The 129,526-nt window shown below is 43.8% G+C and overlaps 2 protein-coding genes across 3 annotated transcripts; both read left to right on the top strand.

Annotated features, from left to right (window-relative positions):
- Positions 1-22,361: 22,361 nt before the first annotated feature.
- On the top strand, positions 22,362-69,630 carry SPO11 (SPO11 initiator of meiotic double stranded breaks). Its single transcript, XM_030212674.1, has 13 exons — positions 22,362-22,507; positions 25,768-25,881; positions 26,466-26,554; positions 28,456-28,522; positions 37,419-37,527; positions 40,233-40,316; positions 41,257-41,293; positions 41,979-42,088; positions 47,970-48,069; positions 56,104-56,141; positions 64,819-64,895; positions 65,236-65,347; positions 69,296-69,630. The coding sequence occupies exons 1-13, from the start codon at positions 22,362-22,364 to the stop codon at positions 69,413-69,415; spliced, it is 1,203 nt and encodes a 400-aa protein (XP_030068534.1). The 3' UTR covers positions 69,416-69,630.
- Positions 69,631-74,780: 5,150 nt separating this feature from the next.
- RAE1 (ribonucleic acid export 1) lies at positions 74,781-112,870 on the top strand. 2 transcript variants are annotated; one of them, XM_030212668.1, is made up of 13 exons: positions 74,781-74,928; positions 76,275-76,371; positions 81,306-81,410; positions 82,301-82,393; positions 87,007-87,093; positions 88,320-88,406; positions 88,780-88,851; positions 94,918-95,025; positions 106,479-106,585; positions 106,678-106,753; positions 111,362-111,556; positions 111,764-111,849; positions 112,737-112,870. In XM_030212668.1, coding segments are annotated over exons 2-13 (1,107 nt in total). In that variant the 5' UTR covers positions 74,781-74,928; positions 76,275-76,281; the 3' UTR covers positions 112,738-112,870. The 2 variants fall into 2 exon arrangements, with proteins under 2 accessions (XP_030068528.1, XP_030068526.1); XM_030212666.1 differs by lacking the exon at positions 112,737-112,870 and having other exon boundaries at positions 111,764-112,730.
- The last annotated feature ends 16,656 nt before the right edge of the window (positions 112,871-129,526 follow it).

Here is a 129,526-nt window from a genome sequence, read left to right as displayed (position 1 = left end):
CTAACGCATGCGTCAACCTTTTCATACCTGAGCACAGAATTCTGGAACACGCTACCTCGCAACTTAAAAAGATTTATGAACTAACTAACTTCCACAAACTACTGAAGACCCATCTCTTTAACAAGGTATACCACAAAGATCAACAAATGTGAACTCCTCCAAATACACCCAGAATTAAGATGATCCGTTCTTTGATTGGGAGCCAATGCAACTTTTCTCTGAGGGGTTTAAACTTTATTACAAACAATTGGGCCCTTTTACTAAGCTGCGGTAAGAACTAACACGTCCTAACCATACCTTAAAATAGCCTACTGCATAACTGCAGGGTGTGCTCAGGCATCCCACTGTATGTTTTACATGTGTGTGCACTACCCACAGTGCTAAAAAATAAAATCTATTCATTAGGGCTGGGGGCATGTTCGGGGGCAGAGAGTGGGTGCAACTATGCTAATTGGTTAGCACATAGGCATTGCTACGTGGTTAGTGCAGCGGGTTGCAGACTTGGGGAACTGGGTTTGATTCCTGCTGCTTCCTGATGGTTGGCAGTGGGTTCAGATCCTAGGGAAACAGGCTCATTTCTCTCTGCAGCTCCATGTGACCCTGGGCAAGTCACTTAACCCTCCATTGCCCCAGGTACAACAGTAGTACAATGCACTGCTTAGACTGTGAGCCCACTAGGACCTGTAAAATGAAACTGTAAACCATTTAGGTTTAAGCGGTATATATATATAATATATATATACCGGTACAAAATAAGTACCTGAATATATGTAAACCGCTTTGAATGTAGTTGCAAAAACCTCAGAAAGACGGTATATCAAGTCCCATTTCCCGTTCCCTAAATACTGAAATGAACCCCCAAATTCTATATATGGCCAAACAGGGCCGCCAAGAGGCTGGGCCAGGCCCAGCCCCCCCCCCTCCCAAGAATCCCCGTCGCCACCCCGCCTCCCCCCAATCGCCACTGCTGCTGTCGCCTCCCTCTGCTGCTCCCAGGCCGCCGGCGCCGCAGTCCCCAGTCTCCACCTACCTTCCCTTAGCTCCCTTCTGTCTGCCATTCGACCCCCTTCATTTAAAAATAAAATCTCGAAATTGGCAGCGCAGTGCCTTCTGTGTGAAAGTGGCAGATCGCCTCGGGCAGGCCTTTCCTCACTGTGTCCCGCCCTCACGGAAATAGGAAGTTACATCAGAGAAGGGTGGGACACAGTGAGGAAAGACACAGTGAGTGGCAGATACAAATCAAGGTCAGGTATACACATAAAGTAGCACATATGCGTTTATCTTGTTGGGCAGACTGGATGGACCGTACAGGTCTTTCTCTGACGTCATCTACTATGTTACTATGAAAGGCCAAACGAGGCGATCTGTGCTGCTGATTTTGAGATTTTTTTTTTTTTTTTTTTTTTTAAATGAAGGGGGTCAAATGGCAGACAGAAGGGAGCTGAGGGAAGGTAGGTGGAGACTGGGGACTGTGGCGCCAGCAGCCTGGGAGCAGGAGAGGGAGAGAGACCCCGGCGTCGGGCTCTCCTTGGAGTTATGGGCCCGGGAAATTTTGTCCCCCCTGCCCCCCCTCTTGGCAGCTCTGTGGCCAAACTGCACGCACAACTTAATTGATTAACAAGCTAATCAGCACTGATAATCGGTACTTAACAACCAATTAGCAGCACTAACTGGATTTAATTAGAATTTACGTGCACAACTTTCTAGGCATATTCTGTAATGCGGTGCACATAAATTCTAATGTGCACAGTCGAAAAGGGGGCATGGCTATAGGCATGGAATGGGTGGGTCATGGACATTTCAAAAAACTATGCGCATTATTATAGAATACACCCGATCTTCGCCTAACTTAGGTGCAGGTACTTGGTCTGGTTTTACGTGGCCTAAATTTGAGTGTATTCTATAAACTACGTAGCAGAGGCATAGCCAGACTTCGGCGGGAGAGGGGTCCAGAGCCCGAGGTGAGGGGGCACATTTTAGCCCCCCCCCCCCCCGGTGCTGCCGACCCCCCACCACCACCACCACCAACTTTGCCCCCCCTGCCGATGACCCTCTCGAACCCCCCTCCCGCCGCCAACCCGCCGTTGCCTACCTTTGCTGGCGGGGGACCCCAACCCCCGCCAGCCGAGGTCCTCTTCTTCCCACAAAAGGCTTCCTTCTGTTTCTGACATCTTGCATGTAGATTTGGCCCTGGACCCCCCTGCTGACGACCCTCTCGACCCCCTCCTGCTGCCAACCTGCCTTTGCCTACCTTTGTTGGCGGGGGACCCCAACCCCCGCCAGCCAAGGTCCTCTTCTTCCCGCAAAAGGCTTCTTTCTCTTTCTGACGTCCTGCACGTAGGGTTGGGTTGGGGTCCCCTGCCAGCAAAGGCAGGTGACGGCGACAGCAGGAGGGAGGGGGTCGAGAGGGTCGTCGGCAGGGGGGTCCAGGACCAAATCTATGGGGCCCCTGGCCCCACGTAGCTACACCACTGCTACGCAGTACCAATTAGTGCTGATAATTGCTTGCTAGTGATCAATTACCTGTGCTGATTAGCTTGCTTGTTAAACAATTAAGTTGCATGAGCAAATTGGCTGTGCACACTCATTTGCTCATGCAATATTGGTGTCTCAAAGTTATACTGGGGAGCTCATTTTCAAAGTGCTTTGAAAATATGCCTCCGCATTACTAGGAATATTTTGAAAACTGATGGAACAGAAAGAGGCCTGGATGTGCTAGAACAGGCCGAGAGTATAGGGTAGAGATCTCACAGCCTTTTTGGAAACTTCTCAACCCTCATGGTTTCATTTATTTCTGAAAAAGAGAAAAAAATTTCAGCAGAGGCATAGCCAGACACCCAATTTTGGGTGGGCCTGGGCCCAAGATGGGTGGGCAGAAGAACCCCGCCCCGTCCCACAGGTGATTTTGTCTCTCCTCTCACCTGCATACTATATGGTCTCTCAAACATCCCCCCTCTCCCGCATACCTTTTAAATAGCAGATTTTCACCAGCAGCAAGCAGCAACTAATACACACTGCTCATGTTGGCCTCACAGCCTTCCCACTGATGCAACTTCCTGTTTCTGCATAGGTGGGAATAGGTCAGAGGGAAGGCTGTGGGGCTGGTGCAAGTAATGTGTATTAGTCGCTGCTTGCACAGGCAAAGAGTGGAGGAGTGGCCTAGTGGTTAGAGCACCAGTCTTGCAATCCAGAGGTGGCCAGTTCAAATCCCACTGCTTCTCCTTGTGATCTTGGGCAAGTCACTTAACTCTCCATTGCCTCAGGTACAAACTTGGATTGTGAGCCCTCCTGGGACAGAGAAATATCCAGAGTACCTGAATGTAACTCATCTTGAGCTACTATTGAAAAAGGTGTGAGCAAAATCTGAATTAATAATGATACAAGGTGTGCAGGAGGGACAGTTGTTGGGAGTTTTCAGCTGGTGGGGCTTGGGAATCCCTGCCAGCCACATCATAGGTATGCTGCTATTGGGTGGGCTTGAGCCCACCCTTGGCTACACCACTGATTTAATGAAAGCTTATTTTCAATATATTGAAGTACCTTTTTGTAGTCAAACACTTCAGCTTTTCTCAGAGGTAGTACATTTTACTCAACAGAGGCATCAGGCTTTTTTGGCACTGAAATTTCAGGTGATTTCAATAGGAACTACTTTCTTTTTAAGATTTCCTTGCAGATGTTTGATTACCTATTCTGGAAATCATTATGTTTTCTTTGAACCCAGTCAATTGGACACATTTGTTACTAATAAAGGGAAAGTAGACTACTTTGGTATTTTTTTAAATTAGCATTGTTACTATTTTGGAAAAATTCCAATTTGTCTTAGAAGAAAATGGCCCACAGTATTTGAAGAACAGGATCTCCCTCTACACTCCTTCAGGGTCACTAAGGTCCTTCCAAGGAGTATCCCTAACCACACCCTCTCCAAAGGATATCACACAGTGTGATACATGCAAGCAAGCTTTTGTCTGAGTAGCCCTCACACTCTGGAAAGCACCCCAGGAAGGCTTCGCTTAATACAAGACTATCTCTACTTCAGGAGACAGGTGAAAGCCAGTGGCATACCAAGGGGGGGGGCGGTGGGGGCGGTCCGCCCTGGGTGCACACCGCTGGGGGGGGTGCCGCGCGCCTGTCGGCTCCGCTCTTTCTCTGCTCCCTCTGCCCCGGAACAGGTTACTTCCTGTTCCGGGGCAGAGGGAGCAGGGAACGAGCGAAGCCGACAGGCGCGCGGCACCCCCCCCCCCCCCCAGCAGGTAAAAATGCACCCAGGGGTGTCCTTTCGCCGTGGGGAGATGTCCTTTCGCCGGGGGGGTCGCGCTGCACCCAGGGGAGGGGTGCATCAGCGATCCGCCCCGGGTGTCAGCCACCCTAGGAACACCAATGGTGAAAGCTTGACTCTTCAACAAGGCCTTTAACGGAGGACGTAAATGACACTGGCTGCACATACTACAGCAGGACATGTTTACCCACTCTTACCCTAGCTAAGTTAATATCAAGTGCCTTTCTAACCTCATGTGCAACTTTCTTTAAATTAGTCCTCGTATTTTCTTACTCCTGTTACTCTGTCTTACCTATATGTTCCATCTTTGCTTACACCCTACGCAGTCTATTAAAAAAATGTTTTATTGAGTATTGTGTTGACGTGGAGGGGCATAATTGAACAAAAACGTCTATCTCCATGGGCGTTTATCTCCGAGAACGGGTCCGTGAAGGGGCGGACCGAACCGTATTTTCGAAAAAAATAGACGTCCATGTTTTATTCGACAATTTGTGAGCTGGGCGTTTTTGTTTTTCAGTGATAATGGAAAATGAAAGCGCCCAGCTCAAAAACGAATAAATCCAAGGCATTTGTTCGTGGGAGGGGCCAGGAGTCGTAGTGCACTGGTCCCCCTCACATGCCAGGACACCAACCGGGCACCCTAGGGGGCACTTTTACAAAAACAAAAACAAAAAAGGTAAAAGAGCTCCTAGGTGCATAGCACCCTTCCCTTGTGTGTTGAGCCCTCCAAATCCCCCTCAAAACCCACCGCCCACAAGTCTACACCATTACTATAGCCCTAAGGGGTGAAGGGGGGCACCTACATGTGGGTACAGTGGGTTTGGGGGGGCGGTTTGGAGGGCTCCCATTTACCAGCACAAGTGTAACAGGTGGGGGGGGGGGATGGGCCTGGGTCCACCTGCCTGAAGTCCACTGCACCCCCTAATAACTGCTCCAGTGACCTGCTGCCAGGGAGGTGGGCATGACATTTGAGGGTGAAAATAAAAAGTTGTGAAACGGCATATTTTGTGGTGGGAGGGGGTTTGTGACCACTGGGGGAGTCAGGGGAGGTCATCCCCGATTCCCTGCAGTGGTCATCTGGTCATTTAGGGCACTTTTTGGGGCCTTATTCGTGGAAAAACAGGGTCCAGGAAAAGTGCCCTAAATCCTCGCTAAAAACGCATATTTTTCTTCCATTATCGGCGAAAGGCGCCCATCTCTGATCGCCCGATAACCACGCCCCAGTTCCGCCTTCAACACGCCCCCATCAACTTTGTCCGCATCCGCGACGGAGTGCAGTTGAAAACGACCAAATTCGGCTTTCGATTATACCGCTTTATTCGTTTTTGTGAGATAAACGTCTATCTCCCGATTTGGGTCGCAATATAGGCGTTTTTCTTTTTCAATTATAAGCTGGATTGTAATGTAGCATACTATAGTCATACTTTGTATTGTTGTTTGAATATTTTTACTACTGTAACTATAGTTTGTGTTTGACTCATTCCTGCTGTATACCGCCTTGAATGAATTCCTTCAAAAAAGCGGTAAATACATCATAATAAATAAAATAAATAAGAAGTAGGGAAGATTTAACTAATAAAGCACAGACTGCATGTTCATATAAAAGGTTTTCCCTTTTTTTCTATTATTGTATAATTTTCTTTTTCAGATATCTTTTCTCCCCAGTAATGTAGGCTGTGATTATGTTTGTTTTACCTTAGTTATTTGGCTATTTTCATGATAGGGGAAGAGCTTTTGAAGTTATTGTGCTTTTCTTATTGGGTTGTTTTTTTGTTTTTTTTGTAACTATGAAAATTTAAAATACATTAAAAAAATAAATTCAGAAAGCAATCAAGTTTGGTTCATAATGTGTTGTAATTTCAGAAAACCTGTACATGAACTCCTATCTGTACCTATTTTTAGGCTTTAGTGCATCAGCCTTATCATTTTATTCGCAACTAAAAGAAATTGCCAAGAGCTTGTGGGCCCCAGAGTTACCTAAGACTCCCTCCCCTTGCTTTCATGACAAGTTAGCTGAAATTTATTACACCAAAGTCATCCAACCACAACACTCTCCAGTTTCCAAAGATGACCCTCTTATGACCCTTTCAATTACTAATTGGCCATCATGCTTTGAAATGCCAGAGAAAGTGCAGGTCCTTAGAAGGATAATTCATATTTTTTCTATCCAAAGCCTGATAGGTGCAATGGAGGTCAACTTCTTTCCCTTCAAGAGACACCAAGATTAACCACTTTCATTTTGTTTCCTTCTGGGTATATACCAGGAGGAGAAAAACTGCTTTGAACTAGTTAAAACTAATAGTTTGCAACTAATTTTCTTTATCTTATCTGTTTATATATATATATATATAATTTCTTTTCTATTTTAATAATGTAATATATTGTAAAACCACAAAATCACAAATTAGGAGTGCAAAATGTCTAAACCTCAAACAATCAAAATAAATTTTTCTCAAGACATTAATGGAAAAGAACTATCATTAACTTAGGGCTTCTTTTACAAAGCCGCACTAGCAATTCCCGTGTGGCAAATGAGAGAAAGCCCACAGGGATTGAATGGGCTTCCTCTCATTTGCCGTACCGAGAATCAGTAGCGCGGCTTTGTAAAAGAGGCCCTTAGAATCTTTAAACAAATGAAACTTCAACTGCCTGGGAAGATCTACATAAATGATCCTCCATCAATGGCTTCTGTCACAGTTATCTAATAGAGTCCTCAAAAAATAAAAAAAAGAACAACAGAAAACAATTCCCTGCCTATTTTGCACTTTAAACATCAAGGTTAAAATTAATTTGATCCTTTGTTCAATCAGCAGCCAGTGTAATTCTATCAACACTGGAGAAATATGATCATATTTAGATTTTCCTGTCAACATTCTTGGTACCGCGTTTCCAGCTACTTGCACTGCTCGTAATTGAGTCTTTTTTTAAACCGAGCATTAACCCATTACAGTAAGCAAAACATGGTGTAATGAACGCTGAATTACTTTTCTCAAATTACTATAATTGAGTAAGGTCTTAAACCTTCTCAATATATATGCAATTTCTTTAATCATCTTTTGCACATGCCATTTTAAAGTCAAAGCAGAATCCGTTATCACCCCCAAATGCTTAAGTGCTCGCTCCTAAGGTTACACATGAAACTGTGGACTTACACTAAGGGGCTCTTTTATTGATGTACATAGGAGCCTAAGCGCATCCAACGTGCATCAAATTGGAACTACCGCCCGGCTACCGCATGCCCCAGGCGGTATTTCCATTTTTGACTTGTGGCACTTACCCAGCAGTAATTGGCAGTGTACACGAGCTGACGATTACCATCCAGTTAACGTGTGAGACCTTACTGCTAAGCCAATTGGTGGTGGTAAGGTCTCAGGCCGAAAATGGACGCGCGCTGGTTTTATTTTTGCCACTCGTCCATTCCCCCCCCCCCCCCCCCCACGAAAAAAGGCCTTTTTTGCAAGTGCGCTGAAAAATGGACCTGTGCGTGTCCAAAACACACACCTACACTGTGCAGGCCATTTTTCAGCATGCCTTATTAAAAGGGCCCCTAATATACTACAATAGCAGTTTGGTGTGCAACTTCTAGGGGGTGTGGCTGTGGGAGAGCATAGGTGGGTCAGTGGTCTGTCTAGGAGTTAAGACAAGCAGATCAGCAATGGGTCCAAAACATTCTTTATTGAAGAATCATGATCACATAAAATGCCCAACACAGGCTATGTTTTGCCCACAAGGGCTGCATCAGGGGCTATGAAAATAACTAAATAAATACAAGATTAAATATGTGGATAAAAACAATATATAAACAAGTAGAGAACACAAATAAAAATATATCAATATACAAAAGTATAAATACATGAAATATGAAAACCATGACATGTAGGTGGGCACATGCATTAATCTAACATTTAATGTAAAATAAATGTACAAAGATAATAAAAAAATATAAAAAAACAATAAATATGGAATTCATGATATGCCCGGGCCCGGCTTTGTCGCTCGGCAGCCTCATCTTAAGGGTTAATGCTGTCAGTCATTTGCAGTTCTTATCTTCTTGATAACAGCTCCCTGTGGGCTTAATGCCAGATCAGGAACAGCTCTAGTCAAGCCCATAAATTGTGTTGAATAAAAATGATAAAAGAAGCTAGCGATCACAGCTGAATCATTATGACAGACATTTAATGGAGTTACTGGGTGAAGAAGGATAACTTGGAAAATCATTCTAAATAGGCACAGAGATATTTTTGGCAACTTCACTTTGAAGCTGACATTCCTTAGGAGAAAAATAGTTTTGGCAATCGATGAACTAAATACCATACTTGTCCACTTAGTAGGATTTATTACATACAAAAAAAAATTAAGGCTTTTTATTTTTGGATATCATTATAAGGACTATATTCAAAACTATACAGATGAAGCAAGCCACATCCTACACTAACAAGTTATGGAATCTCTTACTGGAAGATATACAAAATCAAAAAAGCAGACCATACTTGTAGACTGTAAATTCACAAGAAAATGTATTCTAAAACAAATAAAGGACCAAATTCTAGAAATAGTGCTGAAAAAAACCACACCGAAAAAACCCGCACTAAGCGTTATTTTATAAACGGCGCTGAAAGTTAGGCACTGTTTATAGAATACACTTACCCGTGGATTCTATATATGACGCCTAGAGCTATGCGCATAAATCAGCACGCCTAGCTGATTTGCATGCGTAGCTTAATTGAATAATGAGTCAATCAGCGCCGATAATTGGATGCAATTATCAGCACAGTCAATAATTAGAATTTACATGCACTACTCGTTAAGCGTATTCTATAATATAGTCCATGTAAATTGTACCACGCGGATCCCAAAAGGGGCGTGGCTATGAGAAGAGCATAGGCAAGTTTTGGGTATTCCTAAAATTTACACGCAGTGTTATAGAAAAACCTGCTCCATGCCTAAAGTTAGGCATGGGCATTTACACCAGGTTTTCATTGGCGTAATTTGCTGCGCCTAATTTCTAATTGTATGGACAGGCTTAGGCATATTCTGTAAACCACGCCTAACTTTAGGCATGGCTTATAGAATATGCTTACGTGTGTTTTCAATCTACGTCAGTTTTTTTAGGTGCCATAATTAAAATTAGGTTCTTAGCTCCAGGATCAGCGCCAAATTTAAATGCAAGCGTTTACACCAAGTAAACCCTGGTGTAAATCCTCATGCCTAAATTATGCATGGATCCCCCTTATTCTATAACAGCACACATAATTGTAGGAATACCCCTGATCTGCCTATGTCCAACTCATGACCACAGCCCCTGTTTGGAGGCATGCGTAAAAGTTACACGTGAATCCTAACAACTAAAACTGCATGCATAAATTTCAATTAATGCCAATTAGTGCACATAATTGATTATTAGTATCCAATTATCGGGGCTAATTGGCTCATTATTCAATCATATTACATTGTAACATAGTAAATGACGGCAGATAAAGACCTGTATAGTCCATCCAGTCTGCCCAACAAGATAAACTCATTTTACATGGTATGTGATACTTTATATGTATACCCGAGTTTGATTTGTCCTTGCCTTTCTCAGGGCACAGACCGTAGAAGTCTGCCCAGTACTGTTCTTGTACTAAGTTCTGAAGCTAACATCGAAGCCCCTTAAATTTACACTCCAGCCCATCCCTTATCTATTCAGTAACGATCAGGGCGTAGACCATAGAAGTCTGCCCAGCTCCCGTTTTGTTTCCAATTACCGGCATTGCCACCCAATCTCCGCTAAGATTCCACGGAACCATTCCTTCTAAACAGGATTCCTTTGTGTTTATCCCACGCATGTTTGAATTCCATTACCGTTTTCATCTCCACCACCTCCCACAGGAGGGCATTCCACATATCCACCACCCTCTCTGTGAAAAAATACTTCCTGAGTCTGCCCCCCTTCAACCTCAATTCATGTCTTCTAGTTCTACCGCCTTCCCGTCTCTGGAAAAGGTTCGTTTGCGGATTAATACCTTTCAAATATTTGAACGTCTGTATCATATCACCCCTGTTTCTCCTTTCCTCCAAGGTATACATGTTCAGTCAGCAAGTCTCTCCTCATACGATTTGCAATGCAAATCCCATAGCATTTTTGTAGCTTTTCTTTACATCATTAGCAAGATACGGCCTCCAAAACTGAACACAATACTCCAAGTGGGGCCTCACCAATGACTTGTAGAGGGGCATCAACACCTCCTTTCTTCTGTTGGTTATGCCCCCTCTCTACGCAGCCTAGCATCCTTGCATGTGCAAATTTGGTGTGCAATTTTAAGTAGGAGAAGAGTGGGAACAGAATCACGCTCTTCAAAGAACAGACCGAGGACATCCAATATTGAAAACAAGTTTATTGAGAGAAGACTCTACATAGTACCATGTTTCGGCATAGGGGGTGCCTTCTTCAGGAGTCTTGAAACGTGTCTGAATGAACTTGTGGATAAAGAGTATAGGAGTAATGTGCTGGTTGGAAGGGAGTTATGGTCTTTAGAAAGACCTTTGTGGAACATAATGCAGAATATGGCTTCTAAACGCCATATTCTATAAACCATGCCTAACTTGAAGCGTGGTTTTAAGAATAACAATTAAGGGCCCTTTTACAAAGCAGCGGTAAGCCCAATGTGAGCTTACCGCTTGCTAAAAGGGAAGTACCGCCAGGTTACCACAGCAGCCCAGTGGTAGTTCCCTCCCCAAGCACATGCCATTTCTGGCGCTGCAAAAATATTTCAATTTTTGTAGCGCCAGTGTGTACCTGCCAGGTTAGCGTGGGAGCCCTTACCGCCACCTCAATGGGTGGCAGTAAGTGCTCCCCCCCCCAAAAAAAAATGGCCATGCAGCAAGTGGTTCACTTGCCGCAGGCAGTTTCTTTAAGAAAAGGGAAACCTACCATTTACCCACTGTGGTAAAAGGGGGCCTCGGCACGCATCAAAAATATATACCAACACCAGGACGTGCATGCAGGACGTCAGTCAGGACTCACAGCACAGATCAGTGAAAGTGCCGGAGACTGGCACTGAAGAAGACTAAGGTTGGCAGGGGTTTGGGACCCCCGCCAGCAAAGGTACCACCTGGCTTTGGCGGCATCTGCGGCGGGAGGGGGGTCAAAAGTGGTGGGGGGGTCAAAAGTAGAGGGGGCAGGGATAAATCTGTGGGGGCTCATGCCCCCATGGCCCCACCTAGCTATGCCCCTGCTTAATGTATGTTATTCTTTTAGGAGCCATATATATAGAATTTAGCCCTAACTGCATGCTGTGTTAGGGAGCAGGAACTGGTCAGGATGTGGCTGGAGAATGGGTGTGGACTACATACCTCAATTAGCACACAGTGCTTTCCACATGCTGTCATTTGTGCATCCACCCTGAGTGCAGTAACTGTAGAGGACATGCAGGGCATGCCCTGAACTGTTACTGCATAACCTTTGCATTTACCATGCATTAATATTTATAGTTTATGAGGCCCTTTTACAAAGGTGCACCAAAAAGTGGCCTGCGGTAGTGTGGGCATATGTATTGGTTGTGCGCTGGACCATTTCTCCACCTCGCCTGGAAAAAAGGGGGGTTTAGGGCCAGGAAATTGACATGCGTCAAAATAAAAACCAGCACGTGTCTATTTATAGCCTAAGCTCTTAATGCCACCATTGACTTAGCAGGAAGGGCTCATGCATTACCAGCACGTACCAACTGCCGATTACCACCGGGAACTCCCCCACAGTAGATAATAGAAAATTATTTTCTACCGCGGGTTTTTGACACATGCCAAACTCGGAATTACCACCAGGCACACGTGCTAGCTGGGTGGTAATGATGATTTGACATGTTTCCTGCCCATACGTAGTCCCTTACATGCCTTTGTGAAAGGGCCCATAAGTGCAGTAAAAGTGCAAAAACACTGCACTTTAGTGAAAGGGCCTCTACATTTCTACCAGAAGCAATAAAGGGTTAAGTAACTTGCCCAAGATCTCAAGGTGCATCAGTGGAATCTGAACCCAGCTTCCTTGGCTCTTAGCCGGGTGGATTGACCAGTAGATTATTCCTTCCATCTTGAATTGTTATAATTCTGACCATATGAGTTTAGTTATTTGGCTTCAGAGAAATGCAATAATGATTCAGAAGAGTAAGAAAGACACATGGAAATGTTAGGCCAAAATAAAACCAAATCAAGTGAAGTGGTTTACTGCTGAGCTTTGAAAGACTATGGAGCTCTCCAGGTTGGAGGAAGATGTGGGGAGCATATAAGAAAGCTTTTTAAGTAGCAGTGAATTTGAAGTGAATTCCATGAGTCCTGAGGCACAGGAACCCCTCCTTACTTCAACTCAGTTCCAAAACCAAATGTTGCCTGCTATTTTAAAGCAAAACATAAATTTAGGATGCTGGCAAAATGCCGTTCCCACTGCATCTGTATGGAAATCACTTCAATACGTTCTTCCCCAAAATGTACAGAAAGAGGTTCCAGTAAGATAACATCAAATTTATTTAGGCTTGTTAAAATGTTGATGCATTTAATTCTGAATGTAAAAAAAAAAAATAGGCTGAACACCTGTATACTATAGAAATGCTAAAATGTTAATGTTTTGCACATTTTTGCAAACCTCTGGGTGAAAAGATTTCTCATAAAAGTTTTCTATCCAGCTCAATTGCACAATATCAACTTTTGTGTACAATTGACAGCTAATCTACAGAAAATACTTTCCATTCAACCTAATTATCAAGGTGACAGTCCTCTGTCTGATAGGCAATGACAATCCAGCTTATTTTCGAAAGAGAAAGACACCCATATTTTGACCCAAAAGCCGATTTTGGGCGTCTTCAACTGCAATCTGTCGCGGAAACGGCCAAAGTTGACAGGGGTGTGTCGGAGGCATGGTGAAGGCGGGACTGGGGCATGTTTATCGGCCGAGGAGAGATGAGCATCCTCGGCCGATAATCGAAAAAAGAAAGGTGTTTTTAGTGCAAATTTAGTGCACTTTTTTTGGACCCTTTTTTTCACGAACAAGTCCTCAAAAAGTGCCCTAAATAACCAGATGACTACCGGAGGAAATCGGGGATGACCACCCCTGACTCCCCCCAGTGGTCACTAACCCCCTCCCACCCAAAAAAACAACTTTAAAAACTTTTTTTTTCCAGCCTGTATGCCAGCCTCAAATGTCATACCCAGCTCCATCACAGCAGTATGCAGGTCCCTGGAGCAGTTGTTAGTGGGTGCAGTGGACTTCAGGCAGGTGGACCCAGGCCCACCCCCCCTACCTGTTACACTTGTGGTGGTAAATGGGAGCGCTCCAAACCGCCCCCAAAACCCACTGTACCCACATCTAGGTGCCCCCCTTCAGCCATAAGTGCTATGGTAATGGTGTAGAGTTGTGGGGAGTGGGTTTTGGGGGGGATTTGGGGGGCTCAGCACCCAAGGGAAGGGAGCTATGGACTTCAGAGGTAGTTTGCTTTATTTTTTTTAATTGTTACAAGTGCCCCCTAGGGTGCCCGGTTGGTGTCCTGGCATGTCAGGGGGACCAGTGCACTACGAATCCTGGCCCCTCCCACAACCCAATGCCTTGGATTTGGTTGCTTTTGAGCTGGGCGTCTTTGGTTTCCATTATCGCTGAAAAACGAAACCGCCCAGCTGAAATCCGCACAAATCTGATGCATTTGGCTGGCACAAACTGTATTATCGGAAAAAAGATGGACGCCCATTTTTTTCTAAAATACGATTTGTCCCGCCCTTTCACGTACCCGTTCTCGGAGATAGATGCCCAAGGAGATGGGCATTCGCGTTCGATTATGCCCCTCCACGTTTCCTTCTATAAGCAGACACATTCAGGAAAACCAGTACTTTCTTCCCTAGAGGTCTGCAAGTCATTCCCAGCCCTGGCCAACCCGTGACACAGAAGCTCCTGTGTGAGCCATTGGGCTTGCTTAGATCCTGAGGCTTCTCTCTGGAGTGGAGGAGTGGCCTAGTGGTTAGGGTGGTGGACTTTGGTCCTGAGGAACTGAGTTCAATTCCCAGCACAGACAGCTCCTTGTGACTCTGGGCAAGTCACTTAACCCTTCATTGCCCCATGTAGCTGCATTGAGCCTGTCATGAGTGGGATAGTGCGGGGTACAAATGTAACAAAAAAAGAATATAAAATTAGAAAAAAACTAAAAGATTGCAGATCAGCAACTTTCTACACTTAATAACAAAGCAGATTGAAAAATATCTGATCGTCACATCCACAGTTGATAGCATTTCTGAGCGTGAGTATGCTTCTTAAATATTTAATGATGATTCGACAAACCGAAAGAGTCAGTTAAAACCTGGACTCTTTATAAGGCTGCATGAAACCTACTAATACACAGATTCATAATAGCACAGAGTTGCTTTCTCAAAGTGAAAGCATCTATTCAAAGACAAAAAAAATCATACCATCCTTTTACTGAATGGTAAAACAAAAAAAAAAACAAGCTTTTGATTTTGCCTACATAGAAAGGCATCGAATTGTGTGATGTACATCAAAATGTTACTACAATATGAAAAAATAGTGATAGATATACATGCCATGAAGATACACAGGCAAAGAACAACAGTTTGTGAATGGTTATATAGTTTAAATCCTAGGAAATGTTTTATGCATAGTATAAATTTTCCATTACTGCCAAATCCATTATCTGCTAAAGAATTTGGAAGTTAATGTAGCTTGTCACAGAAATACTACTGAAATCCTTTTTTTTTCCTCATAAAACCTTTCAGACAGTGACCACCTGTGTCAATTGACAACTAGACTAGCATTGAATCAAAACAATAATAAAAATAAAAAGACAGATGATACCCCAGAGGTTAATGGGAGCCAAGGAAAATCAGTGCCTCTGTTTGGCTTCAGGAAGCAAGCGTGAAAGTTAAGGCATGAAATAGATTGAGCATGAATCTCAAAATGAATGGTACTCCAGGATTCTTTTGTCTCTGCTAACCTGCTGTGCTCTTCTGCAATTTGTGCTCTTAACACAGAGTTCAATGCAGAAAGCTACTGCAGGCAGAAGCATGTGGTTAACAAGTGTTCTGCACGCATGCCATTGGCCATGTGGTGCTAGATTCTATACATGGTGCCTGAAACTTCTGTGTGGAAAAGATACGCCTAGGCATATTCTGTAAAGTACCCCTAAATTTTATAGAATAGGCTTACATTTCCAAGTGGTATATAGAATAATGCAGAGCACCTTTCACGTGACCAAACGTAGTCATGGCCTGGTGTAAATCCCAATGCCTAAATTAGGTGCAGAACAGGTGTATTCTATAATAATGCGCATAGATTTTAGAAATGCCCATGCCCCAGTGGCGTAGCCAAGGGTGGGCTTGGGTGGGCCCACGCCCACCCAGTAGCAGCATACCTATGATGTGGCTGGCAGGGATCCCCAAGCCCCACCAGCCGAAAACTCCCAACAAGTGTCCCTCCTGCATACCTTGTAAGTAGCAGATCTTCGCCTGCAGTGAGCAGTGACATACATACTGCTCGCACCGGCCCCACAGCCTTCCCTGTGATGTATTTCTGCCTAGGTGGAAACAGGAAGTTGCATCAGAGGGAAGGCTGTGGGGCCAACACGAGCAGTGTGTATTAGTTGCTGCTCGCTGCTGGTGAAAATCTGCTATTTAAAAGGTATAAGGGAAAGGGGGGGGGGTGTTTGAGAGACCATATGGCATGCAGGCGAGAGAAGGAGAGACCAAATCACCTGTGGGACGGGGTGAGGTTCTTCTGCCCACCCATCTTGGGCCCAGGCCCACCCAAATTTGGGTGTCTGGCTATGCCCCTGCCATGCCCTGCTCCTTTTTCAACTCTGCAACATAGAATTTAGGTGTACCATGTTACAGAATATGCTTAGCAAGTTTATTTATTTATTTGGATTTTGCTCACACCTTTCAGTAGTAGCTCAAGGTGAGTTACATTCAGGTTCACTGGGTATGTCTCTGTCCCTGGAGAGCTCACAATCTAAGTTTGTACCTGAGGCAATGGACTTGCCCAAGATCACAAGGAGCAGCAGTGGGATTTAAACTGGTCACCTCTGGAAGTCAAGATTGGTGCTCTAACCACTAGGCCACTCCTCCTCCTCTTAATTAATGCCAGTTAGTGCTGATAATTGCTTGTTGACATCTAATTAACAGCGCTGATTAACTAGTTAACCAATTAAGTTACGTGCATTGTTATAGAACACACTTCAATTTCCTCATGGAAATTAAGGCGCCGTATATGGAATCTCAGGGATGATGCACAAAGGGTTCACTGTGGCAGTTGACTTCTGCGATAGACGTGGGTGCCCAACATCTTACGAATGGTAATCAAGCTTCAAGTTTCTTTATTACTTGATACACCGCTAAAGGGCGACCACCATCAAAGCGGTTTACAAAGATATATAGGTAATAAATAGAAATAAAGCAGAACAGAGCAAATAAAATGATACCTTTTTATTAGACTAACTTAATACACTGATTAGCTTTGAAAGGTAACCCTTCTTCTTCAGATCGGATTTCTGATCTGAAGAAGAAGGGTTACCTTTGATAGCTAATCAAACAAATATATTGTTAGTGCAATTTAATAAAGTATCATCTTATTTTCTTTTCTATGTTTTGTTTTATTTCTATTTATTACCTTTAAAAGTGAACTAACATGGCTACCACACCTCTTCACTCAAAGTTAAAATATAAATGGGAGAGTTACAGAAAGGAGCTACAATGTGCATAGGAAAGAAGAAGACAAGACAAGAGGAAAGGGAGGAGAAAGGGAGAGGGCAGCAGGGCTGCCGAGAGGGGGGGCATGGGGGACAAAGTTCCCTGGGCCTGGGCCTCCAAGGGGGGCCCGGCGCCGTAGTCCCCTCCACCCGCCCCCCTCTGTCCACCACCAGGCTGGGCCCCCCTGAATTCAAATCACAGCGCCTCACCTCGACCTCGCTCCGTGTGAAAGAAGCGCAGCAGCGGCAGTCTGCAGATTGCCTCCCTTCGGGCCTTCCCTCCCAGTGTCCCGCCCTCATCTGACGTAACTTGCGCGAGGGCGGGACACAGGGAGGGAAGGCCTGAAGGGAGGCAATCTGCAGACTGCCGCTGCTGCGCTTCTTTTACACGGAGCGAGGTCAAGGTGAGGCGCTGTGATTTGAATTCGAGGGGCCCAGCCTAGTGGTGGACGGATGGAGGGGAGCAGCGACGACCTCAGGGGGGGGTGGCAGGGGCGGGGCCCCAGGGGCAGCCTTGCCCTGGGCGCGGCCCAGTCTCTCGGTGGCCCTGGAGGGCAGGTAGTGAGGCCATTATATATTTCTCCATAATGCATAGAAGAAAATATGGGACCAACATTCCTCAATTCCCTTTTCTCTGCAATCAGGTTCAGTGCCTGAAAATTTACAAGACAGAACAGGAGATAAAAGTTCTGTGCACAAGTCCCAAAATGAAAGTGCCATCACACATCCATGCATGACCCGGAACATTGCTCTGTGCATCCTTATCAGCCTTGCAAAACTTTTATGTGCAGGAGATTTTTGCAAGCCTCATATTTATATGCTGAACAACAAGGAGGAAGAGTGGCCTAGTGGTTAGAGTGCCAATCTTGACATCCAGAGGTGACAGCTCAATTCTCACTGCTGCACCTTGTGATGTTGGACAATTTACTTAACCCCTCATTGCCTCAGGTACAAACTTAGGGCAGCATTATTAGCGGACACGCTAAGTGTAGACGCTAAAAATATTAACACACCTTAGTAAACAGAGCCCTTAGGTTCCTGTTTACTAAGACACACAATCATTTTTAGTACATGCTAACTGTGTACATGCCCATAATATTCCTATGTCCTGAGAGAGCGACGGACATGTTTCCAGCTTCGATTGAGGAGATGGAACCTTGATACAGCACTATGTGCGAAACATGAATTCATGTCGGATTATATGTCTCCGAGATGAATGTTCGTTACGAATCAACTATAGAAAATAAGAAGAAAAGAGTTCAATTCAAGCTAAGTACAATTTTGCAAGTTTGAATATTGAATTGAGTTAAGTCGATTGAAAGTTCAAAAAAATAGTTCAAAAAAACGTTTTTTCAAAAATATGGATCGAATAATGAATACATGCCCACCATAAGCATGGCTCACAATTAAAGTCAAAATGGTGGTGACATGAGAATCCGATAGATCCTAATCTCTATGTCCTTTAAAGATTGTATAAGTACTGTTTAAGATACAAGTGGAGTTGGGTAATAGGAAGAATTCATACAGTTCGCACATGCTAATTTTTAGCACACACTAAAAACGCTAGCGCACCTTAGCAAACAGGGCCCTTAGATTGTGAGCTCTCCAGGGACAGGGAAATTACCCAGTGTACCTGAATGTAACTCACCTTGAGCTAGTACTGAAAAACGGTGTGGGGAAAAAAAAAATCCAACTAAATAAATAAATAAATTCTTGTTCATGTGAAGATGTGTGCTGGCACTTTGGTTCTCTTCAGACATGTGCATAGTGAAGGCACCCTTACCACAGAGCCTGTGGTTCTCCCTGATTAGTGCACAAGTTCTACATGCTTGAAATGTCCATCTCATTAGCTTACAGCATCACTATGGTATATTTTAATTGGTAATCTCAGGGAGGGTAGAAATCGGGTTATCCAGCCATCATCACACAGTTTTCTGTATTGGTCTCGTAGTGATTCAGAAAACTCACAGCTCTGGGTACATCTTTACAGAGGTTTGCTCCAGTTCTGTGCCTGAGTGAACACACACTGGCTAATTCCCATCTTTTCTGTTCTTCAACATGGCAAATGAGGTCATGTTGTCAGAGGGTCCTTCTTTTCACTGTGCTAATAAAAGTGTTGGTGTTTTTAAAGTGAATTTCTGATGTACTTGTATTGTGCTTTGAATATTTCTCTCAGTCAGTGAATTAACAGTGAATTGGCATCCCAGAGGCCAAAGTAATCACTGGACAAAACAGTCCTCTGGTGGTCAGTGGGTGTTTTTGGTGACCCCTTTTTCTTTTGGACTTGTGTGCTCACAAGCATAGAATGACTCAAAAGGGACATGGCTCCACCTGCAGGTATGACATCCAAGTTGGTTGCTCTTCTTACTCACTCTTTGCAACCAGGGCAGGATTAAGGCATAGGTAAAGTAGGCAAGAGTCCAAATATTTTGGAGGGGAGCTCTCAGATATGCTAATTCAATGGTTCAAAAGGCATATTTTTGTACTGGTAAGTCAGCAACTAGCAGGACAATAGCAAGGAATTAGATTGTAAGCTCTGTCGGGCAGGGACTGTCTCTTCATGTTCAAGTGTACAGCGCTGCGTACGTCTAGTAGCGCTATAGAAATGATAAGTAGTAGTAGTAGTACATATGGCCAGTGAGGCAGCAAGGTGCGAGGGAGGTGTGCAATACATAGTATATATATTTAAATTTAAATATTTGTAATGGAGAGTTTCCTCCAACTACATTGCTACCAGAGTGTGTGTGTGTGGGGAGTGGGGGGGGGGGGGGGATCAATATTGTGTTTTCAATTGCTAGAAATATGCAGGTTCTCTGGAGTCCTGCAGAGCTTGCCTGTCCCTCACTATTGATAATGTGATAGTGAAACAACAACACCCACTGGCAGGACTGTAGGTGGAGGACTCCCGCTCAGCTTAGAGGAAAAGTGGTGTATGCTGCAATTGAACATAATGTCTGACATTGCATGCTTCAAATTGGCTGCATAGGAGAATGTTGCTATGAGCACAAGAATATCTAAGATTGCATGATTCTGATTGGCTGGGCAGCTTCTGGCGGGAGAATGTTGCTATGAGCAAAGGAATGTCTGAGATTGCATGATTCTGATTGGCTGGGCAGCTTCTGGCGGGAAAATGTTGCTATGAGCAAAAGAATGTCTGAGATTGCATGATTCTGATTGGCTGGGAAGTTTCTGGCGGGAGAATGTTGCTCTTTTTCTTCAGCACCACACAGTCCACAGACTTCTTTTGTCTGTTTGGAAACAGGAAGGTAATATGCAGCTGAACCCTCAGACAGTAGCGCAGCTAGGTGGGGCACCAGCCAAACGGAGTTCTGCCAGCTCTGGCGCCTATTTTTTTTTTTGTCCTGTTGCACTGAAAATGTCCATCAACCTGCCTCATCCTGGCTCCGCTTCTGCCCTCAGAGAGAGGGTTTTCAAGAAATTTAGTGTTGAGTTTGTATGTTTGAAGAGAATAGTGGGTGAGAGGAAAGTATTAAGAAAGAAATATTGGGGATATTATTTAGAAGAAAGTTTAAACTGCAGAGAGCTGTAAGTGCATATACTGGACTCATGCTGGAAATATAAAAACATTCATACTGTGAGAAAAATAAGTGAATGTGACGGAGGTTCTGTTTTGCCAAAAAAAAAAAAAAAAGTCAGACTTGTGTGAGTCAGAGAGTTGTGGGTAGGATTCTGTTTTTCCATCTGAGCTATTTGAATTGTTATCATTAATTATATTTCACAAATGTGAGGCAAACTGTACCACAGAAGGAAATAACACTGCTGGTATAGCAGGAATAGTTCAACATCTCAGCTGAGCTGTTTTAGCTGGGTTTAAGACATTTTAGTCTGATAATCTGAGCTCATTTAAATTTAAATTCATTCAGGTTTGATTTGGGGATTATGATAGAAAGGAGAAAGCCAGCTCATAACAAGCAATTTATGATGAAATCTGGCTAGAGCTGGTGAAGACCCAATGGTAGAAGTTCAACCACTATAGGCAGAATTATTCAACACCGAGCATGTCCGGGCACTGGCATTGAATATCTGGGGCTAAATGATACAGAACTGGCCACCGGGGCTTATGCAAGTCCCAGCCAATATTAAGCCGGGGTCCGTATAACTGCAAAGAGGTGCCTCAGCCCCTCCAATCTGCCCCTCTCTCCACCTAATCCCAATTCTCCTCCCTCCCTCCCACCTGAAGTAATTGCTAGTCTCGAGCCAATCCCCCACCCCAGTGAGCTTCAAGTTAGGCTGGGGGGGGCCTATGGGGTAAAAAGTGGGGGATCGGCCCAGGACTAGTAATTGCTTCAGGAGGGAAGGAGGGAGGGGGCTGCTGGAACCTTTCTGGTGGAGGTTAACCAGATACTGGTCAATATTCAGCCTGGTTCCCGGTTACCTGTACAGTTAAATTTAGGATCCCTTTTTGCTGTCCTAATTTTAGCTGGTTACTTGACCAGTTAGCAGCATGAATATGGTCATTATCCAGTTAAGTACTAGCTCCTCCCAGTCTCTGCAAACCGCTCCACCCACAAACTGCTCCTGCACTAACTGGACAGCTTATGATGATATTTGCTGCTAAATATCAGCACTTAGTCAGGTGATTTAACCAGGCAGGAGCCTCTCCTGCTTGGTTAAATTGCTTTGAATATTGGGCGGCCAGTGTTCATCCCAGAAAATAGTCCAAGGGCTGAAAGCAGAAGGCTCAGTTAAACTGAATAGCAGGGATGAGCAGTCCATAACTTCAATTCATGTTGTTTCCTGCATTATTCATTTTGTTTTGTTTTGGTTAATCTTCATTTTTGTTTCAGAAGCAATGTCGATAAGGGTGCACCCTCTTTGCAAATAGTTACTGTGCACTGTTATAGGCAAGTGAAAAAAAACCACAAAATGTCATGTTATTTTCTACTCATGTTTCATTTGATACTGATACATTCTTGGGTTCCACTACAACCTTACAATTCAGTGTGGGTCACATATAACAAGAGTTCAGACAAAACCTGAAGAATCAGTAAAACAATTCTAAAAAAGATACCTTATTAACTTCATATAATTGTAACTTCACATAATTGTATCCTTGAACTTCACCAGTCCATTATCATCTGCTTCAACATAGCTGACCATCAAAATCCTGACAGGGAAACCTTGTTTTGCATTGCTGCTTCAGGGGATAACTGTCCTGTTGTATGGCCACAGCAATTTGAATTTTCCAAGGTCAATTGACATGTTTGATCAGCCTGTTTTTTGACACAAGTCACTCCACTTTAGATCACATGGAGACTGGATGACTGGGCTGGAACCTAATGGCCATGTGGTAAAATATTCTTGTATTTGCTTCTACAAATGACATGCTGTCTTATTTTCTTTCTGTAGCAATGGCTTTCGCCAGAAACCGGGATTTTTTCAGTTTTGTAGACAATCACAGAGTTTCTCTGCTGGATAGTCTGTCAAAGGAGAAAGAGTCTAGGAAGGAGGAAGCAAGCGGAAATGCTACCAGTCAGTTGCAGGAGACAATAACAAGGTACATAGTTACATAAAGAGAGACATTATCCACTTTCCAGGTCAGCTAAGAAGGATCAATCTTAAAGATTTTTCAGTTAATCAATGTCTTAAGAATTGTAGTTGTCATCCTATATAATAAAATGCACCTCCAACGTTCTGAAACCGAGAAAGTGAAGCCTTCAAGCCTTGAAGCATTCCTGCAACGTTCCGGAACTACGTGTCGTCAATTGAGGAGATGGAGCCTTACAGAGCGCACGAATGCTTCAAGGCTTGAAGGCTTCACTTTCTTGGCTTCAGAACGTTGGAGGTGCGTTTTATTATATAGGATGTGCTTGGTGCTTTTCTGTAGCACATGGGGAGAATTTAATACATGCTGATTAAAGTGGAGGAGTGGCTGGAGGTGGGGAGGGGAGATAGGACAATCGCTGGGTGGCTGGATGGGGGACAGGGGAGAGAGGGATTTGCTGGGTGGCTGGAGAGGGGGCAAGGGAAAAAGGAGAATCGCTGGGTGGCTGGAGGGGGGCAGGGGACAGAGGAGACTTGCTGGGTGGCTGGAGGGGGAGCAGGGGAGAGAGGAGAATCATTGGGTGGCTGGAGGGGGAGCAGGGGAGAGAGGAGAATCGCTGGGTGGCTGGAAGGGGAGCAGGGGAGCGAGGAGAATCGCTGGATGGCTGGAGGGGGGACAGAGGAGACACACTCACACCCAGCAGTCTCACTCTCTCTCTCTGTCACACACACACACTCGCACATTCACTCTCTCACATACAATCTCACACATACTCTCTCAAACATACACACTCCGAGGAAAACCTTGCTAGCGCCAGTTTCATTTGTGTCAGAAACGGGCCTTTTTTACTAGTATTCCATAAAGCAGGGATGGGCAACCTCAGCCCTGAAGGGCCACACAGCCCAGTTGGATTTTCAGGATTTCCACAATCAGCATGCGTGAGATTTATCTGCATGCTCTGCTTCCACTGTATGCAAATAGATCTGATGCATATTTATTGTGGAAATCCTGAAAACCCAACTGAGTTATGGCCCTCCAGGACTGAGGTTGCCCATCCCTGCCATAAAGGTACTCGTGAGGAGGGTTGATTTTGGGGTGTTTTTAAGTGCTTTCAGATGAAAATCCAGTAGAGAAGCAAAAAGCCTGCCACAATGTTATCATCTTTATTTTCTTATCCTGGATAATTTTATCTTCTCCTTCTTGCTGAGTTCAGCTTTCTGGGTTGGGGGTTATAACTGGCCTAGTCTTTGTCCAAGTACACTCTCACGCAGGGGCGTAGCCAGACAACAGATTTTGGGTGGGCCTAGGCAAGAAGTAGGTGGGCACCAAGTGTTCTCCCCCCCTCCCCTACCACCAAAAAAAAAATATCTCAGCTGATGGGATAACACTTCTTTCCACCTTGGCAGTCTGTAGCAAGCATGTGCTAAAAACTGAGAATGTGCAGGTGCCAGTATCATGGACAGCAGCGTTTTCGTTACCATCAGGGGGAAGTCTTCAGCTGGCAGAGCTTGGAATCCCCACCAGCTACCGCTAAACACGTGCTACTGTTGGGTGGGCCTGAGCCCTAAGTGGGTGGGCCCCAGCCCACCCAGGCCCACCTGTGGCTACGCCACTGCTCTCATGAATTTGTGCTGTGCCTTGATTTGTGGCTTTCTCTCTCAGATATGACAAAGCAGATGACAGCACGAAATGAAAGACATGTTAATATTCTCGTGCTTATGCACAGAAATACCATGCTGTCATTGATAAAGTTACTTACGCATTTACAAAATATAAGAACACCGTTCAAAGGAATTTACCCAGGTAACGTTAGGGGCCCTTTTACTAAGCTGCACTAAAAGGTGGCTTGTGCAATGAGGCCATTTTTATCACAGCTGTAAAATGGCTAATTTTTCATTTCCTCGAATAACGGCTATGGGCTTATTTCTCAATTAGTGCATGGCCATCAGCATGTGAGCCCTTATTGACACTTATTTAGTAGATGGAAAGGGCTCATGTTCTAATCATGCACTAATCAGTAGGCACACAACAATGTTGCTGTGTTAACCAGTTAGCTCTGAGCATGCCTACTCTCTGCTCCCAAACATGTCCCCAGTGCTGAAAAAAATAAAAAGTGTTTTTTAGCGCATGGGAATCGTGAGCAAATGCCAACACTACTGCAGGACTCCTGAGCGTGCATTTTCCCCCCACAGTAATCATACGTTAGTGCTTACTGCCACTTAATAAAAGGGCCCCTAAAAAATTGCCCAAGTAAATTCCATGGACTGAAAATTGTCTTCCCTTCAGTGGATAAATATATGTATGTAGTTCCCAGCATATGTGCTTTTAATCTCAGATGAAGAGGCGTTTTTATCCATGGATGAACAGGTGGTCATGGAATGGAATGCATGTGGAGATTTTACAGTACTTTCCAAATCTCCATACAGATTTTGTACATACAGTAAAACAGGTACAAGGTCCATGGGTATTTTTTGTACCCACATTCTTTGCAAACCTAAATTTTGAAAGGATATTTGGCTTACTTGTAGCTCAGGACCTGCAAACTATCTGGTAGTTGAAACTTTGGCTCCGAAGTGAAAATTTCCACCTATAGGGCAAAGACTTAAAGGAGAAGAAGGAATAATCTTGTTCCCCTGTAACTTGTTGCAATTTGCACACTCACACAGCTATGAACTTACAATCCTTGGGGCCCTTTTACAAAGGCACACTGAAAAATGGCCTGCGGTAGTGTAGACACGTGTTTTGGGTGCGTGCAGAATCATTTTTCTTCGCACCTGTAAAAAAATGCCTTTTTTAAATTTTTGCCGAAAATGGACGTGCGGCAAAATGAAAATTGCCGGGCATCCATTTTGTGTCTAAGACCTTACCGCCAGCCATTGACCTACTACTACTACTACTATTTATCATTTCTATAGCGCTACAAGGCATACGCAGCGCTGTATACCATACACAAAGACAAGACTTAGCGGTAAAGTCTCACGTGGTAACCTAGCGGTAATGACCTACGCATGTCAAATGCCGCTTGGCGTGCGTCCAATACGCACATCCAAAAATAAAAATTATTTTTCAGATGCGTGTATTGGATGCGCTCCAAAAATGAAATTACCGCAAAAGCCACATGATAGCCGGGCGGTAACTCCATTTTGGCGTACTTTGGGTGAACGTAGACGCTTACGCGGTTTAGTAAAAGGACCCCCTTATGTCTGAATTCTTATTTGAAGACAGGAAAGTATGCTGTTAAGCATATTCCATTAGTCCTTTCCCTTTTTCAGTTCACAGGTTCTCAGAGCAATAGAGAATGTAATCCAAGATATAGTTTCAAGTTTATCCAGAAATGAACCACCATTTTTGACTTTGAACAACAGGTCCAGCTGGGGGAACATAGAGTAGGTATTACACTGAATGTTTTAAAACTGTTGTGATCTTTCTGTATGTGTTTTGGATTATTGCATAAAAATCGCATCGAGCTTGTATTGAGAAGGCTGCAATTAATACATTTCAATAAGTAAAATACTGTTCGTAAAGAAGTTTTTTTTTCCTTTGAACAATGTTATAAATCAAGAAAAAAAGAAAACTTGTAATAGTTCACCTAATAAACCAGCTGCAAGCCATCTCAGGAAATCCTATCTTAACATTTTTAAATAGTTTGACACACAGAAGTTAAGCAAATTAAACTTATTAGGAAAGGTTACTAATGGAATGCTTCCAGTAAATAGGAAACAGTGATTGTAGGACATTTTGAAGTCTATGACAGTAAAGTAAGCATCATGGAAGTTAACAAACATGACTTTCCTAGGATGACCCAAGAAATGCACATGGAGAGAACTGACAGTCAACTTAAGTGTCTATTATATGTATATATATTATTTAAAGGAACTGTAACTACCTCTTCTCGTACCCCATGTTTTGCCTGCTAATAACTGTGTATATCTCTTCTGCATGAACATGCAACTATAATTACCCATGGAAGATTTAACGATTCCGTAGGGCTACAGATGATTTCTCATTGCACTACAAAAAAAGTGAAGAGTGATTGTCCTAAATCAGCACAAAGGTTTGGTAAGTGAAAGCATCACTGATAAATCCCTATGTGAAACAAAACATTGCTCTTTCTATAATGTGCAGCATTTTCTAAGTTCAGACAGTGAGCAGCAATACTTGTCCCTGGGGTTGTAGATGATATGGTGGAATCAGTGCATCTTCTGAGGTAGGAGTACAATGAGCTTTTACTTTCAAAGTCAGCTGATGGTGGCAGAGCTGTTAGTGTAACCCAGATGATGAAAGTTTATGGCAACAGAGAGGGGCCATAGGGGCCAACTTTTCAAAATGATTGGGGGGTGCTGAAATTTTTTTTTTTTTTTTTTTACAGGTGATGCATTCCCCCTCCCCCTCTAAGTTCCAGGCCCCCTCCCTCCCAGTTCCAGGCCTCCCTCCCAGTTCCAGGCCCCCCTCCCTCCCTCCTAGTTCCAGGCCCTCCCTCCTCTCTCCTACCAGTTCCAGGCCCTCCCTCTCTCCCTCCCTCCCCTCCCCTCTCTCCCTCCCTTTGAGTTCCATGGTCCCCCTCCCTCTGAGTTCCACGGTCCCCCCTCCCTCCAAATTTTAAAAGTCATCTTACCTCATCGGGGTTACGGCGGCAGCAGCAGTGAAAAGTGTGCAGGCTTGACGCTTCAGCCCTTCCCTTCTCTCTCAGCTCTGGTCCCGCCCTTGCAGAAACAGGAACTGAGGGTGGGACCAGAGCTGAGAGAGAGAGAAGGGCTGAAGTGCCGAGCCTGCACGCTTTTCACTGCTGCTGCCGCTGTAAACCCGACGAGGTAAGATGACTTAAAATTTGGAGGGAGGAGGCCTGGAATTCGAAGGGAGGGAGGGAGGGACTTTTAAAATTCTGGGCTGGCGAAGGGAACTTCCGGTGGGTGAAATATTGGGGGTGCTCGAGCACCCACGGAGTCAGCGCCTATGCTTCCTTGTGTTTCAGCATAGGATGTTAAACTATTTAGCTATGAAACTACTTAACCTTTGTCAATTAAAAATGTTTTGTGTCACTTTTTTTTGTTAAATTGTGTATGTAGCTCTGAGATGGGAGTTGTAGGTGTGTTCTGAAGAGTATCACTGTGGAATTAATTTGATGGTTTTATGCAGGGTATATGAGACAAAAAAAGGGGCTGCATGCATTATTTTTACTATGTTGCAAGTTGCTGAAAAAATAATTACACATTTCAGCGAAAAATGTAAACTATTTGAATAAGCACAAATTTGAAATCCTTTCATCTGTTACCATGTATATTATGGACTTGAATTTATAACAGTGTGTCTGTGTGGAATGTAAAAAAAAATGTATGGTTTATGGGAATCGCTACCCAGGGCTTTTTTTGAGGGGGTACTTGGGGGTACTGAGTACCGGCACCTTTTCCACTGTCTGCTAAACATGACCCATGGTTCTCGTATTTTAATGAAAGAGCTCAGGTTCTACATGCAAATTCTACCTTGTCATAGATTCTATGACTGGTTGCAGGGGTCCTGGCTATTGTGGGGTGAGTCCCTCAATGATCACTCCACCCCTGAAAGTTGGCCTGGCATTTGAGTACCGGCACCTTTTTTGCTAGATAAAATGCACTGTCGCTACCACAGTTGACTTTTGAAAAACAAGAAAATAAAAGGTAAATTTGGGGAAAGGGGTTAGGGCAGGAAGGGCAGGAGGCGATGCCACCTCAGAAGAGTGGTGAGGCCACCTCAGTTGGCCTAATGGCTCTGGTTGGACTCAAAGAAAGAAAATTAGTGGTAATACTCTAATTAAGTATACCACCCAATAGTATATTTTGCTAATTAGAGCAAAAGTGTTATTATAAATTGATGAATACAGTATAGAGTTATTGTTTCCATTTTGATATTTGAAAACTATTTATATCTAAACTACAAACTGAAAGAAAACTATGAAGTACCATTATCTATTTGTTTCATTGTAGCTCTGATTCTTAAAATCCTTTCTGTGATCTACAAGCTGGTCCAGAGCAATACATATGCAACTAAAAGGTAATATTTCATTTTAAAAATTTTAAGTAAAATTGGTATTTGGGTTTGATTATGGATTATCAAGTACTTGACCAGTTTTTGTTTTTAATATATTGTGGTGAGTAAGACTGATTATGCCCCCTTACCACACAAATACCCTAGTAGAAAAGCAGAATGGGACTAGAATCTTGGTAGGAGGGAAACTGGTATCCCACTGAGGGAAGGGGATTCCAAAGCCCTGAGAGTTAGAATGCTGTAGGGAGGAAAGCTAGAGAAAAGAGGGAGTGACAAAGTCATCCCTCAGGCTTGCAAGTCAGTATATAATGACCCTGTAAGAAAGGAAGAGAGGAGCGAGAATGCTGGAGAAAGGAGCTCCCTCAGAGCTGGCCAGCTGGAGCAAATGGACTACCCAACCCAACTTTGGGGTTCTCATTGCCCCGGGTTGGGTAGTCCATTCCTGGGCCAGGAATGAGGTACAGGTTGTCCATTCCTAGGGATAGCAGGTTCCCTGAAAATAGAGTGTGGTAAAAACTAGTAATATGGTACAGAGTATGGAGAAAAAGAAAAAGGAGAGTGGATTGGTCTTCCAACTAAAGACAAGGGTACACCAGATGATACACTTATCAGTCTTTATCAAGCAAAACTCTGAGACCTGACTTGGGACCATGTTTCAGCATGAGGCCTGCGTCAGGGGTCAAGAAAATTAATGAACAAAAGATCAATAAAATACATAAATATGAACGTGTTAATTTAGAAAACAGCAATTGATATAATTACCAATTAAAAACAAAAAAATTGAATGCGTTACAGGTAAAATAAAACAACAAAGGGTGTAAACATACATCATACTAAGTTGTATACAAACCATTATGAACAGATTTGCAAAACATTATGCATAAACATAATAAATACAGTGAATAAAAGAGGCAATTTATGGCATCTACCCAATGCTCCAAAGAAGGAGGATGGATAAAAAAAATAAATAACATGTGAGCATAATAAATTATAAAACGTGTAAGCACAATAAATAAAAGGGACAAACATTGAGAAAGATAAAAATAAACTTTATATGTACGTGAAAAAAGATCCAAGGAAAGATATATAATTTTTTACTGACCTGCAGCAATGCAAACACCGAATATAGTTCTTCATGATAAAAAGAAGTAATAGTAGTCCGTGGGAAAAAAATGCATATTAGAGGGAATTCAAACAGTACAAATGCTATTGCATACAGATACAAATTATCTGTGTGAATATCAAGGCTAGAAAAGTAATGCAGAAACAATGTGTACAAATTCCAAAAAGAGTTTGAGTGGACAAATAGCATTTGTACCATTTGAATTCCCTCTTATATGCATTTTTTTGCCAAACAGCTATGGATCTTTTTTCACATGAAGAAGGAATTCACATATCCAAGTCAAGATACCGTGTTTCCCCGAAAATAAGACAGTGTCTTATATTAATTTTTGCTCCCAAAGGTGCGCTAGGTCTTATTTTCAGGGGATGTCTTATTCGGGAGTAGTAGGGGGACTGTGGCGGTCGGGAACAGTATTGAAGTGGGGGGCGGTATCCTGCAGGAGTAGGCTGTGGCTCGCCTATCTGCCCACAGTGACCACAGGACTCGAGCGGAGCAGAGCCGCCCTGGCCGGGTTGGGAATGGAGGAGGGGTATGCACTAGGGAAGGTAATGGAATGTGGGGCCGGGCTGCTTTGGCTGGGAGTCTCGGGAGGTTGTGAGAGGGCTTAGGGCGCAGGATCATCCCTACCGTATTACAAACGTTAAAAAAAAAATTCTACGGTAGCTCCGTTCCCCGTTGGTGGCGCTTTATGCGCTCCTCCTGTACATTCGCAACACTTTCCATCCTTCTAGTCTGACTTAGCCCTTGGGCGATGGAGCAGCGCCGAAAGGGCTCGGTTACTCATTTTCTTTTCTTTTATTATTTCTGCAAGGAGGATGTTTCTTTTCTTTCCGGGCTCACTTACCAGTAGTTGATCTTCACAAAAGCGTAAAGGAGGATGGTAGGAGTCCGCTGGACGATATATTTTCCACCTCAGTCTTGTTTCTTGCATTTCTTTAATGTTATTTCGTCTTTGGGTTGCAGCGAAAAAAATTAAGGTTTCTGTGTCCATGTCCCATCGGGGCCAAACAAAAACTTTGCTAGGTCTTACTTTCGGGGGAGACCTTATATTTAGCAATTCAGCAAAACCTCTACTAGGTCTTATTTTCAGGGGATGTCTTATTTTCGGGGAAACAGGGTATATAGCATTCCCACATTATTTTACAAGAGGCTTTGCCAAATATAGAGCCTCTCATAGAATAACACCAGGACTGCTCATTCCAGTCCCTACACAACCAGAGCTGCACATGGGAAAAACAAAGATGGGTTCATTCCCCTCCCCCCCCCCCACACGTATATATAAATGTGGGAGTAGCTGTGCAAATTCACTGATCCCTTGGTAAACTGCCCCCTGCAGTATCACCCTCCCCTTTCCCCCCTCACAGCAGCACCTCACAACAGCATCATATACACCCCCACAGCCCCCTGGCATCTCCCCCAGTAATATTGCTAGAGATCTTGGCCAACATCATTGCAACAGGAGTGAATGGGCATCATTCCCACTCCCACCCCACTAGCATGGCCGCCGAGAGACTGGGCCAGGCCCGAGGCAAGGCCGCCCCTGGGCCCCCCCCCCCCCCCGAGGTCGTCGTTGTCGTCGCCACCCCCTCCACCCGCCCCCCCCCTCCGTCCACCATTGCATTTGTACCCCACATTTTCCCACCTCTTTGCAGGCTCAATGTGGCTTACATTACATTGTGAATAGTGGAAATTTATAAGAAAATATACATTTAGTATTGCTTAAGGATCTTGGGTATCATGATAATAGTAATAGCTAATAGTAATAGATAATCTAAAGAAAATATACAGGACACAGGGAGGGAAGGCCCGAAGGGAGGCGATCTGCAGACTGCCGCTGCTGTGCTTCTTTCACACAGAGCGAGGTCGAGGTGAGGCACTATGATTTGAATTCAGGGGGGGCCAGCACGGTGGTGGATGGAGGGGAATGCAGTGCCGGGCCCCCCTTGGAGGCCCGGGGAAGTTTGTCCCCCCTGCCCCCCCTATCGGCAGCCCTGCCCACTAGTTCTCAGGGACCCTCCAGTAAACCCAGAGAGTGAGTTGGGGGTGCAGAGGGGAGAATTTTCAGCCTTTTTTCCCTGAGGGGTGGGTTTAGGGTCTTAGGAGGAAGGCACCATATGATGGATGGGAGATCAAAAGGTTGAGTTGTATTGTGGGGAGTCCCGGGGGGGGGGGGTCTCCTGTCAAGGAGGGGATGCTGTAGAGGAGTGCTTCAGGAGCCAAACATTGGTATTTATATCTACCCCTTACAGCAAACATGCCTTTGGGCAAGTATAAATAAGGGGTGTAGCTACTGGGGTGCCAAGATGGGCTCAGGCACACCCAGCAGCATTGTACCCTTGACAGCGCTGGCGTAGGGGGAGCAGGCTGGGATCCTGTGATCCTGCATCTCTTTCCCTTCCTTAGTAACTCTGGCTTCAACAGGTCCCTGGCAACAGAAGCGATTTCTACATGCTGCCTGCCGCTAACCCAGAAGCCTCCCCATCTGCTGCATCCTGCCCAAGCAAATAGGAAGTTGCAACAGAGGGAGGTGGGACACGGCAGGGGGTAATGATTATGGGGGTATAAACATGGTAATGAGGAGTAGATTAAAGATGAAAGGGAATGGAGGGCTGGGGAAGGAGAGGGATAGGAAATGGGAGAGCTAGTGAGTGAGAGAAGAAGGAAATTTGATAGGAAGCTGAATAGCAGTAAGGAGGAGAAGATTGAGAGAGGGTGAAATTTGAGTTGACAGAGTCAGAAAAGTAAAAAAAGAGAAGGAGCTAAAAGGGAACGATCATATGTCAGAGGCAGGTGTAGTGAGGAAAAAAGACAAATGGACAGCAGCCGCTTGAAGGAGAATTAGCAGACTGCAGAGAGGAAAGCAGAAAAAAAAGAAACTGGATGTCCAGACCACAAAGGTAGAAAAAGAAACATTTTATTTTGAATGTTTTAAATGGAATATGTTAGCTTTGGGAAATGTGCAGAACAAATGTCTTTGTATTGTGTTCAGTTGAAAAGGAAATGCATTTCTGTTTTTATTTCTGCAATGATGCAGTCCATGCTAAGTTTAACTTCTTGGGGTTCCTAGTTCAATTTTTGTCTAAATATTTTTATTTCTAGGGCCCTGTTTATTAAGCCGCGCTGTCGGCACGCTAACTTTTTACCACGCACTAAAACGTTAGCACGCCTACAGCATGGCTTAGTGAACAGGGCCCCTAATTTGTGATCCCTTGTTCTGTATTTGGTGAGAGTCTGTCGGTGTGATAGTAATAGCAGGTAGGGAAATCAGGGAGGAGAGAGGAGCGGGGAGGGGGGCCCTCCTTCATATTCTGACCTGGGCCCTAGCATGCCTAACACCGGTCCTGACCCTTGCTGTATAGCTGGAGGGAATCCCTAAGCATCCCCAGCTGAGGACCTCCTCCAAAGATAACAGAATTCCCTTCTACCAAGCTCTGCAGTCAGCAACAGCAACCTTGAGCCACCAACAACTAAGCATACATGCAGTGCCAGAATCAGTGGTTTAGAGATGATGCTGCTGCCTGCCATGCTTGATAAAAGGGAATTCTGGCCATCTTCAACAAAGGTATTCAGCTGACAGAGCTTGAGGATCCTCATTAACTAATGTATTCATATTTTGAGGTGGGGGTAGGGTGGGGCAGAGAAAATGTGCCCACTCACTTTGGGCTCAGGCCCACCCAAAACTGACTATTCGGCTACGCCCCTGGTGTAAATACTGGCATGATTCTTTATCAATACAGACATGGATTCCCTATGTAAAATGGGGAGTGCATGTACTGTATGTAAGGTAGGCTCATCCAAAACACTCTCTCTCTTCCCTGCCCATGCCCTCTTGACATCTAGATGTAGGAAGCATCCCCAAGTATGAATGGCCCCCTGTTCTGAAATGGCATTTTAGTGTCTGAGCCTCTCCAGATATTTAAATGCAGTCATTTATATGTGGTGATACTTTAAATTAAGGGTCTTAATGTGTGATAACTGCAAGGGACATGCTGGGTATGACCCCAACAGTTAGCTAATCCACAGCCTTTGTATTTACCGCACATTAATTTTTGCTGTTAAAGTGTGATCTGAAAAATATTCATGACCTTATCAACTTTCGGAAATCACTAAAGACCTTCCTTTTTAATAAGACGTACCACAATAATCAACAATAGGAACTCTAACATATCAATACTTACCTGACAATCTGTTTATTTTCTGATTTATTGAACTGATTATATCCATTATGTTATACCTGTTCTTTTGTAACTAATTATCTATCTACTCTTGAATGGCGCTTGACATGATGAAATATTGTAAGCCACATTGAGTCTGCAAATAGGTGGAAAAATGTGGGATACAAATACAACAAATAAATAAAGGGTTTTTTAAAAATATCTAAATATGTATACTTTGGAAGAAAGGCAGGTGAGGAAGCTATGATAGCAGTGGCGTAGCCACAGGTGGGCCTGGGTGGGCCAGGGCCCATCCACTTAGGGCTCAGGCCCACCCAACAGCAGCACACGTTTAGCGGTAGCTGGTGGAGATCCCAAGCTCTACCAGCTGAAGACATAGTAACATAGTAACATAGTAGATGACAGCAGAAAAAGACCTGCACAGTCCATCCAGTCTGCCCAACAAGATAACTCATATGTGCTACTTTTTGTGTATACCCTACTTTGATTTGTACCTGTCCTCTTCAGGGCACAGACCGTATAAGTCTGCCCAGCACTATCCCCTCCTCCCAACCACCAGCCCCGCCTCCCAACCACCAGCTCTGGCATAGACCGTATAAGTCTGCCCAGCACTATCCCTGCCTCCCAACCACCAGCCCCGCCTCCCACCACTGGCTCTGGCACAGACTGTATAAGTCTGCCCAGCACTATCCCTGCCTCCCACCACCGGCTCTGGCACAGACTGTATAAGTCTGCCCAGCACTATCCTCGCCTCCCACCACCGGCTCTGGCACAGACCGTATAAGTCTGCCCAGCACTATCCCTGCCTCCCACCACTGGCTCTGGCACAGACCGTATAAGTCTGCCCAGCACTATCCCCGCCTCCCAACCACTATCCTCGCCTCCCACCACCGGCTCTGGCACAGACCGTATAAGTCTGCCCAGCACTATCCCTGCCTCCCACCACTGGCTCTGGCACAGACCGTATAAGTCTGCCCAGCACTATCCCCGCCTCCCAACCACCAGCCCCGCCTCCCAACCACCAGCTCTGGCACAGACTGTATAAGTCTGCCCAGCACTATCCTCGCCTCCCAACCACCAGCCCCGCCTCCCACCACTGGCTCTGGCACAGACCGTATAAGTCTGCCCAGCACTATCCCTGCCTCCCACCACCGGCTCTGGCACAGACCGTATAAGTCTGCCCAGCACTATCCCCGCCTCCCAACCACCACCCCTCCCCCTGATGGTAATGAAAACGCTACTCTCCACGATACTGGCACCTGCGCATGTTCAGTTTTCAGCGCATGCCTGCTGCAGACTGCCAAGGTGGTAAGAAGCATTTTCCTGCCAGCTGAGATGTCTTTTGGTGGTGGTGGTGGGGGAGAACATTTGGTGCCCACCCACTTCTTGCCTAGGCCCACCCAAAATCTGTTGTCTGGCTACGCCCCTGTATGATAGAGACATTTAAATACCTCTGTGGCAAAAATGCACAGGCCATAGTTCTGGAATGAGGGGTCATAAGATACAGGTAAAAGGGGGGTAGACTCAGGAGTAATCTATGGAAATACTTCATAATGGAAAGGGTGGTGGACGCAAGAAACAGCCTTCCAGCAGATGTGGTGGAGACAGGGATTTACATTCTATCTTGAATATCTGATACAAGTATTGAGGATCTCTGAGGGACAAGAAGAGATTGTAGAGCTTAGTATTTGGCATGGATGGGGCATATGGTGTTTTCAGTATTTCTGTGTAAATATTATCCTTCCCTCTGACGACACCATTTTTGATAAAAAGTGAAGCAGCTGCCAAACTTTTTCTAATGAAAACTGAAATTCCTATAATCTGTTAACCATGAAACTGGGTCTTGAACAAGTTTATTTATTTAATTATTGACAAGATAGGCATCACAGATTTCCAGTACTTTGAGTGAAAAAAATCATAGATCTTTTTATATAGCTCCTGTTATCATAGTGGAGGTATAGCCTAATGGTTAATGCAGTGGGTTGAGAACTGGGTTCAATTCCCATTGTAGTTCCTTGTGACCCTGGGCAAGTCCCTTACCCCTCCATTGCCCCAGGTACAAAAACTTGATTGTGAATCCACTAGGGTCAAAGAAAATACCACTTTGGTTGTACCACAGAAAAGTGGTATCTCAAATGCATGACCTACAGTATACATACATATTTTTATTTATTTATTTATTTGTTACATTTGTATCCCACATTTTCCCACCTATTTGTAGGCTCAATGTAGCTTACCATAGTACCGGAGAAACGTTTTCAAACTCCAGTGTAAACAAATACAAAGTGATATTGTGGTAAGATAAAGTTCATGTGGCACAGCCACATTAGGGAATCGTACAATGGAAGAGTTGTGTTATGTCCATTAAGTACTTTAGTTTTGCTGTGTTGCAGAGATCAGGCATTTATGTTGGGTTGGTAGGGTATGCCTTTTTAAACAGGTTAGTGCATGACCGTATACAAAATCATTCACGCAGATGCCTCACTCTATATGTTAAACCTAGTGGACTTACCGCCCAGAAACGCCAAAAGATCGGCCCGCAAATTCCTCAATCTGAACTTCCCCAGCTGTAAAGGAATGAAATACAAACAGGCTTATGCTACTACCTTTGTGTACAAAAGCACACAGTTTTGGAATGCATTACCCATGGCCCTGAAAACCATGAACAATCTAACCAGCTTTCGCAAAGCTTTGAAGACACATCTCTTCAACAAAGCCTACAAAAGACATCCTTAATGAAACAAATCATTCCTTAAACCACCCAAGTACATCAAAAAACACCTCTCACACGACCTTACCTAACACCTTTCCATCTAAATCCTCTTACACCTTCAGCTTATTATCGACTGTATTTAAAATCATGTAACGACTATATCATTACAACACTCTGTAAGCCGCATTGAGCCTGCAAAAGGTGGGAAAATGTGGGGTACAAATGCAATAAGTAATAAATAATAATAATAATTTCCGGAAGTTTAGGTGGTCGTACGTAGTTTTCAAGGCTTTTAGTAATGCGTTCCACAGTTGTGTGCTTATGTAGGAGAAACTGGATGCGTAAGTTGATTTGTATTTGAGTCCTTTGCAGCTTGGGTAGTTATCCATCCTTCCCTCTCGTACCCTGTAGCTCAACCATTGCAGTGATAGTCTTTTGACCAGGAGCCATACCCCATAGCTCCCTTTGTAGCCCAGTATACATTCACAGTGGATGCAGCCAATAGTTTTCACCATAAAGCAACTTGTTAAATAAATCCCTTAAATTATAAGCTTTCTGGAACAGGGAAACATCTACTCTACCAGAACCAGAACTCAAAGGATTGTATCTTGCCTTGGGCTCAAGTTCTGAAAGAAAAGAAAGAGTAGCCCATGGGAGTAAGGGTTCAAATCATGCTGATGGTCCATGTGATCTTGGACAAGCCGCTTAACCCTCCATTGCCTCAGGTGGAACAGGTTTTCATTTCAACAGTCAGGGAGCTTTCCTTTGAAAAATTGCTTGCAGGAACACATAAATTTAAAACAACGTTCCACAGACATTTTGTCTTAAAGCATTCCCTCTGAAAAAACAAAAACAAATGAAACAAATGTGTTGTTGCATTTGTCTTGACAGAGACATTTATTACACTAATGTGCAACTGTTTGGTAGCCAGCATATTGTGGACAATATTATTGATGATATTTCCTGCTTGCTAAAGATACCTAGGAGAAGTCTACATATAGTAAGTGGAAGTTTTTGAAACAATTTCTGTATAGATAACTTTTTTTTTTTTATAAGAAACTTTGTTAAAGAAATTGCAATGTTTTATTCAGCGAACAATCATATTTGTTTACTATTGGTTTCTCAATTCGTTATTTATTCTTCTAAATTATTAAACTATGCCCAAGAATTCTATATCCTTGATGTTTTTTTACATTTCTCTTGTCTGACTCTTCCTATGGGCCTCTGAATCATTTGTCAGCAGGCAGTGGCACCTTTTCATTCTAGATTCACTCTTTGCATTCCAGATTCTCCTCTCTCAACATATTATTGTGCTCCAGAAATTTGAGGGACATGGCTTAGTCCTAAATCCATTGGCTCTGTCTAGGTGTCAGGTACACCAGGCTTTGCTACTGCAAATACCATTTGGGGCCAGAATGTGACACTACATTTTCTTGTCACAGATTATTCTGTCACAATGAGATGGATTTTAAGAAAGGACATATGAATCGGAATTGAGACATTTAAATCAGGATGTCTCAGGATCTGCCAACCTAGGGTCTGTTCTAAAAAACACAGGGAAATGGTCATTTAGACTCTGATTATATGCAGCAGGAGCATCTATTTTAGAAACATAAATGTCTAAAATATGAATGTGGCAACATGGGCATATAAGCATTTATGTTTCCTGAAGCTGTCGCACAGTCTGGTGTCTCTTACCAGTTTTGGTTTGGGGGGGAGGGGGGTACATCAACGACTGTGGAATTAAGAGAGCCACCTCCCCTAATCCCTCCAGTGGAGCGTTGCTCAATGGGAGCATTTTTCTTAAACCTAGACATCCTGGGTAGCAAGTGTAAATCCCAAGGTCGATCTTATTGGACATAGATGTGCATTCCCCTTCTGAAATGAGGAATACTTGTTTATTTTTTTAGGCCCACCCAGCACATGCCCCCTGACCATATGCTCATTTTAGAATTTTAAACATGTATTTCCCATTTTTGTAAAATTGGGATTTAGATGTTTAAAAAAATGTCTAAATTCCGGTTTATAAAAAAACAGTGGAAAGTAGACCATGCACCCAAGAAAACCAGGAGAAAAGGTCTAAAGTCTGTAGTGGGTTTTATTGATCAGAGATTCAACACAGTACTGTGTTTCGGCCACATGCCTGCTTTACGAGTCTTTTCTACTGACCTGAAAGACTTTCAATATCAAATGTACCTCAGATATTGATACTGTTGGTCGGTCTTGAAAAAGCACTCACTTGGTGTTCTGTGCTATATTCAACAAAAGTCTTTTTCAAGACCAACTGACAGGATCAATGTCCGAGGTACATTTGACTTTCAGATCAGCAAAAAAGACTCCTGAAGAAGGCCTGTGGCCGAAACACAGTACTGTGTCAAGTATCTGATCAATAAAACCCACTACAGACTTTAGACTTTTTATCCTGGTTTTCTTGGGTGCATGGTCTGCTTCCCACTGTCTTTTCTGTTGTGTACCTTTCGTGGGATTTCAGCGTTCTTCCACCTAGGCGGATTTTCACTGGACCTAAATTCCAATTTATACATGTCCAACACCCAAAAAATGTTTCTAAAAATAAGCACCAAAGTGAGTTTTAAATCATTGAACACTTCAAAATTCTTTTTTTTTATTTTACGAAGAAACATATTGATAAATAGTGGTTAAGAGGTGCATCAAGTTCAAAAATTAGAAACTCCCATAATGGCCCAATGTATTTCCGTGGGAGAAACAGTTCCAGCTTCTGCAGCATTGAGATTTTAATACAGTGAATCCTAACGGTTAGGAAAATGCTTCTTGCAAATTACCTCTTCCCTTTTCTTTACTTTGTCAGTCACACAGAGCAAACACAAACATACATGCATGCACACACACATAAAAACACATACATATGCAGTTATAAACACATACTATACACAGACAGACACACAAACAAAACAGAGACACATACACAACAAAGTTAAATATAAATATACATACACAGACACAACACATAGGAACAGACACACACACGCTACACTCAGGGAAATCCACACACATACACACAAAGAGAGATTAGGCATAAATCTTTTCCACGTGGTTTTTTTTTCCACCATACAGCCCAGTGCTGCCACATCCCTATCCCTGATGGGCTGCATCTTAGTGATGATTAGGCTTTTTATTTTTTAGCTTTCTTAATAGTTGTTATGTGTAACCTGTTGTTGCTGTGGGATGGTGGCACCCTGTTTTTACACTGTAAAGTCAATTGAGGACTTGGACAGAATTACATAAACTATTCTCTGCATGCTTTCCCATCTTGTTTAAAAAAATGAAATGTATACTGTCCCTGAAATAATACACAACTAGAAGTTAAACACTTTTCACACCACATCTCTCAATATAAAAGGCAACACCAACGTTCTATGAAGCCTCCAGCCGGAAGTGTGAAGGGGGCGAGATATCCGGTTTCCCTATGAGTGTCTGCCCCGCCCTCTCTGTAACACAGTCAGTGAAGGAAAACAGCAGAGCACGAAATCAAATCGCTGGCTCTGTAACAGTGAAGGACTCAGAGGGGGGAGGGGAGAGAGGCCAGAGGGCACGGACACACACACTCCCACATGCATACAGAAGAAAAGAAAACACTGCTAGCCCCCGTTTCATTTGCATCAGAAACGGGGCTTTTTTACTAGTATGTAATAAAATCATACTTGTTAAAAATCTTTTTTCCTCTAGTTGTCCACATCCAAGGGCTGCATTGCTGGTGATTTATGCTACATGGAAGATGGCACTAAAGTGAACTGTGCTGGTAATACCATGGTACGTGATACTTAGGTATAGCAGAATATCTGTAGTTTGAAACCAGAGCACTAGGCAGAACCTTCAGATTATCAGCTTGTCTGTATATTAAGGGATTCATTTTCAAAAGAAAAAAAATGTGCAAAAAAGAAAAGGCACAAGGGGCAGATGGCCGTGTTTCTCATACAAAAACATTTAAACCATATAATCAAACAAAAAAAAAAACGTATAAGTCCGATATTTGTCCAGAGAAAAGCATTTTGAGAGTGGGCATTTCGGGGGTGAAATTTAGCGGTGTTATGTGATGTACATTTTTTTGCAATAAAGGATAACATGGGCACTTACTACCATCTGTTAAGGAGGTGGTAAGGGCTCCCTCAACTGTCCTTTAAGCAGTTAGTGTGCGGTAATATAGGCGTTCTAACTGGTTAGCCCAGGAATACTGCATGGTTAGTATGCACACTCCAAAAACTAACACAGAACGCATTAGTGTGTCCCACGTTAGACAATTTTGCTGCATTAGGTGCGTGTTAGCGTCTAACACAGCTTCATTAAAAAATAAAACTTGAAATACTAATATCCCATCTTTAAGGTTGTATCTCTTTTAATTACCAAACGAATCATCTAATTCAGTGTTTACCAAGTCGGTCCTAGAGCACCCCCTTGCCAGTAAGGTTTTCAGGATATCCACAATGAATATGCATGAAAGAGATTTGCATATAATGCAGGCAGTGTATGCAAATCAATGTCATGCATATTCATTGTGGACATCCTGAAAACCTGACTGGCAAGGAGGTACTCCAGGACCGACTCGGGAAAAGCTGATCTAATTTGTTTCAGCGTTCTCAGATTGCATGGTGATTACTGCAAAGTAGAAGGAGATATTCATTGTAGGATTAGTTACTGTTGCCATTTTGTGTTGTTATAGTACAAGTAATATTTCTTGTTTCTGTTGTTCTAGTCAGTCCTTGTTCCATCAAATATTCACGGAATTACAAGTATCCTTTAAGTTGTGTGCAATGAAGTAAACAAAAAAAGACTAAAAGCAGAAACCTTTCCAATTTAAACCATATCCTCTCAATGTCTTTTTTTTATTTATTACTTTGAAATAGTGTGATGATCACTTTAAAATTGAGCTATGTGTACCAGTGTCTGGCTCAGAAACTGACACATTCATTCTTTGATTTAGGGCTCTTTTACTAAAAGGCATTAAACTCTAGCATGCGCCTAGCGTGGGAAAAACAGGCTATTGCAAAATGCGTTAAAGCTTTTTGCAGTATTATGTCTGTGCGTGCTAAGCACCGGTTAGCTATTTTCTATAAACATTTTTTTACATGGGGCATGTTATGAATGAAAAGTGGGCATTCCTACATTATTCAACATACATGTTCGCTTTAGCGCATGCCAACTGGATAATGCAGGGTTATCATGGGAGCACTTATCGCCTCCTATTTAGGAGTCAGTGTGCTCCCGTACTATTTTTTTTTTTTTTTTTGCAGGCATCATGCGCTAATGGGAATATAAGCACAAGAAAATGTAATGCCACTGTAAATCTGGGCTTAGCAAGTAGGAAAGTCCCATGTTAAAATGCACTAAGCCTAGATTTCACTGCATCTTAGTAAAAGGTCCCCTTAATTATTAACATTCAAGGCCATGGTGCTGCTTCCAGCCTTAACACTGAAGATTTGACCTCCGATGCCAAATTTATTCTAATTATTGAAAAGGATGCTACATTCCAGCGACTGTTAAACGATGATTTCTGTAAGAAGGTGCCTCCCTGCATAATGATTACGGTATGTATCTGAGCCTTTGAACTGTACAGAATTTAAGTAGGTGATAGGAAAGGAGTTTATTTATTTATTTATAGCATTTGTATCCCACATTTTCCCACCAATTTGCAGGCTCAATGTGGCTTACATTTGCCGTAATGGCAGTTGCCATTTCCGGTTAACAGAATTACAAATGGTCATGCGTTACATGGTAACATACATGGAGCATCACATATATGGAATATAGCACAGTGACTATGGGGTGTTATAGGAAATATCCATTGCTTCTGGCAACCCAGGAACTTATTGGAAAACAAGTTCGGCCTAGTATAGTCAACTTCCTTTTGTTTTAAAAAATATATACAGATGTAATGATGGCCTCTGTGTTGCTTAATGCTGAGTTAATGAATTGCCTTTCAGGAGAGTTCAAGGCTCGGAAGGTCACTAGTTTGTTTCCTCTTTAGAATCAAAGCCATCAGTTCATAACAACCAGGTATTAAGTGCAGTGTCTTTACTTTAGGAAATGGTTACCCCCTCTACTGGTAGCTTAAAGTTTCCATGATTTGCATCAGTAGTTTTATCATCAGGATTCTTTCGCTCATTTGTGCTGTGATTCAATTAACCTGTAATCAATAAATTTCTGTAATTCCTTTCTCTATATTTTCCACATGACAATGAACCGAACACCTGGGATTCTACGTACTCTAATTTCTAATTCTGCTGCTAGTGTCGACCTTCCATATTTACATCATCATCTATAACTATATACGATATGCCGCAAAGTCAGTAAAACATCTCAGCCGTTTACAATACAAACTATAAGATTAAACAAAGAGAAGGAGACACAGACTAGGGAAACACATGGAACTAGGCAGGGCTTTTTTTGAGGGGGTACTTGGTTGTACTGAATACCAGCACCTTTTCCATTGTCTGCTAAAATTGACCCAGGGTCCTCAAGTTTTAATGAAAGAACTCAGGCTCACCAATTCTGCTTTGTCATAACTTCTGTGACTGGTTGCAGGGGGCCTGGCTATTGTGGGGTGGGTACATAAGTATTACCATACTGGGAAAGACCAAAGGTCCATCGAGCCCAGCATCCTGTTTCCAACAGTGGCCAATCCAGGTCACAAATACCTGGCAAGATCCCAAAAATGTACAAAACATTTTATACTGCTTATCCCAGAAATAGTGGATTTTCCCCAGTCCATTTAATAACGGTCTATGGACTTTTCCTTTAGGAAGCCGTCCAAACCTTTTTAAAACTCTGCTAAGCTAACTGCCTTTACGACATTCTCTCGCAACGAATTCCAGAGTTTAATTATACATTGAGTGAAGAAAAATTTTCTCCTATTCGTTTTAAATTTATTACATTGTAGCTTCATCGCATGCCCCCTAGTCCTAGTGTTTTTGAAAATCGTGAACAAACGCTTCACATCTACCTGTTCAATTCCACTCATTATTTTATAGACCTCTATCGTATCTCCCCTCAGCTGCCTTTTCTCCAAGCTGAAGAGCCCTAGCCGCTTTAGCCTTTCCTCATAGGGAAGCCGTCCCATCCCCTTTATCATTTTTGTCGCCCTTCTCAGTGATCACCCCACCCCTGAAGTGTGGCCAGGCAATCGAGTACCGGCACCTTTTTTGCTAGAAAAAATGCACTGGAACTAGGTTACAATCATGTTTAAAATACCAGAAGGCATACCTAAAATCTAAGTAGAGAGAAAATTCTAAATGGGGAAAAGGACTACAGTATCACTAGAAAAGTGAAAATTTGGATAAGGACCTTGCCAAAGGAAATCCCTGCAAAAACAGGCAGGAGCTCCAGAAGCTACTCAAAAGGTTATTCAGTAGAGAATGCTTGGGTGAAATAGTATGTTGTCGTGGCAGATGTAAATTTATTGTAAGACATCTCAATATATAATGAGAAACATTCCACAGAGCAGGTGCCACGACCTGAAAACAAGAGTGATGAACGAAGTCCTGTCAAATCTGAAGATGAAAGGGAATTACCAATAAAGGGGAATAGAATATAAGAGAGAGTTAAAAAGAAATGGTGGAAAGCCAGAATGAAATGCCCAATGAGAAAGAATAAGGATTTTCAATGTAATACAAAATATGATAGGGTGTTAGGTAGAAGTGAGACCCTATCATATTTCCTTGCACCAAAAAGCAATGTAATGGAACTATTCTAAATAAATTGTGATATACGTAGCTGAGTTTGTGATAAACCATGAAATAATGAATTGCAATTTAAACATGACAAAACTAGAGAGTGGAGTAAGAGCATTCTTAATCTGTCAATCGGCAGCTGGCACTTAACTTTCATAAAGCAAAGAAGTTGTTTTCACTAAAACAGAGATGTGAAGAGTGAATGTGAGTGAGGGCACTGTTAAAGGTGACCCCCCCCCCCCCCCCCACACACACACCCCACCAATATTCTTAATTAATTTTTAAGAGGAATTTGGGTACCATGAATTGAAGGAGAACAAACTAATGATGGAAATTTATGCTAGGAAAAAAACATGTAACTGCATTTAGAAGGATTTAATTTCAGTTCATTGACAGCAAGCCAATCTACAACCTTATCAAGATTGGAAGAGGCATCAAGGATAAAGGAAGACTGAGACAACATGATTTTCCTGCGCGCTCAGGTCACCTCTTAGCGTGTCTGCGTAAATGCTGAAATTCTATGACCAGGTGCTAAGTTCCAAATTAGCGCCTGGCCATTTACCGTGTGAACCCTTACTGCTTCTAATTACTTGGTGGTAAGGGCTCACGCACTATCCCTGTGGTAATTGGGCAGTGTGAGGAAATATATGGCCATCCTGCCGATTACCGCCAAGAACGCCCCCACAGTAGAAAATAGAAAATTATTTTCTACCGCAGTAAACTGCATGCACCAACTTCGGAACTACCGCCAGGCTCCTGCGCTACCCTGGCGGTAGGGCTAGTTTGGCACATGCTACCCATGTGGTAACTCTGCCACACCTTTGTAAAAGGGCCCTTAAGGAAATCAACATGCGCTAAATGCTAAAATTTTATATCTATTGGCTTCTTAGCATTTAGCGCATGTTAATTCTCGCAACGTGTGATAGGGCCTTTGTGCGGGCATTAGAGCCTTAAAGCTGCATGATGAATTCTCCCTTCATTTTCTTTTTGAGAATTTTTCTGCTAAATTGGCCTCTATGAAAAATTTCTAGGGCTGAATGCCTAAATTTATACTCAAAGTTTCACTAAACTTCTAAATTTAGGAAGTGGGTGACACAGGGCGGATTTCAGGCAGGAAAAAAATTAGGAACTTATTAAAGTGGCAATAAGGGCTCCCGTGCTAACCCGGCAGTAACCGGGCAGCACTCGGTAATGCCTGGTTACTACCAGGTTATTGCTGTGCAAGCCATTTCTGGGGGGGTTTTATTTCCCCTGGAAATGATGCACGCTCGGAGTGGGAGTACCACTGGCAGCAACGTTGGGCCAGCAATAGTCACAAAAGAGCAAGTGGTAAGCCCATGTTGGTAATTACGTGCTTTAGTTTGGTTGTGTTGCAGAGATTAGTCTTAATATTGCCCTTTTAGCTTCCCATTGTCTCTTTCCAATGTTTCACGGTTTTGTTCCATTGTTATATTCCTTAACGATACTTTGATTGTCTCGCATAACTCTTCACAATGTAATCCATAACCAAGTTGTAACAAATTGTATTTCCATTATTCATAATATATTGTAAGCCACACTGAGCCCGCAAAAAGGTGGGAAAATGTGGGATACAAATGCAATAAATAAATAAAATAAATAAATTAGGCATGTAAATTGGATCGGTAGGGTATGCCTTTTTAAACAGGTTGGTTTTTAGTGATTTCTGGAAGTTTAGGTGGTCGTACGTCGTTTTCAAGGTTTTTGGTAATGCGTTCCACAGTTGTGTGCTTATGTAGGAAAAACTAGATGCATAAGTTGTTTTGTATTTAAGTCCTTTGCAGCTTGGGTAGTGCAGATTTAGATAAGATCGTGTTGATTCGGATGTATTTCTAATTGGTAAGTCGACCAAGTCTGTCATATAACTCGGGGCTTCTCCGTAGATGGTTTTGTGAACCAGGGTGCAGATTTTGAAGGCATGCATTCTTTGATTGGGAGCCAGTGTAGTTTTTCGCAGAGAGGTTTTGTGCTTTCAAATCGCATTTTACCAAATATAAGCCTAGCTGCCGTGTTTTGAGCGGTCTGAAGTTTCTTTAAGGTTTGTTCTTTACATCCTGCATAAATTCCATTGCAGTAATCTAAATGGTTTAGTACCATTACTACTACTACTACTACTACTATTTAGCATTTCTATAGCGCTACAAAGTTGATTGTATCAGGTTGTGAAATGTTTCCCTCGGGAAGAATTGCTTCACGCGTTTGAGTTTCCACATTGAGTGGAACATTTTCTTTGTTGTGGATGCCACTTGGCTCTCTAGTGTTAAGTTACGGTCCATTGTAACGCCGAGGATTTTCAAGCTGTCTGAGATAGGAAGGGTGTGATCTGGGGTGTTGATACTTGTGGGGATGTCCGTGCTGTGTTGGGATGAGAGGATGAGTTTTTTCTTTACTGAGTTTTAGTTGAAATGCATTTGCCCATGAATCCATGATGTTCAGGCCGAGCTTGATTTCGTTGGTGATTTCTGTCAATTTGGTTTTGTAAGGAATGTATATTGTGACATCGTCTGCATATATGAAAGGGTTAAGGCCATGGTTGGATAAGGACTTGTCAAGTGGGGTCATCATTAAGTTGAATAGGATCGGTGATAGCGGTGATCGTTGCGGTACTCCACAGTCTGCTTTCCACGGTGATGATATGTTTGAATTTGATTTTACTTGATATGTTCTTGTGGTTAGGAAGCCCTTGATCCAGTTAAATATGTTTCCACCAATCCCGAACGTATCTAGTAATCTTATTAATATATTCTGGTTTACCATGTCGAATGCACTAGACATGTCGAATTGGAGGAGAAGGATGTTTTTGCCTGTTGCTATTTCCTGCTTGAATTTGGCTAGAAGAGTGAATAATACTGTTTCCGTGCTGTGGAGGGGGCGAAAGTCCGACTGTGATTCATGTAATATTAAGAATTTGTTCATGTAATCTGTAAGTTGTTTGGTTACCATGCTTTCCATCAGTTTGACCACCAGCGAGATAGATGCTACTGAACGGTAGTTAGTGATTTTGTTTGGTTTTTTTTCTTGGTATCTTTTGGTATTGGGGTGAGTAGGATATTACCATTTTCCTTAGGGAAGAGGCCTTGCTGAAGCATGTAATTTAGGTGGGATGTGAGGTCTGCTATGAAGCAGTCAGGGGCGGATTTCATTAGTTAGTCTAGTAACGCTATAGAAATGTTTAATAGTAGTAGTAGTAGTTATCTGGGGCAGGTATCTAGTTTACAGTGAGTGTTGGAAAACCTACTAATTGCCTGGATAACTGTTTCGACGGTAAGGAGGGCAAAGTTTAACCAGGTCCGATCTGCCGGGTATTCCCCAATGGTTGGGTCCAATTCATTAAGGAAGTTTTCAATGTTGGTGTTGTTCTGAGGTAGCGTGTTGCGTAGGTTTACAATTTTTTAATTGAAGTACTTCACAAGTTTATCTGCAGATGGGATGTCTGTATTCATGGTAGTGACCAAGTTGGTGTCTAGGAGTTTGTTCACGAGTTGGTATAATTTCTTCATGTCTTTGTAATCTGTCCCTATTTTGGTTTTAATAGTATGATCTTATGGCCTATCTAATTGCGTATTTGTATTTTCTTTGTATTTGTTTCCATGTGTTGAGTGTATGTTCATCTTTTGTTTTATTCCATGCTCGTTCGAGTTTCCTGGTTTGTGTTTTTAACATTTTCAACTAATACATTCTCTTGCCATTTTCAGTTGTTTTCTTTTCTCATTTTGTCTAGGGAAAAGGTGTCCCTGATCTGAACACTCGACTGTTGGTACGAAAACTCTGGGATACGTTTCATATTCCTATTTTCACACTTGTGGATGCAGATCCATATGGTAAATTGTTATAATTACTTCATAAAATGTGTTATTTATGAAGGCAACGCACATTTTTAAAGTAGAAAAAGTATAACAATTATATAGGAAACTCATGCAGCAGGGTGTTGTACTGACACATAAGACATTCAGGGGCCCTTTTATGAAGGCGCCCCAAAACGTGGGCTACGTTAGTGTGGGTGCTTGTACAGGACGTGCGCTGGACCATTTCTCCAGCACGTCTGGAAAAAAAGGGGGGACTTTTGAGCCAGGAAATGGATGTGCAGCAAAATGAAAACCGATGTGTATATATTTACAGCCTGAGCCCTTAATGCCACCTATTGACTTAGTGGTAAGTGCTCACACATTACCTACGCGATAACCATCCTGCATGCGCCAACTGCCGATTATTGCCGGGAATGCCCCTGCGGTAGAAAATAGAAAATTATTTTCTACCGTGTGTTTTTGGCGTGCGCCAAACTCAGAATTACCACCAGGTACACGTGCTAGCTGGGCAGTAATGCCAATTTGACATGCACTGCACGCTCGTAGGCTCTTACGTGCCTTTGTAAAAGGGCCCCTCAGGGAGCCTTCTACTACGCTGCAATACAAATTGTAGTTCCCGCAGCATTACATGGGACTTTACAGTGCAGTAGCTGCAATTTTAAAGTACCAACGATTGGAGACATTCCCAGCATTAGCCCCTTTAGGTCCCACATTAAAACTGCACATAGTGTGCAGTACTGTCCATTGAATTAGAATGAAAGCACTTAACACCTCCTATTTTGGAGGTGGTAAGTTATCCTACATTAACTTTCATTGGTCAGTGCGCACTAAGTGCTGTGAACTGTCGAACACCTGTCATGCCCACTCTTTGCCCCCTACCTTGATATGCACTTACCATGTGGTTTACTGTGTGTTAACTGCAAATTTACCGTAAAGCCTCTTAAGTACTGTGCTAACAGTTAATGCTTGGTGAGCTATGTGTCAAGTGCCTAACATGGTTTAATAGAAGGGCCTCTCAGTCTTTCCGGTCTTCATGTTATGACATGTGGCACAGGTAGGTTAGACATGGAGATGGAGGTAGACCACTTGATGTTTGACTTTCTTCTCAACATTGGCTTTTATCTCATTTGAGCCAAGGTGTCCTAGCTAAGATTAAGAGTCAAGGAAATATTGGAGCCAAATGAAAATATACAGCGGTCCTTTTACCAAGCTGTGGGAGAAATGGCCCTGCAGTAGCCGCGGGGTCCGTTTTTCCCATGTGCTAGGGCCCTTTGTACCGCAGCGGGTAAAAAGCCCCTAAAAATGGCCATGCGGCAAGATTATTCTTACTGCGTGGCCATGCGGGGGTGGGGGCAGGAGCACTTACCACCACCCATTGACGTGGCGGTAACTGCTCCCATGGTAACCAAACAGCCATGGTGATACCCGATTACCACCAGGTTAGCGCCACACTATAAAATTTTTTAAAATATTTCTGGCACACCGGAAATGGCACACGCTCAAGGCGGAACTACTGCCAGTAGCCAGTAGTTCTGGGTTAGCATGCGGTAAGCCTGCATCGGGTTTATTGCTGCTTTGTAAAAGAGCCCCACAATGTTAGTGCAGCGCGCATTGGCGGGCGCCATTTTTTCCTCTCAGGCGCAACCCACTCCGCACGTGGCGGTTGATAGACAAGAGGCGCAGCACTCTTCTGTGGCACAGGCTCCAATGGAGGGAAGCGATGTACAGGGAGCAGGGGAGTCCCTTGCAGTTCCTTTCTCCCCAGATTTTGTTTTATTAATGCACAATGCCTGTCTTTTGAAGAAGTCAGGAGCTTCTCTTCAGGCAGCTCCATCTCTTCCTCAGCAAACTTCGGTTGCTGCAGCCTCTCAGTCTTTCCTGCCAAAATGGCCCCGGCTGACACAGATGGCCCGGTTTTGTCTCCGGGCTCTCCCTCAGAATCTAGATTTGGCAGATGAGTTCACCCTGCCCTCTGAGGAGGGGGATGATCCGACGGCTGCCTGCCTTTTTTTGCAGGGAAGAGCTTCCCTCCCTGATTGTTAGGGCTTTTGAGGTTTTGGCCATTTCCCCCCTGAATCGTCAGGGGGAAAAGGTCCGGTGCCCTCTATTATGTCTGGCACCAAATGCCCACCTCGTTCCTTTCATGTGCATGAGGCCATGAAGATCCTTATTTCGGCACAGTGGGTTATGCTGGACAGTGGGCTTAAGGTTGCTTAGAGCTATGTTGCATCTTTACACGCTACCTGCTCCTGACTTAGACTTGCTGAAGGTCCCTACGGATTCCTTAATCACAGCGGTCAGTAAGAAAACCACTCTCCCTATGGAGGGGGGCACGGCGCTCAAGTACCCTCAGGATCGTAAGTTGGAGACTTGCTTGAAGCTGTCCTTTGAAGTAGAGGCCATTTCCCTGTAGGCCTCAGTTTGTGACTCCTATACGGTGCGGGCATGCTTATCGTGGGTACAGAAAGCCTCCTCTCCGTACGATCTCGGGGCTTTTTTGCTGGCCTTGGAGTCTGGTTTAGCCTTCCTTGCGGATCTTCTTTATGATCTTTTGAGGGCTTCAGCGAAGGAGGTTTCCCTAGCGGTCACCGCGCGTCACTGGCTGTGGTTGCGGCATTGGGCTGCAGACGTGGCCTCTTAAGTTACGTTTAGATAGGCTTCCTTTTAGGGGAAAGCTTTTGTTTGGGACAGACTTAGAATAGACTGTGAAGGACCTCGGTGACTCTAAGGGCGAGCGCCTCCCGGAGGACAGGTCCAAGTTTGTACGACCGGCGGGACCTAGACCTAAGTTTAGGGATACACAGCATTACCGTCCAGGTCGCGGGGCCTCTTTTCAGAGAGCAAGGTCTTGTCAGAGGCCTCAGCCCTTTCGAGGTGACAGGCGGGCCTTCCTTTCCGGTAACAGAAACCAGCCCGCAGCCAGGTCCGCCCAATGATGGGGCCCTGGTCCATATCCAGCCGGTTATTGGAGACAGACTGTTCCTATTCCTGGGTCTTGGAGGTTATCAGAGACGGCTACAAGTTAGAATTGGCTCATCCGATAGTAGACTCTTCTGGAATCTCCTTGCAAATGTCCTGCCAAGGTGTGGGCCGTTCGACACACCCTCCTCAACTTACAATGACTGGGTGCCGTCCAGCCTGTACCCCCAGCAGAAAGAGGGTGCAGTTGATACTCCATTTACTTTGTGGTGCCAAAAAAGGGTGGTTCTTGGTGACCCGTCTTAGATCTCAAGTGCGTCAACAGGTCCTTACGGGTTCGGCTTTTCCGCATGGAAACCCTCCGATCGGTGATCGCAGAGGTACAGCCAGGGGAGTTTTTGACCTCTTTTGATCTCAAAGAGGCCTATTTACACATTCCAATCTGGCCTCCCCACAGGTGCTTTTTTTCGCTTTGCAGTGATCGGTCGTCATTTTCAATTCAAAGCGATGCCCTTCGGCCTAGCCACAGCGCCTAGGACCTTTTCCAAGGTCCTGGTAGTAATGGCGGCCTATCTCAGGAAGGAAGGGATTCAGGTCCATCCCTATCTAGACGACTGGCTTGTGCGGGCGTCTTCTTGCGAGGAGAGTCGGCGGGCAACCGACAAAGTGGTCGGGTTGCTTCAGTTGCTTGGTCAAGTGATCAACTTCCCGAAGTGCAGCCTAACGCCTTCCCAAATGCTGGAATACTTGGGGGTGTGCTTCGATATCCGAACAGGGTATCAAAGCGATGTCCTTCGGCCTAGCCACAGTGCCTAGGACCTTTTCCAAGGTCCTGGTAGTAATGGCGGCCTATCTCAGGAAGGAAGGGATTCAGGTTCATCCCTATCTAGACGACTGGCTTGTGCGGGCGTCTTCTTGCGAGGAGAGTCAGCGGGCAACCGACAAAGTGGTCGGGTTGCTTCAGTTGCTTGGTCGAGTGATCAACTTCCCGAAGTGCAGCCTAACGCCTTCCCAAATGCTGGAATACTTGGGGGTGTGCTTCGATACCCGAACAGGGTATCAAAGCGATGCCCTTCGGCCTAGCCACAGCGCCTAGGACCTTTTCCAAGGTCCTGGTAGTAATGGCAGCCTATCTCAGGAAGGAAGGGATTCAGGCCCATCCCTATCTAGACGACTGGCTTGTGCGGGCGTCTTTTTGCGAGGAGAGTCGGCGGGCAACCAACAAAGTGGTCGGGTTGCTTCAGTTGCTTGGTCGAGTGATCAACTTCCTGAAGTGCAGCCTAACGCCTTCCCAAATGCTGGAATACTTGGGGGTGTGCTTCGAAACCCGAACAGGAATAGTTTCTCTTCCTTCAGCTTGAGCACAGCGGTTACAGGCTCAGTTATGAGTGCTGTTTCAAACTCCAAACCCACAGGCTTGGGACTATGTACAAGTTCTAGGTTCCATGGCCTCCACCTTAAACATGGTAAAGTGGGCCAGAGCTCACATGCGCCTCCTCCAATGGCACTTTCTGAGCCATTGGTCTCTGCTCTCGGAGGATTACGAGGTTCGGGTGCCATGTTCGGCCCGTCTTCATAAAGTCATGCACTGGTGATTCATTCAAAAGAATCTGGTGTCAGGCATTCCTCTGGCAATCCCGGACTGGAAGATAGTGACCACGGATGTGTCACTGTCTGGCTGTGGGGCTCATTGCCTGCAACAGACGGCCCAGGGAGTTTGGACTTCGACGGAGGCGTCATGGTCCATCAACCGCTTGGAGTTACGAGTGATTTGTCTGGCCCTTTGGGAGTCTCTGTCTCTTCTCCGCAGTTGCCCAGTTCGAGTTCTTTCAGACAATGCAACTGCGGTCACCTACGTAAACCATCAGGGGAGCACCAGGAGTGCACCCCTAGCGCGTGAGGCATCTCTGATCTGACATTGGGCAGAGACTCATCTCTCGTTCTTGACAGCGGCTCATATAGCGGGGTCACAGAATGTGCAAGCGGACTTTCTCAGTCGCAAACAGTTGGAGCCGAGGGAGTGGACGTTCTCCCCTCTGGCCTTCGTTCAGATAACTGCCTGTTGGGGGATGCCAGAGATGGACTTAATGGCCACCGCATTCAATGCGAAGTTTCCCCATTTCTTCAGCAGGGGGCAAGAGCTGGGCTCAGAAGGCATCAATGCCCTTCTTCAACCTTGGCCCAGGGGCCTGCTCTATGCCGTCCCCTGTGGCTAATGGTGGGCAGGTTACTGACTCGCATTGCCAGTTGTCCCAGTCACGTGATCCTAGTGGCCCTGGATTGGCCCAGATGACCCTGGTACACAGATGTGATCAGGCTTCTGTTCGATCGTCCTTTTCTGCTACCGGCACAGGATGGTCTCCTGCTGCAGGGGCCAGTCACGATGGAGGATCCCTCCCCCTTTGGTCTTATGGCCTGGCCCTTGAAAGGGCGAGGTTGAGAAGAAAAGGGTATCTGGATGCAGTTAACGCTTCAATGCTGTAGGCTCAGAAAACATCCACCTCGATAGCTTATGCTAGGGTGTGGCGTACCTTCGATTCGTGGTGTGCGAGTTTGGGATTGTCAGTGGCTTCGGCTTCAGTATTGGTTATCTTCATGAGGCTGTACAAAAATCATTCTTGTTGAGTTCTCTTAAGGTGCAGGTGGCAGCTCTAGCATGTTTTAGAGGCCGGCTTCAGGGGTCGTCCATCGCCTCCCACCCGGATGTGGTTCATTTCTTGAGGGGCGTAAATCATTTGCGCCCTCCTCACATGCCAGTTCTGCCATCCTGGAACCTTAATCTAGTTCTCAAAGTGCTTCAGCTTCCTCCTTTCGAACCCTTATCGGGGATTACGATTAAGGATCTCACCTTGAAGGCGATTTTCCTAGTAGCCATTACTTCCGCTCTGAGAATTTCAGAGTTGCATGCCCTCTCTTGCAGAGACCCCTTCCTGTGTTTTACGGAGGCGGGGGTATCGATTAGGACAGTTCCTTCGTTTTTGCCCAAGGTGGTTTCTCATTTCCACTTGGGGCAGTCCCTGCATTTACCGGCCTTCCGCCAGGAAGATTACCCTGAGCATTTCTGACCATCTCTTCGTCCTTTTTGGAGGCAGTAAGAAGGGTCATATGGCGTCCAAGGACACCATAGTCCGTTGGTTACGGGAGGCCTTCTCTTCGGCATATGTGGCATTGGGCAAGCAAGCCCCTTTGCAAGTTCGTGCTCATTCTATGTGAGCTCAAACTTCCTCCTATGCAGACTCCCGTTTGTTTTCTCTGGAAGATATCTGCAGGGCAGCTACATGGGCTTCGGTCCATACATTCACTCGTCATTATCAGGTGGATGTGGCAGCTCGTCAAGATGTGGTGTTTGGCTTGTCAGTGATTTCTGTCGGGTTGGGGGTGTCCCGCCCTACTTGAGGACTGCTTGGGCACATCCCACAAGTCTCTGGATTGATCTGTGGGATGCCATGGAAGGAAAAATAAATTTTTACCTGATAATTCTCTTTCCATTAGTCCCAACAGATCAATCCAGAGGCCCCCCTGGGTTTACTTTCTGAGGGTTTGTTGCAGTTGGTTAGTTTTTTTTTTTTGGGGGGGGGGGTTCCATGTTCCTTTGTTTGATTAAAAAAATTAAATAAATAAATATAGAAGTGGTGGAAGTATGTTGGGCAATTGGTCTGACAATGTCAGGAGAGTTTTCTATTGTTTCCATTTCACTGCTTTGGTATCGTTCATACTGAGGTTCAGTTGGCTGCACAGGTCCACATATAGCAAACCTCGGAGGTTCTCTCTATCTCCACCTGCTGGTAGAGGGACACAACCCACAAGTCAATTTTAAAAGGCACGGGACAAGCATGTGGGATCGATTAGGAAAAGGAAGAGTTAGGGGTTACAGAGGATGGGCAGACTGGATAAGTCATATGGCCTTTATCTGCCGTCATGTTTCTATGTAGAATTCGCACTTAACACATAGCATCCCAGAGCCTAACTTTTGGCAACCTGTAGAGAATTACCTTGTATGTGCTGTACTGAGTGACTGGTTGCAGACTAACCTGAGGCAAGATTTATTATTGAAATACATTTTCTTTTAATTATCCTGTTCTGTTGTTATCATTGTGATTCCAATCTGGAAATAGATGAAAACTGTGTTTTTATGTTCCAGCCAAGTGCTCTCTGTTGGCTGTAAAATAGCACAGGCTTTCTTACACTTTGATGCCACATTTCAATTCATCTGACCTCTGATTTCCTAGTTAAAATCTCTAATGAAGGACTTTTGTATATGTGATACCCGGAGTGAGGGTTGAGGGTGGGCCTGTGAAATAACACAACCAGACAAAGGGATATAAATGAAGACAAATGTTTATTTAATTGAAACCTGAAGCCTGTTACGTCACAGGGCCAAGAACACAAGGTAAAGTGCCTCTGTAGTTCAAGAAGCAGTCTTAAGCAGGCCTCTGGCTGGCAGGCCCAGAACACAGTCTGTAGCTGGTGGGGCTGCCACACCCTAAACACAACCTGTAACTCCTTCTCAATTCTTCTTAGAGTTCTAGGGTCTGTCTCCAGCCAGACCTCAGAGAAAAGGCTCACAAGTCTCAAACAGGAAACAAAAGTAGCTTATCTCAGCCAGGCACAATCATTAAATGTAAGTTGTAGTGGTGTATGCTGGGGCTTTGATTCCTCCTTCCCTAGGCCTCAGTCTAGTCATGGACCTGAGTGGTAACCTCAGTCTAGCCCTGTCCTTTATACTTCCTGGTTAGTCATTGTTATCTGGGACTTCTAAGAAAGAAAGAAAGAAAGAAAGAAAGAAAGAAACTCCCAAGCTCTACTGCTGTCTGTTTTGCTTGCAGTTTGCATGTCTCTTTTTCTTACGTATGAAATAGCAGTAGATATCTTCATCAACCCTAGTAACCATAACAGAAGAAAATGCTGGATTGTATGGGATTTCCCATCCTTTAAATCACTAGATGGCAGTGCATATGACCCCACTTGCTCATGTGTAGCAAGTCTGAAACCTGTGAGTAACAGCATGTGTCGTCAAGGTTGGCTATTGTCTATTTGTTCATCTAGTATAAACATTAATCATTCATATATCATGAGCAACTATTAAAAAGTCATGCAGAATAAATACTAATGTACGTTTATGTAATTCAGGAATTGAAATAATGTGCATCTACAAGTATGGATCTATGGTAAGTACTTTTTTTCATAGGTTTCCATCTGTATATATATAGAGCGAGCTAGTTTCCTACCCAAAACAATAGACCAAGATGATAAATTCAGTTCCTCTTGCTATCTGAAGGCTGGAGATTGAACCCCTTACTAACAGTAGTGGGCTGAATGCATCACTTTGTAACCGTAGATATTTTTTGGATGATATTCTGTGGGAGACAACCAGTTAGGAGGGCTTCTAAGCAGTTATCTTAACATGTAACCACCCCCACCCCCCACATTTTCAGAGCACATAACTGCACAGTGCCACTGAAAATCTGGGGAGATTGGCATACTACTATACAGGGTGGAGATGGAGCTGCTAGAGAAAGCAAGTTTGAGGAACCGAGGGGGAGGGGGAAGAGAAAGCGAAAGCACCGGTTTTAGTCTGCTAGGCTCGGGTGGGGAGGGGGGGTGTTTGAGGAAAGAAGAGGCTCAAGGACAGTCGTTTTGGTACGATATGAGAAAGGGGAGAGAGAGAAAGGGGAGAAGAAGTGTTAGTCTGTCTGCAGCAAAGTTTAAAGTAAAATCCATGCTGCTGTGTGGCGGCTCAGCAGCAGGCGAGGTAGGCGCCGTTTTCGTTTGTAATCTGATTAGGGGAGTGGCCTGCGCCCCACCTAGCTACACCACTGGCTTGAGTATATCCAGTTTGCGGTCATATTCAGACTAGTAACTGGATCACAAAGTGGATAAAATTTGGACAGCAAGAAGATTGAATATCAGCCAGTACAAGATCAGCCAGTACACAGATAACTTCCAGTAGCCACACAAGCTCAGATATTCAATGCTGATTCATGGATTTGGGCCAGAAAGGAATATCCAGGTCAAATGCTGCCTGTGGCATTCAGTGCTGTGACTGTCACTGACCTCTAAAGGCTGACTATCAGCCCGTTAAAATTATAGATGTCTAAAGCACTTCTACTGGAAATCTCCAGCCTGGAGACATTTGGAAATTATGGGAGCAACATAATTTTAAGCATAGTTATAATTTATCTGATGGCACTCACTAATAAGTCTTCCATAGCCACATTTCATGGTGGTCTAGATGTGGTAATCCTATTCAGCTCGATTTCTTGTTCTGAGACTGGTGGCATAGCTTGGTTATTTGGTTAGGTTGAAAACAAACCTTCTTCTCGATTCCTAATTGCTATCTAGAGATCTCATTCTCTATAGGAGAAAAAACATAGGCGTAGTTTGACTGTTTCATTTGGGGGGGCAAAGAATGGGCGGAGCATATTAGCATATCATTTGCATATATACATATGCAAATGAATATGCTAATATGGAGGAAGGAAATGAAATTTACAGGCAAAATATCACAGATGCACATTTCAAAAAGCTGACACATTTCAATTAATAAATTATGAATAAAATAAACTTTTATTTACCTTTGTTGTCTGATCATTTAGTTTTTCTATTCGCTTTGATCCCAGTGTCTTCTGTTTTATGCAGTGTCTTCTTTCCAGTAGGCTTCCCTCTGCTCCCCACCCTCCCAGTCCCATCCATCTCTTGCTCCTTCCCTCTGCTCCCCACCCCTCTCAGTCCCAACCATCTCTTGCTCCTTCCCGCTGCTCCCCACCCCTCCCAGTCCCACCCATCTTCTGTTCCTTCCCTCTGCTCACCATCCCTCCGTCCCATCCATCTCTTGCTCCTTCCCTCTGCTGTGCCTGACCTCTCCAAATCCCATCCATCTCCTGGTCCATCCCTCTGCTCCCCACCCCTCGCAGTCCCATCCATCTTCTGTTCCTTCCCTCTGCTCACCATCCCTCCGTCCCATCCATCTCTTGCTCCTTCCCTCTGCTGTGCCTGACCTCTCCAAATCCCATCCATCTCCTGGTCCATCCCTCTGCTCCCCACCCCTCGCAGTCCCATCCATCTCTTGCTCCTTCCCTCTGCTCACCTCCTTTCCCAGTCCAATCCAATTCCTGGTCCTTCCCTCTGCTCCCCACCCACCCCTCCCAGTCCCATCCATCTCTTACTCCTTCCCTCTGCTCCCCACCCACCCACCCACCCCTCCCAGTTCCATCCATCTCTTGCTCCTTCCCTCTGCTTCCCACCCCTCCCAGTCCCATCCATCTCCTGCTCCTTCCCTCTGACCTCCTTTCCCAGTCCAGTCCAATCCAATTCCTGGTCCTTCCCTCTGCTCCCCACCCACCCCTCCCAGTCCCATCCATCTCTTGCTCCTTCCCTCTGCTTCCCACCCCTCCCAGTCCCATCCAATTCCTGGTCCTTCCCTCTGCTCCCCACCCACCCCTCCCAGTCCCATCCATCTCTTGCTCCTTCCCTCTGCTTCCCACCCCTCCCAGTCCCATCCATCTCCTGCTCCTTCCCACTGCTTCCCACCCTCCCAGTCCCATCCATCTCCTGCTCCTTCCCACTGCTTCCCACCCTCCCAGTCCCATCCATCTCTTGCTCCTTCCCTCTGCTTCCCACCCTCCCAGTCCCATCCATCTCCTGCTCCTTCCCTCTGCTTCCCACACTCCCAGTCCCATCCATCTCTTGCTCCTTCCCTCTGCTTCCCACCCCTCCCAGTCCCATCCATCTCCTGCTCCTTCCCAGTCCAGTCCAATCCAATTCCTGGTCCTTCCCTCTGCTCCCCACCCACCCCTCCCAGTCCAATCCATCTCTTGCTCCTTCCCTCTGCTTCCCACCCCTCCCAGTCCCATCCAATTCCTGGTCCTTCCCTCTGCTCCCCACCCACCCCTCCCAGTCCCATCCATCTCTTGCTCCTTCCCTCTGCTTCCCACCCCGCCCAGTCCCATCCATCTCCTGCTCCTTCCCACTGCTTCCCACCCTCCCAGTCCCATCCATCTCCTGCTCCTTCCCTCTGCTTCCCACCCTCCCAGTCCCATCCATCTATTGCTCCTTCCCTCTGCTTCCCACCCCTCCCAGTCCCATCCATCTCCTGCTCCTTCCCTCTGACCTCCTTTCCCAGTCCAGTCCAATCCAATTCCTGGTCCTTCCCTCTGCTCCCCACCCACCCCTCCCAGTCCCATCCATCTCTTGCTCCTTCCCTCTGCTTCCCACCCCTCCCAGTCCCATCCATCTCCTGCTCCTTCCCACTGCTTCCCACCCTCCCAGTCCCATCCATCTCCTGCTCCTTCCCACTGCTTCCCACCCTCCCAGTCCCATCCATCTCCTGCTCCTTCCCTCTGCTTCCCACCCTCCCAGTCCCATCCATCTCTTGCTCCTTCCCTCTGCTTCCCACCCTCCCAGTCCCATCCATCTCCTGCTCCTTCCCTCTGCTTCCCACACTCCCAGTCCCATCCATCTCTTGCTCCTTCCCTCTGCTTCCCACCCCTCCCAGTCCCATCCATCTCCTGCTCCTTCCCTCTGACCTCCTTTCCCAGTCCAATCCAATTCCTGGTCCTTCCCTCTGCTCCCCACCCACCCCTCCCAGTCCCATCCATCTCTTACTCCTTCCCTCTGCTCTCCACCCTCCCAGTCCCATCCATCTCTTACTCCTTCCCTCTGCTCTCCACCCTCCCAGTCCCATTCATCTTCCCTCTGCTGCCCCCCCCCCCCCGCGAGGTCCAGGATCGTGACTCCGTTTACCCCCTCTCTTCCTCCCTCCCTCCGGTGCAGGCAGCAGTCTTCTTCAGCCTTTCTGTGTTCCTGGCAGCGGTAGCGACGTACACGCTGCCTTCGGTCTGCCCCGGAAGCCTTCTCTTCAAGTTCCTGTTCCCACCTCTGCGGGAACAGGAACTTGAAGAGAAGGCTTCGGGGCAGAGCTGAAGGCAGCGTGTACGTCGCTACCGCTGCCAGGAACAAGAAAGGCTTAGAGAAGATTGGTGCTGCCTGCGCCGGAGGGTAGGAAGAGAGGGGGTAGATTATAGACACGCTCGTCTCCGTCTGCTTCGCTGCTTCCCTGCCCTCTCTGTCTGCGTCCCGCCTTCCTCTGATGTCATTTCCTTTCGGGCGGGACGCAGACAGAGAGGGCAGGGAAGCAGCGAAGCGGACGGAGACGAGCGCGTGCCTGCTTGTTTTTTTTTTTTTTTTTCATTCTAGCACCAGTCCACGTCATCGTCGTTTGGGGGGGCATTGCCCCCCCTCGCCCCCCCAGTCTACGCCTATGAGAAAAAAATAAAAGCTTCGTGAAGCACTGCATGCATGATGCATCTTATAGTGATATGTGAATGCTTAATAGTAGGGCTGCATTTCTGAAGTAGGCCGTGAAAACTGGTTAAAGCTATTCTGCATGCTGTTCTAGATTCTTTAATTTGTAATTTATCAATTTGAATTTTGTATGTGTTATCTTTTCATTACTTTTTATTCTTTGAGGGGCCATTTTACGGAGCAGAGGTAAGCCCAACACGGGCTTATGCTCACTCTTCCAGGACTAACATCGGCCCAAAGTAGCCACCGGCGGTAGTCCCACCCCGAGCGCATGCCATTTCCTGGGGAAAAAGAAACCCCCTGGAAATGGCTTGCGCGGTGGTAACCCAGTGGTAATCGGACATCGCCGCATACTGCCCAGTTACCTCTGGGTTAGCGCGGGAGCCCTTATTGCCACCTCAATGGGTAGCGGTAAGGGCTCCCCGTCGCATCGCCATGTGGTAAGAGTTCTCTTACCTCATGGCTGTGTGTGCCTGGGGTCTTTTTACCCGCTGCACTAAAATAGGCCCTAGTGCATGGGAAAAATGGCCCCTGCTGCTAGTGCAGGGCCCTTTTTCCCCACAGCTTGGTACAATTTATTAAGGGTGGCATTTTAATTAAAATTTGTAGTCGTGGTTAATCATGCAATTCAAGGCATTTTATATATTTATTTTTGTTCCCACTGCAGTTCCTTGTGACTCTGGGCAATGAAGGGTTAAGTGACTTTCCCAGAGTCACGAGGAGCTGCATTGAGAAAAATAAATAAATAACATACCTTTAATCATGCAGTTAATCGTGATTAACATTTTAATCAAAATACAGCCCTACTTAATAGTAGTAGTAGTAGTAATAGCTAAAGCCATGGGTACAGTAACTAGAGAGAAAGGCAAGCCTGAGCCCTAGTCCCCTGTCTTATCTTCCCCCATAAGATATACCATACTGACTCAGACTAAAGATCCATTGGACCCAGCATCATATTTCTGATAGTGGTCAATCCAGGTGTCAAGCACCAGGAAGGATCCCAAGGAGCAGAAATGAGTGGTAACTTCCCTAAGACTACACTAATAGCTCAGTTTTCGTTGACTTCGGTTATCGTCGGTTTCGGTTTTCCTCAGTTTTTTTCGCGAAAAATTTGTCTCGGATTTCATCGGCGTGCCCATGTGACCTCGCTGCTAATTTTGCAAAAATGCGTTCTCCTGCTCAATGTGGCGTTGTTTCTCGTTGTGTGAGCATCACCCCGCGCGTCTAGCCAAACAATTCCATTGCTTTCCAGTGTTTTTATTCATATGGAAATAATTGCCTCGGTTTCGGATTTCGCTGATTGTTTTTGGACGGATTATCGACGAAAACCGAGGTATCACTGTATATTGCTAATAATGGTTTACAGACTTTTCCTTTGTGAACTTGTCTAACTCCTTTTTAAACCCAGTGATCTGGACTGTCTTGACCACATTTTCCAGCAAAAAAAATTCCACAACTTAATAATACATTGAATGAAAAAAATACCTTATCTAGTTTTATTTTAACAGTGCTACCTATAGATATAAGGGTAAACAACTGTTTCCCATTTACCCATTCCTCTCCACTTGTGCTTATGAAGAGCCCTATCATATCTCCTCTTAGCTGTCATTTCTCCAAGCTGAGAAGCCACAGCGTCTCTAGTCTTTTCTTCATAGAAAGCCATTCTAATCCATCCCTTTTATCATTTTGGTTTCCCTCCCCTGTACCTTCTTTTTGTAGTTCTGCCATACCTTTTCTGACATGGGTGAACCAGAATCTGTACTGGCCCAAGGGTATCTGACACTCTAGTGGAAACTTCAGCCTTGCATTCCCCCCCCCCCCCCCCAACCACCATCCAATTAACTTTCAAGCCCCTTCCGCCCCTGAAAAATCATAATCACCCCCCCCCCCCCACGAATAATCTGGGTAAATAGGCAGTTTGAAAACTGCTCACCCGCCCTGATGGTGAAAGTTGTTTCTTATACGTTGTGTAAATGTAGAGACCTATGGCCTAATTCTATATATATGAAGCTCGGCTTCATACCAAACTTCAAACCGCCCAGAACACAGCTGCTAGACTGATTTACGATAAATCGAGATTTGAAAGTTCAAGACCACTGTGTGAGAAACTGCATTGGCTTCCTATCAAGGACCGGATAACTTTTAAAGTTTGCATCCTGGTGCATAAAATTCTCTACGGTGAAGCTCCAGCATATATGGATGCCCTTATCAGCTTACCACCTAGGAACTCTTCCAGATCGTCGTGCACGTACTTGAATCTTCACTACCCAGCCTGCTGTGGCATCAAGTATAAAACCGCCTATGCATCCACCTTTCCTTATGTTAGCGCTCACTCGTGGAATGAATTACCAAAATCTGTAAAATCTATTCAAGATCATTTGGCCTTCCGAAATTCTCTAAAGACCCTATTATTTGGGAAAGCTTACGCTGTAGACCCGCCTACCATCTCTAACTTCTGAACTTGTGCAGACGTTACAACATATTGAATTCTATTACACTTTCTCCTTTTCCACTCCTTTGCTGTTACTTGCTTCTCTTTACTTCATTGATTTTGATTGTTAGCTACATTGATGTATGTTTTTTGCAGACTGATGTAAGCCACATTGAGGCTGCCCATGGGTGGGAAAATGTGGGATATAAATGCTATAAATAAATAAATAAATAAATATATCGCTATAAATTGCATGCAGAAATTTGGGCGCACGTCCAATTTCTGCATGCAACTTAATTGAATACCAAGCCAATTAGTGCCAATAATTAGATGCTCGAGTCATCGGCACTAATTGACATTAATTAAAATTTACGTGCACATTTTTAGCTGCTGGGATCCACACATAAATTTACACATGGATCCAAAAAGGGAACATGCCCATGGGAGGGGCATTCCTGGAACTTATGTGCAATTTTATAGAATAAAGGAGATCCATGCATAATTTAGGCGAACGAATTTGCACCATGATGTACTTGGTGTAAATCCTCGTTCCTAAAATTGGACATGAGTCCCAGCCCTAAATGGTATTCTATAAATGCTGCCCCCCCCCCCCCCCCTCCTCTGAACACTGTTTATAGAATAGTGCTTAGCATGAAAGTTTATTGAATTGTTGCCCTATATAGAATTTTGGCCCTATTGTTTTGCTTTCACTGAAGTTCTTCTTTGGCACCTCCAGAAGCTGCTGCCCAAGGTGACTGCTTAGTCCTGCCTAATGGTTGGGTCAGCTTTGACGGAACTACCCACAATACTCACATCGTTAATAATTCTGAATATTCTATTTGCCTTTTTGACTGCCATCACACACTGTGCTGAGCATTTTGACATATTGCCCACAATGACTCTTAAGATCTTTTTCTTACACGATGTCTCCTAGTTGGGAACCCAACATCACGCACCTATGGTTTAGATTATTTTCCCTGTGTGCATCACTTTGTGCTTGTCCACATTAAAATTAATCTGCCATGATGTCCAGTCCCCTAACCTTGCCAGGCCCTCCTGCAATTCCTCACACTTTATTTGGGATTTAACAACTTTGTATCATCTACAAATTTAGGAGGTGGTTTCAGAAGGCTTAGGCATCATCATCTAGGCTACATGTTTGAGCAGCAATTTTAGAAAAGATGCTACTTATACATATTTGTGGCAGCATATAGAGATTTAAAAATCTATTCTGGGCAGCAGCAGTGGCTCCTCTTCCCCTGTGCCTGGGTTGGTGTGTTGCACTTTGTACCACATGGTTATAAACTTGGTCCAGGAAGATGAGTTTCCACTGCTGCTGTGCTTTTATATTGCTATGCCTAGATTTGGGAGGTGGGGAAGGGAGAAGGAGAGAGGTACCAGGTACCAATAATGGCACTGTTGTTGCTCTAGCCCAACCCAATCCCATCTCCTACAGCAGCCATAGTAATTGCAGGAGATCCAAGGTGCTGCTCCAAGCTAGTTAGGCCATGGCCCCTGTGGCCTACTACATTCCTATTTCTTTGCCTATGCTCATACCCCATGTTTAATTTAGAAGTCCCAGGTCAAATAATAAGTTTGATCTAAATATGTTATTGCGATATGGCATGGGGGTTCATTTTCAAAGCACTTAGACTTACAGAGTTCCATAGGTTACTATGGAACTTTGTAAGTCTAAGTGCTTTGAAAAAAAAACGCTTCAGTGGCTGTTCCATAGAAGCCAACTTTTCAATGTGATCGAAGGTGCTAAACCTAATGGAAGTTACCCCTCCCTGGACAAAATCAAAGAACCGGCTCCTATGGGCTGCTCTGTTTTGAGCTACCTCATCATCCATTTCTTCTCTTTACTCCTGGGAAGTACAAGCAATGTGGGAGGAATGGAATGGACTACACTGGGTCTATGATTTGACACAAACAGCTTAGATGCCATTTCTGACTCCACTTTCCTCTAGGACAATAATCCCTAGGCCTGTCTGTGGGACTTTTTCCCCTGTATAAAGAATAAGTACAAATTAGAACCAGAGAGCCCTAAGTATGTTTCAGTATTGTTTTATCTGATTAACTGTCAATTGGATTTTGTCCTTATTCTTTAGTCCATGTCCTTTGATGCCCATAATCTGACAGTCCCATCTATAAGGTGGCTTGGACTCCTTCCATCAGATATAAAAAGGTTAGTATCGTTAGGTTAAATCAAATGTTTTAATACCCAATATGATTCACCCCTTTGGCTTGGAAATGGGAGTGTTTGCTATCAGGTATGTCAAGGTCTGTACATGTCACAGAGATAAGTTAGCAGCCATCTTGGCCTTCTTTAGAAGGCTGCAGAGCAATGCCAGAAGGTTCAGTCTCTTCAAGTTGCTCTGCAAGCTCCAATCCAACTGGGCTGTGTGAGGAAATGTTCTGATATCAATGATGGAGAGGATTGAAAGAGTTGAAAAAAGGAAAAACTAGAAATGCTGTAAAGGTTCTTTATTTCCAGAATAAATAAAATCTCACTTTTTTATTTTTAGATTGCATATATCTCCTGATGCTTTAATTCCCTTGACTGAAATGGACAAAAAAAAGCTTGCCAGTCTGCAGAAGAGACCTTATGTTGCCTGCCAACCGCTTTGGAAGAAAGAAGTGGGTATATTCAGTAACTTAGCATCCTGGAGTTCGGGATGAGTTTTACTAAAATAATTTATGTGTATTGAGTAAGGCTTAAAATCCACTATCAGGATTTTCTATATTTAGTATCAAGATATTAGTTTGGATTAAGAAATAGCACTTTCATCTCTGAACCAGTCAGTCATCACTTGGATCTATTGTCCATAGTAATGGCTCTGTCTTCTGACCTTTTCTTGAAGAGTTACTGTCAAGCCCTAGAACCTGACTAAATTCCAGTCCCATCCCTAATGACATGTAGGGCGATGATGCACACTGAGGGGGAAATTCTACAACTGGGGACCTATGTTTATGTGTCACTTGCATACATAAATATATGGAACACTAGCACATTCATAGATTAAGTGTACCTTAATGCACATAAGTGATGGCAAAGTGACTACGAGCTATCCTACAAGGGTGAGCGTAATAGGCATAGCATGTAAATGCAGGGGCGTGTTCATGGGTCAAAGCATAGGAGGGGCACTGGCGTTGCAGCCATTTACATGTACAACGTACAGAATACTGTAAGTTGTGTGTCCTTGCTGCATTTTATGGCTGGTGTAACTATGAACGTCAGCAAGTGAAGAGTCCAGTGTAAATGTTTAAATAATCAACACGATGTATTAAAATTCCAAATATTCCTTTATTCTCAATTATCTTCTTTTATATATAAAAAGTAGTTGAGCATTTAGCTATGGCTCGACGGTGGCCAAACCAGTTTCACTTTACGTGCTTCATCAGGAGCCGTGCATCAACTTTCTTATAATATCAAACAAGATGGTATCACATATTTTTGTGATCACATTGCATCTTATCAAACCCCAATTCTTTCATGCTGCGTTCTTAGCTGTTAACAGTTTGATAAGATGCAAATTTATTGTCATACACAAAGGGTGAACAATGGAATTGTCAGCAGTCCACACAACCTAACACGGTCTTATCACAATCCGTACCCCCCCCCAAACAGACAAAGTAAAGTAATCATAAATAATATAAATATGAAAGGCCCTATTATTAAACTTCATAGCAATGGCAACATTAGATATAGTAGTAAGGTAGTGCTGATACAGAGCATAATTTCAAAGAGAACAACACACGTTCTGTTCATGTGAAAGTGTAATCAGGGACTGCTATTGCAGTATGTTGATCGATTTTAAGTAAACTAGTCTCTGTTATCATACGAAACCTTGTCAAATCCAGACACTTCCCACACCTTAGTGCATTCACTCTAGCCACAGAGTTCTAAAGTTAGTTTGTCGTAAAGTTGAATTTCTGTGATTATTCCATGCCATATGGTCAACGTGTGCTTCAATAAATGTGATTGGTTATTTAGACTATGCAGTTTTTTCATGCTTACTATGGGTTTTCAGCTCAGTTGCAACTTGTCTCTACTAAGCAATAACACTGTGAGCCTTCATTTGAAACTACATAGTACGGTGGTTCCCAAACGTGTCCTGGGAGATCCCCAGCCAGTCAGGTTTTCAAGATATTTGCAATGAGTATTCATGAGATTGCTTTGCATACACTGCTTCCACTGCATGCAAATTTCTCTCATTCATATTCAGTGTGGATATCCAGAAAACCTGACTGGCTGAGGTTTTTGGGAACCATTGACATAGGCTAGAAACCTCTATTTTAGTCTCCACAATGTGCAGCTCAGCTATTGTAACAGTCCTTGTTCACCTTAGACAATCAAGATGTAGTCATCCACACTTAGGTAATGTCATTGACAGTGCCAGAGATCCAGAACTTCTCTTAGAGCCCACACTAACAGGGTGCAAACAGGACAATTGCCTGCTGAAAAACTGAGGGGTCCTTTTACTAAGCCGCAGTAAAAAGTGGCCTGCGGTAGTGTAGGCACGGGTTATCGGCATGTGCAGAATTATTTTTCAGCGTACCTGTAAAAAAGGCCTCTTCCCCCCCCCCCCCCCGAAAATGGACATGCTGCAAAATCAAAATTGCCGCGCATCCATTTTGGGTCTCAGACCTTACCGCCAGCCATAGACCTAGTGGTAAAGAATTTGTGCAGTAATGACCTAAGCATGTCAGATGCCACTTGGCGCGCGTAGCTTCAGATGCTCGTAGCGGACACGTGCCAAAAATGAAATTACCACAAGAGCCACGCGGTAAGTCCATTTTGGCGTGTGTTGGGCATGCGTAGATGCTTATGCGGCTTAGTAAAAGGGGTCCTGAGAAAGGTACAGCTTGCCAGTGAGCTCTGGAACCGCCTCCTAAATGTCTGACTTGGGCCCCAGCACATATAGCACCAGCCCTGACTGCTCTCTCCAGATTTTCTAAGTTAAAATTTAGAAAGATATAGTAGAATTGGAAAAGGTGCAGCGAAGGGCGACTAAAATGATAGCGGGGATGGGACGACTTCCCTATGAAGAAAGAATAAGGAGGCTAGGGCTTTTCAGATTGGAGAAGAGACGGCTGAGGGGAGACATGATAGAGGTATATAAAATAATGAGTGGAGTGGAACAGGTGGATGTGAAGCGTCTGTTCACGCTTTCCAAAAATACTAGGACTAGGGGCATGCAATGAAACTACAGTGTAGTAAATTTAAAACAAATCGGAGAAAATATTTCTTCACCCAACGCATAATTAAACTCTGGAATTTGTTGCCGGAGAACGTGGTGAAGGCGGTTAGCTTGGCAGAGTTTAAAAAGGGTTTGGATGGTTTCCTAAAGGACAAGTCTATAAACCACTACTAAATGGACTTGGAAAAAATCCACAATTCCAGGAATAACATGTATAGAATGTTTGTACGTTTGGGAAGCTTGCCAGGTGCCCTTGGCCTGGATTGGCCGCTGTCGTGGACAGGATGCTGGGCTCGATGGACCCTTGGTCTTTTCCCAGTGTGGCATTACTTATGTAAGCATGCACTAGAATTCCTAGTTGAGAGATCCTGTCCTCCCTCCATTCAGTCTGTTTTTTGACATAATCTTTAACTAGTCCCTTATTTTCTTACTCCTGTTACTCTATCATCTATCTATATGTTCTATCTTTGCTTACACCCTATGCTGTCTATTAAAATGTTTTATGACGTATTGTGTTGACATTGTATACTATCAGGCTCATTTTCGAAAGAGAAGGACACCCATCTTTCGACACAAATCGGAAGATGGGCGTCCTTTTCACAGGGCCGCCCAAATCAGTATAATCGAAAGCCGATTTTGGGCGTCCCCAACTGCTTTCCGTCGCAGGGACGACCATCATGGGGGCGTGTCAGAGGCGTAGCGAAGGTGGGACTTGGGCGTGCCTAACACATGGGCGTCCTCGACCCATAATGAGAAAAAAAGGGTGTCCCTGACAAGCACTTGGACAACTTTACTTGGTCCTGTTTTTCTTATGACCAAGCCACGAAAAGGTGCCCGAACTGACCAGATGACCACCGGAGGGAATCGGGGATGACCTCCCCTTACTCCCCAAGTGGTCACTAACCCCCTCCCACCCTCAAAAAAATTTTTTTTTAATATTTTTTGCCAGCCTCTTCAGTGATCAATGGGGAAGTAAGGGGGCTTATACCTCAATCTCTCCAGTGTCATTTGACCATTTAGGGCACTTTTTGTTTCCTTTTTCATGATTGAAACAAGTCTAGCCAAAAACATTTTAATTTTGGCCCAAGATGTTTTTATTTTGTTCCATTATTGCAGAAAAAAAATCTTTCTTTTGGATCCGCTCATGTGCTGCCCAGATCTCACCCAAAACTCGCCACCTTGAAATATGGACGAACAGTAGAGCAAAACATTGAAAACTGGGGTGTCAAAAATCGCAACTTGGGACATTTTTGAGAGAAATGTGCTAATCTTTAGTAAAAGACCTCCTTAGTTTGTATAAGAACCAAAGTGTTTTTATTGCATCTATATGTATTTTTCTCAAACGATAACTATGCTATAATTTATAGTTTCTATTTAATTACAGATGGAAATTATGGCAGCGTCTAACATGAAGGCAGAAATCCAAGCCCTGACCTCACTGTCTTCTGATTATCTTTCAAAAGTGTATTTACCAAACAAGTTACAATATGGTGGCTGGATCTAATTGTGAATTATGAAGAACAGAACTATTTTCTGATGCCTAAAACCTAGTCCCCCTAATATTCAAAACCATTTAACCGGCCAGAAATGGCACCTGGCCAGTTAAATGGTACTTAGCCGGCTATCCACAAACTTTCAGTGGGACATGGCAGGCCATGACGTGCTGAAAATTTGTGGATAGCTGGTTATATGCTGTGATACAACCAGCTATCCGCTGATTTTCAGCATGAGTTTGGCGGCCATGTGTGGCCGCGTGCATACCTGGTATATCTTTGGCCAGTTTGAACTTGACCAGCCAGCGCCAAATATCGGCTTCGCTAGTTAAGTTCAAACTGGCCAAAAATAAACTGCATATTCAATGCCAGTCACCGGGAATGGGCCAGTATTGAATATTCGGCATCACCGCAGACCGAAGGAGTGGCCTAACTCTCACAGTCTGAATATGGACCCCGGTGAATCTAGTTTTGTGAGCTAATAAAAATTGGCATTAAGTTATTACTCAGATGAAACAAAATACACGACTTTTGTGTGTGAAGCATTAGCTCTAGTTACTGTTAAAAAAAGTGGTTCAAATAATGCATATTTATGCATTACTACATGTTAACTCTTAGTAAATGAATATAGTGTTAAGCAGGATTTCATAAATAAATTGACTTGCCCATTTTCTCTGTCAAGAAGCATGCTACCTTTACCTTTACTTCTACCTTCAAAAGCATTTAATTCCCCCCCCCCCCCCCCCCCCACTATTCTGCTGAAGTTCCCGCTTGTGCAGATGATACAAAGGATGTATTAACTGCAGGTTGTCATAACTGAATTTCCTTTTGTTGTTTCCTGTTTGTAATAAAGAAGTATTTTCATTTCGAATACATTTGTGAAATATTTATGTGTGTGTGCTGTGTGCAATATTAGAATTACAAAAGCAACAATTATTTCTTTTCATTTATTGATAGCAATTTAGTTAACCCTGAGTTTGAATCTAACAGTTTGCTGGGGGAGGGGGGGGGGGGGGAATTGGAATTGGGTTTGGATTCATCTCGTGCCTCTTTGTCTTTTCCTTCTCAATTTAGGGTTATGGCTGCAGCTACAAAAAAATGACTGAGGACCCACCCCGAGCGCGAACCATTTCCAGGGGAAAAAGAAAACCCCTGGAAATGGATTGCATGGCGAAAACCTGGCAGTAATTGGGTATCACCGCACGCTGCCCGGTTACCACCGGGTTAGCACAGGAGCCCTTATCACCAACTCAATAGGTGGTGGTAAAGGTCCCCGTTGCATGGCCATGTGTGCCTGCGGTAAAAAAGGCCATGGTGTGTGAGAAAAACAGCCCCCTCCACCAGCACAGGGCCCTTTTTCCTGCAGCTTGAGAAAAGGGCCTCAATGTTAATTAATAAGTTTTGGAAGTTACTGAATTCTATTATTCTATCTCACTGTATTTCCAGTTTTGGCACAGTATAAGTCATCACAAGGACAAAATATAAGAAAACCCAATAGACAGCATTAGGGACTTATAGTCCATTTAGTTATGTTTAAACAAATGAGAAATTTGCATGAAAGAAAATATTTATTTTTATTATTTTGACTTCTGAAAACCACTTGCCCCTGAAACATGCTCAAAACAGAATAATCCATTTGTACAAAAGAGATGAGGTGATTCCATGTGCCCCAATGAAAGCAGCGTTTAATTTTACTTCCAATCTTTATAACACCAGTCTTCCCAAGGCAGATTACAACAGGTACGATGAACCCATCAGTAAATAAGAAAGCCTCACTGAAATTTGACCTTGTATTGCTGTATTCTACTCATAGGCGGTCAGTGGCTCAACTGTTTGGGGAGGCTAAAGGGGGTGTGGTTAGCGGTGATGCCAAGGGTGGGACTTACAGCCATAATTGTCTGACAAAACACAGAAAGATAAATAAAGTAAAATAATCACAATTAATACCTTTAACAATTCAACATCCGATCCTCCAAAATATTATAAAACCATGTCTGATGTTATGACAAACAAACTAAAATTAATTTAAAGTGTTGATGTCACCTTAGTACGGCCAACACACAATCTCTCCACTGCAAAACACTATACACAAAGTTGTACAAAAACACACTCAGAACCTTACCAAACCATAACAGCACTAATTCCAAGGACAGGACGAGCTACAACCTTATGCGTAGAAAGGCAGCATTGTAATTACACCAGGCTCTAAAACACCAATACATTACCTAGTGTGATAAGTAAGGGGGTGTCCTATACGGTGTAGGCCACTAGAGGGCGCTAGAAGAAGATGGAGGTCGCTAGGACCGGGGAGAGCCCTGGGAGGCCCACAGGTGCAGGAGATTATGGGCTGGGTCCTGGGTGGCTAATTAACCACTTTATACCCCACCTGAGCAGTGTTGCCAGGTGGGCGGTTTTACCGCCCAATTGGGCGGTTTTCCGCGACCCGCCGCGGGAAATTTTTGCCCGCGGCGGGTTGCGGTTTTTTGGGCTGGTTTTTGTGCTTCGGGCGGTTTTTTCGGCCGCGGGGGGGCGGGGTTAGTGACGTTTTTGGGTGGGGTTAATGACGTTTTGGGCGGGGTTAGTGACGTGGGAGGCGGGGCCGATGACGTGGGAGGCGGGGCCGATGACGGGGAGGCGGGGCCGATGACGGGGAGGCGGGGCCGATGATGTAAAAGGCGGGGCCGATGACGGGGAGGCGGGGCCGGTGACGTGGGAGGCGGGGCCGGTGACGGCGGGGGCGGGGTTTATGACGGCGGGGGCGGGGGTGATGACGCGGGGGTGGGGGTGTCAGGGGCGGGGTTTGTGTTTGGGCGGTTTTTGGGCTGTTTTTTGGGCTCCAGTGGGCTGGAAAAAAAATTTCCACCTGGCAACCCTGCACCTGAGTTGTGAATGGAGGGAAGTGAGCTAGCAGCAGAAGAAGAGAGAGCCCCTGAAAGATACTGGCTAACCTTATGGACTTGGGGGTGGACTGGGTGTCCAAAGGAGATCAGCAGGCTGAAAGTCCTGGGGTAGAAGTCCCTAAAGCATTAGAGTTTGACTGTGTGTCTAGAACTGTGTGTTCAAAGAGGGACTGTGTGTCCAAAGTACTAAGAGAAGCAGGCTGCAAAGCCTGGGGTTGAGAGTCCCCAAAATATTGGTGTAGTATTGAGCCCATGTATCTGTGTGGGGAGGCTCAATGTGAAGATCTATGAAAGCAGAAAGTGTTAAGCTAGAAGAAGTGTGCCCAGGGGCTGGAATAAAGAGTTGCCTGAGAAATATGCAGTTGGTGAGACCTGCTTAATTTGCTGAGTGGAAACCAGGTCACCCTGAGTGAGAAGGGGTAGCACACTAATCTGCATATGATTAGCATATTGAGAACCAGGTCACCCTGAGTGAGAAGGGGGATATCACACTAGTAAAAAACCAAACCAAACCAGCTGCAAATAGTACACGCTAGCAGAATACTGCACCTTGATCACACATGAAAAACACATAACAACAGATATGACACAAGGAACTAGAAATCAAAAGATATGAAGGCAAAATACTGAACTGGAAAGTTACATCAAGAAGTCAGACTCGGCATGCAGCAATACTAGAGAAATTGAAACTTAGGTTCAAAATATCACAGATGCACATTTCCAAAAGCTGACATATTCCAATTAATCAATTCTGAATAAAATACTTTTTTCTATCCTTGTTGTCTGAGCATTTAGTTTTTCTATTCGCTTTTATCCCAGTGTCTTCTGTTTTATGGTGTCTTCTTTCCATTTGATATTTTTTCACTCACCATCCTCCTGTGTCTTTATGCGTTCTGTCTACTATCTGTAGCCCTGTCTCTATCCTTCCTCCAGTTGCAGCATCTGCCCTCAAAGCGTTCCAATCTAGCCCTTAAATTCAGCAGTTCCCCTCCATCCATATTCAGCATTTTTCCTCACTCCCTTCCCCTCCATTCATGTGCATTTATTTCCTCTGTCTTCCCTCCCCTCCATCCAGCATTTCTCCTCTCTTCCCTGCCCTGCACTCCATCCATGTCCAGATTTCTCCTCTCTTCCCTCCCCTCCATCTATGTTCCATGTGCATCTCCTTCCTGCCTTCCCTCCCCTCCATCCATCCATCCATGCCCAGCAACTCTCCTCTCTCCCCTGCCCTTCCCTCCATTCATTCATCCATGTTCATCAACTCTCCTCTCTCCCCTGCCCTCATCCATCCATGCCCAGCAACTCTCCTCTCTCTCCCCTGTCCTCCATCCATATCTAGCAAACCTCCTCTCTTCCCTGGCCCCTCCATCCATCCATCTAGTAAATCTACTCTCTCCCCTGGCCCCTCCATCCATCCATATCTAGCAATTCTCCTCTCTCCCCTGCCCTTCCCTCCATGTCCAGTGATTTCTCTTCTCACCCCTGTTCTCCCCTCCCATCCATGTCCAGCGATTCTCCTCTGCCCCTGTCCTCCCCCCATGTCCAGTGATTTCTCCTCTCTCCCCTGTCCTCCCCTCCCATTCATGCCCAGCGATTCTCCACTGCCCTCCCCTCCCCATCCATGTCCAACGATTCTCCTTTTTGCCCCTGCCCTGTCCTCCCCTCCCATCCATGTCCGGTTACTTGTCCCAGCCCCCCTTTTCAGTCCCCCAGTTCGAGGTGTAACCCAGCCCCACCTGCCTGTCCTCAGCTCCCCAACAGCCCACCATTCCATTCCTGCTGCAGCCGCCCTGCGTTTAAAACCTGTTATTTTAAGTCACAGCGGTGGCTCGCCTCCAGCCTTTCCTTTCCCGGTCAATGTCCCGCCCTCGCGGAAACAGGAAATACCTCATCAGCGGAAGGCGGGACACTGAGCGGGAAGGGAAGGACTGGACTCGAGCTGCCGCTGCGACTTAAAATGGCAGGGCAGCTTCGTCGGGAACGGAATGGAAGGCATGTTGGGGAGTTGAGGGCGGGCTCAGCAGGGGGTGGGGGGCGAAGGCGGAAGATACAATTTGTGTACAGCGCTGCGTAACCCTGGCAGCGCTATAGAAATGCTAAGTAGTAGTAGTAGTAGTTCTTGGCTGTATCAGTGGGGCCACATTGGAGGAGAAAGCAGGCGGGTAAGGTCATAGCTGGGCTGGGGAGGCTTTGCCACACCTTTCTACTCAAAATAAATTAAAAAGCTGTCATATACGTTAAAAAAAATAGTTTGTCATCCACCTTTTAAGGCACTGCCTATCCAACTGGAGCAGTTTTTGATTTTTTACAGATGGACTATATGCATAGGTTGTCCATTTGCTATTGCTTTCAATAGCGTTTACTATCGTTTTGGGTGTACTTGTGACTCCGCCTACTGGCTTCAACCCATATAATGGGCTGGATAGACTGTACCATCTCCTATTCTCAATCTAACCTCCTTGATCAAACTTCTTTGATGCCTGCTCCGGCGTCCTGCTCGCCTTTTGACGCAACTTCCTGTTTCCGGCAAGGCGGGACGCCTCAGAAAGGGAGGGAAGTTGTGTCATCATAGGGGACGAGTAACCGGAGAAAAGAAAACGGGGGGATTGTTGGTGGGTGACAAGGTATGAATTTGGCGGTGGGCGGTGGGGGTGTTTGAGGGAAAGGCGCTGGATCGAGGACAGAGAGGAGAGAGAGAGAGACATGCTAGTTCGTAGAGAGCGGAAGACAGATGGCAGACCACGGGGAAGAGAGACCGGTCCCCGAATGCTTTTGATTTGATATCTTTGCTATGTTATATTTTCAATTAATTTGTACATTGCTTTAAAGTATTGGCTGGAAATCGGTAGCATTTGTCACTGGCAAAGATCTGATGCTTTCTTTACTGTATTTTCTGTTTAAATGGATGTTTCTATAGAACTAGACATGTACGGCTTTGGTAGGTGTTGCAAAGCTAAGCAACATACAGCAATTACTTCTCTCATGTGAGCTGCAAAGTACTTAATGTACTATAATTCTCCTGTGGAGTGCAAAAATGAAAAATGTGAAAAAAGGGGAAAAGCCTCTGTGCCCCAGCCTCCACCCTATTTTATTTATTATTTATTTGTTGCATTTGTATCCCACATTTTCCCACCTCTTTGCAGGCTCAATGTGGCTTACAATACATCATGGATAGTGGAAAAGAGAAAAGACTAGATATTTGGTTTTACAGAAGGAGGAAGAAATCAAGGGGTCCACTTTTTTTCGTCGGCATAAAAAAAACCCTTTCTCACTGTAATTTTTTGCTAAAGACTCCATAGGACATTCTAATTTTAAAAGGATCACCCCCCCCCCCCCCCCCCCCCACACACACACACACACTCCAAAATGAAAAAAAAAAACACTTAGCTTTTGGGTTGGTGATAGATGCAAAAAACATGCAAGCAAAGTCAGAATATCACCAGCCCAAAAGCTAAGTGGGTTTTTTTCATTTTTTTTTTGGGGGGGGGGGGGGGGGGGGGAGGGGAATCCTTTTAAAATTAGAATGTCCTGTGGAGTCTTTAGCAAAAAATTACAGTGATAAAGGTTTTTTTATGCCGATGAAGAAAAGTGGACCCCTTGATTTCCTCCTTACCCATTGAACACACATAGGGTGGAGGTTGGGACACAGAGGCTTTTAATCTTTCTTCATATTTTTGATTTTTGCAACTCCACAGGAGAATTATAGTATATTAAGTACTTTGCAGCTCATATGAGAGAGGTAATTGTTGTATGTTGAAGATTATAAACTCTCATCCTGATATTTCCGGACCGCAAAGCTAAGCAATACATGTTTGCTGTGGAAATTAGTTTCCTTTCCTCTTGAAGCATCTGCATAATATAATTAGTAGATAATGCAGCAATTAACATAATCCTATTTTAGCAACCTCTTAATAATCGTATAACTATGTCAACTACAGTAAGTTACAGCTTCTTTTTCTAAACATTTCAGAGTGAAAATGAGTCTGTTTGGAACAGCCTCTGGTTTTGGGGCAGGTGGCACAAATATGTTTGGAAGCACAGCTACAGATAATCACAACCCAATGAAGGTACAAAAAAAAGATTTCCTATCCAACGAAAATCTGAAATACCTGTGTCTGTTTTCATATAATTTATCATCCAACAATAATTGGTTGGGTTTGGGTGTTAAGGTTCATGGACTTGATATACTGATTTTCTGTGGGTTCAACCAAAGCAGTTTACATATACTATTTGTGAGTACTTTTTCTGTCCCTAGTGGGCTTACAATCTAATTTTTTTTGTACCTGAGGCAATGGAGGTTTAAGTGACTTGCGCAGGGTCACAAGGAGCTGTAGCTGCAGTGGGAATCAAACCCAGTTCCCCAAGTTCTTAGCCCACTGCACTAACCAAAAGGCAGTTCCTCCACTCCGATACTTTGATAGCATCTCCACATTTTTCATCTGTGACTCAGATTGACCATGATCACAGATATGTTTTATTTAGGGGCCCTTCTACTAAAAGGTGCTAGAATCTGGGCTTAGCATTTTTTAACGCAGGACTTTCCCGTGTTCTAAATCCACATTTAATGCAACAGTTTAAAGGGTTTTTTTTTTTTTTTAAGATCCTGCATTAATTTTCCTATTAGCACATGGGACCTGCAAAAAATTACCTGCTCGTAATAGTTTAACCATTTTGATACACCACTTTTTGTATCCATCAAAGTGGTTTACACTAAAATTAGAAAAGAAGGGAACGCCAGCATGATAGAAAGACACATTCATCCAAAGGAACCACTCCCCAAACCCCCCTTAAAATACAGATAGAAATATATTTAAATTTTTGCAGATTCCTTAAGATACCCATCTCAAGATAATCCAAATGCCACCTGGAAAAAATAAGTCTTGAAACGCATCTTAATATGTTGTAGGATATTTTTTCCTCTTTCAGCTCCATTGGGAGCTGGTTTCATAAAGAGGGACTGCACCAGAAAAAAAGCATAGTGCCTCGTGACTGTTAATCGTGCACTCAGATTACTAGAGAGGGCCAGTAGAGAAGAGGTTTCAGATCTCAAATTTCTCCCAAGAGCATGCATACCAACCATTGGTACCAGATTCATTTAAAACCGTATGTACTATAACCAAAGAATCTGTAAGCTACCGGCAACCAGTGATACTGCAGATGGAGTGACATAATGCGTTCCCAAACCCAATCCCCCCTAAAAGCTGTAAAGATGCATTCTACTTGGCCATAATTTTCTGCAAATGTCTAGGTGATTCCAAATAAACTAGATTTCCATAATCCAACTTGAAAATGACAAAATAACATAAAAAAAAAACATTTAGAGTGTTGGTATCGAAACATGATCTTGCCGCACGGAGCATCTTTAAAGCAACAAACCCTAAACGCACCACCCAGGAAATCTGCTCCTCAAAACGCCTCAAAGGGAGAGAGGTTGTGTCATAGCGGACTCAAAACATGAAGCAGAATCTAAAATAATTACCAGGTGTCTAAATGAATCACAGAGCTTCACTCGCCCTTCAAAAATATCTGGAATCGCCAATGGCCTAGCTTAAATACCCCATCAACGAGCAAACTTTCGTCTTCTCAACATTTAAAATCAAACTATGAACTTTGAGCCAGTCAGCTATAGCTGATTAACTTTCATTCAATGGGGTCAAATACATATTATCCAGGGAAGTAAAACCAGCCAACAAAATATTGTCTGCATATACATAAACCCTTTCGTAGTGTGGGTCTTGGGGAAGAAGAGCTTTACGCTCCCTTGATCCAAAAATTTGCTGACCCTTATCTTCCTTTCCATGGCTGTTTCCATTATAGAAGGTCAGCAGAGAGCAGGAGTGAGCTCCAATTGCTCTTGGATCTGGCAGCACCGTTTTGAAAACTGATGTAGCCTGACCCCTAGTGGTGAATTCTGAAGTGCTGCTAGCAATTAAGTAGGAAGAGAATCCACGCGTGTGGAGAGCTCAATAGATCCCATGGAGCATAAAATGAAAATAAAAAAGATGGGAATATGAGCCAGGCTATCCAAAAACTGGAACCAAACTGAAGTTTTAAAAATAAACCGTATTTAATAATTTTCAAATAAACGATAATAAAACAATTTCACTTAAACAATGACTCAACACAACGTTGTGTTTCGGCCAAAAGGCCTACATCAGGAATCTTGTAACTGAGATCACCTAGGAAGTGAAATCATGGATTGATGTTATAAAAAAAAATCTCAGATCACAAATACAAATTCTGTAGACAAGAGCTTAAAATGGGTCTTGAAAAAGACCGTTTCAAAAGTAGTCCGTCTTACACTACACTCTGCAGAAAAACGATTCAATTATTAAATACGGTTTATTTTAAAACTTCAGTTTGGTTCCAGTTTTAGGATAGCCTGGCTCATATTCCCACCTTTTTTATTTTCAGCAATTAAGTAGGGGCCATGATGTAAGAGTTCCACCAGGGTAGGAGTGAATACAGATTTTCCCTCTTTCTGCTGGGTGTCCTGTGTTGAGATAAGTGGGGCATGGGGGAGGTTATATTAGCCTCCCGGTAAGACGTTCTCTCTCGAACACCATTGTGCTAGGTGAAAGAGTGAAACATTCCCCCCTCTGACATTTAGACTGTACTACACATTCATATCCTGTCCAACACACGCCAAGTGTAAAACAACCTTGGAATTTGAATAGAGTAAATCCAAAATGGTTTATTTTTTAAGGCCAAATAGGGTTAAATCAAGAAGTGGGTTTTAAAACGTTAAGTGTTAAATTTAAGATGATCAGCCTACCAAAGTATGTAAATATAATGCACTTCCTTTGCACAACCCTGCTAAGCTGGAATGTTAGAGAAAAACAGCAATGAATGAGGATTCTAAAATCGGATGTGGATTTTTAGTTCCGAATCCCTAGTGAATTTGGTGAACATCCTAGTAAAAAATGTTCAGTGCCTCCATTATTTAATTCTTGATTTTCCACTGCATAATACCAGCACCAGTGCATATACTGTGCTGAATCTGTTCAGGTTTTCTGCACATTCGATTGTTTAATGATTTAAGGAGAAAAAAAAATTGAATTTCACCAGTAACATAAAAGGTAATTCTGTACCTGGGTGTGCGCACAGAAAAGCAGTACTTACATGCTACTGTATAAGAGACTACATAATTACTATAGTGCATAACTGCAAAGGGGCGGAGCTTGGGAGGATTCATGGGCATGTGTTCCTCTTATGTGCATACATTATCCCCCAGAGTCTGTATAGCTTGACTGAAATTGTGCATGCAAATCCAGTCATATTCTGGATTTTCACATGCAATTTAATAATGACAGTGCCGATAACTGCCACTTAACAAGCAATTATTGACACTAGTTGGCATTAATTAGAATTTACACACACAACTTGCTAGGCGTATTCTGTAAAGTGGTACGTGTAAATTCTAATGGGTGCTGCCAAAAGGGTGTGGCCATGAGGGTGGAATGGGCAGACAGTGGGCGTTCCGAAAATCTATGCGCATGATTATAGAATACATGTGCTCCACACTTAGGCGCCAGTATTTACACCATTTTACTTAGCGTAAATGGGTGTGCCTAGAGTTAGGCGCAGGCACGGTCACTAGGTGTATTCTATAAACCACGCCAAGGCAGAAATATTTTTGGCACCAATTTTCCAGGCGCCATATAAAGAAGCTTCCCATGTGCATTGCATGGCGCTCTTAGGCATGCCCATTTATACCAGCCATAGGTCTGGCATAAATGGTCACCTAAATCTAGGCAATCTAATACAGGTTTTCACTAGCATTCAATAATGTAATTGGGGTGCGATCCCCACATTGCATTGGGGCACCTAACTAGAATGCCTTGCTATAGAATTGCCCAAATTATATGGGCTGTATGCCTATTCTATAAGAGCTCATTCGTGCACAACTAGAATGTTGGCTTAAGTTTCCATGGTTTTGGTCATGGAAAAATTGTAGCTCCTGATGTCTGCGGCACAAGGGGCAGATCCTTGATAAAGCCATGGGGCGAAACATGGTGTGTGTTGGATAACAAAGCCCTCTTGCCATTTATTAACGAATACTACTAAAAGATAAGTCCACATTTATAAAGTTTAAATATTTGAGATATTGGTGTTTAGATACAGTTCGATGAAAGACCGATGACGCGTGAGCACGTAAAGCTTAGAGCAATGAAAGGTTTGAGCTCTGAGTTGTGGAGCTGAGGTCTATAAGTGAATAACGGAGTGAGAGTTTATTTGGATCCTGAGGATATATTTGACTTTTTGTTTTTATAGGAGATATTAGCTTAAGTTGGCATCTACTTAACATACATTGAGATACACCCACTCATTCCACATCATTATCACTTAATGCCATGACTATACAGTTATTCCATGTCTGTAAATTGTACACATAAATATTGAACATGTCGATGCCCCTGTGAATCCCCCCTTGTAGTTGTGTGCATAAGTTATAGAATACCATTGAGCACACAGCTAGCATTTTCATGCGTACCTATAACAGTCCTGTGTGGAAGTGCTAGTAACTCTATAACTTCCGCACACAATTGGTGCCTGCTTTAAGCAACCTGTTGTAGACTTGAGGGAGATAGCGTCTTTTGGTAGATGTATTTTCACATTTCAGGAAGAGGCATTAGTTCTGTGTTTGGAAATAGCCTCTTACTGTTTATGCGTGCAATTTCTAGACGGATGTCAGAAACAGAGGTTGGAAAGAATTAAGCCTCAGAAGGGTTTTTGTCTTTTTCACGTGTTTCACCCATGCAAGATTCTACTAATCCACCGATCCTCCTGGGAAATCACAAGCCCTTCATTTTCCAGTGCAACCTGGGTAATACTATTGTAGTCAAAACAGCACGGAGAAAGAGCTATCTGTTAGTGAACAGGTGGAAACAACTCGATTTGTATACATGCATTCTACCAGATGTCTAGCTCTATCGCTGCATACTTCTTTGTGGAGGTAATGAAGAATCTATTTGTATGCACTTTTCTTTTCCTTGGACAGGATATTGAAGTAACTTCTCCACCAGATGATAGCATAAGCTGTCTCTCTTTTAGTCCCCTGACATTACCAGGTAACTTCCTCATTTCAGGATCATGGGCAAATGATGTAAGTATTGTAAATAAGGTATATTATTTGCATGCAGTTATAATGTGATTATTGCAGGACTCTTCTGTCATGTCGTGCATTGACAGTATTTATTTTGGCATTTATATAGTGTTCTGTCCCTAGATGTTTTTAGAACAAATTGCATACAGGTACAGTAAACGCTGGCCTAAAAAAGACTACAGTCTAAATTGGTACCGGAGGCAATGGGAGACTAACTTGCTCTCCCGAGTATAAGTGGTAGGAGGGTTTGAACTTAAGTGTCCCGGTTCTCAGCCCGTTTCTCTAACCTCTGCACTGCTTTTTGGGAGCTTTGCGCAAATAAGGGGCGGAAAAATCCAGGGCACGCAAGCATCTGCTGGTCTGCGGCTGAGAGGAGCTGCCCAGCTACAGAGAACAGGGAAGAATGGAGGAGAAAAATAAAACAAAGCAAAGATAAAATGTTAACTGGGAAGCAAGATTTTCCTTAGCATCGGGCTACCTTCGAAAGCTAATAAAAAAAAAATGTATTGTTAGTCCAATAAAAAAGGTATCATCTTATTTTCTTTTCTATGTTTCATTTTATTCTATTTCTATTTGCTGGCCTTAGCATCTAAAAACTGAAGTGGACACCCAAGTTTTGTAATTATTTTTCCACTTCTGCTGTAGTAAAATTTACATGAGAAGGTAGCTTCACGCTTTGATTAAGCCATGCAGTAGTAAAGCTGTGCATTTCTGAATGGCTTTATTTTGATCCATGTGTTTTACTTCTATATATATTGTTTTAGTTCAGCTTTTGTCTTATTGTCAGTTCTGACTGAGGACAAACAGATGAGTACAGAAGAGTCAGTGAGGAACGGTAGGCAAGTGGTATGTTAAATTATGGGATGCATCTCCCTTTGCCTTCCATCTAGGTGCGATGTTGGGAGGTCCAGGATAACGGGCAAACTATTCCAAAAGCTCAGCAGATGCATACAGGCCCTGTGCTGGACGTTTGCTGGAGTGATGTATGTATCTGTATTTCCAATCAATGCCTGTTCAAGTGAATTGATTTATTTTTCCTTCCCCAGAAATCTTCCTCGTGTTCTGATGGCAGTATCATAGTGTCCTATGATAGTGGGGAGGCTCGCTTTATAAGGCTTATTTTACCAGATTTGGAGCATAGAGAGGTTTAACTTAAGAACATAAGAATAGCTCCCCCCCCCCCCCCCCCCCCCCCCACACACACACACACACATGAACCGCACTTTGTATTTATTTATGACATTTTAAACATGAATTAGGTTGAAACCTGGTATGGGGGGGCATTGCTCCCCCTTATGAACTGCATGTCTGGAAGACGAAAGGGATGTGTAAAAGATAATGTTGTGGGGGAGGGGGTGAGGGTGTACTGGCCCCCCAAACGATGTGGAAGAGAAAGAGGAGGGAGATTATTTGTCCTAGTGTGTGTTTTTGGCTTATGGGTGGGAATTGTCCTCCCCGGTGTGGTGGGAAATGGTTCAGTTGGAATTGTCCAGGTGGGAACTGACCTAGAACCCATCCAGCTCAGGAACCTTTTCCTTCTGCACTTCTACTACTACTACTTATCATTTCTATAGCACTACTAGATGTACGCAGCGCTGTACACTTGAACATGAAGAGACAGTCTCTGCTTGACAGAGCTTACAATCTAATTACTATGCGTGCATTGATCCTTCTGTATCAATGGCAGCTCTTCCTCCCTCCTTCAGTCTGTGCTAAGAATTTGAGAGGACAGGGAACTTTCCCACAGGGATGTGCACTCAATCCACTCCCCCACCAAGTCATTCCCAGCACCTGGGGGAGGGGGGATGTTGAAGCAGCATGAGTCCCACACACTGACAGCCAAGGAAAGGTTCCAGTGGAGTTAGAAAACCTAAAAGCGAGGGGCATGTCATCCATACTGGCATCAGCACAGACCATGGAGCCCATTAGGCAGGGGTCTGCTCATCCATTACATTCTTTCATCATTCTGAATCAGGTCTCAAGACTGCTATGATGAGAAATCCTTTCACAACATTAGCAGCTTATCTCGCTCCATCTCCTTGTATCCATGTTCATGAAGGGCATCATGAGTACAAAGCCACCACTAAGAAAGCACAGCTTTTAGGACTCCCCCTTTTGAGCCGCTGGGGGAAGCATCTCTCAAACACCTGACCTGGAAGACTGTTTCTGATGGTTGTTACTTCATCCAGAAGGGTCAGTGAACTTCAGGCCCTAGTGCATTATATATATATATATATATATATATATATATATATATATATATATATACAGTGGTGGAAATAAGTATTTGATCCCTTGCTGATTTTGTAAGTTTGCCCACTGACAAAGACATGAGCAGCCCATAATTGAAGGGTAGGTTATTGGTAACAGTGAGAGATAGCACATCACAAATTAAATCCGGAAAATCACATTGTGGAAAGTATATGAATTTATTTGCATTCTGCAGAGGGAAATAAGTATTTAATCCCTCTGGCAAACAAGACCTAATACTTGGTGGCAAAACCCTTGTTGGCAAGCACAGCGGTCAGACGTCTTCTGTAGTTGATGATGAGGTTTGCACACATGTCAGGAGGAATTTTGGTCCACTCCTCTTTGCAGATCATCTCTAAATCATTAAGAGTTCTGGGCTGTCGCTTGGCAACTCGCAGCTTCAGCTCCCTCCATAAGTTTTCAATGGGATTAAGGTCTGGTGACTGGCTAGGCCACTCCATGACCCTAATGTGCTTCTTCCTGAGCCACTCCTTTGTTGCCTTGGCTGTATGTTTTGGGTCATTGTCGTGCTGGAAGACCCAGCCACGACCCATTTTTAAGGCCCTGGCGGAGGGAAGGAGGTTGTCACTCAGAATTGTACGGTACATGGCCCCATCCATTCTCCCATTGATGCGGTGAAGTAGTCCTGTGCCCTTAGCAGAGAAACACCCCCAAAACATAACATTTCCACCTCCATGCTTGACAGTGGGGACGGTGTTCTTTGGGTCATAGGCAGCATTTCTCTTCCTCCAAACACGGCGAGTTGAGTTCATGCCAAAGAGCTCAATTTTTGTCTCATCTGACCACAGCACCTTCTCCCAATCACTCTCGGCATCATCCAGGTGTTCACTGGCAAACTTCAGTCGGGCCGTCACATGTGCCTTCCGGAGCAGGGGGACCTTGCGGGCACTGCAGGATTGCAATCCGTTATGTCGTAATGTGTTACCAATGGTTTTCGTGGTGACAGTGGTCCCAGCTGCCTTGAGATCATTGACAAGTTCCCCCCTTGTAGTTGTAGGCTGATTTCTAACCTTCCTCATGATCAAGGATACCCCACGAGGTGAGATTTTGCGTGGAGCCCCAGATCTTTGTCGATTGACAGTCATTTTGTACTTCTTCCATTTTCTTACTATGGCACCAACAGTTGTCTCCTTCTCGCCCAGCGTCTTACTGATGGTTTTGTAGCCCATTCCAGCCTTGTGCAGGTGTATGATCTTGTCCCTGACATCCTTAGACAGCTCCTTGCTCTTGGCCATTTTGTAGAGGTTAGAGTCTGACTGATTCACTGAGTCTGTGGACAGGTGTCTTTCATACAGGTGACCATTGCCGACAGCTGTCTGTCATGCAGGTAACGAGTTGATTTGGAGCATCTACCTGGTCTGTAGGGGCCAGATCTCTTACTGGTTGGTGGGGGATCAAATACTTATTTCCCTCTGCAGAATGCAAATAAATTCATATACTTTCCACAATGTGATTTTCCGGATTTAATTTGTGATGTGCTATCTCTCACTGTTACCAATAACCTACCCTTCAATTATGGGCTGATCATGTCTTTGTCAGTGGGCAAACTTACAAAATCAGCAAGGGATCAAATACTTATTTCCACCACTGTATATATATATATATATATATATATACTCAGTTCCTCAGTATCAGAGTGATCCTTCATACCCTCCCTAAATTCCAGCCATAAGTGGTCGCAGAATTTCATCTTAACCAGTGCATTGTTGTACCAACCATTGTCCACAAACCTCACACCTACCAGGTGGAATCAACCCTGCAAAAAGTCTTTACTGCCGTTGGGCTCTTCTGTTGTACCTGCATGCTGCCATGAATATTTATTTATTTGGGTTTTGCTCACATCTTTTTCAGCAGTAGCTCAAGGTGAGTTACGTTCAGGTACACTGGGTATTTCTCTGTCCCTGGAGAGATCAAATTTTGTAGCTGAGGCAATGAAGGGTTAAGTGACTTGCCCAAGATCACAAGGAGCAGCAGTGGGATTTGAACCAGCCACCTCTGGATGTCAAGACTGCTGCTCCACTCCACAATATATGAAAGACCTCTCAATTGTTACATTTGGCCAGGTAAACCTGGCTTTCCAGTTGCTAAGTATTCCTTGTCTCAGTGGATCTCAAACTGCATTAACATCTGTTATCTAGGATGAGTATGGTATCTCCTCAACCTCTAGAAAATCTTCGATCTACCCCCATTATGGAAATATACAGAGAAGCAACCTGGTCCTCTGTCTACCCCCTTCACCAAACACTATTGTCTAGATTCCACTGTTCGAAAAGACAACTTGTTGGTCAGTCTGTACTTCGTAGTCTTTTTGCACTATAGATTTTTTCCACCTCCCTCTTCCCCACCCGGTTGTTGTCATCGCTGCCCTTTTTTTCATAATAACAGAGAGATCTGGATTCACCTCCTGGTGTGCCTGCATAGCCCCCTGCTTGGTCAATGGAAAAAGTGCAGTTGCATACCATTTAACAGGGGTTCTCCCTAGACCTTAGGGAAATGCATCCACACTCTCCCACCCTCTGCCCCTATTCAGACTCTCTGATAACACAGCTTAGGTATAGACTGGAGGGAGGAGGAGGAGCAGCCATTGATATAGAAGGATCTCTGCATGCTCACGAACCTGGAAGGAGAAGATTTTCTGTGCTAGAGGAAATTAAGTACTGGTTCCACGTGGAAGGATATCACCCTGCAAGTGGGGCTGCAGAGAACCCCCGTTACATGTATGCAACTGCAGTATTTTCTGCTTTACATATAGAAGAGACTTTGTAAATTGTCTTCTAAATAAATCTAGCTGAAATGTCCTACTTATTAGCAGTCAGGGCAATTATATTTTGACTTGTCTGTTTAAAAGTAAAGCTGGATGGGAAGGCGGTAGAACTGGAGGACATGAAATGAGATTGAAGGGGGGCAGACTCAAGAAAAATGTCAGGAAGTATTTTTTCACGGAGAGAGTGGTGAATACTTAGAATGCCCTCCCGCGGGAGGTGGTGGAGATGAAAACGGTAATGGAATTCAAAAATGCGTGGGATAAACTTAAAGGAATTCTGTTCAGAAGGAATGGATCCTCAGAAGCTTAGCGGAGATTGAGTGGCAGAGCCAGTGGAGGGAGGCGGGGCTAGTGCTGGGCAGACTTCTACAGTCTGTGACCTGAAAATGGCAGAAAAATCAAGGTCAGGTATACACAAAAAGTAGCACATAAGAGTTTATCTTGTTGGGCAGACTGGATGGACCGTACAGGTCTTTTTCTGCCGTCATCTAATATGTTACTATGTAAGTGAGTTCCGTGTTGTCATTGTCTGTTATCTGCTACTGTTTCCGGTAATTCTAGGATGGAAGCAAAGTGTTCACTGCCTCTTGTGACAAAACAGCCAAAATGTGGGATCTCAACAGTAATCAAGCCATACAGATTGCACAGGTAAAAAGATCTGCACTACATCACATTTCTGCTTGTTAGTATAAAGGTAGGTTTGGGATTTTCTGTTAAATTTTTAGCAATGAAAGCCTGTAGTTGTGGACATTGTCTTGCAATCAGCAGGCATAGGAGCTAAAGAACAGAAGTTTCTGATGGCCTCTCTTAAAAGGTAACCCAAGATCAGTGGTTCTCATGAGAGAGATTTGCATATAATGGTGACAGACATGCAAATCTCTCTCGTACGTATTCATTGGGGATATGCTGAAAACCTGACAGGCTGCTGGTCCCCCAGGACAGGCTTGAGAACCATTGTCCTAGATGGGGTGTAGGCAAGACTTTGTGAGGCCTCTAGCAGGGAGGCAGTTGATGATTTGGGAGTGAGGGGAGCCAGCAGTCACCACACTCTGCCTTCTAGTGCTGACTTGAGAGGCAGCTGTATTTTGGAGACTGCATCATTTTAAAATTCAGCCCTCTTTTGTATTTTTAAGTTAGCTTCTTATAGGTAATTCCATTAGAATTGGACACGTCTGACATCACTGCAGGGATGTATCTCTTTGGGTAGAAAGGTAGCAACATCTCTACAGCAAATACATCCTCTTTTACAAAACAAAAAGGCACATTACTCTGTTCATTCTACAATAACAATTCTAAAAAATAACTTTTGAAAATGACTGTTTTCAAAATCACAGCCTCATATTATAAGTGCTTGCAATATCCATTTAGTGCGGTAGTTCTTAAAATCTTTTATCCAGCTTTGAGCATTGGAAAGATTAATTCAAGTAGATGTTACAGTGCATCATTTATAACCCTTTTTTGTGGACCTAGCAGGCCTATTCCAGCTTAATTGAAACCAGGGCTCAGGTCTAGTGTCATAAGCCTTAATTCACAACTAATCAGTTTTGTGTTTAACTAAAGACCAGTATATAATATAATCATCATAAACAAACTACAGATTAAAACAGTTTACAACCTTTATGCAATGTTATCCCTTTTGACTCCCTTGGTGCAGTCATTGCCGTGACAGTCTTCAGTCATAACCCTGCATTTGTGGACCCTAAAACCAGCCACTAGGTGTCGCCATTATGCAATGAAAATAACTTCCTCACTTCAGCTCCTACAGACGGGTTGTGCACTCCCATAGTGGAAGACCAGAGCCAGGAATCAAACCCAGGTTGAGCATGGCAGTGTTTAGCACTGCCATTGAGTGATTTTTTTTTTTTTTTTTTAAGCATGAAGCTCCTATCAAGACTGTCCATTGGATTAAAGCACCAAATTATACTTGCATAATGACAGGCAGCTGGGACAAGACACTGAAGGTATGACATAAAGCAGTGCTCCCCAATGTTTCTGTGGCCTGCAACCCCAAGTTGTACGGTCACAGAAAGTGCATGACCCCTGGGTGGTGCAGGACAATGACAACCTAGGAGGTGTCCATCTAGCTTGTAACCCCAACTGCAGGTTTTGTGACCCCATTTGGGTTCTGACCAATGGTTTGGGAAGCTCTGGCATAAAGGATGTTAAATCCAGACAAAAAGAGAAACATGTATGTAGCACGATGTGTCTGCATGCAATGTAATGGCCTCTTTATATTCAAATATTTTATATCTTAATTACCCCTTTTTGCTGTGTACTATTGGCCTCTGTTGAATTTCGGGCCCTCCCGGACTTTCCTTTCTCCCTCTGTTGTAGTTCTGGGACACTCGATCACCAAATCCTATGATGACCTTGCAGCTACCAGAAAGATGTTACTGTGCAGATGTGGTGAGTTAATAGATTTTTTTTTTTTTTTTTTTTTTGGAAGGGGGGTAAACTTAATCGCATTCACCACCTCCTTTCACATATCCATTCACACCTGAAACAGTCATAGCTTAAATTACAAAATTGTTGAAGAGTTTAAGCAGAGTTACATCTTTACCAGTTTTTTTTTTTTTTTTTTGCAAAGTTTGTTTAATTTTTTTTCTGGGGCTGGTAGCTCTCTTTTCCTCCCCTTCCTTTGGGCTTCCAGCAGTGGTCTTTGTTGACTAGGACACCATGAGCATACTTTATTCGCAGTTTATGGCTGTATCAATGGAATTCCCTGTCTATAGGGCAGCCTTTGTATGTTCTAGCTGTGTTTGTTTTCAATAAGCCTCAATTCAGAAAATCCTGAAAATAAAATTCGAAGTGAGTAAAGGCTAATAGGCAAGCCTTACAGAGAAACACTGGTGGTTGTTTGGATAATTCTTCAGTTGAATGGTACAGTATCAGACTGGTTTTCTCCTGTGATTTAGGTCTTAACAAAGGAACTATATTATCCACAATTTGCAAATAGTGTGTCACAGCCAAGGTTGGCTGGTTTTCTTCTTCATGATTGGAGGTAGGGCCGCAGAGAGACAAAACTGAGCCTGGGGCAAACAATCTTAGTGACCCCCAAAACGATCTTAAGAGCCCACCCTACCTACCTCAGCATCTGCTGCTCGACCAGTTCTGTCTCTGCTGTGCTGTGTACTGCTGGCCGGCAACTGTGACCTGATCAGGCGGGTAAGGGTTATGATTATGGTTATCCATCCAGTCTGTCGCGTTAACCCTCCCTGGCCAACTGCCTGAGAGCTGCAGATCCACAGGACCGAACTTAAGACACGAGTCTGTCACAGAGTCAGAGGAGATGCGGAGGCAGGACGAGCACGAGGCACTCAGGAAGGACGACATGCCATGAGAGAAGATGATGCATTACATGTTAACATGATAATCGAACTGGGAGGGAGACCTATAAATTGCAGCTTCTGCCTGCCCGGCTGCCTTTCTAGTTCCTTGCGCTTGTGCCACCGCCGGGAACTTGGTTGAAGCCTTGCTGAACAATGCCATTGGCAGCAGCACAGCATTGCAACGCCTCCGCCGGGCCCCCCTTGGAGGTCGGGCCTGGGGAATTTTGCCCCCCCCCCCCCCCCCCCGCCCCTCTCCTCAGCGACCCTGATTGGAGGCCCTACCCAAGGGCTTGGGAATTATGAAGGTACGCCCTGATAATGTATGACGTGCCCAACAGTGCTAATGTCTGTGGTGGGGCCGTTGTCATTTGTTCCAATTAGTCCAAATGTCTTCTGAGTGCTCATTGTAGTAATAATAACAATAATAGTTAAAATAATAGCAAAGAAACAATTTTTCTTCCAGTGGAACAAAAAGAAAACTGTCAAAACACCAGAGGCACGAATGATCAGCTTTTGATTGATAAAGTGATCCTTGAAAAGTGCAAATGTTGAAAAACCAACTTGAATGTGGCTTGGATTGATTACAAGAAGGCTTTCGTTTTATTGCCACATAGTTGGATTTTGAAATACTTGGAAATAACTGGAGTGAGTGAGAATATCAGAAAATTTGTATGGAAAGCAATGAGTCAGTAGAAAATGAAACTGAAGGAGTGGATCAGGTGGAGACTCACTCTTACCTTTGTTTCTGATCACTATAATTCTACTGTCAGTTGTACATGGAAAGACAGTCGTTACCAGACTGAGAAATCATCACCCCAAATTTCACATCATCTGTAAATGGAAAATTTGAAGCTCTATGTAAAATCACAACTAGAAATCGAACTGCTGTTACATATCATCTGTGTATTCATTGAAGACATTGTCGTGTAGTCTGGATTAGATAAATGTGCTACCCTAGCTATGAAAAAGGGAAAAAAACAGTTGCCATTGAAGGCATAATAACATCAAAGGATTGGACAGCGAAAGAGCCTACAAATATTTAGACATCCTACAGGTGGATAACAGCTAAATTCTCATGGTAAAGAACATTATTGCCAAAGACTATAACAGAAGGGTTAGGAAAACTCTGAAAGCTAAACTCAATGGTGGAAATACTTCATCAACACCATCAATATCTGGGCCATATCTGTCAGATTATACTGCAGGAATTGTAAATTGGACGTAGAGCTAGAACCTTTTGGCTTGAAAATTCATGACCATCTATCATTCTCTGCACTCCTGAAATTACATTGACGGGTTTTATCTTCCTTCCTCATAGAACAGATGGAAGAGGACCACTGCAGGTACTACAAACCATGGAAGAGGAGAAACAAGGTCTAGCTGCCTACATTAACCATAGTAAGAAAGATGCACTAAAACCAATAAATCAACAAGGCTTTTCTAAGACCAAAGAATCCAAGCAGGTCTACAGACAAGTACAAGTAAGAAACTGAAGAGAAAAGTGGTACAATAGACCCATGGACATATAACAGCATATCCCAAACGTGTGCTGCGGCATCCCAGTGCACCACAGCAAACTCACAGGGGTGCTGCGGATGGAGATGCACACCCACACGCATGCACCTACACATGCATGCCTCCACCATGTAGCCAGCCTGGGAGAAGCAGCCGCAGTGAATCCCAGGCCCTGTTAGGGCTGCCTGGTGGGGTGAGGGGGGCAAGGCAAGATAAGATTCCCCCGGGCCCGGCCCCTAAGGCAAGGCTTCCAGTGACAGGCAGGAACACAGGCAGAAGGCTGATTGGTCTTTTGCTCCTGGGTGCTGGAATCAGGGTTATTATGTGTTAACATAATAACTCTGCTCTGCCACCAGCCATGGGTCAGATCCTTCTTCTTGCCTCCTGTGTGAAGTATTTCCTGTTTCCATGTAGGCGGGAGGGGGCACAGCAGGAAGAAGGACCTGACCCGTGGCCGGCAGCAGAGCACAGTAACACATTAACCTCAAGTTCCGACACAGAAGAGCAGGAGACAGACCGAGGGAGCACAGCAGAGCCAGTGAGACCTACTGGCACTGGTTTATGGCAGCAGCTAAACAAGCAGATAGTAGACAAAAGGGTTGAATACAAGGCAGCTCATCGTATGCACAGGGGATTAGGGGATTAAAGGTGTTACCCCACACACACACACACAAACTTTTTTTTTTCCTCTGAATACCTTTTTGTGTTAAATTAATTTTCCTATAATGTGCAGTCAGTGCCCCCCAGTGGTGTGGGCAGTTTTTTTTAAATAATTTGAGCGTGCCATTGGGGTGATGTAATTGGGTCCAGGGAAGAAAGATGGCTGGAGGCAACCCTCCACCCCTCAAGGTTGGACATTCTGATTGGGGCAAAAAGGAGAAGGTGGGGAAGGTTGGATTTGGACTTATTACTTGATTTTTCCAAGTCCAGTCTCAAGATGAGTCACATTCAGGCACATGCATTAGTTCCCTACCCAAGTTGACTCAAAATCTAAGTTGTACCTGAGGAAGTAGAGGGTGGAGTGACACAAGAGTGTTGATGGGAGGGGAAAGGACAAGTAAAATCAGTTTAACCAGGGTTTATTTTTAGGAATACAGTTTAATCACAGAAACTTATAATGAATGTCATGAAGTGGAAACGGAGCATTTCTCCTTAACTGGAAAGCCTCCCATCCTTAAAAGCTCAGTCACAGAAGGCTGCTGAGTTTGTTTCCCCAGAGTTAAATGGAAGGACCTCAGAATGGCCATTGAAGACATGGTATTTATGGTCTTGCAGGTTCCTGCTGCTCCTTTTAGACATAAAGAGGACCACTGGCAAAGTCTATCTTTTTCATTTATAGATGGTGCCTTGGTGTTTATTACAAGATTAGTTGTATCTCGCTTGGTCAGCGTTGATATGTATATCATTTGCCATAATTGTGTTGTTGATTTTATGCATAGCAATGGAAAGATTTTTGAACAAGAAGCATGGGGTTGAAGAAAAAGAAGACTAACCACAGACCAGTGGTAAAGTTGTGAAGAAACGAAAATATCGGAAATAAGGCGATACCTATCTAGATTTTGGTTTTAATTCACTGTATGTTGGTCATAAAGAGTGTCCAACTAAGTACTCCACTGAACCTCGTTATGAAAAGTGTGTTGTAAGTGGATTTTTAAAAAATGTGTGAAGATGTGGGATCTGAGCACACATTATTGTACTACTGTAGCTCACAATGGCTGTCCCCTGGAAATGTATGACCTGTGTGGTCAAAATAAGACAGGAACATTATTCTTATCTTGAAGAAGAGCATGAGTGTGCCAAAAGCTTTAGTTGACATTAGGATACCTGTGTGATCTCTTTGAAGAACTTTAATGTGTTGGATTTCTCGCTGTAGGGAAACAACACACATATTCTGAAACTCGCAGAGGTGGTCTACTATGAAGAAGACAATTAAATGAAGATGGTTGCAAAGATTGTTCCCCCTGTTGCAGCAGTTTTGTTTTTGGTTGTTTTTTTTTTTTACATCCAGTGATGTTTATTTGTCCCATGAACTTAAATCTGTTTTTGAGGAGCACCTAACACAGCTGAGCCACTGGTTTGAAAAAATACTTTCCAGAAGATATGAAGAAGTTTGCATGAATCCAAGACCCATTCAGTGCTAAGGCCCCATCTGAATTTGCCTCTGCAGAAGAAGAAAATCTTATTGAATGATCTTATGGCAAGACCTTAAATACAAAATTTGGCAGCATGGAACTAACTGAGTTTTCAATATTAATAAAAGATGAATGTTCTCTGTTAAGTGCTAAAGCTCACCGAATCGTAATTCTGTTTGCTGTGTTCTATTTTGAGGAGCAGGGTTTTCAGCAGTTGCTGTGATTAAAAACTAAGAACTGCGGAAAAATCAATGTGGAACAGGAAATGAGGGTGGCAGCGTCCAATCTGATTCCAAGATTTGAGAAGTTGTGCAGTACTTAACAGGCACGCACATCCCATTAGTAAGTAATTGTGATTATTTTACAATAAAACATTTTCTTTCAAGTTAATTGTTTCTTTGGACCTAACAACTTAATAAGCAGAACTGTTAGGTGTTTCTTTTGACTTAGGGGCACCGTGAAAAAATTACTGACACACTACCTTGAACCAAGAAAGTTTGGGAAGCGCTGATGTAACAGATACTGAAGGAAAGGTTGACAAATGCAAAATGTGGCAGTGGCTGAAGAAAGGAACCAAAGCATTTATCTTGGCAGCACAGGAAGCAAACACTTAGAACAAATGCATTAAAAGCTAAAATTGATAAAACATCCAGTGACTGCAAGTGCCACCTGTGCAAAGAAGCCAAAGAGACTGTGGACCACCTAATCACTGTCTGCAAAAAGATCGCCAAGGCAGACTACAAGGAAAGGCACAACAAAGTAACAGCCATGATACACTGGAATAGCTGCTGAAAATATTATTTGCCTGTAACCACAAAGTGGTGGAACCCATAAAATGGAAACTGTGATAAAAAAAAAAAAAAACGAAGTCAAAATTCTCTGGGAATTCAGGATACTGATTGGCAAATATTTGCCACACCAATGTACCCAGTATCACTGTGGTCAACAGTTGAAGAGGATCACGAAATATCAAGACTTGAAGATTTAAGTCGAGCAATGCTGGTGAAAACCTAGGGTTGTGGTCCCTGTACTAATTAGCACCCTTGGAAAGGCTGTGCTGTTTGGAACTGCCCATATCCTATGTCAATACCTCTGAATTTCTTGGGAAGTGCTAAACCTATCCTAGAGCATCTGATGGGTTGTACACATGGCAGCCAATGTTATCTGGTTTTAACGGCATTAATTCGGATCCTATCCAAGAAACTGGGAATTATAAAGATATTGGTATAAAATGTATGTTCTTCCAAGTTGAGTAATTTTTGCAAAATTGATGGGGGTTTAAACCAAGGAAGCAGTGCTGTGGAGACTGCTAACCTGAGGGTGAGCCTCAATGTCTGCACATTATTATTACAGTTATTACTAATTTCTCACCTATCATAACACTCCTGGGTGAGGAAGGGTGCTGACTAGAGAATGTTATCTTATTTTGTGCTTACACTAAGATCCTTACTCAATAAAGACCCTGAGATTCTTTTTTTTTAATTGCTCTGGCAAAGGTATATCCGATGGCTGTTGTAGCCAGTGCAGAAAGAGGTCTGATAGTTTACCAGCTGGAAAACCAGCCCTCAGAATTCAGAAGAATAGAATCTCCACTAAAACATCAGGTAAGCACCCTGACCCCTGTAAAAGAGGCTGTTACTACAGTATAAATAATCACATTATTTTATTGAGACTTATATACCACCAATCTGTATCTGCTCCTGGATAAACATTAAGCAGTTGCAACACATTCATAGCCAACCCAAGCCATAAGTCTTTTGAAAGCCAAAGATGCTGGTGTTAGTTTAGAGCAATGGTGAAGTAGATACCCTTCATGGATCACATCCAGTTTAGATTAGGATTAGCACTTTTAGAAGATTCTGTTCAATTCCTCTTAGCTATGACCCGAGCTTTATGGAGATCTGTTATGCTGCTTACACCTAGCAAGGTCCAAGCAGTTAGTACCAGAAAGAGAAATGACCTCTGTATGCTTATTAAGATGTACAGAAGAAGGCATAGCTTATTCAGATCAGTGTTTTACACCTGCAAATGAATTTTTCTATAGGAGCATGTGACCTTCTTTATTAAAAGGTCCTTTAACTTCCAGAACAGTATCGTTCCATGCCTGACCCTGTTTCTTGAAATACTGATGGCCAAGTACTTTGGTGACAGTAACACATGTAGATATGGTGTGGAGCTTGCAGCTCTCATAAGGGTCATTCCATGTCAGTTCAGCCAAAAATTTGGAAACCTCCCCACATCACTATTTCAGAAGTTGATGATAATCTACCAGAATGGAGACCAATATATAAGATAAAAAAACTGCAAACTTTCAGACTTGTAGCTTCAACGTTGTTTTTTTTTTTTTTTTTTTTTTGAGATGTCTGCCTTGGTGCGGTACAGTTTGCAGCCGGCTGAAAGCGTGGGCGTCTTTTATTATTATTACATTTGTACCCCACGCTTTCCCACAGATAGCAGGTTCAATGCAGCTTACAAAGTAAATAGAATTACAAAGTCTTGAAGGAGAATATTACAAGTTGTAGTAAACATAGTGATAGTGGGATTTTGAGGATATGTGAATTGAACATGGAGAGGTAAACAAAGATAGGATGAGCAAAAGGAAAAGAGATTGGGAGGGGTAAGGAGTAGGAAGGATGGAGAGGAAAAGATTAAGTGATGAGCATAAGGCGATTGGGAGACATGGTCTAAGGTATAATAATCGTCAGTGGGTGGGCTTAAAAAGTTAAGTTGGGTCATTAGGGGAAGCTTTCTTGAAGAGATGGATCTTCAACATTTTTCTGAAGGGTAGATCTTAATAACTCTGGGGCCCTTTTACAAAGCGTTGGTAAGCCCAACATGGATTTACCGCATGCTATCCCGGAATTACCGTTGGCCCAACACGGCCACTGGCCGTAGTTCCAGCTCAAGTGTGTGCTATTTCCGGTGCTCCAGAAAATTTTTTTTGTAATATAGTGCGGTGCTAACTCAGTGGTAACTGGGCAGCACCGTGCACTGCCCGGTTACCGATGGGTTACCACGGGAGCCCTTACCGTCACCTCGGTGGCGGTAAGTGCTTCCTGACGCTTGGCCACACATGGCCATTTTTTAGGGGCTTTTTACCTGCTGTGGTAAGAAGGGCCCTTCCGTGTGGAAAAATGACCCCCGCCGCTACCGCAAGGCCTTTTTTCCCCACAGCTTAGTAAAAGGACTTCTCTACCATTAAGTGTCCAACAGCTGTGAAATTTGCACCACTTATTCAGAATTTTGTGTAGATTCAGAAACTGCAACCCATTTTGAACTGGGACACATGGTATCTGAGATTGTCAAAAATGGGATTTTATTTGATCTCGTGAAACAAAATGCCACTTTCATCCAACCACTGTGCCAAAGCTATTAAAGGAAAAAGTTTTCATATTTATCTGTTAGTAGCACTGGTTAAAAATGAGCAATATGTGTTAATTTTGTGCAGCTGGATGCTATAGTTTTCCTGATATGCCTCACTGAAAATTGTCATACTCAGTTTGGAGGAAAGTTTCATCATATGAGACGGGTAGTACAAAAAATGAGCTTTACACCATTAGAAAGTGCAAGAAAAATCCTTTCATTTCATGCCAGTTTTATTTTGCTTCTCCCAAGTTGTCCATAGCAAAAATAACGGCAAAAATTCCAAATTCTGAACAATTGTCATCAGCAACATCTTTGCAAACAGGTTTATTGTAATAGACCAGTCCAAAAAAGGTTTCTCAACATGACTCATAGTAAGGTATTTTAAAATTTTTATTGTCCAAAAGTTCAAAAAACTTTTAAAATTCAATTTAAAGTCAGATCTTCAGCTCGGTAGACACAAATTCGTTTCGTAAAACATTCTGACCTACTAACATCCACTGCTTGCAAAAAAAATCAAAATGCAAAATCACTCTCACTGTGGAAAAAAATTAATTCTCAGTCTTCAATTGTAAATGCTCCATGTTCAAAATTGAGATATATGTTTCCAACAATACATCCAATGATTTAGAAGATTCCTTAAGCATAGAAATTCAAAGCGCCTTAAAGCTGCTGAACCCTTAGGGGTCCTTTGACTAAGCTGCTGGAAAAAGAGCCCTGTGGTAGCAGTGGGGGCCTTTTTTCCCCACACGCTACGGCTCGTTTTACTGCAGAGGATATAAAGCCCCCCCCCCCCCAAATAAAATGGCCATGCAATAAGATAACCCTTACCACATGGCCGTGCGGTGGAGAGCACTTACCGCCACCCATTGAGGTGGCGGTAATAGCTCCCACGGTAACCGGGCGGCAAGCGGCAATACCCGATTAGCGCCTGGTTAGCACTGCGCTAGGGAAAAATACATTTCTGGAGCACCAGAAATGGCATGTATTGCAGCAGGAACTGCCACCAATGGCCACTTTGGCCGTTTTAACATGCCGTAAGCCCGCGTTGGGCTTACCGCTGCTTTGTAAAAGACCCTGACACACAACCTCAGTCCATTAAAACGAGTAAACCGCGTACTTCGAGAGCTCTACGTGTAGCTGCGAGTCTAGCTAGAATTTAAAATGGCTACTCAAGAAAAACACAGGTTCATGCATTTTAAAGTTCTTTGCTCATTCCCATTGTATTATTCAAAAACTTTATTGATTTCTACAAACTCCTTTTCTCCAGTACAAATTATTTGATATATATGTGTATATGTGTGTGTGTGTGTATGCGGGAACTTTATCCCATATTATTCTTTTCTACCACTGGACAAATCTGTTTAATAAACTTATCTATCCCCAAATCAGATTAACACGTGGAGGAGCATAATCGAACGGGGACGACCATCTCCAAGGGCACCCATCTCTAAGGATGTCCCGGCGAAGGAGCAGGGAAACCGCTATTATCGAAACGAAAGATGGGCGTCCATCTTTCGTTTTGATAATACAGTCGGGGGCGGCCAAATCTCAACATTTAGGTTGACCTTAGAGATGGTCGTCCCCGGTTTTCGGCGATAATGGAAACCGAGGACGCCCATCTCAAAAACGACCAAATCCAAGGCATTTGGTCGTGGGAGGAGCCAGCATTCGTAGTGCACTGGTCCCCCTGACATGCCAGGACACCAGCCGGGCACCCTAGAGGGCACTGCAGTGGACTTCACAAATTGCTCCCAGGTGCATAGCTCCCTTAACTTCGGTGCTGAGCCCCCCAAACCCCCCCCAAAAAAAAAACCCATTACCCACAACTGTACACCACTACCATAGCCCTAAGGGGTGAAGGGGGCACCTACATGTGGGTACAGTGGGTTTCGGGTGGGTTTTGAAGGGCTCACATTTACCAGCACAAGTGTAACAGGTAGGAGGGGATGGGCCTGGGTCCGCCTGCCTGAAGTGCACTGCACCCACTAAAACTGCTCCAGGGACTTGCATACTGCTCTCATGGAGCTGGGTATGACATTTGAGGCTGTCAAAAAAATGTTTTACATTTTTTTTTTAGGGTGGGAGGGGGTTGGTGACCACTGGGGGAGTAAGGGGAGGTCATCCCCGATTCCCTATGGTGGTCATCTGGTCAGCTTGGGCACCTTTTAGAGGCTTGGTCGTGAAAAAAATTGGACCAAGTAAAGTCGATCAAATGCTCGTCAGGGACGCCCTTCTTTTCTCCATTATCGGCCGAGGACGCCCATCTCTTAAGCACGCCGCAGTCCCGCCTTCGCTACGCCTCCGACATACCTCCGTGAACTTTGGTCGTCCCCGCGATGGACTGCAGTTGAGGACGCCCAAAATCGGCTTTCGATTATGCCGATTTGGGCGACCCTGAGAGAAGGACACCCATCTCCTGATTTGTGTCGGAAGATGGGCGCCCTTCTCTTTCGAAAATGCCCCTGATAGTGGCCCTATTTACTAAGCCGCGCTAGCGTTTTTAGCATGCGCTAAATGCTAGTCGCCCATATGTTCCTGTAGGCAACTTAGCATTTAACGTATGCTAAAAACGCTAACGTGCCCTTATCCCTGCTTAGTAATCAGGACCCATAGATTTTAAACTGCTAATCCTGATTAGAGGGGATTTACATTTATTCATATTGTTTTCTTATTTTTAAAGTAGAGGAGTGTGGTAGTGACTTCACAGTGAGAATCCTGAAAGGTAACTTTAAAACCATACAAGAACGTAAGACCTTTGAAGTCAGAATGATTGAATATTTTAACACCCAACAGAAAGGACTTAACAAGGATCTGGGGTTCCTAGCCCATTATAAACCATAAAGCTGTATATCTCTGTTGATCACCCCACCCCTCACCTATCCACACCCATCCTGTTAGAATATCAATGATATGCTTTGATGTCCCCATGCATACCTCCGACCCACCCCCATCCTCCCACCCTGTCAGACTGTCATAGTAATGCTTGAATGTTTTCACTTATATACACTGTCAGCTAGCACATTTGCTTATTTCCGATCTGACGAAGAAGGGCAACCTTCAAAAGCTAATCAAGAAATGTATTAAGTTATGTCCAATAAAAAAGGTATCATCTTATTTTCTTTTCATGTTTTATTTTGTTTGATTCTTACTTTTTAAAAAACATCCAAAAGATATCGCTACACAGAATATCACTATGAAAAATTACATATGGTTTATAGCTCTAGTTAATACTGATCCTATACAGATCACAATTACATACACAATTCTTTCAGGGCCCTGTTTACTAAGGTGCGCTAGCATTTATAGCACATTCTAATGCTGGAGACACCCATATATTTCTGTGGGTTTCTCTAATGTTAGTGTGCACTAAAAACACTAGTGCGCCTATAGTGCAGCTTAGTAAACAGCCCTTAAGAGTATTGTAAAATCGCCAATTCGTGCCTTACCTACTGCAATTTAAAAAGCGTTTGCACTGATATGATTAAAGGGTGTCCTCCAATGGCCGTACATGAAAGTGCAATCCTATTTGGAAACTATAGGTTTAAATCAAGAAATAGATTGGGTAGGTAGTATTTCTGTAAAGGAATACTATTTTTCTTGATGCTTTTCCGTAATTTTTGTTATGAATGTATGTACATAGAGTGCCATGAAAGATTTGCACTGCATTACAAGGTTCATGAAATATAGGTAGTAATTGAGGTTTATCAATTATTAAAGAGTATGATACGAATAGGACTGTATTTTGTGAGGCCATTGGAGGGCACTCTAACTATATTTGGTTTAAGTCCTTTTTAGATTGTAGAAGGTAAGGCATGAATTGGCAAATTTACAGTACCATAAAAGAACTCTGCTTATATGTAATTAAGTATTTTTTTGTTTGTCTAGAGAGTGCTGTTAAAAGCATTATAAGTCTCATAAAATGCAAGCAAAATTTGAGATTTAGTAATTGGTATAAGAATGTTAGGAATAGGATTGCACTTTCAAGTATGGCCATTGGAGGGCACCCTTTAATCATATCAGTGTAAGCGCTTTTTAAATTGCAGTGGGTAAAGCACAAATTGGGAATTTACGATACTCTAAAAGAATTGTATATGTAATTGTAATTTGTATAGGATCAGTATTAACTATAGCTATAAACTATATATAATTTTTCATAACAATATTCTTTCTGTGTAGCGATATATTTTGGATAGATTTTAAAAATAAAACGGTATGACTACATGTCCTTCTCTTCTACTCAGAATTAGCAGTTTAAAATCTATCGCTGGGATTTACTAAGTCGCTAGCACGGCTGGCTGTGCGCTAGTACCGACACAGCCCATTTACTTTGAATGGGCTGTGTCGGCAAGTTTACTAAACTGATTTGTCCTGTGGTAGAATAGAATAATGTGGAGTAAAGTTCCCGATTTAAACAAAATTGGAAAAAGTTTTTAAAATTATCTAGAATTACATATATCAAATAATGTGTATTGGAGAAAAGGAGTTTGTAGAAATCAAAAGTTTTTGAATAGTACTATGGGAACGAGCAAAGAACTTTAAAGCACACGCACCAGCGTTTTTCTTGAGTATCACTATTTTGAATTCTAGTAAACTCGCAGCCACATGCAATGAAGTAAGTGGTTTACTCTTTTTAATGGATTTTGAGGTTATTTATTTATTTTGACATTTTTTTGTCCTACATTAGCTCAAGATAATCTTGAGTTCAATGTAGCTTACATTACAAACATCAAATTGATGAAATATAGTTATAGGTTATCTTTCAGGGTATTAATATTATTGTTTGTATAGTTTCTTTAGATTTGAATGCCTGCCATGCTTTCCCGATGACCCTGACAAAGCCAGTATTTCTGGTGAAACGAGATTGAGAAAAGTGGTTTAAATGACCCTGGTGGGGGGGGGGGGGGGGGGGGGGGGGTTAGTAAGAGTCCACCAGCTTTAAGGTGCTTTGAATTTCTATTCTTAAGGAATCTAGTAACTCATTGGATGCATTGTTGAAAACATCTATCTCAATTTTGAACATGGAGCATTTACAATTGAAGATTGAGAATTCATTTCTTTTCATAGTAAGTAAGTGATTTTGCATTTTGATATTTTTGCTAGCAGTGGATGTTAATAGGTCAGAATGTTTTATGAAATGAATTCGTGTCTACTGAGCTGAAGGTTTGAATTGAATTTTAAAGTTTTTTTGAACTTTTGGGCAATTACATTTTTTAAATATCTACTTTGAGTCATGTTGAGAGACCTTTTTGAGTTGGGATATCATTTTGATCTCTCCTTTTTTCCTGCATGGTGTGGGTAATTATTTTAATAGATATCATGAGCAACTGCATTGATTCAAGAGTCCAGTAAGTTATTTAAAGTGTAGCTTTAAAAGTTGTGTAAAATTCAAAAAAGTTTTATCTCCCTAGTTCAGATGGTGGTGACGCCCAGTTGCAGTCAGAACATGAACAGTCAGCCTGATTTCTCAGCCATATTGTCACTACAAAACCAGAGTTCAAAAATCATATTAAGTGGTCCTTTTACTAAGGTATGCTAAACAATGGCCTGCATTAGTGTAGGTGCGTGTTTTGGACGCGCGCAGATCTATTTTTCAGCTTACCTGCAAAAAAAGCCCTTTTTTTTTTTTTTTTGCCGAAAATGGATGTGCAGCAAAATTAAAATTGTTTTGGGTCTGAGACCTTACCGCCACCCATTGACTTAGCGGTAAGGTCTCATACGTAAACTGGGTGGTAATCATCAGTGCGCATACAATGCCGATTAGCCCAGTTAGTGCCATGTGCCTAAAATGAAATTACCGCCCGGGCCATGCAGTAGTTTAAAACTGACACACGTAAGTGCCTACCTGGCTTAGTAAAAGGGACCCTAACTGTGTTAATTGTCCAGAGATCACAAGCAAGCAACTTTAGTGTACTGATTTCTAAAATAGTATATAACAAATCACTGTTGAACAGTCAGTATGGAATCTAACTGAAATGTAATCAGGTGATCTGTGTCCAGTTATTCCCATTGGTCAGATAAACTCTGTGCCAAGCATCTCATTGGTTAGAAATTTATATTTGTCAAGCTTTCATTGGCTAGAAGCTTTGTTGGCTTGACCTAATTGCCAAACTAAATCCAAAAATACTAGTAATATATGCATGAATTCTATATTTGTAACATTGGTTTACCTTTAAAAGCTTTACCCCTCCTTTTTTCAAAGGAGGGGTAAAGCTTGTTGGCCACACAGCAGTGCCAGCACAGCCCATTCACTTTAGCTAGCACGGCTTTGTGAAAGGGGATGTTAAATAGTTAACCTGGCAATTATTTAGAAATGATTAAAAGCCTGTAGACAGACCTACAGATCTGTGCAACTTAGACAAAATAATTTTGGACCTTTCGTGCAAAATGTGAGTCTGTGAGAGAACTTTATAGAAGAAAGCTTGTTTGTTTATATTTTAAAAAAAAAAGCTAAAAAGGCTGTTTCTCCAAAAATGAAACGGGCCTTAGGAAGGCTGTCTTGTAAGTGATTTCTCCTCGCTCCCTTTTCCTCCCATCCATGTCCAGTGACTCGCCCCAGCCCACATCTGCCCCCATTTTTTAAGCACCCGAGTTCCAGTTCAACCCCAGCCCTCACCTGCCTGCCCTCTTCTCCCACAACAGCCCTCCTTTCCTTCCTGTCGCCCTTCCTTTAAAACTTATATTTTACCTCAAGTCGCAGCAGCATCAGTGAAAGCGGCAGGCTCGACTCGCCTCCAGCCTTCCCTTCCCTCTCAGTGTCCTGCCCTCCTCTGATGTAATTTCCACGAGGGCGGGACACTGAGAGGGAAGGGAAGGCTGGAGGCAAGCCGATTACGTAGTAGCTCATTTGCATACGGTTACGAAGCCAGCCATCCAGGGATGCAGATTGACAAATTATTATATAGGAGATACCATAAAATTTGCATGTAAACATTGTATTAAAACAAGTTCACTTAATTTAAGCCACCAGTACTAGAATTTTTACAGTACATGATGCACGTATAGTTCTACGAGATTACTTTTTGGCTCATAAGATTAACATATAAAGCCTGAGATATGCAAAATGAAACTGGCATCAAATGAGGATTTTTCTTGCACTTTCTATTGATGTAAAGCTCATTTTTGCACTACCTGTCCCACGTGAAGAAAATTGCCTCTGAAATGGACTCACAGAGTATGACAGTTTTGAGTGAGACATATTGGGAAAGCTATAGCTTCCCGCTGCATGAAATTAACGCATATTGCTCATTTTAACCAGTGCTACTAACAAATAAAATATGAAAGCTTTCCTTTTAATTTCTTTGCCACAGTTCTTCGCTGAAAGTGGCATTTTGTTATGCAAGATCAAATAAAAACCCATTTTTTACAATATCTCAAAAACTGTGTCCCAGCTCAAAATGGGTTGTAGTTTCTAAATCTACACAAAATTCTGAATAAGTGGTGCAAATGTCACAGCTGTAGGACATGTAATGGCAGAGTTACTAAGATATAAAAAGGTGCTCAAACTTTCATTCGGCTGCAGACTGTGCCGACTCCCTCGTTGGGTAAAAAGCTGATATCTCGAAAATCGTTGGTGTGAAAATTTTGCATGTTTCCAACTTATATATTGGTCTCCATTCTGGTAGATTATTATCAATTTATGAAATGGTGAGATGGGGACCATTAGTTGAATTAACATAGAATGGCCCATGATCCCTCTCCCCCCCCCCCCCCTCCACCCCTCACTGCTCCTGGAGACGTTCGGGGTAGGGTGGGGGGGGAGGGTAGGTGGTTGGGGTGGAAGGTTATGTGGGGAGGGGGGAAGGAAAAAAAAATTAGAAGGAATGGTAGATTGTGTTATTACTTGCTTGTGGGCAACGAGTTGTATATTTGGTTATCAATTTTGTTACTCATTCCTTGTGTGAATCGACAGTAGAGCGGTGATCTTGTAGTTGTTGGAAAGGTACGAGTCAGTTGGCTCACTGTGTTGGCATGTGATGTAACATTTCCTTCAATAAAAATATTAAAAAAAAAAAAAAGAATGGCCCATGATCAAATACAGCCTCCTCAGGACTGGAGAAGTAACCTAGTGGTTAGAGCAGTGGTCTTAAGTACCAGGAAATTCAAATCCTGCTGATGTAACCAAAACTCTTTGTGACTATGGGCAAATCACCTTTTCTCCCATTGCCTCGGGTACTGACTTAGTGGCCCTTTTACTAAACTGCAGTAAAAAGGGCCCTGTGCTAGCATTGGGGGCCATTTTTGCCACGCGCTGAGGGCCCTGTTTACCGCAGCGGGTAAAAAGGCTGAAAAAAAGATATGGTCATGCGGAAGGATTGCTCTTAACACGTGGCCATGGGGAGGGGGAGCACTTAACACCACCCATTGAGGTTGCGGTAAAGGCTCCTTGCTAACCCAGAAGTAATTGGGCAGCTCGCGGCGCTGCCCAATTACCTACCGCTGGGTGACCCCTTGTGGAAATATTTTTTTCAAATATTTCCACTAGCGCCGGGAATGCCGCGTGCTACTACTACTACTACTTAATATTTCTAAAGCGCTACTAGGGTTACGCAGCGCTGTACAGTTTAACGAAAAAGGACAGTCCCTGCTCAAAGGAGCTTACAATCTAAAGGACGAAATGTCAAGTTGGGGCAGTCTAGATTTCCTGAATAGAGGTATAATGGTTAGGTGCCAAATGCGACATTGAAGAGGTGTGCTTTGAACAAGGATTTGAAGCTGGGCAAGGAGGGGGCTTGACGTATGGACTCAGGGAGTTTATTCCAAGCATAGGGTGAGGCGAGGCAGAAAGGGCGGAGCCTGGAGTTGGCAGTGGAGGAGAAGGATACTGAGAGGAGGGATTTGTCCTGTGAGCGGAGGTTTCGGGTAGGAACGTAAGGGGAGATGAGGATAGAGAGGTAACGAGGGGCTGCAGATCGAGTGCATTTGTAGGTTAGTAGCAGAAGCTTGAACTGTATGCGGTACCTGATCGGAAGCCAGTGAAGTGACTTGAGGAGGTGGGGTGCTGGGGTGGAACTACCGTTGGGCGCTGGCGGTAGTTCCAGATTGCTGAACTGTAAGCCCGCATTGGGCTTTAAAAGGACCCCTTAGATGGTAACCTCTTTAGAGAAGGGACCTATGAATTGTGAGTTCAGCTCACGCCTTTCTCAGTAGTTTAAGCTGAATTACATTCAGGTATAGTATGTGTTTTTCCCTGGCTCCGGTGCACTCAAAATCTGTACCCGAAGCAGTGGATGGTTAAGCATCTTGCACAAGAAGTGTCGGTGAGATTTTAGCCTGGCTTCCCAGGTTCTCATCTCCTTGCTCTAACCATTAGGCGGCTGCTCCCCTGATATCTGAATATTCATATTGCACCTGGATACTTATCACCACTGTCCAATGTTACACACGTCCAGTAGCACTATAAAATTGTTAATTATTTTTCATTATAAGTATTACTGCCAGCAGCTAGTCCTTCATTTAATTTAAAGCCCAACACCCTTGATTAGACAGATTGGTTGTATGTTAAAGGAGGAATGTGGTTAGTGTTTTATTGAACTCTGGTGTTTCGGAGTCAGGGCCATGCTTCATTTTCTATAAAAATTGTATCTGGCTGTGGACTTTAAACTCTTTGCACAAGTAGGGAACACAGGTTACTTAAGTCTGACATACAGTATCACAGCATTCTCTGAAATTCCCCTTTCATCCTTTGATTCAGCATCGTTGTGTTGCCATATTTAAAGACAAGCAGAATAAGCCAACGGGGTTTGCTCTGGGAAGTATTGAAGGACGAGTGGCCATCCATTATATTAATCCACCAAATCCGTAAGTCTGCTACTGACCATTCTTTCTACAGTAGCCCTTTCTCATTTCATTTGTGAGAAATGTCAAGAGATGCTTTTCTGTTATTTTTCTAGTGCCAAAGATAACTTCACTTTTAAATGCCATCGTTCCAATGGGACTAACACTACGGCACCTCAGGACATTTATGCTGTAAGTATTTGAGTGAATGATGTTTGGTTCCTGCATGACCCATCTTTTTCAGTCCATGGTGGTACTGCTTGCAGCGTTTAAGTATGACACTCCATATTAGTATCACAGGGATTGGGGACCAAGACACAGTTTTCATTTGACTTCATGTAAAAAGGCAAGTAGGAACATATGTGACCATCTCTTGGAAAAGGTGACTAAAATGTCCAGCTCCAAAATGTCGAGAATGGCCTAGTTTTCATGTCGCGAGTCCATAAGCAGTCTGAAAAAGTTACACGTTTAAACTTCTCTAACTTTTTTTTAGGGCCATGTTTATTTTTTGTTTCTGAAGACTTTAGTCACCTTTTCCTAGAGATGGTCACATAAGGTGTCATGAGAAAAAAGATCTGCATATGAATGCCAGACCTGCCCCTGCTCTACCTGTTGTCAGGGCTGCTGAGAAGGGGAGCAAAATTTTCTGGGCCCAGGCCTCCAAGGGGTGATCGTGTCCCGACAGGGGCAGGAGAGAGAGAACTCCGGCTCTGGGCCCCCCTTGCAGGCTGGGGAGGACCCGGAGGAGCAGACACAGACTTCATGCCAGGGCCTCTGGTTTGGCTGGCAGGGATTTCCCCCCCCCCCCCCCCCCCCCAGGCCCTGCCAGCAAAAGAGGTCTTCCTCCAGAGCTGCTTTTCACTCTGCTGCATTGCCTACCAAGCGGCTGCTTTTCTCCTCAGGACCTCCAGAGCTGCTTTTCACTCTGCTGCATTGCCCGTCAAGCGGCTGCTTTTCTCCTCAGGACCTCCAGAGCTGCTTTTCACTCTGCTGCATTGCCCGTCAAGCGGCTGCTTTTCTCCTCAGGACCTCCAGAGCTGCTTTTCTCCTCAGGACCTCCAGAGCTGCTTTTCACTCTGCTGCATTGCACGCCCAGCGGCTGCTTTTCCCCTCAGGACCTCCAGAGCTGCTTTTCACTCTGCTGCATTGCCTGCCAAGTGGCTGCTTTTCCCCCTCAGGCTGCGCGAGATGAGAGAAAAAGCAGCCACAGGGGCAGGCAATGCGGCAGAGTGAAGAGCAACGCTGGAGGAAGACTTCCTTTTTTTCTCCCGGGGCCTCAGGATCCCCGCCAGCCAAGACATTTGCACTGCAGTTGGGGGGGGGGGGGGGGGGGGGCTAGGCCCGGCTCAGTCTCTCAGCGGCCCTGCCTGTTCTTCAGCTCTGGGAACCCCTATAAACATAAAGGGTAATTCTATAATCTAGGTCAGAGCTTCTTAACCAAGTCCTTGGGGCGTACCAAGTCCCATCAGGTTTTCAGGATATCCACAATGAATATGCATGAGATGGATTGGCATGCACTTCCTCGTTCTGCAAATCTATCTCATGCATAGTCATTGTGGATATCCAGATAACCCAATGGGACTGGGTTGAGAAGGTGGCCTGATCTAGGCACCTACATTTACATGCCCCTTGCATGCATAAATATGTGTAGAATACAGGCACTTGTGTGCATAAATGTGCGCTTACCCACAAAAGTGCAAGCAGAGTGCCTAAGCACAACGCTGTAACACTGCACATATCGTCCTCTAGTGCAGCACTTTTGGCAACAGGTTTGGGCTAAAATCTGTGCTATTCTGCAGCTTCATGAGCTCTTGTCATGTTCCACCATTTTATGCTCTTATCATTCAACTTTAGGGATACCTATGAGAAACTTCTTAGCATTATTATTGCAGTTGCATTCCAAGATATTCTTAGAAACTGAAAACACTTAGATAAGCTAAATGTTCATTTTGGGTGGCACTCGATCTGTTTAATCTATAAATATAAAACTTGCAGCAGAGCGCTCAGGCAACTTTTGAAAATTCAAGGACACATGTTCCACTCTTAAAGACTATTTGAATGTCACCGGTTAATGCTTTAGGATCTTTGCTGAGGATTTGGGGGGGGGGGGGGGGGGGGGTAAGGGGGACACTGTCCTGCTTTTGTACACATGTATATTCTGACTTTATTTTCTTTTGTAGTAATGAAAATTTTTAATAAAACATTTTGAACTTAAAAACAGTATTCTATATATCAGACCAAAATCCAAGCATATTCTATAACAACGTGCGTAACTTAAGCATCGCCATGCCGGGACAGACCAAGGGTCCATCGAGCCCAGCACCCTGTCACCGACAGCGGCCAAAAGAACAAGCAATTTGTCCAACCCATCCTAGACATACTGTATTCCCTCGTCCATTCAATAACATTCTATGACTTTTTCCTCCAGGAAGACGTCCAACCCTTTTTTGAAGTCCGCTAAGTTAACCCCCTTAACCACATTTTCTGGCAGCGAATTCCAGAGTTTAACTACGTGTTGAGTGAAGAAAAATTTCCTCCGATTTGTTTTAAATTTACCACACTACAGCTTCATCGCATGCCCCCTTGTCCTAGTATTTTTGGAAAGTGTAAACAGACGCTCCACATCGACCCGTTCCATTCCACTCATTATCTTATAGACCTCTATCATATCTCCCCTCAGCCACCTTTTCTCCAAGCTTAAGAGCCCTAGCCTCTTCAGCCTATCCTGACTTAACAAGCAATAATGAGCACTAATTGTCAATAATTTGAATTTATGCACACAACTCACTAAGGGACCCTTTTAAGGTCTCACGTGTTAACTGGGTGGTAATCGTCATTGAGTGTACACTGCCGATTACCACCCGGTTAGCGCCACATGGTAGAAAATAGAAATTATTTTCTGCTGCGCATTTTGCACTCATGTAAAAATTAGAATTACCGCCCGGTAGTTCTAATTTGATGCATGTTGTACATGCTTAGGCACCTACACATCTTAGTAAAAGGGCCCCTTAGGGCATTCTGTAACACACAGCGCCTAAATTCTAATGTGCGGAGCCAAAAAAGGGCGTGGTTATGAGAGGGGAAATGGGCATTTCGTGGGTGTTCCAAAATTTACGTAAACTGAGTATGGCCCTCTTCACCTAAATCTACGCACCAGTATTTACACCACATTTTCCTTGTAGTATAGTTCTAAGCGCTTGGATAGCAACTAAGTGTATTCTGTATACTGCGCCTAGATCTAGGTGCCACTCATAGAATATGCTTAGACGGACATTTACTCCGTGCGGATTTTTCAGGCACCATATATAGAATCTAGCCCATAGTGTGTAAATGTGAAGTAACCTGTTCCGGAGCAGAGGGAGCTGCAGCGAACGATCGACGAAGTTTAGCGAACTCGGAGCAGGCGCGCACCGCGGCACCCCCCAGTAGCGTGCACCCGGAGCAGACCACCCCCACCACCCCCCTTGGTACGCCACTGCCTTTTACTAAGCCGTGTAAGCACCTATGCAAGCCCAACGCTTGCCAATTCCGAGTTACCGCCATCTACCGCACGGCCCTTGCAGTAATTTCATTTTTGGTGCTCGTCCGAAAACTATATTTTATTTTGTAACGCATGTCAGCTACGTGCGCAGGCCATTACCGTCCGGTCACCGCGTGAGACTTTACCGCTAGGTCAATGGCTGGTGGTAAGGTCTCAGACCTAAAATGAACACACGGCAATTTTCTTTTTGCCGCATGTCCATTTTCGGCAAAAATATTTTAAAAAGGCCTTTCTTACAGGTGCATTGAAAACTTATTCTGTGTGCACCCAAAACATACGTCTACACTACCGCAGGCCATTTTTCAGTGCACCTAGTTAAAGGACCCCTATGCTTTTTTTAATTTTTTAATTTTGCCATTATGAATGAAAACACAGACTGATGGTCATATTGTACTGCTTAGTAGTGCATTCAGTCATTTGTTAATTAAATGAGCATCTCTTCTGTACAACATAAGACTCGGTGTTTGCAAGTGTACCTGTATCGGAGAGATGCATGCTTTAATATATTAAAAAATTGTGTACAGTATCGAGTACACTATTATTTTCTTATTGTTTGATTAATCTCTGCTACACTCTATTGCCACAGCAAAACAGTCAAATCTCAAAAGTAATTCTTGTGTAATATTTATTGAGGAAACCAAGATGAAGAAACACATGAAACTGGTCTGTTAAGGTGCTGTGCATTCAGCTCCATCTCCCAGTTGGCTGTGTTAAAGAGAGAATTGTGCATAAAGCACCTTGAAGAACTGGGCCATCTTTCCACAGAATGTTTGATATCTGTGCCTGTCAGGGTAGCACTTGATAGGGAAGCCAAATGAAAATTGAAATTTCAGAGGGCTTGTCCTTACGGCAGAAGAGTGTGACCTGCAGATCGCACTGTTTGAGTTCTTTTTCAGTTGTGTTCTCTGTTAAGCACTAACACAGAATGGAAAACAAAAACTCCACTACTGAATTTGATTTATTAAATAAGCATCCCCCCCCCCCCCCCCCCCCCCACCAGCCATAATCTGAGTAAAAGTCAGTTAATGGTGGTTGGTTTGTTACTCCACTTGAGTCTATAGGAACAAGTTAAAGGTGAGACTTTATTGAACTAACTAATTGCAAACTTAGGTATTGACATATTGAGTTCATCCAGTAACAAGGCATCACATGCAATTTATTTGATGATCGTTATCTCTTAAAATTATGTACGCCTATGATGAAAGCAGGTTTATAAGCCAATTCCCATTTGCACTAAGAACTTGCATTGGTGTATGTAGGTTAACGGAATTGCCTTCCATCCTGTCCACGGGACTCTTGCCACTGTAGGATCTGATGGGCGCTTCAGCTTCTGGGATAAAGATGCACGAACAAAGCTAAAAACATCTGAACAGCTGGATCAGCCAATCTCCGCCTGCTCCTTCAACCACAACGGCAACATATTTGCGTATTCCTCCAGTTACGATTGGTCAAAGGCAAGACAAATGTTTAATTCTTTCAAACTTAGAAGAATATTGTCCTCTGAAACTCTAACTGTGGCAGATGTGTTAATTTATCTGGTTATGACAGTCAATTTAGATAAATTAAAGCCGATACATGTCTTTTTTTTTTCCCTAGAATTTGATAGGAAATAAATGATAGTGCAGTGTCTTTGTATTAATGAGTTTTCTTTCTGTCTGTAGGGTCATGAATTCTATAATTCGCAAAAGAAAAACTATATTTTTCTTCGTAATGCAGCAGAAGAATTAAAGCCCAGAAATAAGAAGTAGTGAGTATAATTCCTCTTTGGTGTTCCTGAATCATCACTTCGGATCACTGACTTGGGCAATATGTCAGAATTTGCTGCAGTCTGTTTTATTTTTTACCCCTGATCTGGTGCTGAGCACATGAAGCATTCAGCGATGCCAGTGTCTGCTGCTGATCTGCTTTCCAAGATAAGCATAAAACCATGGAAGAGCCCTTTCAACATGTGTCTAGAGATGACAAGCATTGGGAAGTGAAGCTGTCATATTTCACCATCCTGTTAATGTAGGGGTTCTCAACCAGTGGTCCCCGCACTTGGGAAAAGAGACTATCTAGACGGTGAAATCTATTATTCAGACAGTTATTGGTGGTATAACTGGGTACTACTGTAATTTTTGCAGCATGTGTATCAGTCAGTAGTCACTAGTGGACATGTGGTTCAGGAAGGAGGTATGAGGGTGTCATTGATCAGTTTAAGGGGTGGGGAACCAAAAATGATGATAACCCCTGGCTTAGCGGACTGTGATCTTTGGGGGGTTTTGGTTTGTATCTTCATGTTTAATAAAAGAACTAATATCTGTTCTTTTTTTGTTCTTGTTGTTATTTTTGTTTAATCATTTTAGAAAATATATTATTGGGGAAAGGTTTAGGGCTCTGTTTACAAAGGTGCGCTAGCGGTTTTAGTGCTCGCTAACCGTGTAGATGCCCATAATATTCCTATAGGCGCCTAGACAGCGCGCACTAAAAACGCTAGCGCACCTTTGTAAACAGAGCCCTTAATCTTCACGTTAGTAAGAAACCTAAGAGGGAGGTGTAAGTGAAATCAGGTCATTGGTAATTGTTTTTCTAGCTAAAAAAAAAAAAAATCCAAGTCGGCATATACCAAGGTAACTCCTATTTGTTCCCTTTCAGAGCCGACTGCTTTTTCTGCCTGTGCATTATTTGTGAGACTCTGGAGTCAGCATGAGTAAAGATTTATCTTGATGTATAAATATATGTACACACTTTATGGTCTCTTCAAATTTTTTTTTTTTCATTAAAAATGTTTTGTAGACAATATTGACGCATGCTGTTCTTTATTTCATGTTGTGCAAGGTGATTATGTTGACGTTGACATTGCCGTACACTGGTCCTTTTGCCATAATTGCAGCAGCTGATTCTGCTAAGATTCCACTTTTCAGCCTCCACATTGTCCCTTTTGTTGCATCTGTATTTTTTTGTGTGGGATTCAGATACCGAAGCTGCTGCTGTTAAGAGTAACCAAACAAAACTGCACCCTTAGCTTGAACAATGTCCACAGTAATATTCCAGACTGTCAGCCTAATAATTCTTGGAGCAGGAGCCTATGTAGGGTCACAGGACCATGGAACATAACCACAGAAAATGCTCATGTACCTGACGCTCAGAGAACATTTTTATTTTTTCATTCACCTTTACACTGCCCTGTTAAACACATAAAAACAGTAAGTGCACTCTGACAAAGAAAAAAAATAGCCCTGGATTTTGAAAGTCTGCGCTCTTTCTTTAAGTGGCTGTATTCACAGAGAATCACTCCAGAGAATTGAGGAGTTATTTCATCCGATGAGAAGCTCTGTGGAACACCTGAGAAATTTTACTTGTGAGCTAGTCCATGATGATGGTTCTGTTGTTGTTGTTATTATTAATTTGGATTTTGCTCACACCTTTATCAGTAGTAGCTTAAGGTGAGTTACATTCAGGTACATTGGGTATGTTTCTGTCCCTGGAGGGCTCACAATCTAGTTTTGTACCTGAGGCAACGGAGGGTTAAGTGACTTGCCCAAGATCACAAGGAGCAACAGTGGGATTTGAACTGACCACCTCTGGATGTCAAGACTGATGCTCTAACCACTAGGCCACTCCTCCACTGTTGTCTAGCAGTTTATGCAAAATCTTCAATCTCTAAACTCTTCACTTTTTATCTTATGATAATTGTATGTCTTATTGTAGGAAGCTGTTCAGCAGGGGCCCAGCCGCTGTTCCCTGTGTATATACAATCCCAATTAGACAGCTTTTGATGAATAGAAACAGAAGTCCCATTTACTGTTTATATGCACACGCAGGCAGGATACCAAAAAAGGCATTTGTCTGGCATATTAACATAGCACAACCCCTGTGCGAGCTCTGCAGCCATGAAGCGGAAGCCGATTGCTGGGACCTAGTACCATATAATTCATATGAAGAGTATTTAAGACAATCTAGGGAGGGTCTTGTGCTTCATAGCAGAATGCTGATAAAGCACAAAGAAAACTCCGTGACCCTGCCATCTCATCTGAAGGTCTGCCTGCTGCTTTCGTAAAATAACCACCCTGCTGGAAGTTTGGCAGGAAATGCATTAAAATTGATTTATGTGTGTTTTTTAAAATCTTGGATGACATCTGTTCTGCACTATAGCTGTAGAAAACATTGCAACATGACCACCTTTAAGAAAAGTTTTATGTCTTTGTGGAAGATATAGGTTAGTTTTATCTAACTTCTCGCCACTTTAAAAGGAATTAACTTTCCAAATGCAAAGTGGAGCAGAACTTTTAAGCTAGCAGAAGCATTATCTCTGGAACTCTGTGGGGGCTATTCATGGTAAGACTACTGTTCTGTAAAGCCACCAACTTAAGAATAGCTATACTGGGTCAGACCAATGGTCTATCCAACCCAATATCCTGTTTCCAATAGTGGCCAATCCAGGTCACAAGTACCTGCCAGAAACCCAAATAGCAAGATTCCATGCTACCAATCCAAGGGCAAGCAGTGGCTTGCCCCATGTTCATCAATAAAAGACTATGGACTTTTCCTCCAGGAACTTGTCCAAACCTTTTTAAACCCAGATACGCTAACTGCTGTTACCACATCCTCTGGTGAGTGCCAGAGCTTAACTATCCTTTCAGTGAAAAATATATATATATTTTTTTCCTCCTATTTGTTTTTAAAGTATTTACATGTAAATTTCATTGAGGAGTCCACTGGCCTTTGTTTTTTGAAAGAATGAAAAATTGATTCAACTTTTACCCGTTGTACACCACTCAGGATTTTGTAGACATCAATCATACTCCTCCCCCACACCAAACTAACCTGAAGCTCCCTAGTCCTCTCTCTCTCTCAGAAAAGGAATCCTAACACGCCTTTCCTTCACAATTCCCTTCTCACACACACATATATACTCATGGATAAGAATAGCAGAACCACCAAGCAGTTCAACATAAAAACATGCTCTACTGTATGGTTACAGGTGTGATATTTGCATATAGACAAAGCAAGAACAGAACCTTGGTTAATGAGCAACTAAAACATTTAAACAAAAATGCAAAAGAGTCATAAGCTGGTGCTCTACACAGACATGAAGATAAAGGGTTGTCTGCAACTGGCGTTTTGGACGCCTATGGCCAAGTTCACAATGGGGTCCCTTAACTAAGGTGCACTGAAAAATGGCCTGCACTGGTGTGTAGGTGCTTGTATTGGACACGTGCAGGTCCATTTTTCAGCGCACCTGCAAAAAAAGGCTTTTTTGGGGGTTGAAAATGGAAGTGCAGCAAAATAAAAATTGGGCGTGTCCATTTTGGGCCTGAGACCTTACCGCCACCCACTGACAGCGGTAAAGTCTCACGCGTTAACTTGGCAGTAATTGTCAGCGTGCGTACACTGCCAATTACCACCCGGTTAGTGCCATGTGCCAGAAATGTTCTGGCACGGGTAGTGGATGCGTGTAAAAAATGAAATTACCACGCGGCAGCTGGCTGGTAGTTCAAAATTGACGCATGTACGCGGCTTAGTAAAAGGGCCCCAATGTGAGGTCGCTACATCAGCATGGTCATTCAACAGTTACACTTCACTGGGGCCTGATGTTGAACAACACAAAAGCAGATCCCTGACTGCCCAGAGCTGGGGGGGGGGGGGGGGGGATTATGTTACTACTGGGACAAAAACCATTACAATTGACTGTCATGTTAATGTTGAATTCTTTTTCGAAGTGCATCTGTCTATGACCTTGAACTAGTTCCAGAAGGAGCAAATGCACATTTTTCTGCAAAATGCGTGCTATTTGTGAGGTCTGAAAATACTGCAATGGTAGAAGTTGCATAGGAATAAACAGCTTCTGGGTGGAGATGCTGATATGACGAGCTGGATTAGAACCTTTATGGTCTAGTGAGAGTTCTTGGGTGGCATTTCATTATTTAGCTTCTACACTGAAAATTAAAATTTTTTTTCTTTTAAAATATTTTCTTTAGCATATTAGCAGATTTTAACTCTGTTATTACTATTACTCGCTACTGGACTGACACAGCAGGTAAGAGATTGTCCCTGCTCTACAAAGCCAACAATCCATCTAAAATCTGAATAGGAAAGAAGGTCACTTTCAAAAAAAAAAAATCTATTTTTTTTTAAATACTGTTTTGAACACGGTTTTGTGATTTGGACCTTTTGTTTTCTGGTCCATTTTCAAACAAAAAAACATCCATGTGCAAAATGCACAAAATCAAGCCATTGGGATGTAGGAGGAGCCAGCATTTTTAGTAGACTGGTCCTTCAGACATCCCAGGAATTCAATAGGGCACCCTAAGGGGCACTGCAATGGACTTCATAAAATGTACCCAGTTACACATCTCACCATTGCTCCCTTATCTTGTCTGCTTAGCCCCCCAAAACCCACTACCCCCAACTATGCACCACAACAGTAGCCCTTATGGGTGAAGGGAGCACCTATATTTATTTATTGCATTTGTATCCCACATTATCCCAACTTTTTTGCGGGCTCAATGTGGCTTACAATTCATCGTGGATATGGGAAATAGAGGGGAACATACATTTATTATTAACAGAGAGTTTTGGATTAAATGATAGTAATAAAGCAAAAGATAGTATAAAACATTTCTGGATAAGTCAGAGGTTATACAGTTACATGTGTTGCTCTTTATTGTATATCTTGTCGAAGAGATAGGTTTTCAATAGTTTGCGGACGTTTGTGGGTACGGTGGGTTTCTAGTGAGTTATGGAGGGCTCATAATTTCCTCCACAAGTGTAACAGGTAGGGGGAGGTATGGGCTTGGGTTTTCCTGTCTGTAGTGCATTGCACCCACCACTAGACTACTTCAGGGATCTGCATATTGCTCTAATGGACCTGAGTATAACATCTGAGGCTGGCAAGTAATGTTGTTTTTAATCAAATTTTTGGGGGGTGGGAAGAGGGTTAGTGACCACTAGGGGAGTAAGGGGATGTCACCCCTGATTCCCTCCAGTGGTCATTCAGGGCACCTTTTTTACACTTCATTGAGTTCAGAAAGTTTTAGGATTATAGCTCAGGTAATCTTATTACTACAGCTAGAATATGGTAATGTTCTTTGTAATGAGATCACTCTGAAGCAGTGAAACAGATTGCAGTTGCTTCAAAAGACATCTGCGAGTTCAGTGTTTAAGATGAGGAAATTTGAATGAGTTTTATGTCGGCTGCATTAGCTGCCTTAGAGCTATGTATTAAATTTAAAATAGCAATGTTAATTTATAAAGCTTTATGTGGTTTGAGTTGTAGTGGGATGATGCAGCTTTTAACTTTTCCTAGTACTTATTCTAATTTCACATTAAAATTGGGTTTCCCTTATGTTTGATGAAAATCTCAGCTGGAACTTTCTTTTTCCTATTTAGGTGTTAAATGTGTACCTTCCTACCCTCTTTTGTGGGGAAAACTTTCCATGTGGCTAAAAAATTAATGGGAGGCTGAAACTATTATTGTATTTTCATTTCAAGGTCTCTTGATGTAATCTTCCTTAAGGGGTCCTTTTACAAAGGCGTGCTGAAAAATGGCTTGCGGGTTTTGGGCGCGCACCGATCCATTTTTTTTAACCGCACCTGTAAAAAAGGCCTTTTTTTTTTTTTGCTGAAATGGACGTGTGGCAAAATCAAAATTGCTGCGCGTCCATTTTGGGTCTGAGACCTTACCGCCAGCCGTTGACCTAGCGGTAAAGAATCTGGGCAGTAATGACCTTCGCGCATCAAATGCCACTTGGCGCATGTCTGTTACGCATGCCAGAAAATGAAAAATATTTTTCAGACGCGTAGTGGATGCACACCAAAGTTGAAATTACCGCAAGGGCCACATGGTAACCGGGTGGTAACTCCAATTTGTCGCGCGTAGGCACCTGCGCAGCTTAGTAAAGGGAGCTGTGAATCTGATACGGAAACTGGCAGAATATAAGCAATAAAATAGAATAGCTGTATTTTAATTTTATTTAAAAATATTAAGTATGAAGCTATCATCAGATTTGGATGTGTACTTAAACTGAAATGATCCTGTCATAGCCCTGAAAATATTTTAATTATTATATTAAAAACACTTGTGACTCGCACTATATACCATTCGAGGGGGCCCTTTTACTAAGCTGCAGTAAAAGGGGCCCTGCGCTAGCAGCAGCAGCCATTTTTGCCGCACGCCAGGGCCACTTTTACCGCAGCGGGTAAAAAGGCCGAAAAAATAAATGTCTGTGCAGTAAGTTCACACTTGCCGTGCGACCATTTCGGGGGGGGGGGGGGGGGAGCACTTACCGCCACCCACTGAGGTGACAGTAGGGGCTCCCGTGCTAACCCGGCGGTAACCAGGCAGCAGGCAGCGCTGCCCGATTACCGCTGGGAAACCCTTTTTAAAATACTACTACTACTTAACATTTCTAGAGCGCTATTAGGGTTACGCAGCGCTGTACAATTTAACAAAGAGAGACAGTCCCTGCTCAAAGAGCTTACAATCTAATAGACAAGTGAACGGTCGGTCCGATAGGGGCAGTCAAATTGGGGCAGTCTGGATTCACTGAACGGTAAGGGTTAGGTGCCGAACGCCGGAAATAGCAATGTGCTGAGGGTAGAACTACCGCTGGCACCTGAATTGGGCCAGCAGTAGCTCCGGGTTGCCACTTGGCAACCTTTTAGAAAAGGAGCCCCTAAAGGAGCAGGTGCAATCAAGGACTGGCTTTATTCACTTTATAGGGATTTTAACCAAGCCTTTGCTGTTGACTTCAAGACAAAGTGCTAGCTCTGTTAACAAAAGAAAAAAAAAACAACTGGAAACTGAATCACCAGAATGGTCTAACAGGTTATGTAAAGTGTAACAAAGAGAGGGAACAAAGCACAAAACAAAGTCCAAGCAAAAAAAAACAGCACACGAATGATAAGGAGAAGGAATGGATCCTCAGGAGCTTAGTCAAGATCGGGAGGCGGGGCTGGTGGTTGGGAGGCGGGGATAGTGTTGGGCAGACTTATACGGTCTGTGCCAGAGCCGGTGGTGGGCAGCGGGACTGGTGGTTGGGAGGCGGGGATAGTGCTGGGCAGACGTATACAGTCTGTGCCAGAGCCGGTGGTGGGCAGCGGGACTGGTGGTTGGGAGGCGGGGATAGTGCTGGACAGACTTGTACGGTCTGTGCCAGAGCCGGTGGTTGGGAGGTGAGGATAGTGCTGGGCAGACTTATACGGTCTGAGCCAGAGCCGGTGGTTGGGAGGAGGGGCTGGTGTTTGGGAGGCGGGGATAGTGCTGGGCAGACTTATACAGTCTGTGCCCTGAAGAGCACAGGTACAAATCAAAGTAGGGTATACACAAAAAGCAGCAAATATGAGTTATCTTGTTGGGCAGACTGGATGGACCGTGCAGGTCTTTTTCTGCCGTCATCTACTATGTTACTATGTTATACAGACAAATTCAGTCTCCTTATCATTCGTGTGACCCCTGACGCAGCAGGTGCGGAGGCACCGAAACACAGCCCGTGCCGGGTCTTCCTTCAATCAAATTTGGATTATTAAAGGTTTTAACATAAGCACCATTTCCCTTGTGTTTTTAAAGGCCCTTTGTGCCTTTTTTTTTTTTTTTTGCTCTAACAGGTTATGTAGCCAGAAAGCCTACAAAAGTTTTCCTACGTCTACCCTACACAACAAAACTCATGCCTTGCCTTGTGTCACCTGGATGTACTTAACATTCTCTAAAATTTGGGTAACATGCTCAGCAGTCCACTACAGCCCACTCTGATGGATGATCTCTAGGAAACAGGTGGCTTTTCCAAATAATCAGCTGCATGTTTAAAATGCAAATAAATGCAATCTCTTTGTAAAAGAAATAAGGGGAGGGTAGGAATTTCCTGCTTTCTATTTTACTATTTTATTGTTGTCTAGGAGCTGAAAGCTGGACTATCTCCTGATCTGGATCTTGTTTCAGTTACAGAACCTTCCGGGGGGTGGTTGGTCTTCAAGCTTAAAATCTGAGCATGAAAATCTATCAGAAGCAGCCCTAGATCTAGTGAATCTTAGGCAGTTACTTATATTCAGGTTATGACTCAGTGGTTGAGTAATAATATCAACAGAGTTAGAGTTAATGTTCTCCTTTGCCCATAATGTTTATAGCTCATTTTGCACATGACATTTTTCATAGCAAAAAAAAACAAACAGAAAATAATCTGTTGTGCTGAGCATCCTCTTCTACTCAAGTGTCAAATGTACCCCATCTATAAATGTTGAGTTCTATTTTTAAGCAGCCTTGGAAACTAGAATAAGCACTATTGATTAATTTTCCCAGTAAATTACACTCAAATCGTGTATTTTTGCAACCTGTTAGGCTGGATATTTCATCTAGGACAGCAAATATATAGGCTACCTTACCACAAAACTACCCAGAGTGGAATATAGTAAACCCACAGACAGGCTTAAAAAAAAAAAAAACATACATAAAACAAACAAAAAACGAAACACTACCCCTGTTAAACAGGATCCAATATAATCTGGCATGGGATGAGATTCATTCCTGTCATGGTATGTACAATTTTTGTTTTTATTTGCGTTTTTATCTTACAAAGGCAAGGCTTTGAACGGAAATAAAAAAGCTCAAGAAACATAAACATCCAATATTTGGAAAAAGAAAATTAAATTAGGATTATAATCTACATGAGAGGAGACAAGATTATCTAAAAGGTACAAACTTAGATTGTGAGCCCTCCTGGGACAGAGAAATATCCAGTGTACCTGAATGTAACTCACCTTGAGCTACTACTGAAAAAGGTGTGAGCAAAATCCAAATAAATAAATAAAAGGACATAGGAAGCTGGCCAGCATGAAGGAAAAATAAAGAGGAAAATGTATCCTTTCATAGTTACAAAGCTAGAAGAATGGTCTAAGGTTTGGCAATTAAAATTCAATGCGAAGAAATGCAAAGTGATGCACTTAGGGAATAGAAATCCACGGGAGACGTATGTGTTAGGCGGGGAGAGTCTGATAGGTACGGACGGAGAGAGGGATCTTGGGGTGATAGTATCTGAGGATTTGAAGGTGATGAAACAGTGTGACAAGGCGGTGGCCTAGCTAGAAAGTTGTTAGGCTGTATAGAGAGAGGTGTGACCAGCAGAAGAAGGGGGGTGTTGGTGCCCCTGTATAGGTCGTTGGTGAGGCCCCACCTGGAGTATTGTGTTCAGTTTTGGAGGCCGTATCTTGTTAAGGATGTAAAAAGAATTGAAGCGGTGCAAAGAAAAGCTACGAGAATGGTATGGGATTTGCGTTACAAGACGTATGAGGAGAGACTTTCTGAACTAAACATGTATACTCTGGAGGAAAGGAGAAGCAGGGGTGATATGATACAGACATTCAAATATTTGAAAGGTATTAATCCGCAAACGAACCTTTTCCGGAGATGGGAAGGCGGTAGAACGAGAGGACATGAAATGAGATTGATGGGGGGCAGACTCAAGAAAAATGTTAGGAAGTATTTTTTCACGGAGAGAGTAGTGGATGCTTGGAATGCTCTCCCGCGGGAGGTGGTGGAAATGAAAACGGTAACGGAATTCAAACATGCGTGGGATAAGCATAAAGGAATCCTGTGCAGAAGGAATGGATCCTCAGGAGCTTAGTCAAGATCAGGAGGAGGGGCTAGTGGTTGGGAGGCGGGGATAGTGCTGGGCAGACTTATACGGTCTGTGCCAGAGCCGGTGGTGGGAGGCAGGGATAGTGCTGGGCAGACTTATACGGTCTGTGCCAGAGCCGGTGGTGGGAGGCGGGGCTGGTGGTTGGGAGGCGGGGATAGTGCTGGGTAGACTTATACGGTCTGTGCCAGAGCCGGTGGTTGGGAGGTGGGGATAATGCTGGGCAGACTTATGCGGTCTGTGCCCTGAAGAACACAGGTACAGATCAAAGTAGGGTATACACAAAAATTAGCACATATGAGTTATCTTGTTGGGCAGACTGGATGGACCGTGCAGGTCTTTTTCTGCCGTCATCTACTATGTTACTATGTAGATAACTTGAAGATTAAGTTCCTACTTACCAGTGCCACTGGTAGAACACTGGAATGTAGCAGGTCACACTATCAATCACTTAAAGGTTTTTTGTCCTCAAGATTTTTGCACTGTACCTGGAGGGGCGGTGATATAGACACTCACCTTTTAGGTGTGTGAAGGATGAACAGGCAGAGCAGAGGGAGGAGGTCCTCCGATCTTTCCTTGATGTTTAGGCATCAAGGTAAAACTCTACAAGTAAATAGGAAGAACAAGACCAGGAGCTGCCTCTCACACGTCCTGATGGTATATGCAAAATTAACTCTTTTGGGGACATTACCATGAAAGACTTAAAATAATACAAATAATCTAGACAAAATGAAGCAAATCAACCTTACTAAATACACCATAACACAGGGCCACTATGACAGAACAGTGTGTTTTAAGCCTGTAAAATGTATTGGGTATTTCCTGAAGCGTATTTCTCTAGTTTGGCCAGCAGGTGGTGCATGTTTATTTTCCAAACCTTCTGTAGAACCAAGGCTGTTTTTCTTTGCTTAAGCCTTTTGGAAAGGCAGTCTGCAGTATACTTTTAAAACTTGTTCTGGGCTTTGATTGGCCCAGGAGCTCATTTTCATTTGGATTGTACTGGCTTTTGCCCCAGTCTTAGACATGAAGAAAAGAGAGACAGATCTCTTTGCTGAGGCTTGGTGAACAGTTATACGTCCTGATCTTTCCAGGTACTTTTTAGACAGTAAACAAATGTTTAGTGTTATAATTGATCCATATTTCAGTTACCTGTTAAATGCTGATTGCATTTTTTTATGTTTCACTGTTCAATTTTAAGACAATAAACAATTTTTTAGTTTGTTGACTCTCACTGGGGATAATTTGAGAGTGGGAGACTCACCCAGAGGCGATTGGGACCCAGTCAGTGGCAGGGGCATAGACAGACATTGTGGTGGGAGGGGGCCAGAGCCTGAGATGGGGAGGCACATTTTGGTCTGCAATTCCCTTACATGGTCTGTAGCCCCGCCCAGTGCATCCCAGGATGCAATGGGCGGGGCTGGGTGCCACCATTTTGAAGCGGCATCGACTGGAAGAGGAGGGAGGCAGGCATTCTGTGTCCCTCCTCCAACGAAAGGTAGGGGGGCCAGGAGGGGAGGTTGTCACCACGGACCACCAGGTAGTCAAAGGACAACGCTGGGGGGAGGAGTTGGAGTGGGTTGCAGGTCCATCGGACCTCCAGCCCCGCCCCCCCCCATCGATGGATGGGAGGGTGGGAGAACCTTTGGCCGGAGGCAGCCACTCAAGGATTTCTGGGGGTTTGGGGGGCTGGTGACCCACCGGACCTTCAGCCCCCCCATCGCTGGGTGGGAGAGCCTTTGGCTGGAGGTGGCCACTTCACCATTTCTGGGGGTTTTGGGGGGGCTGGAGACCCACCGGATCTCCAGCCCTCCCTGAATGGGGGGGGGGGGGGGGGGTGGGATCGTCGGGGGGACCGGAGGTCCACCGGACCTCCAGCCCCCTGTTTGCTCACCATTCCTCCCAATGATCCACAAAGTCTAACGCCAGCTCGGAGCTGGCATTGATTTTGCCACAGCCAGCGACCCAATCTTTGGTGCGCTGGACGCTGATCATTGGGGATGAATACGTTAAGCGTTGATTAGCATGCATTTGCAAGCTAATTGCGCTAGTAGCCCTGTTTAGCATGCATTTGCATGCTACTTGCGCTAAGAGCCCTCGAGTGTGTTGTTTACAGGCGCTCGAGGGCTCTGATCATGGGCGGCAGCCAACTCCAGCGCTAGTATGGCGTTAACAGCCTCTAGCGCTGGAGTTTGCTTTTGATCATGAGGGCCTAACTGTTGTATCTGAGGCAATGAGGGTTGAGTGACTTGCCCAAGGTCACCAGGAGTAGGCAAGATTAGAATCAGGCTTCCCTGCCTGTCTGCCCAGTGCTGTAACCACTCAGCTACTCCTGTAGTCATGTACTTTTAAGAGCTCAGTGATGCAAGGGTCTGGCCTGGACAATGAGGCACTTTGTGGTTTTACTGTAACACATTTTCTTCTGTTTGTCTGTGAAGAGGTTGCCCCCCCCCCCCCCCCCCTTTATTATTAACTTCTGGCCTGTTTCGCTGATAGAGCACCCCTCTTCACCTTTTCTGTGCTGAATGATGTAGGGTGCATGAAAGGAGCAATTATGCAGCAAATTCCCAAACATCCTCCACAAGTTGACATGCACTGCATACGGCAGAATGCCGTGGACTGCAGCGGTTCCTTTTGTATACTGGGTTGTGGAATAGTGAAATGACAGTCGTGTAAATATGCAATCTGGAATGCTATGATATACACTAATGCTGGCATTCTAAAACCATACATTTTTCTTTGGCCCCTTTCGCTATCACATATACCAACTCATCTCTCTCCTCTTCCCCCTGTATTTGTTAGCCTGAGTGCTGAATTGACATATAAAAGCATTTTGAAAGGGTCCTTTTAGTAAACTGCAATAGAAAGTGGCTTTAGCATGCCCTTACACCCACGCGCAAAAACCATTTTTACTGCAGCTGTAAAAATGGCTGTTTTGTATTCTTTGTATTAATAGTCATTAGCATTCAGCCATTTTGAAAAATTACCATCACCCATTCTGTAGGTGATAAAGAGGGCCATAATCGAACGGGGCCGGCCACCTCTAACGCCGGCCCGTCAAGCGGCGTACCCAACTGTATTTACGAAACAAGATGGCCGGCCATCTTTCGTTTCGATAAAACGGTCGGGGCCGGCCAAATCTCTTAGAGATCGCCGGCATTACAGATGGCCTCCATTGGTTTTCTCCGATAATGGAAGCCGATGCCGGCCATCTCAAACCCGGCCAAATCCAAGGCATTTGGTCGGGGGAGGAGCCAGCATTTGTAGTGCACTGGTCCCCCTCACATGCCAGGACACCAACCAGGCACCCTAGGGGGCACTGCAGTGGACTTCACAGCTGCATAGCTCCCTTACCTTGTGTGTTGAGCCCCCCAAATCCCCCCCAAAACCCACTACCCACAACTGTACACCACTACCATAGCCCTTAGGGATGAAGGGGGGCACCTATGTGTGGGTACAGTGGGTTTTTGGGGGGGGGGGTTGGAGGGCTCCCATTTACCACCACAAGTGTAACAGGTAGGGGGGGATGGGTCTGGGTCTGCCTGCCTGAAGTGCACTGCACCCACTAAAAACTGCTCCAGGGACCTGCATACTGCTGTGATGGAGCTTGGTATGACATTTGGGGCTGGAAAAAAATGTTTTTATTTTTTTTTGGGTGGGAGGGGGTTGGTGACCACTGGGGGAGTAAGGGGAGGTGATCCCCCATTCCCTCCGGTGGTCATCTGGTCAGTTGGGGCACCTTTTTGAGGCTTGGTCGTGAACAAGAAGGAACCAAGTAAAGTCGGCCAAATGCTCGTCAGGGCCGGCTTTCTTTTTTCCCATTATCGGCTGAAGTCGGCCATCTCTTAACCACGCTCCCATCCCGCCTTCGGTACACAGCTGACACGCCCCCTTGCACTTTCGCCGGCTCCGCAACGGAAAGCAGTTGAAGCTGGCCAAAATCGGCTTTCGATTATACCGATTTGGCTGGCTTTAGGAGAAGGCCGGCCATCTCCCGATTTGTGTCGGAAGATGGCCGGCCTTCTCGTTCGAAAATAAGCAGGAAAGGCTCCCACACTATCCATGCACTAATCCTTTGGCACATAATATAGATGTGCTATCTGGTTAGCGCTGGAGCGCCCACTCTCTGCCTCTTGACCCGCCCCCTCAGAAATATCTTTTAGCAAACAGTTAGCACGCGCCAGTGGCGTAGCCACAGGTGAGCTTGGGTGGGCCAGCGCCCACCCATTTATGGCTCAAGCCCACCCAAGAGTAGCACATGTTTAGTGGTAACTGGTGGGAACCCCAAGCTCCACCAGCTGAAGATTTCCCCCTGATGGTAATGAAAACGCTACTCTCCACAACACCTGCACCTGCGCATGCTCAGTTTTCAATGCATTCCTGCTGCCAAGGTGGAAAGAAGCGTTTCCCCACCAGCTGAGATTTTTTTTTGGGGGGGGGAGAACACTTGGTGCCCACCCAATTCTTGCCTAGGTCCACCCAAATTCTGTTGTCTGGCTACGCCCCTGGCATGTGCAAATTTGACAGTTACTGCAGGACACCTGAGCACACCCTGCAGTACACCAATATCAATACAGCTTTTGTTACCCAACATGGGCCAGATTTCTATATAAAGTGCCCAAAAAAATCCGCATGATAAACATTTCTGGCTAAGCGTATTCTATAAGCAGCAGCTAGATTTAGGCGCGGTACATAGAATACCTTTAGTTGATATCCCAGCACCTAAAACTGTGTACCTCCATTTACACCAACGAAAATGTGGCATAAATCCTAACACGTAGTTTTTCACGCACTGGGCCATATTCTGTAACTACGCATGTAAACTTAGGAACACCTATGAAATGCCCATTTCCTCAATCATGACCCTGTCACCTTTGAACTAAGCACATTAGAATTTATTTTTTTCAAATTTATTTTAGTTACATTTGTACCCCGCGCTTTCCCACTCATGGCAGGCTCAATGCGGCTTACATATAAAGGTACTTATTTGTACCTGGGGCAATGGAGGGTTAAGTGACTTGCCCAGAGTCTCAAGGAGCTGCCTGTGCCTGAAGTAGGAATTGAACTCAGTTCCTCAGGACCATAGTCCACCACCCTAACCACTAGGCCCTAACCACTAGGCCAATACACTTAGCGAGTTGTGCACATCTAATTATTGCCAATTAGTGCTGATTTTTGCTTGTTAGGTGCTGTTATTAATGTTGAGTAGCTTGTTAAGCCAATTAAGTTACACACATTATTATGGAATATGCGTAGATTTCAGCACGGAACTCGAGGTGCCCTGTTTACTAAGCTGCTCTAGAAGCGCGTTAATGCTTTTAGTGCACGCTAACCATCTGTGCGTGCTGTGTAGGTGCCCACAATATTCCTATGGGCACCTGCACACTTAGCGTGCCCTAATTTTGTGCACGCGCTAAAAACGCTAGCGCACCTTAGTAAACAGAGCCCTAGGTGCGCTATATAGAATCCAGCAGGATATCCTCTAATAAGGGTTCAATGTGGCTTACAAGTTTGATACATTAACATAATAAAAGCTACATCATCTGAGATATCGACACAAAAATGGTACTAAGTATCACTCTTAAGTAAATAGTAATGAGAGTGACTGACAGAAATTCAAAAAGTACTACAAAATATCATTTAAACGTTACCAAACAGAAACATTTTTAACTTTTTACAAAAAATTCAAGTAATTCACTTCGCCTCTTATAATGCATGGCAAAGAATTCCAGAATAATACCGCAGCCAAAGAAAATAGTAAACTGCTGATGTAATGGACCCCTTTAAAAAAGGGGGGTCAGAGCAGTATCAAGTTCCATAAACAAAAAGAAAATAATGGCAAAGAACAAACCTTAAAGAAAATTCAGACCGCGCAAAACACGGCAGCAAGACTCATCTTTGGAAAAACGCGATTTGAAAGCGCAAAACCCCTCAGCAAAAAACTTCACTGGCTTCCAATCAAAGAACGCATTGCCTTCAAAATCTGTACTATGGTTCACAAAATTATCTACAGCGAAGCACTGGGATACATGAAAGACCTGATCAACCTACCAACCAGAAATACATCCGAATCAACACGTTCGTACCTACTGTTCCATATACGTTATGTTCCATGTATGTTACCATGTATGTATGCACCTTAACGCAATACCATTTGTAATTCTGTTACCCGGAAATGGCAACCGCCATTATGGCAAATGTAAGCCACATTGAGCCTGCAAATTGGTGGGAAAATGTGGGATACAAATGCTACAAATAAATAAATAAATAAATCTACACTACCCACGATGCAAAGGACTCAAATATAAATCAACCTACGCATCCAGTTTTTCCTACATCAGCGCACAACTGTGAAGCGCACTGCCAAAAGTCTTGAAAACCACTTACGACCACTTACACTTCAGAAAATCACTAAAAACTCACCTGTTTAAAAAGGAATACCCTACCGATCCAACATAAATGACTGATCCCTGTGACACAACATCACTAAAGATCGTAATGGACATTACACAACTCTTCCGCTGAACGAGTCTTTTATGTGGTCCTACCACATGAACCTATCCTAACACTACATCACCTTGTACTTGTTTACCCCGGAGCCTGTAACACCTCTCCGGCGCTATATAAGCCACATTGAGCCTGCAAATAGATGGGAAAATGTGGGATACAAATGCAACAAATAAATAAATAAAAATAAAGAAACAGAAACAAATTCAATCAGCTTTGCAGGTGCAATCAAACATATAAACGGCGAGTGACCTAACTCACTCGCAAATGCGCAGTAGAGACTTCCCTCTCTGTCCCGCCCCCGCGTCAATACGTGATGACGGGGGTGGGACAGAGAGGGAAACTGCGCTCCCCCCCGAGGTCGCCGCCACCGGTAACCTCCCCCCCCCCCCCCCCCGAGTCGCCGCCACCACCCCTCCACCCGGCCCTGACCCTCTGATCGCAATTAATTCAACTTACATCGCCGCAGCACGCAGATCAGCTGAGCTCCGGTCGGCCTTCCTTCCCTGCCTGTGTCCCGCTCTCACCGACGGTACGTCACACGAGGGCGGGACACAGGCAGAGAAGGAAGGCCAGGCCGACGGGTGCTCAGCTGATCTGTGTGCTGCGGCGATGTAAGTTGAATTAATAGCGAACAGAGGGCCCGGGCCAGGTGGAGGGGTGGCAGCGGCGGTGGCGACTCCGGGGGGGGGGGGGGGTACCGGTAGTGGCGACCTGGGGGGGGGTAGGGGGCAGCGGCGACCTCGGGGGGGCCTTGGAACACCCCCATTCCAATAGTAGCCCGTTTTAACGGGCTCAACGGCTAGTACCATATATAATTTAAACAAGCTGTCTTAACCATAGTATGCTCATTAACAGGGAGCCAGTGCAGCTTAGCAAGAAAAGAAGAAATACTCCTAAACTTGCTTAGTCTAAAAGTTAGCCTAGCTGAAATATTTTGAATTAACTTTGGTTTCTTTAAAAGTTTAGAAGACAGACCCAGATAGAGGAACATTACAATAGTCAAGATGTGATAATTTAAGCATCTTACGGTAAAGGCACCTTGACCAAAGTACAATCGAATTAGTCGCAATTGTTTCAACTTGTAGATAATATTTCTCCATAACTGGATATGATGAAATATTTTGACACCCACTAGCTGGGACATAACAAAGATCTGCATTTCTTTGAAGGGGTAAAGGGGGGCACCTATATGTGGGTACAGTGGGTTTTGGAGGGCTCACATTTACCACCACAAGTGTAACAGGTAGGGGGGGATGGGCCTGGGTCCGCCTGCCTGAAGTGCAGTGCACCCACTAAAAACTGTTCCAG

Source organism: Microcaecilia unicolor, chromosome 8, assembly GCF_901765095.1.
Source record: "Microcaecilia unicolor chromosome 8, aMicUni1.1, whole genome shotgun sequence".
Lineage (NCBI taxonomy): Eukaryota > Metazoa > Chordata > Amphibia > Gymnophiona > Siphonopidae > Microcaecilia > Microcaecilia unicolor.
The sequence above is the reverse complement of the archived record's forward strand: the minus strand, read 5'-3'. Positions and strand labels throughout refer to the sequence as shown.

What these genes read in the sequence shown, in the direction of transcription:
- SPO11 (XM_030212674.1), top strand. Translation starts at nt 22,362, where the DNA reads ATGGCTTTCGCCAGAAACCGGGATTTTTTCAGTTTTGTAGACAATCAC. An exon ending in TAAATCAGCACAAAGGTTTG is followed by an intron (nt 26,555 to 28,455) that starts GTAAGTGAAAGC and finishes GTTTCATTGTAG; the next exon opens with CTCTGATTCTTAAAATCCTT. An exon ending in CTAGGAGAAGTCTACATATA is followed by an intron (nt 37,528 to 40,232) that starts GTAAGTGGAAGT and finishes TTTTTCCTCTAG; the next exon opens with TTGTCCACATCCAAGGGCTG.
- RAE1 (XM_030212668.1), top strand. Translation starts at nt 76,282, where the DNA reads ATGAGTCTGTTTGGAACAGCCTCTGGTTTTGGGGCAGGTGGCACAAAT. An exon ending in CAGGATCATGGGCAAATGAT is followed by an intron (nt 81,411 to 82,300) that starts GTAAGTATTGTA and finishes CCTTCCATCTAG; the next exon opens with GTGCGATGTTGGGAGGTCCA. An exon ending in AATCTCCACTAAAACATCAG is followed by an intron (nt 95,026 to 106,478) that starts GTAAGCACCCTG and finishes CCTTTGATTCAG; the next exon opens with CATCGTTGTGTTGCCATATT.